We start from the raw sequence: 137,632 nt of genomic DNA on the forward strand, positions 1-137,632 counted from the left end.
GTCTAGACATGATTTACAGTATATTGGAAAATGCATGTTTTAAAGTATATGGGAGGATATGTGTAGATTGTATGCAAATACTATACCATTTTATATAAGCATCCTTGGATTTTGGTATCCATGGAGGTCCTGGAACCAATTTCCTGTGAGACTGAGGGATGACTGTATATTTATGTATTCTGCAAATATTTAATGGGTCCCTAACAACGGCAAGGCACCATGGGGTAGAGCAATGGCTAAAGGCACCAAGGAAGAAGCATCTCTCTCTCACCCTGATCCTCAGGCCCCTCCCCCCCAATCCCCTCACCCACAGGCAGCTGCTGTCACTAGTCTCTCTCTTGCATGTCTATCCAGAATGGTTCTATTCCATACACAGAGATCCACTTTGATTTTGTGCATACCTAGAGGCACAGTACACATGCTCTGATTTTTTATTTTCATTTTATTTTATTGTTTTATTTTTATTGATTTCAGAGAGGAAGGGAGAGGGAGAGAGATAGAAACATCAATGATGAGAGAGAATCATTGATTGGCTGCCTCCTGCACTCCCCCTACCGTGGATGGAGCCCGAACTCAGGGCATGTGTCCTTGCCCAGAATCAAACCTTCAGTCTGCAGGCCGACGTTCTATCCACTGAGCCAAATTGGCTAGGGCTGCTGATATTTTATTTTATTTATTTATTTATTTATTTATTATTTTTTAAAAATATATATTTTATTGATTTTTTACAGAGGAGAGGGATAGAGAGCTAGAAACATCGACCAGCTGCCTCCTGCACACCCCCTACCGGGGATGTGCCCGCAACCAAGGTACATGCCCTTGACCGGAATCGAACCTGGGACCCTTCAGTCCACAGGCTGACGCTCTATCCACTGAGCCAAACTGGTTTCGGCTGCTCTGATATTTTAAATGGAAAGCAAGTGTTCTGATAGGGGAATCCTTACTACAGAAGGGGGCAACACCCTCAATCAGTGACTCAGGACTGTCCTTTGGGATTTGGTTCCAGTCTCTAGACTACTCCTGAGAACTGAGCATCTGCAGCCCCACGTTGTGGTCCACCCTTCCTTGGGGCCTAAAAAGGAGAAAGGTCCTAGGATCCTTGGGTCAGGGGTATTTCCACATGTCAAGGGTTATGAAAGGCCATCACCTTTTGCCCCCATCTAGAGACTAACTGGCCCTAACCGGTTTGGCTCAGTGGATAGAGCATGGGCCTACAGACAGAAGGGTCTTGAGTAATCAATGGAAAAATATCCTTGAGTGAGGACTAAAGAAAAAAATTAGAGACTAATTGATCTTATTAGTGCAGGAGTCACTAGGACCTTCTCGTCTGGAAACCTTTCCTTTGCTCCAGGTGAGAGCCAGGAGGTTGCAGCTTAGTTGCACGTTGGGTGCAAAGGCCCAGGTTCCCCATTTGAAACTGTCACCCATGGCTATTCAGAGGCCTGTGTTTACATCCTGGATGCTGTGGTAAACAAGTCAAGGGGGGGCCCGGCTGGTGTGGCTCAGTGGTTGAGCATCGACCTATGAACCAGGCGGTCATGGTTTGATTCTTGGTCAGGGCACATGGGCCCAGGTTGCAGGCTCGATCCCCAGAAGGGGGCATGCTGGAGGCAGCCAATCAATAATGTTTCTCTCTCATGATGTTTCTATCTTTCTCTCTCTATTTTTTAAAAAGTCAAGGTTGGGGGACAGACTGCCAGGAAAGTGAACAAGGTGATTTCAACTGATGATGACAAAAAAGAGTAGCCTCAGGGCGTGACACTATGACCAGGAGACCTCCAGCCAGGGACAGATATTGGAGGTTTGTGAACAGGTAGATTTGAGGAGAGACCTGAATCTTAGCGAGGACTCAGCCTGAGGATGAGCATTCTGGGCAAAGGAGACAGCTGATACTACAGTCCTGAGGTGGTTGTGAGCACAGAGCCAACTGACATAGGGGCCTGGGAGGAGGTGGGATTTTATTCTGAGGGGAAGAAGAGGTAAGCGTGCTGCAAAATTCTGTGAGCTCTGTTTTCCCTGAGTCTTTTTTTTTTTAATATATTTTATTGATTTTTTACAGAGAGGAAGGGAGAGGGATAGAGAAAGCTAGAAACATCGATGAGCGAGAAACATCTACCAGCTGCCTCCTGCACATCCCCCACTGGGGACGTGCCCGCAACCAATGTACATGCCCTTTACCGGAATCGAACCTGGGACCCTTCAGTCCGCAGACCGATGCTCTATCCACTGAGCCAAACTGGTTTCGGCTGTTTTCCCTGAGTCTTGTTTGGACTCAGTAATCTTCCAGCTCTCTGATTTCATTCCTACGTTCCTTTATTCAATGTTTTTCAGCCCCTAGGGGTGGCTAGACTTAGCAAATGAAAGCGCAGGGCACCCAGTGAGATTTGAAATACTCCTTTAGTGTAAGTATATCTCAGCGTGTCAGAGCCTCTTCCATGTGCTGAGCCCCTGCTAAGAGTCAGCCTGGGTTTGAATAATCCACTTCACAGGACCCCAAAGCCTGGTGCCTTTGGAGGAATTGGCCAAATGTGAAAATCAGAGTCTAGCAAGGCTTGGGAGAGAGAGATGAACCAGCTTCAAAAATCCACTTCGGCCCCACATCGTGACCTTGAACTGGTGATTTCTTTGGGTGCCCCAACTCTTGTTAGATGCTCCCAATGCATTGATAAAAAATGCCTTTGGCATCCCCCACATCAAAGCTGTGTGTCATGTTGTGTGGACATAGATCCAGACTTAACTTCTGGTCCTTTTCAAGGGAGTTAAGAGCAGGATGGGAGTCTGTTCAGCACTTGTGCCCCCTTGCCCCCATCTTCTCTGACTGTGAGCACCAGGTAAGGTGTAAAGTTTGGAAGATTCTGGAGAGGATGATGTGGCCATGGGCCACTGGTCCTGTCACGGGGGCTGAGCTGACACAGCCATGGGCTCTGTCTTTGTGAAAAGTTCACCCCAGCCCTGCACTTCATAGACAAGGCACATAGGAGTACCCACAGCCAGGCCAAACCTGGGTGTGGCCTGGGCCATTCCCAGACATAGCCAGGAAGGGACAAATGATCCCTGAAAAATAATCTGCCTACTAGTAAGTCAAGGCTTTCAGCCTGAGGAATACTAGATGCTGAAAGAGAAACAGATCCTGTGAAAGAGGGGTTTGGGTGTGGCCCAGCTGGGACTTCCCTCTGTCCCAGCCCGAGGACAGAGGAACTTTCCGGAGGCAGGAAAAACTTCCTCTGGAGATGAAGTCCCCTTTCCTGGGGATGAGGTGGCTCAGGAAGCAGCCTGGTGGCTGCTGGACAGGGAATTATGGGCCCTCGGCTTGGGCATCTGGCCTTGAGGCATCTGGTTTGTAGTTGGGGCCAAGTTGAGCCACTGCCCTGACCACTGTCAGAAATGCCCTGGTCTCTGGGTACCTGCTATTGAATTCCATGTTATCGGTGGGTCAGCAACCCTGTCTTTATCAATATCACTATCTGACCCATGCCTCTGCCACCATTCAGTCCTACATAGTGCTGGCAGCCCCAAGCTCAGATAGTTGGCCTTGAAGAAGTGGGCACAGCATTCCTCAGAAACCCATCTTGGTGGCCATGTAGCAGATGTTTGAAACATCAGGCTCTGCAGCCTGGCCAGGGGAAGTTTCCTCTCTGTCCTGTCACCACATCTCCCACACGCCCCTTGGTTGCTCACTCCTATGTGAGGCCCATTGTCCGGCTCCTGGTAGACTGTCCACTCCCTGAGGGCAGGGACTTTGATGTGGTTCCTGCTGTGTCCCTAGCACTCCCTAGGTGCCAGATAAATATTTGACGAGTGCCCTAACCGGTTTGGCTCAGTGGATAGAGCGTCGGCCGGCGGACTCAAGGGTCCCGGGTTCGATTTCGGTCAAGGGCATGTACCTTGGTTGCTGGCACATCCGCAGTGGGGGGTGTGCAGGAGGCGGCTGATTGATGTTTCTCTCTCATCGATGTTTCTAACTCTCTCTTCCTCTCCTTCCTCTCTGTAAAAAATCAGTAAAATATATTTAAAAAAAAAAAAAAATATATATATATATATATATATATATATATATATATATATATATTTGACGAGTAAATGAGGAAATGGTGTAGCCCTGACACCTGGAGAACCCTGAGGACCTGCATCTCCTACCCCAAAAGTTACAGGTAAGGAACTGAGGGGCCCTGAAGTGCAGGTCATCCCACATCCCTGCAGATAAGGACAGTCTGGTCACAGTGAGGTCTGACCATGTCCTGCCCTCCCTCCCTGGTGCGGACACTGCATGGACTGCCTGCACCCCCTGGTGGTCAAGGCTGGAGCAGGCCAGGTCGCTGACAGCAACTGGTGAAACAAGCAGATGAAGACAGTGTGGGAGATGCACTTCCGGTTCACCATGACACTTGTGAGCAGTTTTGTACTTAACCCTTTAGGGAGCATTTGTGCTCAGAACTGTGTAGTAGCGGGACCTCTTCCTGGCCACACAGACACTCGCTCTGGACACAGCACACCTAACTGCAGGTGGAGTCTGAACTCCACATTGCACAGGCACTAAGTGTAGGGATAAGGGTTAGAAATGACACATAGAACAAAGCTAACACACAACTGACAGAGTGGCACATCTCCAGAGAGCTGTGTTGCGGAGAGCTTCTCAGCCTGCAGGACAGGGATGGGGCAAAGGGCCACGGTTCTGTTTCCCACAAATTAAAAAGATCATGTGTGTTTTTTTTTAAATGACATTTGTTGTAGTAGCCATAGTATTTTTCATGAAGCATCACTGTAACAGTCCCTTTAACTATTTTCAGGTCCTTGAAAAAGGTGTTAAAAATATCAAAGTACTGAGGAAATCAAATTCATACAGAAACAAACCATTTCCTTTCCTCGCCAAACCAATTGTATTATAATCTCACCATGTGAGCATGAATTTGGGTGAAATAAACATTTAAATTTGTCAGCAATCCTCCTCCTCCTCCTCCTCTCTGCCTCCCTGGGGACCACAGCAGCCCCCTCCTAGCGGGTGGGTGGATGGGGATGCATAGTAGGGCTTCATGGCCATCAGGGTCCGGCTCCCTTGTCCCAGGTGGGGTGGGCATCCCACCCTCTCACTCCAGCAGCACCTCTCCTCCCGTGACCAGTCCAAACTCTGAGCTAACTGGGGTTGTGTTGGGAGAAGAGGCTGGTGAGATTCAAATCAAGGAAGTGATGTCAGATGTTAAACAGACTGGACCACAGAGGCAGGACTACCTGTCTTTCACTGAATAGCTTTCTTTGTGGGGATATATAAACCCAAAGCTCAAAGAGGCCAAGGGATGAAGCCAATACATATCGTGAACATTGTTTTTATTTTTTTCTCTTTCTTATGGACATTTTCAATTTCCAGACCCCCTGAAGCCTATCAGCTCAGGGTGCGAGTGAGGTCCAAGTTCCCTTGCAAAACAGCAGGGTCCTGTTTATATTTCTGGAGGCAGCCGGCTACAGTGGTTGGGTGTGTTGACGCAGATTGGACAGTTGTCCATGCGGCATCTGCTGAACCTGCCTGGAGTTGCAGCATGTGCTCTTTCCTGGGTTTCCCCATGGACCCACCCACCATGTGCCAGGCCTGGGCCAGGGCGTTCCGGGTGATGCTGAGCAGTTACAGGGAGAGTACCCCTGACAGGGGACAGGTGGGAGGGAGCACAGAATATTCTCAGACTATTCAGGAAATAGGCTGGACGACATCCAGGTAGGAGATATGACTGGGGCTAAGGGAGGGGTGTCAGAGATGGCCACGAATGGGCAGGGTAACCAGCAGATTTCTAAGGATTGGGGTTTGTATGTGTGTCAAAGATGAATAATGATCCCCGTCCTAGCCATTTGATGCTCAGCAAGCTGCTCTGGCTACCTGCTGGTCTCTGTGAGGCCTACTCCTGTCCTCTTCCCAGTCCCATGGCCACCTCCTGTCATCCCAAGTGTGTCCTGCAGATACCGAGGACTCCTCTGAACAGTGTCCCTTTGTGCTGACCAGTCCTGCCAGAAGGAACCTGTTTGGAATTACTAGCGGTTCCCAAAACTCTACGACCACAGCAGTTATTCCTTGTTCACCAACATCTGGTGTTTTATGGAAACTTCTCTGCAACTACTGGTTAATTGGAAGAGGTCCTGCCTCCTCAGCAGCATTCCAGGGCACTGTCCTGCTGCCCGCACCTGAGCCCAACTGCTTGGCCACAACAGGCAGGTTTCTTGGCATGTGGGCCTATCCTGTCTGGCTCCCTCTCACCATCCTCTTGTAACTCCTGCCTCAGGACCTTCCCTGAATGTCAGCCTGATGATCCTCACATACGTCCCCCAGATGGGGGCCCAGACTGTCATGCTCCTGTCAGCAGACCTGGCTGGCAACAGGCTCTGCGATGTTGTCTGCGAGGTCTGCTGGGAGACATGAGGTGGCCACTAGGAATCTTTCTACCAAAACATCTTCTCAGGTGCTGGGTTCCTGAAACTGCATGGACAATGGGAGTGAGATGACTGTGGAGGCTCTCTATGGGGAAGTCACTCACTTCCATGTGTTGGTGAGGTTCCCAGGTCCCTGGGTGGCCAGGGCCAAGGTGACTTCTTGTGTCAAGGGTCACTTCTTGTAACAGCAGCCATCTCAGGACCAGCCTGCCGGTTCCACTGTGGGCTTATGGCAATGTTCCAGTTGACTGAGCTCAGGACACACTTCCTGCATAGGGCTTGTGAGGCTCACAGGTAGGAAATGACATCCAGCCGACAGAGCCTACCCCAAATGATGAAGCTGCCGGAGCCAGGTTGGCAGGGTCGGGGCAGAGGCAGCCAGATCTCAATGGTGGGGATAGCAGGGTTACTGTGCTAGGGTGAATCACCCACACATCCACTGGCCAGCAGTTTGGCCCCAGGACCATGGCCCAAAGGAGTCCTCAGATGTGCTCCATGAGGCCACCTGGGCATCATCTCAGACTGCAGGAATGACTGGAGGGCTTCGATGCAGCAGAGGTGGCAGCTCAGCACCATCCCTGCAAGTTAAAACTATGGCACAGCCCTGGCTGGATGGCTCAGTTGCTTGGAGAATCCTTCCATGTACCAAAAGGTTGCAGGTTCAATTCCCAGTCAGGACACATATCTAGGTTGTGGGTTTGATCCCGTCAATCAATGTTTCTCCCCCACATCAATGTTTCTCTCTCTCAAATCGATAAACAAAACATCTTTTGGTGAGGATTGGAAAAAACAAACAAACATTGCACAACCCAAGAGAATCGAAAACCAGTTTAAACAAAAATGTACAGGGACCCACAGCAGCACTACTCACATTTGCCACAAGAGGGAAGCAGCCAAACACCCATTGATGGATGAAAGATGAACAAAATGTCCACCCACACAAGGAATATTACTCAGTCATAAAAAGGAATGAAGTGCTGATTCGCTGCAACATGGATAAACCTAGAAAATATGCTAAATGAGGTAAACCAAATACAAAAGGCCAAATGTTATATGATCCCATTTATATGAAATGCCCAGAACAGACAAATCCTTAAACAGAAAGCAGATTAGTGGTTATCAGAGGTGGGAGGAAATGGGGAGTGACTGCTAATGGGATCAAAGGTCTTTTTTTTTTTTTTTTTCCGGATAATGGAAAAGTTCTAGAACTAGAAAGAGGTACTGGTTGTACAACATTGTGAATATTTAATACCACTGAATTGTGAACATTAAATGGCTAATTTTGTGTCTTTTACATAAAAACACCTGGAAAGAACTCCCCAGGAAAATGGAGGCTGGTCAAAGTGTGTGAGGAAGTCTGTGTTGAGGGCCAAGTAAGAAAAGACAGTGCGCCCTGACCGGTTTGGCTCAGTGGATAGAGCGTCGGCCTGCGGAATAAAGGGTCCCAGGTTCGATTCGGGTCAAGGGAATGTACCTTGGTTGCGGCACATCCCCAGTGGGGGGTGTGCAGGAGGTAGCTGGTCGATGTTTCTCTCTCATCGATGTTTCTAACTCTATCCCTCTCCCTTCCTCTCTGTAAAAAAATCAATAAAATATACATATTTTTAAAAAGACAGTGCTTCAGGAGGCCTTGCCTGGGATGTCTCAGGGTTTCCCTCCCCTCAAGGCAGGGCTGGACCAGTGGAACATCATTAGCAGAGGGGAAGATTCAGGTTTCCACCAGGTCCTCCAGTCCAGTATGGGCTCTGCATCCTTGCACCTGGTCGGTTAACCGAAGTCCCTAGAGCCCTGCTGGCTGGGTAGGGCAAGGCAAAAGCTTGTTGGGTGGCGCAGGAGAAGGGCAGAAGGCAGGACAAGGACACAGTGAATGATAGCTACTGCAAGTGATTTTACTTTGAATACAAAGAAAAAGAAATCCACAAACAAGAAGCTATATTGTATAGTTAAGTCTTTTAAACAATGTTTTGCATTTATAAATTTGTTTTCCTGATTAAAAGCACCAGTGAAGTTACAGGCTGCTAAAACCATATTACAAACCCGTTAAAAAGATATTATGCCAAACATACTTATTAAAAACCCTTTAACAAAACAAACAATGCAACCACAAGCATATCCACTGTGCCAGGCAGCCCTTACCCAATTGTGCTCAGTCAGTGGGATAGGGAGTATTTACCCTAGGGAGAGGACCCTCACCATGCCTGTGGCCACCTGCAGGAGGCAGCTGTTTTCGAGGGAACCTGGGGACACCTCCAGGACCAGCAGGCCCAGGGCACTTCTATTAACAGGAGGAGGTGAGGAGAGCACATGAGGGTCTGACCAATTTTCAGCAACTGACCTGCCAACAAAATCCTTATGCTATTACTGTGTGCCCTGTAAGTTGAAGAGTTTGGAATTTTTGTGTTTTTTTCCCCCCAAACATTTAGCTATATGCAACATCTCTCTGGTGGCTCACTTGCTGTCTTAAATTCTTATGATTGAGAAACTGTGAGACACCCAATGTGGACTCACAGAAAGGTATGTATGACAGCTTGATGTAATTGGTAGATGCTGCATTAGAGGGAGGTTCAAAACCATACACACAGTTTGGTTCCCATAAAGCTAAGTGGAATATTAAATGTTGAGTACTGAATTTTTCATTGTAAACTTAAGAACTTATCCTTAACTTTACACACATAGATAACAGAGTGGTCACTAAAAGCACTTTAACATCAGAACAGACATTAAGTTTTGAGGTTCTTATTTAAATTGTTCTACATACAAAATTCCCTAGAAGCAAAGAAAGGCTTAAATAAATACACAGAGACAAACATGTGCAACAATTGAACTAATGTGGATACGGAGAAGTTAGACAGTGTGGGATCCAGGCTGGTAGGCGCAGCTTATGGCGAGATGGGGGCTCCATCCCTAGAGTGGAGGGGAAGGCCCCTGATAGAGGAGGAAGACAGAATGGGGACAGCTTATGACTGGGCTTACACCCTCCTCCACAGGCCTCACGCGCTCAGGGGTGTCAGCAGAGGGAGCAGCCCTGAACACCCAGGTTCTCCTGGGCAACACAGGGATGGTAGGTCCTCTTGGGACAAGCCCTGGAAAGCCTGCCCCTCTAACTGGTGACTCACTTGCATGCCTGTCATTGGCCCCCAAGTGGGCAGCAGGGCCCTGTCACAGGCCTGGTGAGGGCAGTGGCCCAGTGCAGGGTGATCTGCTGACAGTCCTGCTTGTGGCTAAGGCACACCCAGGCTCAGGGCCCAAGTAGCTACCTGAGTAATCCCATATCCTAACGTTCCTTCCATCACAGACAGAGGCTTCGAGAAGCAGCCTTCACAGTGCAAGGGTAATGAGACACAAACCAACAAGCCACCCTGACCAGCAAGACCACTCACCACCCCTCAGTGGGGAGCTGCTCCCAGGTGCCAGAAGTTGGAGAGGGCGACTGCCTTGACTGCCCCCAATCCCACCATCACCACTGAGGCACCTCCTAGAGTATCCAAGAGGAGCACAGAATCAAGCACACTGTCTGGGCCACGTAGAATTTCCTGGGGGGGTCCAGCTTGGGAAGAGGTTTCAACGCTGTCCCAAGACCCACGGTAGGTAGTCCTCCTCCCTCCCAAGGGCCAGGTTGGCTGGGCTCCAGACATCTGCAAATATCCTCTGCAGAGGAGGCCACAGAGCTGCCTTCGTTCAGCACCCTGAGTTGGACTGAGGAGGGTCCTCTACCCTTTCCACAATACAGACACTGATGGGGGAAGGCAGCTGGTGCAAACACAGGAGTCTCAGCTCCAGCTCTGAGAATCAACACACATGCACGTGCACGCATGTGCGCACGCACACACACAACCTGTATCTACTGCACATGCACACACACACTTGTCTACAGTATGCACACACATGCACACCCATGTTTACAGCATGTGCACCCCCATGGCCAGACAGTGATCCAGTCAAGGTACAGATGTTTGGAAGGCGAGTTCATGGGTGCCCTGACCAGAGGCACTAGTTGTCAGGATGGACACTGGAGCGAAAGGCAAGCTGGGAAAAGTGTTGTAGCAGGACATGCATTTTTGTCCCTGATGTGCATCCTCACTTCTTCCTTCCAATTTTGGCCAGAAATTGGCATCTTGCCTCTAAGCTCTGGAAGCTGCTGTGAGAGCAGAGGAAACACTCCAGCCTGGCACAAAAGTTCAGGCAATGGAAGTCACGTGGCAATGCCCCAGTGGTGCTGCCCATCCTGGCACTCCCCATCCAGAAAGTCCCAGGAAAGCGTGACTTGTAGTAGGACTGGCAGTTCAAGTCCACTTTAAAGGATGGCTCTGGAAAACTGGCTCCAACATTCCACCTGCAAGCCTCAGCACCGGGGTCCTGATTCACAGCGGTAAAGCTGGCCAGCCCTTCCTGGGAGGGTGGGAATTGGCCCTGCACACTCCCCGGGGACTTGGAAGCTCTGGGAAAGAAGCCTGGGGACACCATGCCAGCACGCCTCAGAGGAAAGCGCGAGTGCTATCTGGGTGGAAGTCAGGGACACACTAGGCCCCACGGAGGCCTTGAGAAGCTGGGTGGTCCCCTCCAGGGGTCTCAAAGGAGGCTGGCCAGGCTGGTGTTGGGTCCATTCTGAGCTTGGAACTGCACGGGCGGCGGGCCATCTGTCCACTGCAGGAAGAGAGAACACACAAGTGAAGTCCTTCTGAATCACGTGCTTGGGTGACTAGTGCCATTTCCAGCACCCAAGGGGCTCCTGAGACTAGGCTCAGTTAGGAATTGCTGGAGAGATGCAGGGAGATGGCAGCCAAGCATATACTTCCTCTTCAGGAAGTGTGCCCCACACCCTGAAGGGCTGCAGGCAAGGTAAGCCAGCCCCGAGGAGCCAACCACCACCCCCATTCTGTCTTCCCACACCTCGTGCCTATACCGTGATAAGGTTATGCTCGGGGAGGCTGCAGGCCTCGATGTGGTCCTGGAGCAGCTGCTGAGAGAAGTTCTGGTGCATCTGGGCAGCTTCATGGGCATCTATGGCATTCCCGCAGGCCTTGTTCAGGTCTGAGGGTAAGACACACATGCGTGAGCCTGCCTTCTCCTGCCATCACTCCATGGCACTCCCCTTGGGTATAGGTGGAGCCCTAAGGTCAAACCCAGGCTCCAGCCCTGGCCGGTAGCGCTCAGTGGTTAGAGCACCGGTCCGCACACCAAAGGGTCACAGGTTTGATTCCCGGTCAAGGGAATGTACCTGGGTTGCAGGTTCATTCCCTGGCACTGGTTGGATCATGTGCGGGAGGCAAAAAAACAACAACACCCAGGCTCCACCACTGGGTTCCTGTGCACCTGGCAAATCACCGGCCTTGAGCCGTCTTGGGGTCAGCTAAATCCACCTGCCAGCAGCCCTCGCAATGCCCTCCTGAGTTTCTGAGCCATGTCCTTAACATGGGTGATCAGCGGGGCCCACGGGGGCAGACGCAGAGGCTGGTTGGGCAATGAAGGTCCCTGTGCACACAGGAGCTAGCTAGAGCAGGGCACCCAACACCCACTTCTGAGGCAGGAGAACTGAACAAGTCCACAAAATCCACTGCCTCAGGGCCTAGGGCAAGTCTCTGTAAATAGGGGAGCAGCCACCTGCTGAGCCCCCGCCCTGCGCCCAGAGCATCCCAGCCAGTCCTGCCAATGGGACAAGGACAAGCACAAGTGCTCACAGTCCAAGTCTTCACCCAGATGCCAAGAATCAGCCTCACAGGTCCTGCACTGAGCTGATGACATGACTGAGCCCAGTGACCACTGCCCTCAAATGGCCTCCTGAGAACCTGAGAATGTGCTAGAACTGGGGCTGTGGCATGTAGAGGCCAGTTTGAGCAAAGGCCAAGCAGGGCTTACTCAGCATCTCTGATCTCTGGGAAGGGCCAGCTGCCATACTCACCTCTCAGCAGGGCTGACGACCACAACTGAACGGACATGTCTGGGATCTTGCTGGCCAGCTGCATGGCGGGCACCACCATGTTGTTACTCTCCTGTGGACCAAGAGCAGCCAGGGAGTGGGGGAGGCAGCAGGGACAGCTCAAGCCCACCTGTCATACCTAGCCCAGGCTGTGCCCTCCTCCCGCTGCCTGGCACACTCTTACTTCTACTTCAGAGGCGAGGATCACCCAAAACATGAACCAGAGATGCAGCTAAAGAGCTGCCTTGCCCACCTTTCCCTGCTTCTAGAGATTTATAAATAGATGAGAGCCAGGAAGGTTTGGTTCAAAGCCTGGATCTGCAGTTTGGGGCTGTGACCTTCATCTCCCCATCTGGACAAGAGGTCATCAAATCTACTACACGGCGATACAGGCACATAGTCTGTACTCAGTGGGGCTTCATGCTTCCCCTAGGCACACACACAGGTCACTGTCCCCACTGTGCTCAGAGGCTTAGGGGCAGGGTGACAGAATGTTAAAGAAGCAGAGCTGCACTCAGAAGGGAGAACCCAGAGGTCATCCTTTTTCTTCGGCGGTGGTAACATCCCCAGCCATGGCCATCAGTACCTGAGCAGCAGGGCCAGTTAGCCTTGGAAAACACTTGTCACATGGTTGTAGGGAGGGGAACCAGCCAGGCTCATTTAAAAAGCTTATTTTTGTCCTAGCTGGTTTGGCCCAGCGGATAGAACGTTGGCCTGGGGACTGAAAGGTCCTGGGTTCGATTCCAGTCAAGGGCACATGCCTGGATTGTGGGCTCAATCCCCAGTAGGGGGCATGCAGGAGGCAGCTGATCAGTGATTTTCTCTCATTGATGTTTCTCTCCCTCTCCCTTCTTCTCTGAAATCAATGAATACATACACACAAACACACTGAGTGGCCAGATTATTATGCGTTCAGAGATCATAATAATCTGGCCACTCAGTGTATATATAAAATAAAAATAAAAAGCTAATTTTTAGGGAGCTCCAGGGTTTGGTCAGATGAAACTTACAGGCCAAGACACCTGACCTGTGTCATCTGTCTTGTGAAAACAGTTCAAGTGAGGTTGGCTAAACTATGGAGTAGATGCTGCTTCAAAATTCTTGCTGCTGTTAAAAAAAGCTCTAATACAGTGGTGTAGGGAAAGACAAGATGTAAAACTAGAAAACATCCTGAGAAACAAAACCTATGGGTAGGCAGGGGTGAGCAATGGAAAAAGCCAGAAGACAGAGGTCATGCAATGATTTTCAACTTTGCTTCTCAGAGCTTCTATGATAAACATGTCATATTTTATAATATGGACAAATGTTTTTGTTAAAAAATTAAAGGTCTGTGAGGTCAATGGGTGAGAGCATGCAATGATGCACAACTGATGGGGAGACCTGGAGTGGCCAATCCCACCAGAACCAGCTCCAGGGGCCACTCTAGGTGAGAGTGGAAACAGGAGACCTGAGGACACCATGTTTGCTGGGCAGAAACAGAACCCAAGGGATTCTGACTAAGAGGACACTCTCCATCCCAAATATTAACACACACAAAGGGGAACCTGCCTCAGCCCTCCCAGCTCCAGGAAGCCCCAACCAAGCACAGGATCCGTCTGCCCCATAGGCCCATCCTCCAGGGACCCAAAGTTCCCCAGGCCTGCCCCCCAGGCCGTGTGAGCCAGGACACCTCTGCCCTTGCCAAGCCTCATGAAGCAAAGAGGGCTGGGGGGAAGGGTGTCACTGAGACAAGATAATCGAGGGGCACAGGATGCAAAGCACTGCTTGATGGTGCTCCCAAGTACCATGCTGGCCCTGTCCCTCAGCCCGGCCTGGGCACTCACCCTGTGGTTCCCCAACACGTAGAAAATGTGGCCCAAAAGCACCAGAGAGCAGGCTGTGAGCCGGTTCAAGTCCTCTGCATTGGACATCTTCAGAGTTTCTCGCAGAAATCGCCTACATGAGGGGAACAGACCGAGGCCCCATTGAAATGCCTCTGGGGGAGGAAGAGGCAGCAGCAGCCTCTCAGCCGCGAGCAGAACCTGCCTGGCTGGGGCACAGAGGGGCTGAGCATACGCTGTCAGGGAGGAGACCACCTAGAGGGCCAGCCCAGCCTGCCCGCCCTCAATAGCACTCACTTGGCCTCATTGTAGCGTCCCTGGAAGAAGGAGAAGAGCCCGCGCACGTAGAAAGCCGCTGCTCGAAGGCAGTGAGAGCTGGGGGGAGAGTGAAGCGTCACAATTTGGTGGGGTTTTTGTAAATATAGCAGGCTTACAAAAGGGGAGTGGGTGGTGGTGGTAGAAGTGATGGTGCACGGTGTTGGGAGTAACAGGGCAGTCAGGGGCCCCATAGGTGGTGGCACCAACCCAGAGAGCAGAAAATACATAAGAAAGGCAATGGTAAAGTAGGACCTCAGTGTGGGGCCATGTACCTGACAGGGAAGCTGTGGTCTGGGTTAATCCTCTCCAACAAGCTGTACAGCTGCAAAGGAAATGTCAGTTGGGATCACTCTGCATTTCTAAATGTGAGAGAGTTAGGCCCCAACTATGCTAGTAAATTGACCAGGGCTGCCTGCAACTTCCTGATAGCGTTGAGTCCTCACCGTGAATCCCACGCCTGAGCAACCTGCCGGTAAAGGGGGCAGGATCTAGAGCAGGTAAAGGAACTATAGGACACTGCATAGGTTGCTCACTTCCTCACACCCCCATGGGAATCACAGCCTCCAGTGTGAAGGGTCTGGTGCAGGGTCCTTGCACCCTCAGCCTACCCTGCCCTATGCCAGGTGAGGGGGGTCACAGTGCATGGGCCACAAGGTCTCACTGTGATTCTACAACAAAAAGCTCAGGAAAGAAACTAAATTTGTCCTGGGAGATTTGACAAAGCTTGGCTTGTTTTCAACAGGGAGAAGTGTTACTTAGCCAGGGAATGTTTCTGCCCCAGATGTGGCCCCCTCAGCCACACTACACTCTAAGGATAGATACGCTCGGGCTGCTGAGATGGCTGGTGCCCAGGACACCTCCCACCCTAGTCCCTGAGTAAGAGTTGAAAGAAAGGATACCAAACATGAAGCATGTCACCTACTACCTCTTGGTGTCTATTTCCTTCCCGTATATACACACTCGCCAGGTTGGTTACAATGAAGGCCCATAGCTCCTGGTGGTTGGTGAGCTGAAATGGGGACACAGGGCATTAGGGGTTGGCTGCTCATGGCACGGGAGCTACCCAAACACTTTCTAGTGGCTACTGTGGAACCTCCCATTTTTAATTCAGACACACACCAACACCACCCCCCCCCCCTCCACACACACACCCCCACCTCCTAAATGCAAGAACAGTACAGCTGTTAGTTCTTTCGGCTATAAAACCATCATCTGTGTTATGAGAAATGTAGGAAACCAGCTGCACTGATCCTGTCCTCAGAACACACTACATTTTGGTCCATTTTCTATTTGTTTCTCAGGACTGAGACGCAGGCAGCCACTCCCTCCAAACCATGGTGACCCTCAGACCCTGTGAGCACAGATACAACAGAGGTACATGTTGGTCCTGGAAAGGCCCCGACCAGGAAAGAAATGACCAGTGGTGGATAGACCACTGTCCCCAGTTCTTGGGAACTGAGAATGGCCAAGACACGAATCGATATGAGAGGCCCAAGTATCACCCAGGTCCTGATTCCCAGTGGGGCTGAGCAAGAGCAGTGTGCAAAAGGTTGAGGGTGCAGGGGAAGTGCAAATCCCACCTGCAGGAAGTGCTCTGGTTAGTTTGTTGTAGGACCACAAAAAGAGCTGTTTGGGGTCAAGGGGGTTGGGTCTGAGTTCTGATTGCACCACTTCTCTCTTGGCTAATGGGGGATTCCCTGGGACACACAATCAGAGCAGCAGCAGCCACTTGTGGAAAGTGAGGTGAGGAGGAAGGGGCCAAGCGACCATTACAGGTCGTGATAACTGCAGGCAGGGTAGTGTGTGTGTGTGTGTGTGTGTGGTCCTGGCAGCCTAAGCGACTGGGACACAGAATGGGCATGGAAAGCCATGGGAATGAGCACTGTATTTGCTCTTTATGCTCTGGTGTGCTGCCTGTACCTATGGCCACATGGAGCATCCTGGAGGAGCAGTAACACCACCAGAGCTCAACCCTAGGAGTAAAGAGGTCTGGAGACTGGCAGAGCAGAGCTCCCTGCCTGACAGTCAGGGTGCACGTGACACCCCAGTGACTTCACCTGAGTCACAGAGCAGCCCCCACACCCCAATCTCTGCTTGGGGCCTCCCCAGGACCACCAGGAGGAAGGTGTTGCTGGCCTCCTTTTCCTGGAAGCACATAGGGGCTGAAGTGAGGATGTGCTTGTCTGGTTCTGGAGCAAGGTGGGCAGAGCGGAGATCTGCCACTGGGCTGTTGACTCCATGATGATGTGGCACTAGCCCTAGTGGAGTTTCCAACCTGGCAGCAGCAGGTGGCCTCTGTGGCTGCTGTCCTTATCACAGCCCATACCCGACTCCTTACTAAGAAGCACTGCCTGCCCCATGCAGTGAGGGCCAGCACCTTACCCGCAGGGCTGTGGTGAACTGGGCTTCGGCGTTGTCCATGCAGTTGACGGAGACACAGTACAGGCCCTGGAAGAAGGAGGCACTGAGGACTTGAAGCCTTGCCACTTGCCCAGGGCCGCATGGCTACACATAGACGAGCCTGACCAGTGACTCTATGAGCCAGGTACACCTGAGCTTTTGCCCTGGCGAGGAGGCAGAAAGACAGCATGCTGGGTTATTCCCTTCTCCTGGGACCTAAGTCAACTTGGACTTAAGGTGTCTGTTAGAATGAAGTCCATTGGGGTGACTGTCATGGGGTTACTCACTGGAATGGGGCTGGGGCAGGCAGTCTTGCATACTCACCAGCAGCGTGTGCAGCTGTGCAGCATGGTTGGAGAAGAGCCGGGGTGACTGTTGGCACAACTGGCAGACCTGTGAGATCTGCCGGGAGAGCATGCCCAACATCACGGGACCTGTAACCTGGGATCCAGTGCCCACATCCTGCCTGCCCTAACTTGGGTATAAAGTTCTGGTGGGTGTGTCCATTGTGGGGGCACAGGGCAGCCCTAACCTCCTTGAAGACAGTGATCCTTGTCCGTGACCTGCCTTCTCCCTCATTTCCAACCTGTCTCGGCTGTCAGTGCCTTTGCCCTGCTTAAGGGCCTGTGCTCACTCAAGAAGTTGGTAAGCAGGAGTTACATGCAGTAAGGAGAGCTCCATCTTCCTTGGGCACTTCTAGAAACGTTGACATTGTCCAGCTTTTAGGGAAAGGGCCATTGATTTCTGTACCAGATGTCTGATCAATTGTGCCCATGTAGGGTCACCAACTGCCAAGTTATAGTGAATTGACACGGACAAATGTCCTGCTGATGTGCACTGGGCAAATTTACATTCTCCTATGTGTTAACTTCTGAATTCGGCAAACTCCAACCACCTGTCCCCGGCCCTCCCATCCCCAGCGGCCTCACCTCCTGTAGTGCGGTGGCCTTATGTCCTGTGACAAGCCTGCACATGATGATGTGCTCAAGCAGGATCACTTGGAAGGAGGATAGGATGGGGCTGCAGTCGAGCACTGGAGGGGAGAAGGAGATGAACACTCAGGATGCAGCTAGAAGAGGCTGACCCCTGGTCCAACCTCCCACCACACTGACCCACTGGCTACCAGGTCTGAGCCTACTTGCTCTGCTGGGCACCACGCCAACACCTAGCCTGTCACTTTATTCATGCCCACTGCACCCATGAGTGCCGGTTTCACCTCCCTGTTCAGGTGGAGAGGGAGACAGGCTCATAGCAGTTTCTGGTGACTAGAGTATTCTAAGAGTAAGAAATCCCTGGAGGGACTTGTTTTCCACCGACCCACCACAACCCAGTTGGATGCTCAAGAACACTCCAAACATGGTGGGTTGACATTGCCCAGGAGAATGATACTGTGTGACAACCTCAGGCAGCAGTGGAGAGACCCAATTCCTGGCTGCCCCAAGTGGCTGTCATCTCATTTTGGAACTAGACAGCAGAGACCTTCCCCGACTTGGCCAGAGGGAATGAACTATGATCCCTGAGGGCTTTGCATCTTTAGCTAATGGTTTCTCCTCCAGTAGCGCTGACAAAGGGCACAGGGACTGGGTTGACAGGTTAATGGGGACACTGAATCAAAGCTCTGGGATCCTGCTAGTCAAAGGTCCGTGATCCCACAGGATAGATCAGTCAAGTGTCCAGGAAGAACCCACAACTTCCAGGCCATCTGTCAGCAAGAGCCAAATTCAGATCCCAGCCTCACGCTGAGCACAATCCATGTCACAACACGGATAATAGCAGACCCCGTTTCAATTGAGCACTGTTGTCTCAGCAGGCTCAGGTAGGATCAGCTAACTATCATCACAACTGTCTTGTGTAGTGGGGTGGACAGGATGAGATGGCACAAGACCCTTAGCCAAGGATAAAAGGTCAAGCCTAGGCCTGGCCTGCTCTGTCCTGATCCATCACTCTCATCTGCCAATTAGAGTAATTGGACCCATGGGACAGGGATTCATGGGGACTGCTTGGCACTGCAGTTCTACAGGGTTCTCAGGCCCAGCATGAGGCGGTGGCCAGGCCACAGACCAAGGGGCACAATGGCAATGTGACCCACCCAGCCCAACGTACTCTTGAGCTTCTCCAGCTGCATGAGTGCTTTGTCTGTGTACTTCTGCGCCTTCTCCAGGTAGCCAGCCTGCATGGAGTGCATCACAGTCACCTGGCGACAAGACCAGACGGTGGTGGTCACTAGGGTCCTCTCCTCACCCACCTGGTCCCTGGCCTCGGCCCTGGGGACTCACCAAGTAGACCAGCACACACATGTGCTCCTTGGGCAGCCAGTGGAAGAGGTCAGCGGGGTTGCTGGGCAAAATCTCATCGTCATGCAGAGTAGAGATGGTCTGAATGCACTGCTGCAGCTGCTTCAGGCATGGCTTCACGCTTTTCACCTGCAGTGGGTGGGCAGTACTGCACACCTAAGCACCTGCTCCCAATAGGTGCCAGCTCACCAGTCCCTTCTTCCCAGGAGCTCCCGCCACACCCACCACCTACAGGAAGCAGGCTCTCAGGGTGGGGGTCAGGGTCAGAGGGTCATCTGTGGGACTAAGGCTCAGTTACTGCCCAGTGCTGGGTCCAAACACCAAGGACCGGGAGAGACCCGTCCAAAGACCCTGCATGAGCTATGTTTCCTACTTCCTGCTGAGAGAGCAGGACAGGGCTGGGGCAGCTAGTAGTCATCCTTGGGGGCAAGAAGTAGATTCCTGGGCCAGGAGTCCTACAGGTGCTGTGCCTCATCTGAAGTGGCCTCTGGGCACTGGGAAGCCCTGTCCCCAGGCCCCATAGGACATGTCCAGAGCACCCATGAATGTGCTCTATGTTTCTATGTATTGAGTGCAGCACTCGGCCCAACAGGTAAATGTAGACACAGGTGGGGAATCTGAGGCAGTCCCTTACCAATGAAAGACCTGACGTTTTCTGGGGCTCCACCTGCAGCCTCCTAGAATTCGAGGCCAGGCCTGTGGTGAGTCAGTGGGACAGGGTGGGGTGAATAGGTGGGGCAACACCCCCAAAGGCTGAGCACATTCGCCCATAGGGGGTACAGCCTCTCCTCAACTACACGGGGATTATAAAGTCAACTCTCGGAAACAGTTGATTCTGTCATTCCCTACTTGAACCTCACGAAGTTCTCATCAGCTGCGGGTGGTGGACAGACACTGCTTTAGTACCTGCTGTGTGTCAAGCACCTTGCCAGAATCCCCAGTTTATTATCATGGAATTGTGTGAGGCCAAGACTACTCCCACCACGAGGACAGGCCACTGTCAGAGCACCCTCTTCCCTCAGGGGCACAGTACTCATGCCAGAGCACAACAGGGTATGTGGGGGAGCTAAACCTTGAATGAGATGCACTTTGTGGTGAGGGACATGAGGCAACAACAGAGTGGGTATCTCAGCCCAAGCCCTGCCCCTCCCATCGCCTACCTGCTCCCCAGCAGCCCTACTGTGGGAGGCACTACGCACCTGCCCTGCATCCAGGTAGTGTGTCACCTGGAGCACAAGGAAGAAGACACGTAAAGACTCCTTCTGGATAGGATTTCCCTGCCAGTTCTCGACAATCTGTCCACAGAGCGTCAGCAGTGGGTGGACTTCCTGCAACTTGCGCTCCATCAGCAGCAGCTGGGGAGGGAGAGGCACAGGTGCTGAGGGCCCCTCCCAGTGCACAGGGCCACCGTCTGCTTGCCCACCCACTGGGGGACTGCTGGAACCATGCAGGGAAGGCAAAAAGCTGGGCTGGAACCCACATCTAAGCTGTTCCTTCCTCAGCACAAATTGCACAACCTGGAACCTGAGTTTCACCTCTGAACCCAGCTGGAGCACGGGGCCTCACTCTGGTGGCTGCCTGTAGTGTTTAAGTGTCTGGGTGCCCAAAGGGCTGCGCCACAGTGAGCAGAAGCCCTGCCTCATGTCCGCCACACGTGCACCATTCTGCTCAGCCTCAACTTACCATCCCTTTGCTGAGCAGGAACAGCGCCCTAGAAAACAGAGAGGGGGAGTCAGTCTGTGAGGCCCAGGCGCCTCCTGGGATGCTACCACCCCAACATTCATAGGGACCAACAAGCAAGCTTGGGGATGGTTTAAACATATGACAGTGGCCCCAGCGACCCCCAATGAGGCTGGTTTTATTTATCAGAATGCTCCACTTTGTTCTATTCAATCTTTCTTTATGTGTTTGGCCTATTTAGACACTCATGTGGCTCAAAAGCCCAGGATAGACAGATAGATGCTCAGAAATCACGGAGGGGTAAGGTACAAGAGAACGTGCTTGCCATAATCTCACTCTTGCTGACACAACATTGGTAGACAGCATAGGGTATGGGGAGAGTGGGCAGGATTTGGTGTTTGAACCCAAAGCCATGTCTCACTGTGGCCCCTCCACACTTCCCCTTCCTCACCAGTGACCGGCCAAGCCTTCTGATTCTGAGTGTTAAGGAGGTGAACTTGGGGAGCTCCAGACATGTCAGTAGCCTCACCACCCACTGTCTCTACTCGCAATAGTCAGCAAAGCTAAATTTCTATTGTTTCTCTTAAACCTTTCAGCATTTTCTAAATATATGTGCATGGTTGTCAATAAAATGATCATGCTAACAAGTTTAGGAAACAGCCAAAACAGGGGAGACAGGTGCTGCCTTCAGGAACAGCTGTGGTCATGCAGAGCCCACAGCCCCGTTTATTCAATGTCTCAGTCTCTGTCCCACCAGCCTTGGCAGAGTCCCTAAGTGCTGTGGCCAACACTCCATCAAATGGGTGCCGTTCTCTGTTTTACAATTGAGGGGCCTGTAGTGTTTAAGTGTCTGGGTGCCCAAAGGGCTGCACCACAGTGAGCAGAAGCCCTGCCTCATGTCCGCCACAATTGAGGGGCCTGTAGTGTTTAAGTGTCACACTCACAAGATGTTTGTGCTCCAGGCCACCAAGTTCTTCCCTGTTGTTACCTAAAGGTGTGAACTCTTTAAGTCTACCTGTCAGCTGTTCAACTGTTGAAATAGAAGGCTTGGAACTTCACATCAAGGTTCCGATGTTGTCACATAGGAAGCACTTGATGTAGGCCCTACATCCATGGTCAGGGGTTCTGGGCCAGGTGACCTGCAGGCTCTGTGCCCTGGTGGAGGCCACCTAAGTCATCCACCCACAATGGCACAGAAGCCTGTCTGGGGACACTCATACGTGTACTCATGGGAACATCTGCTGTGTAGCTATCCCTGTACCCTGCAAAGTGTGTCACCATGGACCCAGTGGCAGCCGCAACGTAAGGGGCCAGGAATGTGAGGCCAAATAGTGTAACAGCTGCCATCTCAGGGCAGGCTGGCTGAGGGACGAGGACAGCCTATGGAAAGCTGTGTGGCTCCACATGGGCCACACATGAGCCAGAGCTCAGAGAACAGAGTTGGGGACCATTCTGTCCCAAGAACTCCATAGGATAAGCTCAGTTCTGTAAGAGAGAACTTTCCAGAACTTCAAAGCACACAAAAGAATAAGAGCACTGCTGCCAAGAGTCTGTCAAGTGCACAGAATTCTTCTCTTTGGGGAAAAAAAGAGAGACTAGAGGCCTTCACAGAGGGTACACAGTGAAGTTCCTAAGGCCTCTGACCGTGACACCCAACCCTAGGGTAAAAGTCTCCAGATGGTCTAAGCAGTTTCATGCATAACAGGAATCTTTGTCTCCCTTTTTATTTTAAACTAGGGTCCCTAGGCCTGGCCGGAGATTAGGGCCATTAGGGCCGATCGGGGCGATCTGGGCCTTCTGGTTGCCAGCCCGGCCTTCGCCTTCCTTCATTCCGCACTGCCCCCTGGTAGTCAGCGCATGTCACAGCAAGCAATCAAACTCCTGGTCTCTAGGTCGAACTCCCGAGGGGACACTCGGCATATTAGCCTTTTATATATAGAAGACTGATTTTAAAGAGGAAGGGAGAGAGAAACATTGATTTGTCGTTCCACTTATTTATGCATGCATTCGTTGATTTTTGTATGTGCCCTGACTGATGATCAAACCCACAACTCTGGCATATCGGGACGATGCTCTAACCAACTGAACTTGGGCCAGGGCTATGTCCCTTTTTTATTTATTTTTAATTTTTAAAAAATTGATTTGAGAGAGAGAGAGAAAAACAATGATGTAAGAAACATCAATTGGCTACCTCCCACATGAACCTCAACCAGGGATCAAACCCACAACCTGGGTATTTGCCCTGACTGGGAATCGAACCCACCACCTTTCTGTGATCAGGACAAAGCTCCAACCAACTGAGCCACCCTTCTTTTATACAAACTTCCACTTACTCAGCTTACTGTCTGTTGCTGTGCATCTAAAAGCTCTTGGGCATCCTGAGAGGGACGGTGGAGTTACTTACCATAGGTGCTGATAAGCATGCTAGTTACGCCCTCTGCAGGCATCACTTTCATATCTGCACCAAAAAGGGGATCGGCCCAACAAATTGTACAAGCACTTTTTATTTCAATATACTAGATATATGTAAATGCCAATTGTGCTGAGAATGCCAGCTGCCCTTCACCCTCACAGGCAACTCTCCAACTTCATGAATTAACAGGTGAATTGATGGGATAAAAGGCATTCTGTGGTGCTTTAATTTGTACATCTCTTACTATGTGTGCAGATGACTGCTGTTTCATGCTGAAATGCCAATTCTACTTGTTGTCCAGGATCAAATGGCGGAGCTCTTTCCAAGTAAAAGGGGAGGGGTGTGGGGAGAGGGTGCCTACCGTGTGTACTCGGATCCCACCACCCGTGCATATTCAGCTCCCACACCTAGGAGGTCGCAGGCTGACACCAGGTCCTTCTCAAGGGTGTGCAGTTGCTAAAAAGGAGAGAGAATAATAATCCTTGCTTCCAAATCTCTTGCTTTATAATACTCAGTACCTGACCTTTAAGCTTTGTTGGCAAGTTAAAGTGAACCTCCCCACTTGTCAACAAAATTGCCTCAGTGTCAGTTTTGAGTTAAATTAACCAAATACTCTCATCAATGTTAACTGCTTTAGGTACAGAAGTCTATTCTGCCTGCAGTGTGTACATCATCTAAACTTAATAGTGCATAGAGCCAGCAATTAACACTCACAGGCGTAGACCCCCAGGGCTGCACGAGTGTATCTCTGTGCTTCAAAGGTCACCTTTAGGGGCCAGTCACTAAGGAGGAGCCAGAGGAACCCCAAACAAGAACTACTTCAGGGGCAAGTGTCTGTAGGAGTTTAAACCCAGAAGCCTTAAGCTAAAAGGAAGGGACACCTGTGGGGCCTCAGCTGAGCTTGGGCTCCCAGGTGCATGGAGCACCCTGCAACTCTGTGACCTGAGGCAGGTGTCTCACTGCCTGGCCCACATATTATGTGCCAATGGGCAAAGCACACATGGGAGAATTAAAGGAGACAATGCTGTGCGGAAGGAACAGCAGCAGGTCAGGGAGGAAGAGCTCAGGAGCGCTGGCTGGACAAGCTTTCCCAGCGGGGACCCTGAGCCACACCCTTCTGGGATGAGGGACTCTTGGGGGGGGTGGAGGGAAGAAAAAGCAATTCCAGCCGAGGGCCCACATCCTGCACACACAGGCAGGTGATGGAACTGTGTCATGGAAGATAGGCAAGCAGTGTAGAGGGCAGGCTGGGTCAGGGACAGGAAAGGCTGGAGGCCAACAGTGAGAGGGAAATGTAGGCAGTGCCCAGGAGAGAAAGGCACCCCCCAACGGGGAGCCTTTAGGCCCAGTCACTATAGCCAGGAAGACCTAGTCCAGAGAGCTCCCTCTACCTAAGCATCTCAGAGCACTGGGACCAGGCCACCACTATGTCTGGAGAGCTGAAGGGAGGTTGGCGGGGGGGGGGGGGGGGAGACTGGGAAGGGACGACCACGTAGAGCCCAGGTGAGGTTGTGCCCCAGCAGCCCTGCAAAGGCTTAACTCGAGCAGGCATTCATTGCCCAATAGGCAGCCCCTTGGAATCTCAGCACAGCTCTTAAAAAACACGGTGGGCTTCCGGCAAGAAATGCTTCCAAAATGTAAATGAATACAGGCAAAAGGGAGCACCAGAAGAGAGGGGAATGCAATCACCCTTGATGCTGAATGAAAGACCTGTGCTGGAGATACTGCTAACCTCAGAGGCTGAAAGGGACTTGTGAGCAGGCTAAAGGATCATCCCTGTGTCCCCATTGTCTTGGTGCAGCAGCCCGAGGAAGGCCTGTGTGTCCTGAAGGAGTCAGGTGGGTGTGCCCCAATTTTAGCACCCATGTCTTGGCCAGGCCCCACAGTACTCACAGCAAGCTGGAAGAGCAGGCGGCAGTGCCAGTATGGGGTCTGCTGCGATATCTGGATCGCTTTCCGCAACAGTGGCTTTGCTGCATCAACGGAATTCTGAAAGGAAACAGTCACATTTGGGGAAGAATAGAAATAAGCTGGCAGCAAGCTGGATTCCATATGCTGGGATGCCGGAAGACCACTCCCATTCACACTCACAAATGGATTTGTAGGTTGCTCATTTACTTTATTTAAAAAAGAAAAGAGCCCTGGCCAGTGTGGCTTAGTTGGTTGGGCATTATCCCATGTACCAGGGCGGTTGACAGTTCAATTCCTGGTCCAGGGCATATGCCTGGGTTATGGGCTTGATCTCTGGTGGGAGGTATGCAGGAGGCAGCCAATCAATGTGTGCTCTCACATCTCTTTCTCTCTTTCTCTCCCTCTCCCTTCCTTTCTCTAAAAATCAATAATTAAAAAAAAAAAAGCCTGGCCAGTGTGGCTCAGTTGGTTGAGTGTCATCCCATGCACCAGGACACCAGGAGAATGCAAAAAAAAAGCAAGAAGAGGAAGAAGATATTTTATTTTTTTAAATATGTTTTTATTTATTTCAGAGAGAGGGAAAGTGAGAGATAGAAACATCAATGATAAGAGGGAATCATTGATTGGCTGCCCCCTGCACAACCCCTACTGAGGATCAAGCCAGCAACTGGGGAATGTGCCCTGACTGGGAATTGAGCCATGACCTCTTGGTTCATGGGTTGATGCTCAATCACTGAGCCATACCAGCTGGGCAAGAAAAGACATTTTATTGGACTCACTGGCTGGGAGGTTTTTGCATTGATCATAAAATAACTCATTCAACTAAACTGAAAGTAGCTTTAGTTCAAAATCCTGAACAGTCAATTGGATGACAATTGCCATCTTTCTTGTACTACAAGAGAGATGGGCCAGGGGTGTGAAGCATGCATTCCCTGTTACCCAGGGAGCCTCACAGGCTGCTGCTCAACGTGGGGAGAGGCGATTTTCAGCTACACCTGAGATCAGGAAACATATTATGAAGATAAACTATATGGACTTGTTCAAGAACTAATTATCTTAAGCCTAGGACAAGGCTGTTTTCCAAGTCTCTGGAAGTCTTAGAAAAATATTCTGTTGGTCCTCATGAGCAAGTGATCACCCACAACCACCGAAGGTAGGAAAGTAATGGGAAGCATTAAAAGCCAGGAGGAAGTCAGAAGAAAAAACAAAACAAAACAGAACAAAAAGCCCCGGCGAGGTGACGCAGTTAGCTAGAGCATCTTCCCGTACACCAAAGGTTGTAGGTTTGATTCCTGGTCAGAGAACATATCCAGGTTGCCAGTTCAATCACCTGTTGGGTGCATACAGGAGGCCCCCTTCTCTAAAATCAATAAAAACATATCCTTGGTGATGATTACAATAAATAAGAAAGCCAAATAAAAAAGTCAGTCCACTCCTGAGAGCATCAATTTGCCATTGTGCCATCATTACAGGGAGACCCCGCTTTCAGAAACCTCCATAGGCTCTTACCTCTTGACAGTATAATTCAGACAAAAGACTTGCTGCTTCAAATTTAACATCTTCAAACTGTGGGATCTAGTGACATCTGGTTAAGGAAGTACAGATGCTGCAAAAAGGTCAGTTTAAAAGAGATAATGTGTGCCCTAGCCAGTTTGGCTCAGTGGATAGAGCATCAGCCTGTGGACTGAAGGGTCATGGGTTCGATTCCGATCAAGGGCACATGCCCAGGTTGTGGGCTCAATCCCCAGTAGGGAGAGTGCAGGAGGCAGCTGATCAATGATTCTCTCTCATCATTGATGTTTCTATCTCTCTCTCCCTCTCCCTTCATCTCTGAAATCAGTAAAAAATATGTACATAAAATAAATATTGTTTAAAAAAAAAGTTAATGTGTGGGGTTCTTACACTGGGGAGGTTCGCCAGTCAGGTGTGTTCCCTGAGCTTGCCGCTGGCTAGGTGTGGAACTAGATGCTGGGCTTGAAGAGGAACATGGCACCCATGGTGAGGCCACTGGTCTGAAGGGACAGATACGGCTGCGCAGGGATTCTCCAAGACCTAAACCCATGGGTGTATCATAGTGGGAATTCAAGTTTATAACACATACTTTTTATTAAACAGCATTTCTTAAAGGAAACAGTACAAAGAAAAGGATACTTGCTGTGATATCAACCACTGAAAGAGAAACAAAAAAGTATTAATTCTCAGCCAAATGTGTGGCACATACTAACTCTGGCTTTGGGGTTTATACTGGTTGTCCTGTCACAGAGACTACAGGTGTTCAGGTAAGTGGGAAGGTGGCCTATAGGCTCATTTATCCTCTAATCCAGCAACCACAGCATGCCTGGGGAGAGGGAAACAAGCATTTTCTCCCTTACTGGCAGGGTGCTTCCTGTCCCACCAGGCACGTGAGTCTGAGCCCCTCCCACTAGAGCCACAATGCTTCAAAGGGGAAGGAATGCAGAGGGGTCCTTCTGTGCTATTCACTGCAGTTCCCCAATAGCAAATCATAACATGAGAATTCAATTACAACTGGAGAGTGAGTCTGGGGGTGTCAATCCTTAGTGGCATTTAAAAGATGCTTGGAGATGAGTAGTTAGCCTCAGAGGGGAGGGAGGAGAGCTCCAGGAAGGACTTGTGAGGGCAGCGACCTGGCAAAGGGGTAGCAGAGATGATTCTGAGACCTGAGCTCGTAGTCCCTTTGCTGGCACACATGCAGGACATAGTTCAGACAATAACATGCTCCCACTTGGGGACTGCTGTGCCCTGGAGCGCCACATTCCTACAGGAGGCAATTAGGTGCCAGGACCATCCATCCACTAACCACAGTCTGTCAGACCATCTAGGACTCAAGCATTCATCTGACACTTGTCCCACAAATGTTTTCAGAGTCCTGCAAGGCAAATCTGGGGCTGAACAGAAGACCCTGACTTGCCATGCTCTGTGAAAGAACAGCATGGGATGAGGGGGGGGTGGGGGGCATGTCTGGGGCTGTGTGTGTGTGTGTGTTCCCAGGCAAAGGAAGTGCTCTTGGCAGAGAAGAACCTGTGAAAAGGCTGGAAGGTGTATGTGCCACTCACTGGTAGCAGTGATTGTGGATCTGAATGCCCTGTTGTCATCTATGGAGCCCGACCCAATGGGATCTGAGAGTATCCTAGATGCAGCAGAGAATGCAGAGGGAGGAGGAGGAGGAGCCAGAGACTGAAGGCCCAAGGGTCTGCTGGCTGGGAACATGAGCAGAGGGAGGGGCTAGTAAAGCCTGGCGGACAGCCTTGGGGCTGGAGATGCCTTTGGGGCAAGAGTGAGTAGGAAGGAGAAAGTCACAAAAGAGATTGGGAAAGACTTGGAGCTGCACCCCAGACCAGCTGCCTGAAAGACACAGGTGGGCCAGGAGGGGGAGCTGTGGGAGAGGAACAAAGAGCACTCAGGGCCACTGGGCTCCTGACTCTCACATATGCACTCAAGCACATGTGCAGGTGCACACACACAAGCACATACATATGCTTGCAGAGCCGGAGCAAAGGCATTATGCAGCCAACCCGAAAGTCCTCTCTCAAAGCCCCACTGCAGCAGGGTCAGCAGGGCTCAGGGTCCCCAGAAGGCAGAGCCAGTGCCTGCTGCCAGGAGTACAGCCCCAGAGATGGGGTTCCTTAGCTGGAGGCTGTCTACAGGGACAGTGGGGACGGGCCCAGCTCAAGCCACATGTGTGTGATATCATAAAGGTGGTAAACATGAAAGCTGGGGCTTGCTTTTTACAGAAGCCACTCCTCCCCAGGGAGAAGGACAGTCCAGCAATAGAAGTTCCTGAAGACCACCAATTGGGAGGAAGGATGGAATGCTGTGTAGGAGACTGTGTAACTGAAGAGCTGAGTTAGGGACATGTTGAGATCTGGCCCAACCCTGATATTCTGTGGTCCTGCACCTCAATCTCCATGTGCAAGATCTACCTCAGACAAGGCCTCTGTGCTGAAGAGGAGCCCTCTAGGAAGAGTACAGAGTGGATAAAGAGAACGTGGACACACACAAGAGGCCGGGCTTAAAGGTGTGGACCCACATGGATCCTAGTCGCCCTTAGCATCTGTTCCCAGGGCTACAACCTGCTTCCATGCTCTCATGCATGCGCTGTGGCCGGCACTTGAAACACACACAAATGGGGGATGTTAGATAAAGACTTATGATGTGCTTCCTCATGGTGCTGTGTTCCAAGTTCCTAGAACAGGCCAACACACAGGAGGTACCTGGAAAACATTTGTCACATGAATGACAAGTTCATCTAGCATCACCAGGAAATGAGAGCTTCCTTGTGTGCAAATGGCCACAGGGCTGAGACTTACGAATTTAAAATACTAACTCCCAAATGGCATCAGACAGCTCCCTTCAAACGTTACTGCTTTGTGTCAGGCATCAGCATCACTGACACCTTGAGACATCCCCTACTATGACCAAGTACCAAAGCTAGAAGCTAAAGAACTGGCTCAGTGTCAGGGCAAGCCAGTAACTTCCTCAGATTGTCTGCCAGACACCAATCAAATGGCTTTGCTTTTGTTTCTTTTTAACACTTGTGACCTAAAATCACAAATCAGAAATATACAGACATCAGAAACATATGCAGCTCACAAATAAAGTACCAAGGTTGCTACCTTACCCAAAGTTGCAACCTTAACATTAACATTAAAAAACAGCTTTTATGTTTCCTTTCTCCTGGTGGGAAAGCAACCAAAGCGAATGGCCCTGAGCTGTGGGGAAGCCTGTAGGCACAGGGCAGGATGTGAACAACCCTAGCTGAAGTCCCTGGGGCCACCTTCGGGTTCTCAGAAAAAGCAGGGATCACTGCAAGGCCAATATACATCCTGAGAGGTGGAAGTGCCCATATCAGCACACTTATTGTGCTTGGAGAATTTAATCCAGGGCCGGAGAGCATTTCAAGACTTCTTTGTACCTCAAAACCAAGGTAACTTTTTTTTTTTTTTTTAAAGATCAGGTTTTTAATAACCAAATGTGTAGGAATAGTTATCAACTGCAACTCCTTTGGGATGGAAGCACAACACTTAGGAGCCAGCCTTGTCTCTTTCTGCTGTGTGACCATGTTTACAAGCATCCCCCTGTCAGCAGCAAGTCAGAAGTGGTCTCCACCTTGTAGGTTTGTTGAGGATCCAATAAGACAGTGTTCCAAGAAGCATGAATGCATGGTCTGGCATGTAGAAGGCGTCAAAAATACTATGGTAATTCCCAGGCAGGAACCAGAAGAATCAGGGGTTGGAAGGGAGGCAAGGGGCGAGTTGGTGGAACTGTGAAGTGGTGGTCCCTAAACAGATTTCAAATCCTGAAGTCAGAGGAGACTCAGAGAGTGAGAGTGAAGAAAATGAAAATGAAAACAGGAGGAAGCAAAGATCACTCTTCCATGAAAAGGCTAACACCAAGCTCTGTAAATGCAGCTTCTGCACAAGGTTCTGCTCCTGGTCAATGGGGCATGGAAGTTACTAGGACACAATCATGATCCTGAAGAATGACAGATCTGCTCTAGCTGTGCCTGATGATGCAAGGCTCACCATTGAGCCCTTTCAGGCCTTAAAAAGAGGAAGGGAAGCATTTAATTACTTGCTGGGAAGGTAAACCAGAGACTGTCAGGCTAAACCTGGAAAGAGAATTAACAAGTGTCTGGACGGTAGAGTTTGGAGCTGCTTTCTAAGTCAGATGAACAAAACCACCACTAAAAAGCAGCTCTTTTCCAAAAGCAAAGAGAATGTAAACACAGTCTTGACATGGATACTGCAGTCAGAGAAACCACTGTATATAGAATGACTGCCTGGATTATAGCAAATAAAAAACTCCAGAGGAGTGGCATTTATTTCTCTGTGGCTCTTAAATCAGGAAAGTCTAAGATGATGATGTACTTTCCAGGCCAAGGGATAAAGTGAAATGTGATAAAAAGAAAGTTAAGGGGGAATGTGCAAATTACTGAAATGGACCTGTTTGTTTGTATGAAAATAAGGAAGACCAAAAATTCACACAAGAATGAATGTGTATGCCAAAACCGGTTTGGCTCAGTGGATAGAGCGTCGGCCTGCAGACTCAAGGGTCCCAGGTTCGATTCCGGTCAAGGGCATGTACCTTGGTTGCGGGCACATCCCCAGTGGGGGGTGTGCAAGAGGCAGCTGATCGATGTTTCTCTCTCATCGATGTTTCTAACTCTCTATCCCTCTCTCTTCCTCTCTGTAAAAAAATCAATAAAATATATTTTTTAAAAAAAATCTAAAAAAAAAAGAATGAATGTGTAGCAAGAGGAAAGTTAACACGGTGAAAATGAAATGTAAAGGAACACAATCTGACACAAACTGTACAAATAGCCTCACAAATTCTCTAGTCAAGAGATTTCTGCACTGGCCAGTGTGAATCAGTTGGCTGGGAGGGTTGCCTTTCGATTCTCGGTCAAGCGCACATACCTGGGTTGTGGTCTTGGTCCCTAGTGGGGGGCATATGGGAGGCACCTGATCAATGTTGTGCTCTCACATCAATGTTTCTCTCTGTTTCTACCCCTCCCTTCACTCTGTCTAAAAATAAATGGAAAAATATCATCGCGTGAGAATTAACAAAAATAAAATAAAAGGAGAACATATTGACCCTGGTTGGATATGTTAGTTGGTTAGTGTTGTTAGGTTGTGGGTTCAATTCCAGGTCAGAGCACATACAAGAATCATCCAATAAATGTATAAGTAAATGGAACAACAAATCAGTGTTTCTCTCTCTCTCTTCCTTCCTCTCTCTCTAAAATCAATAAGTAAAAGTTAAAACTAAATAAATAAAAGGAGAACATATTATGATTCTTTATCGAGCAAGTCTGGGAAAGGAAAGAATAAAAGTTGATAGCTGCCCGATTTGGGAAAAACACACAACTGATAAAGAATAATGATTTTAAAAAAGCATGCAACACAAAAGGAGATCACAAACAATTGCAGAAGAAAAACAGCATGGAGAAATGCACTTTAATTGAAATTTGAACAAAATCTCAGCAGGGAATGCAACTGACAGAAAGAAAGGGATTTCCAGGTATAATGTCAGTGTGAGCTACAGAGGGGAACATGTGTCTCTGTGGAAGATCCCACAAGATTCAGGGTTCCGTAAAATCCAGGGAAACCACTTCACAAGGATATGGGCTTAGCCCTGGCTGGATAGCTCAGATGGTTAGAGCGTCGTCCCGATACATCAAGGGTGCAGGTTCGATCCCCAGTCAGGGCACATACAAGAGTCAGGACACATACAAGAATTAACCAATGAATACATAAATAAGTGGAATAACAAACTGATGTCTCTCTCTCTCTAAAAAAAAATCCATTAAAAAAAAAAGCTCCTTGTCAACGCCATCTTTTCTCCCTGGCCCATATTTTTCATGATTCTTTCATCACTGCCTAACCTCTTACTACATATTCAGTATTTGTCTCCCTCACTAAAACATAAACTTATGGGAGCAGGGACTGCTTTAGTTATTGCTGATCCCTAGCACCTAGAAGAGGGCTTGGCACCTGGTGTGAGCTGAATAAATAAGTGCCGAATAACTGGGAATAGAACTTCACAAAAACAATAACAATTTATTGTCTTGGCATGGAACCTGGTGATCTTGAGCCTAGGTTTGAACCCAACTTTGTTAATAACTTGACATGTGGCTTTGGCCAATCACTTTAACCTCTCTGGGCCCTTACCACCTCACTCTTAAAACAAGAAAGTTGCTCAAGCAAGGACTAAAGTCCCCTTCCAACTCTTTTTTTCTTCTTCTTTGTGTTTTTATTAATTTGAGAGAAAGAGAGATCCCCTACTGGGGAATCAAGCCTGAAACCCAGGCATGTGCCCTGACTGAGAATCAAACCATCCACCTTTTGGTGCATGGGATTATGATCAACCAACTGAGTAAAACAAAGATCTGGTATCCTTCCAAAAGCCACTTGTTACTTTTGCCATTGGTGGGATCAGATTTACCTCAGATCAATACATTTTTTAAAATCTAAGTTGATTCCATGCAAGAAGTTTCCTTTTAAAAACAAATACATATATATTTTTTTTTATTGATTTCAGAGAGAAAGGGAGGGAGAGAGAGATAGAAACATCGAAGAGAAAATCATTGATGAGCTGCCTCCTGCCTGCCCCCTACTGGGGTTTGAACCTGCAAACCTGGCATGTGCCCTGACCGGGAATCAAACCATGACCTCCTGGTCGACGCTCAACCATTGAGCCACACTTCAATCAGAATAAAAGAGTAAATGGCAAATGAAGTCACAGTCTGATAGGAGTTGAGTGTCACTGTGAGAAGAAAAACTCCACAGCCAGATTCTTTGAGGCACCAAGATCTCTCGCAAGTCAAGATGGGAGGGTATAGTCCTGGCCAGTGTGGCTCAGTTAGTAGAGCTTCAGCTTGCGTACAGAAGGGTCACGAGTTGGAATCCCGGTCAAGGGCACATACCTGGGTTGCAGGTTCCATCCCAGCCACAGTCCAGCGAGTGCAGGAGGCAACCCATCTATGTGTCTCTCTCTCCCCCTCCCTTCCATTCTCTCTAAAAATCGAGGGGGAAAATATCCTTGGGCAAGAATTAACAACAACAAAAAGGTGGGGTGGGAGGGTGAGGCCTGCCCTCTGAAGGGGATGGTGGGAGGAAGAGAAGTCACCAGGTGAATACAGAAAAAGCAAGAGCTAGGAGCGCCCCTTCCCCAACCCCCACCACTGAGCAAACTGGTTCTAGAATCCAGCCCCCCTACCCAACTCTGTTCCGCCTCCTTACAGGACTTCAAATGACTAACTCTAGGCTCTGTGCCTCTGCCTCCCACCTATGACTCCTCGCATCACTAATGGGGGCACAATACCCTCTCTAGACACTTATCAGACTTCCGGGTCCAGGGCGAGAATGCTTCCCTAGGTTTTCTGAGAGACCCAACATCAGATTCCCAAGGGATGCCTGGACTGTCACCTCGGCCCTCCACTATCCCAAGCCACTTCAGGAGGGCGCGTTCAGGCTAATGCTGCTGGGGCTGAGCCCCGAGAAGCTGGAAGCTGCAGGACTCACTGGCAATCTGGGGACGTCTCCAAAGGCGCCAACATGTCTACTCCTGAAAACCTAAAGAATTTGGGGACCCTGTTGCTCCTCAGAAGAGCAGGGCCCTGGACCCTGTCGCTAGAGACGTTAAATAACGTCCCCCGCGAGAGTGGCGGCTTAGGGGTCCTGCGTCCCAGGCGGGAAGTCCCTGAGGAGCGGTCCGGGAGGCCCTCGCCTGCCGTGGTCGCGGCCCGTCAGTTCAGGCCCCCCAAGGAGCCCGCGCTCCTCCCTCGCGGTTGGGCCCGCGCTCACCGCTTTCTCCAGGTGGCTGCGCGCCTGTTCGCTGTTCTTGGTATGGTGGTAGAGCACGGAGCCGAGCTGCAGGTGCGTGCGGGCCTCGATGCGCTGAGGCGGCTTGAAGGGGAACACAGCCTGCAGGCAGTGCACACACAGGCGGATCTTGGGCGGGCTGGACGTGCGGAAGTGCTCGGCGAAGCCCAGAAGTGCCAGGTACCATGACTCGGCCGCTTCGGCCTGCGCCGCCTGGGCCGCGGCTGCCTGGGCCGCTGCCGCCGCCTGAGCCGCCATTTTGGCCTCCACAACAACAAGCCGTCACCACAGGGAGGCGGAAGCAAGCCTACGGGGCGGGGCCCGGCACTCTTCGCGTCCCTCGCGATAGCTGCCGCACAAAGCATCCTGGAACATGTAGTTTATAATTTGGAGTGGCTGCGACTCCCGGAAAGTGTGAAAAAAGACGACGCCTTCTGGTCTGCGGGACTGAGACCAGACCTTGCAGAGAGGCCGAGGTTTTCGTTCCTGCGAGAAAGGTCCCAGGTGTCCCCGGAGTGGCAGGGCGTGGCTGGCCAATGAGGACTACATCTCCCATTAGGCCACGCGCACTATAAGATGCCTCCTCAGGTGGCGCTGGAGCATTGTGGGATTGGATGAGTCTCAAGATGGACAACCGGGATGTTGCAGGTAACAGCCCCCTCCTCCTTTCATGCTACTATCTGGGTCCTCCGAGTTACGCGTCTCCGCTTCGTCCTCTGACCGAGTCTACCCCAACCCGCTGGTCCTCCCCCTCAGCCTCTGGGCGGCCCGAAGCGACGGATTCTGCACCTCCCCCGCCTACCGAGGTCTCAGACCCAGTTGCTGTCCCCCACCCTGGGCCTGGTTTGCTGAGGGCGCTTGGCTTGCTTGGCTTCCGTAGAGGCAGACACCGGGTCTGTCTTGCGTCGGCCTTCCGGAAAATAAACCACCTTCAGGGCTCTTCCGAACTCCGCTCCCCAAAACAGCGGCAACCTTGGGCTGTCCTGCGCCCTTCTCTTCGCAGCAGCTGCCTCTTGGCCTGTATGCTGCTTTCTGGAAAAGCTGTTTTTCTGAACTGCTCTCAGGCATTTCCTGGATACATAAATTCCTGAGTCTTTAGAGCCTCCCCTTTATCACAAGCCTTGCCCTTCCATGTCTTCCAGCCCTAGCCACCCCAAAATGGATACATTCACCCATTCAGCAAATACTGTGTGCCAGGCATTGTGTTGGTCGCTGGGGATGCAGTGGTAATCAAAACAGGGCCCTGCCTTCCTGAAGGTTACTTTCTAATGGGTGTCAGACAATGCACCAAGAGGAAATATTTATGCAGAGAGAATTATGATGTGAGAGAGTGGGGCTGGAGGCGGGTGATATTGGGTGACCAAAGAAAGCCTTTTTGAGTAGAGGACATTTGAGATGAGAAGGAGGCCTGGGGGGCAGAGCCTTCCACACCAAGGATGGGAGGGGGATGGCAAGTGCAAAGGCCTTGGAGTGGGACTGGCTTGCCATTTTGAAGAATGTCAAGGATGGGGAGGGGGGCCATCTCTGGCAGGGCCTTGAAAATTGACTTTCAGAATTTGGATTTTATTCTGAATCCCATGGGAAAATTTAGAGGTGTCTTCTCCATCTCCACAGCCAATGCCCATGTCTGAAGACACCATCATCTTTTGCTTGGAGCCAGAAAGCCTCCTCGTTGGTCTATTTGCTGCCTACGCACTCTCTCCAATTAGTAGCCAGAATGACTTTAAAAATAAAAACACCTATTGGATATTGTCAGCTTAATACTCCCTGACACTTTCCAAAGACCTTAAAGTAAAATCTAGACTTCCTTTCTTATACTCGCATTCTGGAACAATTGGCTCAAGCCACTTTGGACCCTTGCTGGTCCTTGAATGCACCAAGCTTTATCCAGCCTTTAATTTTTGCATCTGCACCTTACTCTGCCCAGATTGTTCCCTGTGTGGCTTTTTAGGAAGCTCTTTATGGTTTCAGCTTACTACTTCCTCTTCAAATGGTTATTTTCTGGCTGCTCTAGCTATAGATGCCCCTCTATCATGTTTTCTCATCCTTTTTGGTTTCCAGCATTGAGCTCTTATGATTTTGCAGCTGCTATTTGGTTACAAGTTTATTGTCTCCCTAGCCAGAGCTGAGTTCCACATAGGCAGAGGCCTTGTCTCTTGTTTAGCACTTAGCACAGTATCTGGTATATAGCTGGATAAATGTTTGCCGAATGAATGAATGAGATACGTATGAATGCCAATTTGAATGTCCGTTGCCACAAGCAGCAGCAACTGTGGTGCTCCTGTAGCAGTGGCTGGGTATGTGTGTGAAGCAAAGATGATTTCTGATGTGTTTCTTTTCCCTCCCCAGGAAAGGCTAACCGGTGGTTTGGGGTTGCTCCTCCCAAGTCTGGAAAAATGAACATGAACATCCTTCATCAGGAAGAACTCATTGCTCAGAAGAAACGGGAAATTGAAGCCAGAATGGAGCAGAAAGCCAAGCAGAATCAGGTGTCCAGCCCTCAGCCCCCGCATCCTGGCGAGTAAGTGCACTCTGAGGCTGGATTGGGTCTTAGAGGGTCACAGGCAGAGGGTTTTGCTTATAAGAGCAGTCTTGTTATATCGGCACCCAGTCACAGCCTGATGGTGCAAGGAATGACATAACTGCTCTCTTTCAGGAGGCTTAGTATGTCAGGAGAGACACAAGGGGTGTGTGGAAACCCAGTGGATGGCCTGCCAGTTCTTTCACTCAGCAGTTATTTCCTGCTGACGACATGTGGGCCAGGGGTCAGAGGTATAGCTATGCAAATAAAAGCATAAAGCACCAACATTTAAAATTTCTTGATGAAGGAATAAGAAATATTCAGATTGCCTCATGACAACCATTTTGATAATATTCCTTTCCCACATCTTTGCTTTGTTTTACAAAGTTGTGATCAATTTTGTGTGCTGCTTTTCCAGCACCTTTTTTTTTTTGATCCTCACGTGAGGATACCAGAGCTCTAGTGGGTAGCAGGAGGCAGTGTGTTCCCACTGTAGGAGTGCAGAAGAGACTTCACATTCTTTTTATACACGCACACACACACACACTACCGGCCCGTTGCACGAAGATTCATGCAATAGGCCTTCCTTCCCCTAGCTGCCGGCACCGGTTTTCCTCTGGCACCCGGGACCCAGGCCTTCGCTCTGGCCGCAGCAGAGAGGCTTGGCTTCTCCACTCCGGCCGCAACGAGGCTTGGTTTCTCCGCTCTGGCCGCAGCGGAGAAACCAAGCCTCTTCAGTCTTCAGTCGTCTTCAGTCTTCGCTCCGTGTGTATGCAAAGTAACCAGCCAGCTTTGTTGGGTTAATTTGCATACTCACTCCTGATTGGCTGGTGGATGTTGCAGAGGTATGGTCAGTTTGCATATTTCTCTTTTATTAGTGTGGATATACTAGTGGCCTGGTGCACGAAATTCATGCGTATTAAAAGGGAATTAATTAGAGGAAATATTTTAATATTGCTATCTGCCCTTTCTCTATAATAGAAGTATCAGCAATGAAAGAAAATTAGTAAAATGTATATGAAAGTCTTCCTCCTGTCAGAACCTGGGGCGCACTGTGGGACCTAGAGTCCAGTCCTTGCCCACCACCCGCATGCGCTTCGAAAACGCAGGAGACCCAGACCCAGCCAGCCCCACCCCCATTGGGTGAGACCCAAACCCGGCCGGCCCCACCCCCATCAAGCCCCTCCGGATGGGGGGCGCAGCCTTAGGTTCCCCAGCCTGGCACTGGGTGGGGGGTGCAGCCTCAGGTCCCCGGGCCCGGTGCTGGGGAGCGGGGCGCGGCCTGAGGTACCCTGTCAATCCCGGCCGGGCAGGGGCCACGGCCTGAGGTCCCCCGGCCAGCACTGGGGTAGGGGGGCGTGACCTGAGGTCCCCGTCAAGCCCTGCGGGGCGGGGGCGGCCTGAGGTCTCTCGCCCCAGCCAGGCGCCATGCAGCCTCAGGTCCCTGCTGTTCGGTTGTGACGTTACGGCGTCCAGCTAATTTGCATATTCCTCTATTATATAGATAGATTTGTTTTTATTGATTTTTAGAGAGAGAGAGGAAGGGGGAAGGATAGAGAGAAACATTGATGAGAGAGAAACATTGATCAGTTGCCCCTGCATGTCCCCTATTGGGTTTGAGTCCACAGCCTGGTTATGTGCCCTGACTGGGAGTTGAACCAGTGACCTCTTGATTCATGGGTTGGCACTCAACCACTGAACCACATCAGCTGGGCAAGACTTTGTGTTCTAAAGACCCAGGCAGAGCCAGCCCATAGAGGAAGTAGGGAAAGGCCTGCCAGCAGAAGACAAGAAGAGAGAGCCTCCCATGTGTCAGGCAGGAGAGAGCTCAGGCAGGTTGTCTTCCTGCCTGTCCTGAGAAACACTGTGGGCACCTAAGGGTTTTGAGCAGGGGTGTGTGATCAGGGTGACAAGATCCGAAAATTTCAGATAAGAGGTTGACAGAGAGGCAGCCCCCTTCCTACGTGGTCTGACATGTGAATCCTGTTAACCCTCCACAAAGTTTTGTCCCAGCTCCCACCTTTTCTAAGAGTCTGTGGCTTCTCCTTAAGGGCAGGATTTAGACCTTATTCCTGTGGGAACCCCGGGTCTGGCACCTCCAGGGCACCCAGGAACATGGGGACTGATTGTTGAGAGATCTGTCAGTGGGTAGGTTCTCACCCTGGAGTTTATGGAAGGACTTTTACCAAGATGGGAAAGCCCTTGTTGTATCGCATCCAAGAGGGTCTTCTAAAGGCTGCTGGATCACAGCTCCAGGATCAGGCAGCTGAAAGGAAACATCAGGTGCATGGTGTAGGTAGCTATGCAAATAAAAGCATAGAGCACCAACATTTAAAATTCTTGCTGAAGGAATAAGAAATACCAAATTGCCTCAAGACAACCATCCTATCCTATAAAAAGCCTAGGTGGCGTCATGCCCTTGTGCAACATCGTCACAAGATGGCCATGCACACAGCGGAGGCGGGGCCCAGTGGCCGCTCTGTGCGGTGAGGCCTGGGGGTTCTGTGGCTCTGTGCAGTGCAGAGGAGGCTGGTCCCAGTGTCTCTGCCGCCTCGTGCAGAGGAGACAGGTCCCAGCGGAGGAGGCGGGTCCCAGCGGAGGAGGCAGGTTGTGGCAGGGGAGGGCAGTTGGGGGCCATCAGGCCGGCAGGGGAGGGCAGTTGGGGGCCATCAGGCTGGCAGGGGAGTAGTTAGGCGTCAATCAGGCTGGCAGGGGAGCTGTTAGGGGGCAATCTGGCTGGCAGGCAGAAGTGGTTAGGGGCAATCAGGCAGGCAGGCAGGCAGGCAAGTGGTTAGAAGCCAGCGGTCTCGGATTGTGAGAGGGATGTCTGACTGCGGGATCAGGCCTAAACTGGCAGTCGGACATCCCCTGAGGGGTCCCAGATTGGAGAGGATGCAGGCCGGGTTGAGGGACACCTCCCCCTCCCGTGCACCAATTTCGTGCACCGGGCCTCTAGTTTTGATAATATTTCTTTCCTACATCTTTGCTTTGTTTTCTTTGTTTTCTGAAGTTGTGATCAAATTTGTGTGCTGCTTTTCCTGCCTCATTTTTTTTTTTTAATTATTGGTTAACTTGAGAAAGAGAGGAAGGGTGAGAAAGAAACATCAATTTGTTCTACTTATTTATACATTCATTGCTTGATTCTTGTATGTGCCCTGACCAGGCATTGAGCTACCTGGCCAGGCCTCCTGGCACTTTTTTTAAAAATCCTCAACTAAGGATATGTTTTTATTGATTTGAGAAAGAGAGGAAAGAGAGAAACCCATATCGATAGGTTGCCTCCCATACTCACCACTACTGCATCAAACCGGCAACCTAACTATGTGCCCTGACTGGAAATCAAACCTGAAACTTTTTTTTTTTTTTATATAGTTTATTGATTTTTTATAGAGAATAAGGGAGAGGGATAGAGAGTTAGAAACATCGATCAGCTGTCTCCTGCACACCCCCTATTGGGGATGTGCCCGCAACCAAGGTACATACCCTTGACCGGAATCGAACCTGGTACCCTTCAGTCCCCAGGCCGACGCTCTATCCAATGAGCCAAACCAGTCAGGGCTAAACCTGAAACCTTATGGTGTATGGGACAACATTCTAACCAACAGAGCCCCCCAGCCAGGGGACCCCCCCCCCCTACTTTTTAAAAGAAAAACTTGTCCCCAAATTACAACTCTTTAGAACTGTCAGTTTTTAAGTTTTATTCTTACTGAGATAAAATTTACATGCTATAAAATTGGACTTTTAAACTGTATGACTTAGTGATTTTTTTGTATATTCAAAGCATTGTGCAACTATCACCACTATCTAATTACAAAACATTTTATCATTCAAAAAGAAACGGCATACCCAGTAGCCATCACTCCCCATTCTTCCTTCCCAAGCCCCTGGCAACCACTAGTCTAGTTTCTGTCTTCACGGATTTACATATTCTAGATATTTTATATGATAGGTGAACTTTTGTGTCTGGCTTCTTTTACTAGACATAATGCTTTCAGGGTTCATCACATTGTAGTGTGTGTGAGGGCTTCTTTTTACTGTTAATCTTTTTTTTTTTTAATATATTTTATTGATTTTTACAGAGAGGAAGGGAGAGAGATAGAGTCAGAAACATCGATGAGAGAGAGACATCGATCAGCTGCCTCCTGCACACTCCCCACTGGGGATGTGCCCGCAACCAAGGTACATGCCCTTGACCGGAATCGAACCTGGGACCTTTCAGTCCGAAGGCCGATGCTCTATCCACTGAGCCAAACTGGTTTCGGCTTTACTGTTAATCTTCACCCAAGGATATTTTTTCTATTGATCTTTAGAGAAAGTGGAAGGGAGGGAGGGAGGGAGAGAAAGGGTAGAGAGAGAGAAAAACATTGATTGGCTGCCTCCTGCACATGCCCAACTGGGGCCAGGATGGAACCTGCAACCCAGGTCCATGCTCTTGACAGGGAATGAAACCTGTGACTCTTCAGTGCATGGGCCAACACTGTAACCACTGAGACATGCCAGCCAGGGCCCATAATTTATTTAACCAGTGTCCCTTGTTGACTACTTAGGTTATTTCCATTTTTAGTTCATTAAAACAGATTTCTAGTAACACTTAATTTTAAAGGAAAAAGTCTAGATCTGTGAGGTCCCTGAGCTTTTACTAACTATTGGTGTATCTGTATGATGGATTGTTACTCGGCTTTTAGAAACACTATGTATGAGGAATTTTTGAGGTTGGTGCAGGATGTATGTTATAATAGAGAATGGAAGAACTAGGGCATGTTCTATGATCACAGCCTTATTTGCTCCTATTTCTAACTTAGGGGCAAATAAAAAAAATATAACAAAGTGTTAATAGTATCTATTGTGAGGTGGAAGGAATTGAGTTTTCCTCTTTGCTTTCTATATTTCAATTTTTCTACATTCTTGTTTGTTTATAATGAGCTCTAGTACTTTTATGATTGGTAAAAAATTAATTTGAATTAAGCATTCAGGTCCCTGGTTTTGCTTTTGTGCTGATTTTTATATATATATTTAAAATGTTTTTATTGATTTTTCTAGAGAGAGAGGAAGGAGAGGGAGAGAGAGTTAGAAACATGGATGAAAGAGAAACATCAGCATCAATTGGCTGCCTCCTGCATGCCCCCTGCTGGGGATCGAGCCAGCAACCCAGGCATGTGCCCCGATCCGGAATTGAACTAGAGACCTCTTGGAGCATGTCCAATGCTCAACCACTGATCAACACTGGCTGGGCTTGTGCTAATTTTTTAAAAACAGATTTAAGCCCAACCAGTGTGGTTCAGCAGTTGAGCAGTTGACCCAGGAACCAAGAAGTTGCCGGTTTGATTCTGAATCTCTGGTTTGATTCTGAATCTCTGGTTCAAATCCCAGTCAGGGCACATGCCCAGTTTGCTCGATCCCCGGTGGGTGGCCTATAGGAGGCAGCCAATTGATGATGTTTCTCTCACATTGATGTTTCTATTTCTCTATCCCTCTCGCTTTCTCTCTCTCTAAAAATCAATTAAAACAGATTTTTTAAAAATAAAAATAAAAGTAAATTTAAAAAATTTTTAAAGTAAAACATACTATTTGCAAAAAGAGAGAGGAAATAAAAGCATATAATCCCGCTGTAATTCTCGCACCAAGAGATTGCTTTGGGTGTTTTCCTGTATGTGTATAATCCTCACAGAAGTGCTGGCCGACCCAGGCCCAGAAATGCAGTCATACATAGTAAAAGCACATGCACTGTTTTGGATAATTCTAAAGTCTAGCTGAGAAGACAGACATGGTACCCAGAAGCAGCTCAGGTAATTTGTTTACACCAGGTAGGATAGGAGTTGCGCAGAAAAAGAGCCAGTGGTTCTGAGTTGGGGAGGCTATTTGGAGTGGGAGGGTCAATATTCTGATAGAGTTGACATCAATATGTGTAGCATTGCTTTGACTAGAACGAGATTGTTCCACCTTACAACTCTGAAGGTGGCTCTCTGCACTCAGCAGTCCCCAAGACACATCTGGGGGTTGGTTTTGGGTTTCACCAGGTAAGAACTTGGGTGGGTGTGGAGCTGAGACAGGCAAGGCATGCCCCAGCCCCTCCATTAGAAGTTCACCCTCTGTATTCTGTCTTGGGTCTAGAATTGCAAACACACACAACTCTTCCGCTTCCAACAAGTTTGCCAATGACGGCAGCTTCTTGCAGCAGTTTCTGAAGTTGCAGAAGGCGCAGACTAGCACAGGTGAGTGCAGTTTCCCCATCCCATCTCCTCCTATTCAGGCTCAGATTCATGTTCCTGCTGCCTGCTCTCTCCTCCTGGGAACCCTGGCTTCCTAGAAATGGCAGGTCCTGCCTCAGATTTGTTCTCATCCCGAGTTCATTGAGTACCCTCATTTCACTCATTCCCACACTAAGCATGCAGGGGGAGAGCGTGGACCCTGCTCTCAAGATGCTCAACCTGTAGGAGCAGAGACAACCCAGGTTTCAGTCCAGGAGCATGGGGACCAGGACGAAGCAGGCCCAGGGCTGTGAGACCATGGCTGTGGTCAGAGCAGCAGCTCAGGTGTGAGGAATGGGGCCCCCTTTCATAGGTAGGGAACTGCCTGGCCTACAGGAATCCATGAGATATGCCAGGTGTGAGAATGACTGCCCTTAGGGAGCCCACCCGTAACTGTGGTTGTGCAATTTACCAGTCAGAGCTTAAAAAAGTTAATGGGGGGGGGGGGGACAAAAGAAAGTTAGTGGTGAAGCAGATGACCTTTGACCTTTGTCAGGTTTCCTAGGGAACAGCTAAAAATGTTTAGGCCAAATTCACCCACGGAAAGGAAGAACAGGCTTCTCTTTACCGCAGGGTTACAGGTCATGAGCTGTGTTTGAAAATCCCAGAATAGGCTTGTTCCAGCTTACCACTGACAACCAGAGGGAATGGTTGTAAGTTGGATGTGGGATTCAGGTCATATCGAGATAACCAAAAAGTCATGCATCTGTGAACCTTGATGTCCTGTCCTCATCTGTAAAATGGGGTGGTGTCTTCTCTGAGCACCCACCGCCCACCTGGTGCTATGCTGGAAGCTGAGGACCCAGCCCCCACTCAGATTAGGTGGGAAGATAGGGAAAGGTGCACTGCAGAGCTTGAGCACAAGTATACGTCCTTCTCTCCCAAGATGCTCCCCCCAGCGTGCCCAGCGCCCCACCTCGAGTACTCCCCCGTGCTGGGAAGAGGCCTCCCCTCATCAGCAGCCCACTGAACCAGGTGAAGAACTATGTGCACGCTAAGCAGCTGCCCCTGGCCAGCCGCCCTAGTGTCTTCCAATCTCCCGATGAGGATGAAGAGGAGGACTATGAGCAGTGGCTGGAGATCAAAGGTAAGTTGTGGGGGCTTCTGCCCTCCTCCTTACCACCACCTTCCAGCTCCGGGGCAGATCCACAGTCAGCAGGGAAAGTGTGGCCAGGAGTATGGGGTACTTGGGACTTGAGTCAGGTGAGGCCACTGGGGTAAGGGGGTGCAGTTAAAGGAAGGGTGTGAGGAGGGGCTGCAGTGTCGGCTTCATCCTGCGAGCTGTGGGACCTATCATCTACTCTGCGGGCTGGCCTCCAGCCAAGGCAGGGCTATCCTCATTGAGTGTTCACTTGCACTTTCCTCCCAACATAAGGAGGACCTTCCATGGCTCCCCATTCTGGGTGCATGCCCTCCGAGCTCTCTGAGGCCCAGAAGCCCATTTCTTAATGCAGTTCCTGTCCCTGCCAGTCTGAGCCAGAAGTACAAGCCTGCAGGTTGAAGAGTTCACTTTCTTGCCTGGGGAAGGACAGTTATTGGCCTTGGGTGAGTTAGTCTAGGTCCCAAGGTGTAGGAGGGTGGCAGTGGTGGCACTCCTAATGCTTCTAGCCCTATCTACAGTCAGAACAAGGCCTCAGTGCCACATGAGCCATTTGGAGTCTTAGGCTACTTCTGCCCAGGCTGGCTGGCTCAGTCATGTGATCCTGAGTACAGACTGAAGTGACTGTATCGTCTGCCATAACAGCCTCTAAACCCCTCTTGCTCTGGGATGAGGATGCCAGCTTCAGACCATACATCTGAGCAGATCAGCGGCAAACCTTGAAGTCTGGAACATTAGTACCGAGCCTGAGAGGGTGGTGTTTCCTTAGAGAGGTGCCCTGGCAGTTCTGACTGTACCCTGCCAGGAACCTCCGCTTTACAAGAGGCAGTGGGTGTCTCAGGGCCCTTAAGGCCTGTTAAGACCTGCTGTTGAGGAGGCCTCAGAAGAGCACCTGTGCTTGTAAATGGCAGCCAGGTCAGGGTCATTGTCAGGTATGCAGGAGGAGGGTGCGATCACATGTTCCTTCCCCTACCCCCAGTTTCTTGGCAGCCCAAGCAACAAGAGGAATAAGATTGGCCACAGGCTCAGTGTCTAGCCCCATTGCCGAAAGGAGCAAACGTTCCTAGGCACTGACTGACAGCAAGAACTTTCTCTTGGGAGTTCTCATAAAAGGGATATGACTGTATATTGGCTGACAGATGCCCTCCAAAAAAGTCCAGCAAAAAAGACAAAAGCAAGTTCCACATGGCTCAAAGGGGAGGCTAATGCAAACCCAAAAATGTATTTTTATACCTCTGTTCCCTGAAAAAGCCGAGGTAATGATTAAGCTCGTTGCAGTGAGCATCCTTAGCACCCAGATGGTGGTCTGGAAACATTTTCTCACTCACGAAAACCAGGACTTCTTGGAAGAATGGCTGGCTCTAGGTCTGGGCAGGAAGTGTGTCAGATGACCTGGAGCACCCTGTTCCAGCAGATAGCCAGGAGGCCATCAAGACACCTGGGGCCATGTCCAAAGGCCTCAGTATCCAGCTTGAAGAGGCTCCACCAGCCACTGAGGGGACGATTGAGCCTCTATGATGACATTAATTGCAGTGGATTGAAACCCACCCAGTGTGTTTAAATCAGAGTTTGTAATGCTATTTTAAAAGAATTTTTCATCTTCGAAGGATGGAAAGGAACCAATTTATTGTACTTAATGCTGGTAAATGAAGAAAAGACTTAAGCATTAAAAAATGGGGAGGGGGGCGGGGGGAGAGGCTGGCTATGTTTTCAGACGTCTCCCTTCCAGCCTGTGGATCGGCTCGGCCTTTGAGAGGCTCACACACTTCTCTCCCACCCAGTGTGTCTCGTGAAAACTGTTTAGACCAACTCCCCTCTCGTCACAGTGCTTTGTGCATGGACCCGGGACGCCTGACAACCTCCTGCATTTCACCCTCTTCTCCCCCTACCCCTTTGTCCTTGTGGTCCGTAGAGAGAGTGTGCCTGTTGACTGTGGGGTGTGTGAGTTGAACCTCAGTACTGACAGCCTCCTTAAAGTTTCACCCCCAGAGGGAGTCGAGACTCGGAAAGTGATAGAGAAATTGGCCCGCTTTGTGGCAGAAGGAGGCCCCGAGTTAGAAAAAGTAGCTATGGAGAACTACAAGGATAACCCAGCATTTTCGTAAGTATTTTTGGGAGGGGAAGGTCACTGGTACTTAATGTTCTTGCCACACAGTAGTATGTGCAGACATTTTTGTAAAATTCTTGTGGTGACTGAGGCTGGCTGGGGCTGGGTGCTTGCTTGTGCGGGCCAGATGCTGTTCCAAGCACTTTATAACTCACACCAAAGGTTGCAAAAGTCTCCAATATGATGCGGAGACTTAATTTTGGGTTCTGTCAAGGCATCTGTGCTTGTCAGCTTGCTTTTGCATAACATGTCTTCAGATGCTACACAAGTCTACCCGTCCTCATTACTCATCTTCCTTTCTGTTTTGCAAAACTCTTCTTCAGGTTTTTGCATGATAAGAATAGCAGGGAATTCCTCTACTACAGAAAGAAGGTGGCTGAGATAAGGAAAGAATCACAGAAGTTGCAGACAACCTCTCAGAAAGGTAGGTGGATAGAGGGGGGTGGGAGGTTCTGGGGAGGTGCTTGGACAAATTGTTCCCCATGTGAAATCAGGGTTCCTAGAGGGTGCCGTGGCATGGGGTAGCGCTGATGTCCTTGGTTTGTGCCCTCCCTGGCAGCCAGGGTCAAGCTAGGGCTGGTGCCACCCTTTTCACCAGTGCTCTGAGGAGGAGGGAGGTCTGAGGACCAAGGTCAAGGTTGTATTCAGGAGCTCAGCCCTGTACATGCAAAAGAGACAGAGGGAAGGTGTGCTAGCCCAGTAGTTGCCAACTGGTGGTCCGTGGACCACTGGTTGTCCTTGAGGTCTGAAAGGTTGGCGACCTCTGTGCTAGCCTATTGGTTTATGGTCATTTTAACAAGTGTTAATGAATGCCTACCAACCCTAGAAACAAATGTAGTGCCTGACACTTGGGAGTGGGGCCAAGGGTTCAGGGGCCAGAAACAATGAGCTGGTGAGACCTGGTAGGATGAGTGTCAGTGGATGGGGAAGAGGCTGGGTGGTCTCCAGCTGTAATGAATATCCCAGCCAGTGCTGGTGGGTGGGAGGAATTGATGTTTAAGCCTGACATGGGCCACAGAGATTGGTCTGTCAAGTCTCCTGCGGCCTTTGCCCTGATGTCCCCAGGAGGAGGGCCACGCTCATCTCCCCATGTGACCTGGCTTAGCAGCCCCCTATAGAAAGACCAAGGTGGGGGCTCCTGTCTTCCCTCTGGGCCTGACACAAACTTCCCTTATATTATGCTGCCATGTCCCAGGCCCCCCAAGACCTGTGGGTGGGAAGGGGTAGGGAGCAGAGCTCAGAATAAGTTGTAGTATTAACTATGTTTGGTCCCAGTGCAATAATCTGATTCCCATTTGCCTGTTTCTCTTTGCATTGTTTCTAAAATAAACCCCTCTTGTTGCCCAGGGGGTTTTTAGCAGAAATTAGGCTGTTGGGTGTGGTGAGTTGAGCTCAGTACTGACAGCCTGCTTAAAGTTTCACCCCCAGAGGACGAAGAGGTCAAGAACCTTGCAGAAAAGTTGGCCAGGTTCATAGCGGATGGGGGTCCTGAGGTGGAAACCATCGCCCTCCAAAACAATCGTGAGAACCAGGCATTCAGGTAAGGAGGGACCCACCAGAGAGGTGACCCCTCAGCCTGGTCACAGGCTTGGTGGTCCTAAGACAGGCTAGGGTCCTGTGGCGAGAAGCTGGCAGGGCTGGGACTCGGCTCTAGGAATTTCTGGCCCCAGAGCCCAGCCTTGCCACCCTATATCTACTCCCCAAGTGCACATCACTGCCTTGAGTTGTCTCTGAGGCAGGTGTGGCAGGGACTTTGAGGCCTTGTGTTTTTCCAGGTGCCTCATTGAGAAAATCTCTAGCACTTGCCCAGCTCCCTTTGTAACAGACAGTGGCCCCAAGCTGGGGCCAGCCAGGCCCTCCAGCGGAACCTCACAAAACTGTGTTGGTCATTGTGTGTATTCTTAGGGTCTCATCTTTACAACGAGGGGAACAGCAAGAAAGCAGGAGTGTGGTACCTCAGGCTCTGAGGAGTGGGAGTCCCTAGCCTGTGGGCAGGTTCCATGGACAGGATGGGACAAGCAGCCTGACCCCCCCTACTGTCCCCAGCCATGAAGTCATACCCCAGCCCTTCAGGCTAGGTCTGTTAACCCTATTCATTGGTGGGGTTTAGCACCTGATCTTTGCCAGGGGAGTTTGGGCGGGGGGCGGGGGGCGCAGTTGCTGTTGCAGGGTGGTACTGGCAGAGGCTTGTGAGGTGGACACTGAACCCAACATGGGGTGATGCACCTCTGAAGACACTTTTGGCCACAAGTCCCCACCCAGTCAAGTGAGGAGATGTGATGGTGACTATAACAAAAAGTGCAGGAGCAGCACACACCTGGGCTGGTTGATTCAGAGACACCATCAGGCACTCAGGAGGAAGGAAGCAAGAGTGGATGGTAGGCAGGAGGCGGGTGTCCAGAAGGACCACTACACGGGAGTGAAGCAGTTGATATGCCGGGCACTGTGCCAGTGCAGCTGGAGTGCCGGGTGAGTGTTGACATGCTGTGCAGACAAGCTGTGAAGCCCGTCAGGGCCAGGTCCCAGAAGGCTCAGGTGTTCATTGAGAGCCTTTGGAGGGTCTGCATAGGGTGTGATGGGGCTAACTGTGCTTCCAGGATCACTGACCACAGTCATAGAGGGTGATCAATCATTCCAGGTTGAGGGTTGAGGCAGAGGAGGTTTGCGGAAGGCTGCTGAGGGGTCGAGGATAGCTGTGGGGGGTTGCCTAGGATGAGGATGAACCCTGGGGAGAAGTGGCTGAAGGTGAGCTGCTGAGGGACCACAGCTGGCACTCCACACACTGGGGAGGAATGAATGGGAGGTGATTGGATATTCGGGCCTGGTCAGGGTGTACAGGTTCATTCCACACGGACTGTTTAATCTTCGTGTGAGATTAGGTGTGAGACAGTTCTTCTCTCTCCCAAATCAAACAGCCACCTAGTGTACTTGCTTTCTCTGGCCCTTCTGTGCCTTCCTGATTCCCCACATGGGCCGGGCACACCCCAGTGGCTGTGTGTTTTGGAAAACAATGTTATAACTGTTTACCTATTCCTTTGACCAGTCATCCCACTTCTGAAATGCCATCCCCCAAATAATGTTAAATACAGCATCATCCATAGTCATGAAAAATTAGTAACACATTGAATGTCCAGTCCCAGTGGGCTAAACTCCTATAACTGCATCTCTAACACATCACTTGTGTGAGCCACCTTGTTCACAAGTGTGCTGGCCTCTCCAGGTGAGGAAACAGATAAGAAGGCCAATAGGTGGAAGTGCCTTTGCCGCCACATTCCACTGCATTCTAATGAGAAAGCCTTATGTTGTTGGGTTAAAAGGTTTTTTTAAAAAATCAGCATACAGAAATTAGAACCACAGCTCTGTTCAAATAAATCTGCACTGGATAAAAAAAGACTGGAAGGAAAGATACCCAAGTGTTAGCTTTGGTTAAGGAGGCGGGAGAGAGGATCACTCCTATCAGGAGTGAGCTCCTAAAATGATCATGTTCCAATTATTCATCCTTACTTCGTCCCTAACCCCTGACAACCACTAATCTTCTTACTGACTTGGCAATTTTGCTTTTTCCAGAATGTCATACAATTGGAATCATATAGTATGTAGCTTTTTCAGATTGGCTTCTTTCACTTAGTGATGTGCATTTAAGTTTCCTCTGTGTCTTTTCATGGCTTCATAGCTCATTTCTTTGGGTGCACCACAGTTTATCCACTGTAGGATATCTTGGTTGCTTCCAAGTTTGGGCAACTATGAAGAAAGCTACTATAGACATCTGTGGACAGGTTTTTGTGTGGATAGAGATTCTCATCTCTTTAGGATAAATACTAAGGACTGATTGCTGGATAGAATGGTATATTTAGTTATTTTCTTCCAGTCTACGGCTTGTGTTCTCATTCGCTTGACCTTGTCTTTCACAGGGAAGAAGTTTTTAATTTAATGAAGTCCAGCTTATCAGTTTCTTGTTCTTGGATTGTGCCTTTGGTATTGTATCTAAAATGTCATCGCCATACCCAAGGTCATCTAGGTTTTCTCCTATATTATTTTCTAGGAGTTTTATATTTAGAATTTTACATTTAGGTCTGTGATGCATTTATAATTAATTGTTGAATGAAGGGTGTACGGTCTGTGTCTAGATTCTTTCTTTCTTTTTTTTTTTTTCGTGAGGATGTCCAGTTCCAGCACTGTTTATTGAAAAGACTGTCTTTGCTTCATTGTATTGCCTTGGCACCTTTGTGAAAGGTCATTTTACGATGTTTATGTGGGTCTAATTATGGGTCCTTTATTTTGTTCTAGTGATCAGTTTGTCCATTCCTTCATCAATACCACACTGCCTTGATTACTGTAGTTTTACAGTAGGCCTTGAAGTTAGGTAGTGTCATTCTTCCAACTTTGTTCTTCAGTATTATGTTGGCTGTTCTGGGTCTTTTTTCTCTGAATATAAACTTTAGAGTCACTTTGTCATTATCTACAAAATAACTTTGCTGGGATTTTTATTGGAATGTCATTAAATCTAGAAATCAAGTTGGGAAGACTTGACATCTTGACAATATGAAGTCTCCCTATCCATGAACATGGAATACCTTTCCATTTATTTAGTTCTTTGGATTCTTTCATCAGAGTTTTATAATTTTATTCATATAGATGTTTTACATATTTTGTAAGACTTAAACCTAAGTATTTCATGTTTTTAAATGATAATGTAAATGGTATTGCATTTTTAACTTCCAATTTTACTTATTCATTGCTGGCTTATAGGAAAGTGATTGACATCTGCATATTAACATTGTACACTGCAACCTTGCTATATAATAGCTTATTAGTTCCAGGAGAGAGAGTGAGAAAGCATGTGTCTATTCTTTCATGTGTTTTTTTTCTATGTAGACTATCATGTCATTTGCAGACAAAGACAACTTCATTTTTTCCTTCTCGATTAGTATACCTACTTCCTTTTCTCATTTTTTACATTTGCTAGGACTTCCAGTATGATGCTGAAAAGCATTGATGAAATGAGATATTCTTACCTTGTTTCTGCACTTAGTGGGAAAGTTTCCAAGTTTCTCACCATTAAGTATGAGAGCTGTGGGTGTTTTTGTACATACTCTTTCTCAAGTTGAGAAAATTTGCCTCTCTTTCTAGTTTATTGAGAGTTTTTATCATGAATGGGTGTTGTATTTTATCAATTGCTTTTTCTACAGCTATTGATATGGTCTTGTGATTTTTATTTTTTTAGCCTATTGATGTGATGGATGACATTACTTGATTTTCAGATGTTAAACCAGCCTTACATGCCTGGCATAAGTCCCATTTGGTCGTAATGTATATAATTGTTTTTAACATTGATAGATTTGGTTTGCTGATGTTTTGTTGAGGATTTTGGCATCTGTATTCATGAGAGATATTAGTCTGTAGTTTTCTTGTAATGTCTTTGTCTAGCTTTCGTATTAGGGTAATTGAATGAGTTAGAAAGTATTCTTTCTGCTTCTATTTTCTGAAAGGAATTGTAGAGAATTGGTATAATTTCCTCCTTAAATATTTGGTAGAATTCATCAGTGAACTCGTGGGCTTTCTGTTTTAGAAGGTTATTAATTACTGGTTCAACTGTTTGGTTTTGTTAATCTTCACCTGAGGATATTTTTCTATTGATTTCTAGAGAGAGTGGAAGGGAGGGGCAGTGAGAAAGAGAGAGAAACATCAATGTAAGAGACACATCAATTGGTTGCCTCTTGCACAGGTCCAGGGTTCGAACCAGCAAACCAGGTATGTACCCTTGACTGGGAATCAAACCCGTGACCCTTGGTTTGCAGGCCAGTGCTGTAACCACTTAGCAACACTGGCCAGGGCTGGTTCAGCTTTATTTATTTATTTATTTATTTATTTTAATATATATATATTTTTATTGATTTCAGAGAGGAAGGGAGAGAGAGTTAGAAACATTGATGATGAGAGAGAATCATTGATCAGCTGCCTCCTGCACACCCCCCACTGGAGATCAAGCCCACAACCAGGGCATGTGCCCTGACCAGGAATCAAACCATGATCTCCTGGTTCATGGGTTGATGCTCAACCACTGAAGCACACCAGCTGGGATAATTCAACTTTTTTTTTTTTTAATGAGAGGGTCAAGATTTTTAAAATATATATTTTTTATTGATTTTTTTTACAGAGAGGAAGAGCGAGGGATAGTGAATTAGAAACATCGATGAGAGAGAAACATCCATCAGCTGCCTCCTGCACTCCCCCTACTGGGGATGTGCCCGCAACCAAGGTACATGCCCTTGACCGGAATCGAACCTGGGACCCTTGAGTCCGCAGGCTGACGCTCTGTCCACTGAGCCAAACCGGTTAGGGCTGATTCAACTTTTTAAAATAAAAATAGGCCTGTTTAAGTTGTCTGTTTCTTCATGTATGAGTTTTGGCAGATTGTGTCTTTCAAAGAATTAGTTCATTTCATGTGTGTTATCAAATTTGTGGGCATAGAGTTGTTCATAGTAATTCTTTATTATGCTTTTAATGTTTGTAGGATTTGTAGTGATGTCCTCTATTTCATTTTTGTGATTAGTAATTTGTTTTCTCTTTTTTCTTAGCATGGCTAGAGGCTTAACAATTTTATTGATCTTTGTTTCCTCTGTAATTTTTACAAAGGTCACTTACTCGGTTTTTTAAGGGTGTGTGCATGCTTGTATCATGACCCAGGAGTACAAAGAAGATGCTGCCACTTCCTTGTCCTTCCATCCCACCCTAGGTACCAATATTAGTGTGTCTGGTGGGTCCTTCCACCCCTCTCCTGGCTCTATGTAGACACACAGAAACAGTCTAGGGGATTTCTTTCTGTTGTCTTTTATACAAAAGAAATTTTACAGCATCCTTGAGCTTGCATGTTGCTTTTGTAATCCCTTCAGGTTTGTGAGTACAGGTCTAGCCCCTCTTGTTGAGGGCCGTGTGACCTGTGATATACACAGATTTTGTTACATGGAGATGGGCTGTGATTCTTCCCTCTGGTGTGGACCCCAGAGGTGGGACTGGGGCTCAGGACATGCATAGTCGAAGACCAGGGTCGGCAAACTGCGGCTCTTTGGCCCCTTGAGTGTGGCTCTTCCACAAAATACCACGGCCTGGGCGAGTCTATTTTGAAGAAGTGGCGTTAGAAGAAGTTTAAGTTTAAAAAATTTGGCTCTCAAAAGAAATTTCAATCGTCGTACTATTGATATTTGGCTCTGTTGACTAATGAGTTTGCCGACCACTGGTCTAAAAGATAACAGGCAGTTGTAGAGGGAGCTGCAGGCTTTACCAGCTCTGAACTCAGTGCCACCTGTTCCTACCTTGGGGTGGGGGAACCACCCCTTAGGGGACTGAGAGACTTGTGGCTTCCAGCAAGGCAGGGGCTTTTGCCCTTGGGTTGGAGTCCATGTCCCCATTTGTTCCTATGTTAATTGTCTTTGTTTTGGCTCTGTTTGCTGTTGACACCTCTCACAAGTGCATCAGAAAAAACAAGTGTTTGAGCTGTGCAGTTTAGGGCAAATCTTGCCCTTTCTGACACCAGGTGTCTCTCGCACCTCGGGATTTCTAGTGCTCCTCTAGGACAGCGGGGGAAGAGCTTCGCAGAGCCTCGGGCAGGTCTGAGGGAGCCTGCCCATTTTCCTTGGAAGCAGTGTATCAGTAACTGTGTGACAGGCGTCCAATAAAGTTGGGGTGGGGGTGGGGGTGGGGGTTGGTGTGGCCCTCAGCATTGTGACAGGCTGTGGCATGCTACGTTATTTTTCAGTTTTGGGTCACTGGAGCCTGGCAGTACAGGAGGTCATAGTGGAGACTTTGAAGTGACCCTGGCTGACCTGGGGGGCTTGCACAAGGCCCATGCTACTCCTGTCCCAAATGACAGTGTGCCCCTCCACTCTTCTTTGCAGCTTTCTGTACGAACCCAGCAGCCAGGGGTACAAATACTACCGCCAGAAACTGGAGGAGTTCCGGAAAGCAAGGGCAGGCCCAACAGGCACCCAAATGGTGCCCGAGCTCTGCCCTCAGCGCAGACCGCCTCCTGAGATCCTGTCCGGATCTGTACCCCTCACTGCTGCTTGCCCCGCTTCATCTGCCCCCTCACCTGCTATCAGCCCAGCTCCAGCTGCCCATGGAAAGCCAGCCACTACAGCCACTGTGAAGAGGAAGCGAAAGAGCCGATGGGGGCCCGAGGAGGAAAAGGTGGAACTCCCACCCACCGAACTGGTGCAGAGAGACGTGGATGCCACCCCCTCACCCCTTTCAGGTGGGCTTTTTCAAGAAGTCTGGCATCACGTTGTCAGGGTTTATCTGTGTTGTATGTAGCAGGTGTCAGGACTTCCTTCCCTTGTGTTACTGAATAGCATTTCATTGTGTGGATGGACTACACTTTTGTTCATCCTTTATCTGCCAGTAGACACTTGGGTGGTTTCCACCTTTTGGCAGTTGTGACTAGTACTGCTGTGAACACACATATACAAGTACTGTTTGGATCCCTTGTTTCAGTTCTCCTGTGTGTATACTTAGGAGTGGAATTGCTGGGTCATATGGTGATTTTACATTTAACTCTTTAAGGAACCACCAAACTGTTCTCTACGGCAGGTGCATCATTTTACATCCCTCCAGCAATGCACAAGAGTTTCAATTTCTCCATATCCTCGCCTTATTATAGTCATTCCAGTATAAACTGGGATCACATTGTAGTTTTAATTTGCCTTTTTCTAGTGACTAATAGTGTTGAGCACCTTTCCATGTGCTTGTTGGCCATTTGTATAGCTTATTTGGAAAAATGTCTATTTTAGTTCTTTTCCCATTTTTTTTAAAATAAATCTTTATTGTTCAGATTATTACAATTGTTCCCCTTTTTCCCCCCCCCCCCCATAGCTCCCCTCCACCCGGTTCCCCCTCCCCACTGTCCTCATCCATAGATGTACGATTTTTGTCCAGTCTCTTCCCGCACCCCCCACACCCCTTTCCCCCCTGATAATTGTCAGTCCACTCCCTTTCTATGCCCCTGATTCTATTATATTCACCAGTTTATTCTGTTCATCAGATTTTTTATTCACTTGATTTTTAGATTCACTTGATAGATATGTGTTTGTTTTTCATAATTTTTATCTTTATCTTTTTCTTCCTCTTCTTAAAGAATACCTTTCAGCATTTCATATAATACTGGTTTGGTGGTGATGAACTCCTTTAGCTTTTTCTTATCTGTGAAGCTCTTTAGCTGACCTTCAATTCTGAATGATAGCTTTGCTGGGTAGAGTAATCTTGGTTATAGGTTCTTGCTATTCATCACTTTGAATATTTCTTGCCACTCCCGTCTGGCCTGCATAGTTTCTGTTGAGAAATCAGCTGACAGTCGTATGGGTGCTCCCTTGTAGGTAACTAACTGTTTTTCTCTTGCTGCTTTTAATATTCTCTCTTTGTCTTTTGCTCTTGGCATTTTAATTATGATGTGTCTTGGTGTGGTCCTCTTTGGATTCCTTTTGTTTGGGGTTCTGTGCACTTCCTAGACTTGTAAGTCTATTTCTTTCACCAGGTGGGAGAAGTTTTCTGTCATTATTTCTTCAAATAGGTTTTCAATATCTTGCTCTCTCTCTTCTTCTGGCACCCCCATAATTTCGGATGTTGGTATGCTTGAAGTTGTCCCAGAGGCTCCTTACACTATCTTCATAAATTCTTTTTTCATATTGCTTTTCCAGTTGGGTGTTTTTTGCTTCTTTGTATTTCAAATCTTTGACTTGATTCTTACAATCCAGTAGTCTGCTGTTGGGTATAATATTTTTTATTTCGGTCAGTGTATGCTTAATTTCTAGTTGGTCCTTTTTCATATCCTCGAGGGTCTCACTAAATTTATTGGCAGTTTCTAGAAAATTCTTGAAAAACCTTATAACCGTGGTTTTGAACTCTATATCCAGTCGTTTGCTTTCCTCCGTTTCTTTCATTTGTAACCTGTTTCTTTGTCTCCGCATTTTGGCTGCTTCCCTGAGTTGATAGAGTGGCTATAGGGCCCAGTGGCTCAGCCTCTCCAGTTACCTGAGGTGGACACTCTTGATGCACCCCTTTGTGTGTGTGCACAATCTTGTGGTAGTTAAGCCTTCATTGTTGTTGGTATCACTGGGAGGAATTGACCTCCAGGCCAATTGGCTGTGAGGATCAGCTGTGTCTATGATGGGAGAACTTCTGTGCTGGAGATACCCTTATGAGGCAAGACTTTCTTTAGTGGGGCTTTGGTGCTCACTGAGTCTGCCCTCTGAGTGTGTCCCTTATGGATCTGAGGAGTTGTAATCTGGATGGTCCTACTCTGACCCCTGGGTACACTGGCTCTTGGATCTCCAAGGAGGTGCTAATTTAGCCTCTGCCTGAGGCCACCCAGCAGGAGCTACGGAGAGATCTGCAGATTCCTTTTCTTTGTTTGGGTTTTGGAGGTGCCCAGATGAGGCCTAGTTGTGAAGCAATGCAAGCTGCTGTGGGGCCTTGGGCCTTTTTTTTGATGTTCTGGGTCTCTGACTCAGCTGCAGTTTGTTAGGTAAGTTTAGCTTTCAAAGGACCAGACCATTCATATGCAAAAGCCTCTGCGCACAGCTTAGATGGGGCGGAGTCTCAGGGTGGAGCAAACACCAATGGCCCTGCCCTAAGAGGCCCCCTGTGTCTCAGTGTCCCTTGGTAATCACTGCAAGCACCTCTGAGAGAAAGCCGCCCTTGAGTTCCGCCCGCTGCCAGACAGTCCAGTTTCTCCCCGTATGAGTCTGGGTCCCCAGAGTCTCAACTGAAACTGGAGTTCAGAGCAGTCGGGAGCTTGTGTCTCCCTGCGGATTGAAAAAGCCAGCCGTGTACTCAGTTGCCAGCCCTCTCCGCACGCGCCTCTGTACCTCTGCACTTTACTTCCGCAGCTCCTGTGAGTCTCAATGTGCTTTTCTCTTTCCTTCTAGTTGTAGAATTTCCACTCAGCCAGCCTTCCTGTGGTTCTGGATGATGTCGGTTTTGTCTTTTAGTTGTAGTTTTGAAGTTGTTGTGCGAGGCAGCAAGTTCAGGTGTTTACCTATGCCGCCATCTTGGTTTCTCCTCTTTTCCCATTTTTTAATTGGGTTGTTTGTGGTTTTGTCGTTGAGTTGTAAGAGTTCTTTGTGTATTCTGGATATTAACTCCTGTTTAGATATATTATTTGGAAATATTTTCTCTCATTCTTTGGGTTGTCTTTTTACCCTTTTAATAGTGTCTTTTGATTCACAAACGTTTTAAATGTTAGTGAAGTTCAATTTATTTTTTTTGTTTGTTGCCTATGATTTTGGTGTCATATTTAAGAAACCATAGCCAAATCCAAGGTCATGAAGATTTGACCCTATATCTTCTTCGAAGAGTTTTATAGTTTTAGGTCTTCTTTTTTTTTTTCCATGAGTGAAAACTTCATTGCTCCAACACTTTATATGCATGTCACCAACACCTCATTGGGGCAAATATATTAAAAGCACAATCATCTCAACTTCTCAACTAATGCACTGCCCAGACGCTTCCCAGGCCTCACTCCCAGTACGACTGGTGCATTTAGGTGGCAGCGGCTGCACTTGCTTGAGCCTTCATTGCTCCAACACTTTATATGCATGTCACCAACACCTCATTGGGGCAAATATATTAAAAGCACAATCATCTCAACTTCTCAACTAATGCACTGCCCAGACGCTTCCCAGGCCTCACTCCCAGTACGACTGGTGCATTTAGGTGGCAGCGGCTGCACTTGCTTGAGCCTCCTTTGCAGATGCAGCCTTGGGCACACTTGGCACAGCCCGGGGAGCAGCAGGAGCAGCAGCTTTTTCAACATGTTTTACAGTTGTAAGATGTGCATTTGCAGTTGTCTCCACAGATGCATATTCCTTACTACAAGCAGGAGCATTCCCTGGGGTCCATGGTCCAGGTGCTGTCAGTGCTGGAGAAGGAGGTGTATAGTTTTAGGTCTTAAATTTAGGTATTTGTTATTCCTCACCCGATGATAGTTTTTTCATTGATCTTTAGAGAAAGTAGAAAGGAGGGAGGAAGGGGGAGAGAGAAACATCCATTGGTTGCCTCCTATATGTGCCCCACCTGAGGCTGGGGATTGAACCTGCAACCCAGGTACATGCCCTTGACTGTGAATCGAACCCAAGACCCTTGGGTGCACAAGCTGATGCTCTAACCACTGAACACACCAGCCAGGTGATCCTATTGTCTCCCTTAAGCTTTAAAGTACTTACATTCATTCTTGTCATAGAAAGCCTTTTGCATGGGCCTCTCATATAGTTCATAGCCCCCACAGATCTTCTTCAAGGAGGGACTGAGGTGCAGTCCTGGGGTCACAGAGCAACTGCATTTGGTTCTTGCTGGCAAAGCCCCAGCCATAGGGAGCTGGAGCACCCAGTTCTCTTCCCTTTCCCAGAGGATCCTCTCTACCCATCAAATACCTTAAATGTAGGTATTTTATCTATTGATCCATTTTTAATTAATTTTTTAAAATACATTTTTTATTGATTTCAGAGAGGAAGGGAGAGGGAGACAGAGATAGAAACATCAACGATGAGAGAGAATCATCAATTGGCTGCCTCTTGCACGCCCCTTACTAGGGATCAAGCCCACAACCCAGGCATGTGCTCTGACCAGGAATCAAACTGAGCCACGCCAGGCAGGCTTAAATTAATTTTTATATCTGATATAGGGTAAGGATCCAACTTTATCCTTCTCCATGTGGATATCTAGTTGTTCTAACACCATTTGTTAAAGAGACTGTTCTTCCCCCATTACAGTAAATGGTCTTGACACCCTTGTCAAAAATCAGTTGACCTTGGATGTAAAGGATTTTTTCTGGGCCCTATTCTATTACACTGGTTTGTATGTCTATCTTTATACCAGTACCACACTGTTTTGATCACTGTACCTTTGTGGTAAGTTTTGAAATCAGGAGTGTTAGTTTTCCAATTTTGTTCTTCTTTTTCAAGCTTTGGCTATTCAGAGTCCCTTGAATTTTCATATGGGTTTTCAGATAGGCCTTTCCATTTCTGCAGGAAAGACTGTTGGGATTTTGATAGGGATTGCATTTGAATCTGTTGGTCACTTTGGGTAGCACTGACATGTTAATAATGTTTAAGACTTCTAATCTGTGAATACACAGGATGTCTCTCCATTTACTTAGGTCTTCATTTATTCTAACACTAGAGGCCTGATGCACGAAATTTCATGCACTGTGGGGGAGGGGGGGAAAGGGGGTTGTCCCTCAGCCCAGCCTGCACCCTCTCCAATCTGGGACATTCCTCTCACAATCCAGGACTGCTGGCTCCTAACCACTCACCTGCCTGGCTGCCTGATTGCCCCTAATGACTCTGTCAGCCTGATAGCCCCCTAACCACTCCCTTGCCGGCCTGATTGACACCTAACCGCTCCCCTGCTGGCATGATTGACACCTCACTGCTCCCCTGCCGGCCCAATCACCCCCAACTGCCCTCCCCTGCAGGCCTGGTTCCCCCCCCCCACCCCCAACTGCCCTCTCCTGCAGGCCTGGTCCCCCCAACTGCCCTCCCCTGCAGGCCTGGTTCCCCCCAACTGCCCTCCCCTGCCAGCCATCTTGTGACAATGTGGGGGCAGCCATCTTGTGATGACGTGGGGGTGGCCATCTTGTGACATGAGGGTGTGAGGGTCAATTTGCGTATTACCTCTTTATTATATAGGATAGTATGTAGGTTTTGTTTTATAGTTTTGCATCTCCTTGTTTAAATGTGTTCCTAAGTGGCATATATATATATATATATATATATATATATATATATATATATATATATATATAAAATTGATTTTTTTACAGAGAGGAAGGGAGAGGGATAGAGAGCTAGAAACATTGATGAGAGAGAGATATCAATCAGCTGCCTTCTGCACACCTCCTACTGGGGATATGCCCGCAACCAAGGTACATGCCCTTGACTGGAATCGAACCTGGGACCTTTCAGTTCACAGGCCAACACTCTATCCACTGAGCCAAACCGGTTAGGGCAGTGGTTTATTCTTTTTTATTTTTTTATTTTTTTATTTTATTGATTTTTTTACAGAGAGGAAGGGAGAGGGATAGAGAGCTAGAAACATCGATGAGAGAGAAACATCAATCAGCTGCTTCCTGCACACCCCCCACTGGGGACGTGCCCGCAAACAAGGTACATGCCCTTGACCAGAATCGAACCTGGGACCTTTCAGTCCGCAGGCTGACACTCTATCCACTGAGCCAAACCGGTTTCGGCAGGTTTATTCTTTTTGATGCTAGTGTAAGTGGAAACTTTTTAAATTTAATTTTTGGATTATGTGTTCTTAGTGTATAGAAATACAACTGATTTTTGTGTATCAATTATGTATCTTTCAACTTTGCTGAATTCATTTATCAGCTCTAACAATCTTTTTTGTAGATTCATTAGGGATATATGATTATGTCATCTGCAAATAGTGACCATTTTACTTCTTCCTTTCTAATTTCAGTGCCTCATCTTTCTTTTTCTTGCCTGATTGCTTTGGCTAGGACCTGCAGTGCTATGTTGAATGGAAGTGGCAAAAGTGGGGATACATGCACTGCTCCTTATCTTAGGGGAAAAGCTTTCAGTCTTTCACCATTGAGTCTATTATAATCTTATTTGACTTTAAGTATATTTTGTCTGAGAGTTGTATATCCTTCCCAGCTCTCTCTTGGTACTATTTACATGGAATGTTTGTTTCCCATCCTTTTATTTTCAATCTCTTTGTATCTAAAATGAGTTTCTTGTAGATGTCATATAGATAGATCCTATTGTCTCCCTTAAACTTTAAGGTACTTACATTCATTCTTGTCATAGAAAGCCTTCTGCATGGGGCTCTCATATAGTTCATAGCCCCCACAGACCTTCTTCAAGGAGGGATTGAGGTGCAGTCCTGGGGTCACAGCATCTGCATTCGGTGCTTGCTGGCAAAGCCCCAGCCATAGGGAGCTGGAGCACCCAGGTCTCTTCACTTTCCCAGAGGATCCTCTCCACCCATTTGCCTGGCTTCTCCCCCAGAAACCAACACCCAGATGGGCCATCACAGCATCTTCACGTGAATCAGTGCTGCTGGAGCTCCAGCCAAGCTCCGAAGCTGATGCCAAATTAAATGCTGTGAGGACACCTGGCTGCCTCTCCAGAAGGAGCTAAACAGAGCCACACAGCTGAGTCTTAACACCAGACTCCAAATCTGTGTATGTCTATACTAGGTGTCTGTCCTCCACAGGATATACTTCCATGAGCCAGTGTTTGTGCGTGTGCACACATGCATTGCACTCCCATCTCTGCTCTAGTGTCTCTGGCTCTGCAAAGTCCCCACCATGTCATCCATTAGCCATATGACCTTGTTTGAAACCCCTGACCTCTGAGTTCTGGTGTTGGTGTCTACAATATGGGGATGTAGGGCTACCTAGAGCGGGCACGTGGGAATGAAATTGGGTGCACATGACAGTGCAAGGTGTGACTCCTGTGGTCCTCATGTGACACGAGAGACTAACTGAACTGATAGGAGGGCTCTGCTGTGCCTGCTCCAAGTGCCTCAGGTGTTGTCAACGAGTGGATTCTGCCTCGCACACACAAGAGCAGGGCCAGGCCCATGTGTCCATCACTGACTGACCTGTGTCTTGTTTCCAGTTCAGGACCTCAAGGGGCTAGGCTACGAGAAAGGGAAGCCCGTGGGTCTAGTAGGCGTCACAGAACTGTCAGATGCCCAAAAGAAGCAGCTGAAGGAGCAACAGGAGGTAAGGCCAAGAGGGTGGGGCAGGTTCCACAGCCGCTGGTGGCAGATTGTCCCCCCTCACCTGTGGTGCAGTGATCACACGGTCAGCAGATAGGCTCCTGGGCAGGCTGGTTCCCCACCTATACCATGCCAACCCCAGCGTATAGCTGGGCCCAGAGCCCAGGCCTCCTCATGCTGGCCTGTCATCCCGCACAGCTGGTGCTCAGTAACTATTCCAAATAGTGCCTGTGGGCTCTTCCCACTCACTATTCTTAAATTTTCCATCCAGTTCCCTCCAGCATCCAGTCCAGGACAGGCCTGGCTAGCACTGGGCACCCTGAGTGATGTGAGGGTCACTCAGCTGGTAGTGGGCAGTGTTGTGTTGAGGGTCAACTTGACCTCTTTGCTGCTTCCCTGGGGAACTAGAGGCACTGGCCTATCAGTTCTTGGGGACGCCTCACCCTGGCCACCTCCTCTAGGCCAGGGCTCTGTCACATCACCCTTAACATTCCTAGGGATAAGGAGCCCAAGTTGCCCTCATTAAGTCCATGATGATGGTGCCCGGTTCTGAGCAGGACAGAGAGGGGCCTCTCTCTCATCACAGGGACATGGGGAGACTCGGTTATATGCTGCAGGCCCTGTCATAGTGTGTGCTCCCCACAGATGCAGCAGATGTACGACATGATCATGCAACACAAGCGAGCGATGCAGGACATGCAGCTGTTGTGGGAGAGGGCACTGCAGCAGCACCAGCATGGCTACGACAGTGATGAGGAGGTGGATAGCGAGCTGGGCACCTGGGAGCACCAGCTGCGGCGCATGGAGATGGACAAGACTCGGGGTACGCTGAGGTTTCCAGCGGGGGATGGCTGGAAGCCCCACTCACCTGTTGGCCTATAAGACCCTGGGCACAAGACTTGGCTTTTCGGTGCCTCAGTTTTCTCAGTGGTAAAAGGAGTGGTGCAGGGCTGCCCTGAGGAGCAGGGTCAGGTCAGGGTCTCCCCTAGCTGCCTCCCTCTCTCGCAGCCGCTCACTTCTTCCTTCTTATACCTTTGCTATCTCTCCGGACAGAGTGGGCTGAGCAGCTGACGAAGATGGGCCGGGGGAAGCACTTCATTGGAGATTTTTTGCCACCTGATGAGCTGGAGAAGTTCATGGAGACCTTCAAAGCCTTAAAGGTGAATGGGGAGTCCCCAGGCATCAGCCCTGCTTATGGGCCTGTCCAGCAGGCGGCCTCTTCACACACAGGAGGAACCAGGCCCTCTGCCACAGGAGACATCTGTTCCTGGCAGATGTCCATTTGGGGAATTCACAAATAGCTCAGCTGCCACTTTAGAAACTTCCTGGGGCTTTGGGATATCCTGCTTCCAGTGAAGCCAATTAATGCAACGTGCAGGCACAAGCCCCCATGGACTGGGCTCCTCAGAACGAAAGCTCAACATTCCTCCTTTGCACGTAGAGAGACAGCTGACTGGCACAAAGCCTCTTCACCTATTTGACCATGGCTGCTTTTTCACACTTTTCGCCCTCAGAAGCTGAGCTTTTCTTTGCAGGTGACTCATTAATCTTGCCCATGGTAGAGGAGGCCTGTGTGACTGTCACCTTGCTCTCTTTGACTTGGTTGCCAGAGAGCACTAAGTGGGACCATGGGAACCCTGAGGAGGAGGAACTTGGTTTGAGGTGGGGGGCAGATGGGCTGATGGGCTGATGGTCCCAGCTAGTGGCCAATGAGGCCATAGGGGGCGTGTTTTGGCCCTAGGGGATGACAGCTGCTTGGTCCTACAGGAAGGCCGTGAGCCTGACTACTCCGAGTACAAGGAATTCAAGCTGACGGTGGAGAATATTGGCTACCAGATGCTGATGAAGATGGGCTGGAAGGAGGGTGACGGTCTAGGCTCAGAGGGCCAGGGCATCAAGAACCCAGTTAACAAGTGAGTGTGACCCTTGACGCAGGGTGAGGGTGAGGGGGTATCCCAAACTAGTCCCAGGGTCTGGGTCTGGTCCTGTCCCTGGGCCAGAGTTAGGCCTAGCTGTGAACTCTGGTGGCGAGCCCAGTTCAGGCTCTTCCCTCCTGTGTGTCCCACTTAGCTGGTCTCCAGCCCAGCACAGCTTGCATGGCCCCCACAGCCCCACTTCGAGCTGCTGCTGCTGCTCCTAGGCAGGCTGGTGGGCTAAGCCTTCCTGTCCCAGCTCAGGCTGGACATCTGCTCTTCTGCTGGCACCAGCCTGCTTTCCTGCTCACATTCTGCACCTCCCCCCTCATCCCCCGCAGGGGCACAACTACAGTGGATGGCGCTGGCTTTGGCATTGACCGGCCAGCAGAGCTTTCTAAGGAGGATGACGAGTACGAGGCCTTCCGCAAGAGGATGATGCTGGCTTACCGCTTCCGGCCCAACCCTCTGGTGCGTGCGTTCCCATCCCCCACATTCCTCTGGTTTGGCACTGGTTTCTCACTGTCCACAGTAGTGGGGTGGCAGTGCTGGTAACAGAAGTATCCCTCCTCCCTCAGTCCAGCTAGTCCAGGTCTCACCAGCAACCCCCACCACCACTCCACCTGCATTTGAGCCTCTTCTTCCTCTCCAAAGCCAGCCATCTCAAGGAGTGAGCTCAGCTGCCCCTAAAAGGTTCTGGATGGGAGGAGCTGCCATCTGTTAGCATTAATGCACTCCCCTTTTATCTTATTGCCTCCCACAGAACAACCCCAGGCGGCCTTACTACTGAGTATCCTGGAGAAACACACAAACATACTTTCCAGACAACCAACCGAGCATTCTTGGACTGTAGAATGTTTTGGACTGCATTTCTGCCCGCCCTTTCCGTTGTCTCAAGTGTCATGCTGTGTATTAAAGTCCCAATGCTTGCCCACTGTGGGAGCCTGGTCGTGCCATCACCAGAGACCCCTCGTGTTCCTCAGCAGCTGGGCTGGGCGGGGCAGGTGAGAATGAGATGCTGTGTGAAGGCTCCCCAGCACCTGAGGAATCCAAGAGCACCACCTGGACCTTTGCTTGTTGGGTCTCCATCCCTCATCAGCCTGGGTTGGAGGAGAGAGGAGGGCCACACTTGGGCAGGCCCTCCCAGCCTAGCACTGTGCTATAGAAGGGAACTGGGGAGGAATCTCCAGGCAGGGCCTAGCCTTCCCCAGGGCACACCTATGCTACCCACCTCCCTGTCAAATGATATTCCCTGCCAGTGATGGCTGCAGCCCATGCTGCCACAGCTGCACTGGGTCCCACCTGTGTGGTGTACACGTGTCCCTGGGGCTCATGCCTTTGTGGGACAGCTGTGTGCTAAAATGTCACACCTCCTAGAGCAGGGGTGGGGAACCTTTTTTCTGCCAAGGGCCATTTGTATATAACATCATTCACGGGCCATACAAAATTATCAACAGCCCGGCTGGTGTTGCTCAGTGGTTGAGCATCAACCTGTGAACCAGGAGGTCAGGGTTTGATTCCTGGTCAGGGTACGTGCCTGGGTTGTGGGCCATCCCAGTAGGGGACGTGCAGGAGACAGCTGATCACTGTTTCTCTCTTATCATTGATATTTCTATCTCTCCCTATCCCTCTCCCTCTCTCTGAAATCAATAAAAACATATTTTTTAAAAAATTAACTTAAAAATTAGCCTGCTGTATTTGGTCAGACATTTAATTAGCTCACCCTTAATGCCTTGGCAGGGCCAAACCAAATGATTTTGTGGGCCTTATAAAGACCCTTGGGCCAGACGTTCCCCGCCTCTGTCCTAGAGGATGTGAGGTCTGTGGGTGGCCTGGCCAATGTGTGCTGAGAGCTACCATGTCTCTAGATTCAGTACCTCACATTTGTGCAGAAACACCTGGGGATCTTGTTCAGCTGCAGCCATACTTGAAGTATCAGAGTGTGGGAATTTGAGGGGACCCTAACTCACCCACCTGTGCCACACATGCACCCAGTGGGTCATGCTCAATCCCTGTGGGCTCATGGGCTCGATTCAAGCTAGAATCAGGCTCCTGGGCCAGCCTGCATTCAGCCAACACTGAGCACCAACTGTGAGTCAGAATGGGGGCTGTGACAGTGAACTAACAATCAGACTGATCAATGCTGCCAGGAGAAACGGAGCTGTGGTGCAGGTGACCTGGGCCGGTCTCAGTGGGGGCTTCAGGGACTGGGAGGATCTCAACAACAGAACAGATTGGGTGACATATGCCACCATCCCCCTTCCATGGGTGCTGTGCCCAGGCAGGGCAAAGAGGTGACCCTTGCCAAAGTCCTGAGCTAGATGAGTAGCTGTGGGAAGCCAGCAGTCCCCAGGCACCCCACCAGGCAGGTCAAGGTCACCCCTCCATTAAATTCTCAGTGACTGGGAGGCTGTCCAGACTCAGCCCATGGACTTTACCCCCATGCATGGGGAAAGTTGGAAGATGAGGTCTCCCAATTGCTGTGTGTGTGTGCAGGTACCTCCCAGACCCAGGGTGCAAGGCCAGGCCCCTAGGCAGAGCTGGACTAGACACCCCTGGCCCTGCAGGTGGCAGGGAGGGCTGCCTGGAGGGGGAGACAGTGGGAAGTTCTTTAAGGGGTGAGGAAACACAAGAGGGTCCATCTTGTATACAGGAAAGAGGCTTGTGTGAAGGCTCACATTCTGCACCTCCCTGGGGCTTTGGGATATCCTGCTTCCAGTGAAGCCAATTAATGCAACGTGCAGGCACAAGCCCCCATGGATTGGGCTCCTCAGAACGAAAGCTCAACATTCCTCCTTTGCACGTAGGGCTTTTGGCACTGCCAGAGTTGGGAAGGTCAAGAAACCAGGCTGGAGTTTCAAGTCAGCCCAGAGGAACCTGAACTTCATCCCATGGGCAAGGGGCACCTGGGGAAGGCCAGAAGATCATGTTACCCAGGCTTAGACAGAGATAGGACCCAGCTGGCACAAGGCCAAGGGTCTGCATGGACAAGGGATGAGGGTTTCAATCTTCCCCCCAACCCAGGAAGGAATTAGGTGGGCACTACACACTCGTTTCCAGCAGCCATAGTACTACATGGGTGAGAGCCTGTTTGAAGGTAGTAACAGAGACCTAATTCCCACCTTGCAGCCCCCTCAGAGGTCAATCCCCTTTATTCCTCCCCCTGAACCCAGCACAGCCTCCAGGCTGCTCAGAACCTTCCCAGCCCCAGGCTCCTTACTGCTGCTCAGCCCCAGGCCTGAGCTATTCTCCTTGCCAGGAACTTCTCACCAAACTGGCTCCATCCCCACTTAATCTTGGGCCGCCTTCCTCTGACCCCGCCCACGTGAGCAGCCCCTCCCACCCCGCCCTCAGCTGCCCACAGGGTGTCCTGGCTATAAGGAAGGACCTCAGAACACGGAATCACAGAGGCCTTCAGGGGACCCCAACCCAGGGCTGTAACCGCCTGCCCTGAGATGGTCCCCCCCAGGCTGTCAAAGTTTCACATCTGGACACGTGTTTAAAATGTGTCTGTGGCCCCCGAGTGAAAATTCAAATCCAAGGACACTGAAGGGAACTGCACCGAGTAGTGAGGTTGGTTTCTCCTTGGGGTGCGCACGGAATATGGGATGAAGAAAGCAGAAAAGCAGAACAGAGCAGGAAAACGAATTTCCTCAGAATAAAGTTGCCAGTCCCGGATCTCCAGGGCGCGAGGGTCGTGATCTAGCCTTTAACAGAGAGGGAAACTGCGCTCGGCGACGGGAGGGCCACGGAGGATCGCTCCGAGTCCGGTGAGGGGGAAGGGCCGCTGCAAGGGGGTGGGGCCTCGGAGGCTTCCCTGGGGCACGCGGGGTGGCCCTGGGCTGCGACAGGACCCGGGCGCAGCTGGGGGCGACCTTTGCGCGGGGCGGGGCGGGGCCGAGTCCCTGGCAACCTCCGGTCGAGACGCGCCACCACGGAGGAGCGGAGCGCCCTGGAGGTTAAGCGGGGCCGAGCGGGGTCCGGGCACCGCTGCTATGGACATCCCGCCGCTGGCGGGCAAAATCGCGGCTCTGTCGCTCGGCGCCCTCCCTGTGTCCTACGCGCTCAACCACGTCTCGGCGCTCTCGCAGTGCGTGCGGGGGGCCGCGGGACGGCGGGCCGCGCTGGGGGGTGCGGAAGGGGCCGGGGAGAGGATGCACATCGGTTGGCCTGGCTCTCGGCGTGAGCCTTGAGCCGTAGCCGTTCGGGCCGGGGCGTAGGTTAGAACTTCCAACCGGAAGTCCTCTTTCCGCTGGCCCAGAGGCTGTGTGCTGGGGGTGGGGGCGCCCCTGGGACGTTTGGGGCCCGGGGAGAAGGAACCTTCAGAAACAGAGCCTATCGCCCTCCCACCCCCGCCCCGTCACACACACACAGGGCAGGCAGGGCGTTGGAGCATTTCTCCGGTTTTCCCAGGGATATGCCCAGCATAGGTTCCAAAGTCGCCAAGGGTCAAAGTATTGCCCCAGATAAGGCCCTGGTGACCTGGCTCTTGCCACACAGGTTCGGCTGCACCACCCCTGCCAGGTTGCCCCTCCATCTCCTGTTTAAGGCCTGGGACTTTCTTTTGTTCAGGGCTGGCCCACCCTGCCTCTAGCCTCAGTTTCCCCATACATGCCTCAAGCTTGCCTGTGTCTGTCTCCTAACCTTAGACTCTGTTCCTGTGGATCCAGCCTCTGGGTACCAGGCATCGGCAAAGCCCCTCACACTCCTAAACCCAGCTCAACCCAAGAATGGAGTAGAGGGAGTCTTGACCATGAGGCTAGCTCCTTGGGTACAAATGGCTGGCTCCACCCCCCTGGATCCCAAGTGTTCCAGGTTGCCTCTGAACGCCTCAGTTTCTTCACTGTGTAATGAACACAATCCTAGATCTCATCCCGTAGAGTTAAGGATTATGAATTGTGTACAAAGACTCTGGTGTGGCCCCATCTGATGACTATAATTGTCATTGTTAGTCCGAAGGGGGCAGGAATGGGGATCCTAGCTGTTAGAGGGGTTCCAGAGAAGGTAGAGTCCTGGAGAGAGTGGGGGAGGAGGGGAGGATGTGTGACCTTGGATAGATCTGCCCTCTCCAGGCATTGCCAAGTTTTGGGGGCTGCCCAGAGACCTGGCTGTGCACCTGGTTGACCTGTTTTATCGGGTCAATGGGAACAGATCGGGGTAGAGGTGGGGTGGACTTTAGCCGGGAGGAGTCAGGAGCTTCACACAGGGAGACATACAGAGCTGAGCACTAGAGACCATCTGGCAGGGTGGGTGCTGGGTCTAGCCACAGAGCTCAGTGTTGTTGAATGACCGACTGAGCAACTGAGTCCAACATATCAGCAAGTGATGGGATAAATCGTATAATCAGAAAGGGTTGACAGGTGCCTCCTCTGTACCTGGCCCAAGTTTGACGATAATCTTTTCTGAGGCGTTGGAGAAGGCTTCCTGGAAGAGGAACAATGTAGATGGGCCATGAAGGATGGGTAGAAATTTGCCAAGTAGACAAGAAACTCCTGGAAGGAGTTTCCAGGAGACGGAAGCAGCTGGGGAAAGAGCCTGGTGGTGGGAAAGGGCAGTGTAAGGAAAGGCATTTTTCTGAACGGACAGACACATGCATCAGCCTCAGCACCTGGAGCTTCCTGGAGTCTGCTCTTGCCCTCACCAGGTTGGGGTTGGGTCTCAACACTGGGTCTGGCCTCCCTGACTTGGTTTTCCTCTTCACAGTCCCCTTGGGGTGGCCTTGATGAGTGCCCTGATCCTCGGTCAGCTCTTTGTGGCTATCTATAGCTTGTCCCGCGGGGAGATCTACTACGACCCACACTACGCCGGTGAGTTAGTGGGAAGGTCCTAGGGAAGAGAACTGTGTGAGCCACGGCTTCTCTATCACACGGGGGGCCCTCGAAGGGCCTCCTCCATCAGATTGGGGGCCCTTGAAGGGCTCCCGATGGACCGGAGATCTTCAGGCTGGAAAACTGTTGACAATGGAACCTCAGAGGCCCTCCTGTTCAGACGTGGGGCTCCTGAGAGTGGGAACTGTCTTCCCATCACTCTAGAGTCTCCTGAAGGCAAAGGCAGGGACTGTGCCTCCCCTTGAGGGAGGGTGGTCGTTCATGTGACCTGTGGAGTGGGAACTGGGAGCAGTTGGACACAGAGCCATGGATTGGATCTGGGTCCCTGCTGCAGCATCAGGCCCCGCCCATCCCCAGGCCTGCCCTGAACTCTCCCTGCAGTGTTTGCAGTATTTGCCTTCACCTCGGTGGTGGACCTCCTTATCGCTCTCCAGGAAGATGGCTACATGGTGGGCTTCATGGAGTTCTACACCAAGGAGGTACGTAGGGGTTGGTCTATGGGATGCCCCCTGCCTGGCGGTGTGTCTGATCCCTGCACCTGCTCCCGCAGGGTGAGCCATACCTGCGCACGGCACACGGAGTCTTCATCTGCTACTGGGATGGCATCGTTCACTACCTCCTCTACCTGGCCATGGCTGGTGCCATCCGCAGAAGGTGCGAGGGGTGGGTGGAGTGCACCTGGACCCTGGAAAGCAGGTCAAGTCCTCAGGTGGGGTCTCAGGCTGGGGTGGAGCCAGAAGTCGGGAAAATCAGGAGGCCCCTTTAGGGCTCCAGCCAGGTGTGACTGGGAGAAGGTTCTGGGGAATGTCACAGGTGGCTGGTGGTCGGCTCTCTTCTCTTAACCACTGTGCGCCTGGGCAGCCACTTCTGTCCTTGGACGGAAGGTCTGACTGTTCGTTCTCTCATTCAACTTCCTGTTGTCCCTTTCATCCTGAGCAAACTGGGAAGGACCAAAGCTGGGGAGCCCAGGGTGCACCTTGGGCCCTGGCTAGTGCTCTAAGCCTGGGGATGGATATCTGTCTACTGGTCACCCCTTCATTCCCCACCCAGGAAGAGGTACCGGAACCTTGGACTGTACTGGCTGGGGTCCTTCGTCATGAGCATCCTGGTGTTTCTCCCAGGAAACATCCTTGGTAAGTATTTGGCTTTGAGGAGTCCTACCTTCCTGAGCTGGGTCACTGCCCTGCACCTGGAAGCCACCACGGGGTCCTCCACCCGCTCCCCAAGGTCTGAAGAGGGCCCCACATTCCTGTTCATGCATAGTCTAAGCCAGCAACCTGCCTGTCTCTCCCCATTTCATCGTGGAGGGGTGTTTCCAGGGGGAGCCAAGAACAGCTAGAGTGTACGAGCTGTGTCCAGAAGGTAAACTGAGGTAGGCCAGTCTGAGGAGCATGGACATCATCTTGTGGGCACTGAAGAACCACATGTGTTAAATCTTGAGCAAGTAGAAAAAGAAAAAAGAAAAAGCTGAGCAAGTATGGCATTTGTGAATTATGACTTCCATCCAGGGGCTCTGGTGTGGCCCACTTAAAGGGCCCAGCCAGGCCTAGGAGATCCTTACTGAGTATTACTCATCTCCCCTACCATGACAGGGAAATACAGCTCAGAGATCAGGCCAGCCTTCTTCCTCACCATCCCATATGTGCTGGTCCCATGCTGGGCTGGTGTGAGGGTCTTCAACCAGGCCCGGCCACCAACCTGCTGCACCCCCAACATGGTAAGTACCTTGCCTCCAGGCATGCCTGTGCCCACTTACCACAGTCTCCCCATTTGAGTTGTTTCTGGTAAAAAAAAAAAACATTACCTCCTTGGAAGGATGTCCTTGGTCATTGGGAAAGAAGGGATGAGCTTTTACGGAGTGCCTGTTGGGTTGCTGACTCCTCACAGTCTCTCTCTCACGGGGCAGGTGCAGGAGGAGCAAAGAAAGGGCCTCCTGCAGCGCCCGGCTGACCTGGCTCTCGTCATATACCTCATCCTCGCTGGGTTCTTCACCCTCTTCCGGGGCCTTGTGAGTCTGGCTAGTCTACGCCTCTCCTGCCTTCAGCCTCCCTCCCTGGCCTTCCCTTTCCACCTAAGTTTACTCAGTGCAAAAGGGTCACTGCTCTCCCATCTGACCACCAGGGAAGTTCTTCATCGAGTCTGACCTGAGTGTTCCCCCACTAAGCCCCATTCCCTGTAGCCTTCTCCCCAGCTCCAAGATTCCAAGATCTGTGGCTTCTCAGCCAGAGGATAGAACCAAGGCTGGGGGAGGGTAGAGCGAGGGGTGTGAGCCCTGCCTGGGAGGATGGGGAAAGCTTTTGGTGGGAGGGATATTTGAGGTGGATTGTTGGTTTGTCTGCTGGCCGCAGGTGGTGCTTGACTGCCCCACAGATGCCTGCTTTGTCTACATTTATCAGTATGAACCATACCTACGGGACCCTGTGGCCTACCCAAAGGTGCAGGTGAGCGGGCAGGTGGGAGGAAAGGACCATGATCCTGCCATGTGTAGGGATCCACTGGGTTTCTTTGAAGCAGGTGCCAGAAATACAAGTCCAACTGGCAGAAGCTCAAATGGAATTATTGTCTTATATAAAAAAAAAAAAGTATAGGTGTAGTCTCAGGTATGGCTGGATCCAGGAGCTCAAGGAGAGCTCTGTCTCTGGGCTCTACTTTCTCTGCATGGACTCCACTCCCAGGTGGTCCCTTTGTGGAATGACAGAGAGAGCCTTGGGCAGCGCCAGGCTTCCTTCTGACCTACTTAGCTACCCCAGAGGAAAGTGAGCCTTTATCTCCCCAGAGCTTAAGCACAAGTCTCAGGCCGGCTCTGATTGGCTAAGTTTGAATCACATCCCCATCTTGTTGCTGATCATGTGGACAGAAGTAAGGTGGGGGGGGGCAGTGGGAAGGATGGGGGACCCCCAAAGGAAATAAAGGTGCAGGTTGCACAGGGTAGGATGTACAGAGAGCCTCCATCCTGGGTGGGGTCTGAGGCTGGCCAGAGCCTCCCTGGGGTTCCCACCTGAGGGGTCTCAGGAGAACCATCGGGGCATCTGCTCATCATATCTGCTCATCACAGATGCTGGTGTATATGTTCTATGCATTGCCCTTCTATGTCCTGGCTGCCTATGCCCTTATCTTCCCTGGCTGTTCCTGGCTACCTGATTGGGCCTTGGTGTTTGCTGGAGCCATTGGCCAGGTGAGGTGGGGGTGGGGTGTTGGGGGTCAGGTGCATAAGAAAGAGAGTTTCTGCCTACCCATCAATTTCTTTTGTGCTCTCCCTGGGCTGGGTGATGCTGGGCCTCTGAGCGGCCCCAGCCCCAGCTCAGTACCCCAGGATTCCTTAGTCTGGAGGAGAAAGAGCCAGACACAGACCATCCCCAACTCCATGGGGTCAGAACTGAAGAGAGGGAGAGGGAGAGGCTGAGAGGGATTACAGAGGGGACAGATTTCTTAAAAGAGGGGGCATAGGAACTGGGCTTCGCCATGTGGGTATGAGTGCTCCAGGCAGGGAAGGACATTCCAGGAATGGGAACAGCATAAGGAAAGGCACAGAGCCAGTGATATAGCAAAGCCGTAACAAGGGTAAAAGCAGAGGCTAGAGAAATTGGCAGCTAGATGCTAAGGGCTTTGAACTCTGACCTTGGGGGCTTCTGTGTAGAAAGATGGAGAACAGTGGGAGGTGTTTGAGCAGTGGAGGACCGTCAGAGCTAGGGGTCTATTTCTGGATTCCTGATGGGATATGATGAAGGCTGGGCCCAGGTCAGAGCAGTGGGAACCAGGAGGACATCTATGGTATAATCAACAGAATTTGTGTCAAAGGCAGCTGTCTGGGTTGAGGAAGAGCTGGACAGAGAGATAGGGTGTAGGGCCCAGCAGACACAGTGAACATGGTTCTGGTTAGGCAGCTGGGGAGAAGCTCACAGACAGATGTACAGGACAGACAGGACCGTAGGGACAGGGATATTTAGAGACAAGCAGATGGACTGGAAAGAGGAGACAGGTAGGTCAGCAGAGCCAGCAAGATGGAGACAGGGACCCCTGGGCTCCCCAGGGTGGCATGTTGTTGATGCTGGGACTGGTTCTCTCCAGCCCCTGACATCTTTCCTCCCTGTGTGGCCATCAGGCACAGTTCTCACACATGGGTGCCTCCATGCACCTGCGCACACCCTTCACCTACCGTGTGCCGGAGGATGCCTGGGCCAGCTTCTTCGTGTGCAACATGCTGTATGCCCTGGGCCCTCACCTGCTGGCCTTCCGTTGCCTGCTGTGGCCAGCCTTCTTCCAGCGCCTGCCAGCCGGCTCCCACGTCCTCCACGAGAAGCAGCACTGAGGGGGCCTGTGGGACTCCCCAGGACTCCTGTAACACACCCGGCTGGCCCTGCCCCCAGAAGGATGGGTTGGGTTTTTAGAGGCAGGAGGTACACCCATGGTGTCTTTGTTTCTGGCTGTGATGGTTTCAAGGCCAGCTGGTGGGATGGGGAACCCAAAGGCCAGGTGTTCAGGCAGAGAGGGCCACAGCCACACTCAGCTGTCACTGCTCCCCAACCTCTGTGGATTCTTCTACTCCCTTGCCAAATGTATCCATTACCCCCAGGGATCCTTTTACTAAAAGCCCTTTTGCTGCCTAAAAGGTTGCTGCCTGAGTGTTTCAGGGCGCAGGGGTGAAGGACTGTCATTTCAGACCCCACAAAGGCCCACCATCACTGCCAGTGTGACTGTCAGGAACAGAAGGGGCCAGACAGCAGAAGTCTGTCTCTGGTTGGTGTGCACAGCTCCACTTTCCAGATGGGAAAACAGACTCGGAGAGGATCCGAACCTGCCTGGAGTCACAATCAGGACAAGAGTCCCAAGTCCTATTTCTGCTAATAAATTATAATAATTAAAGTGTGGCATAGTTATTAAGCACCTACTGTTTACCATGCCAAGGGCTAACCTCACATGCTATAATATGCTGGATCTTACCCCATATTCCAGATGGGGAAACTGAGCCTGCCGGAGATGAAGGTCCTGGTCTGGGGTTCTACCTCCTGGATGCAGCTGAGCTAGGAACCAAGCCCTGGCCACTTCAACCACAAAGCCCTGCCTGGAGGGCTCATACTTTGGGGAAACCGCCTGGGGAGGCAGTCAGGGGGTTGGGGGAAGAGCTCATTGTTTCCAGGTTTGATTATTGAACCTGGATGCAAGACCAGGTTCAGGGGTGATAAGCCCAGAGTGGGGTCAGGGGCTTGATCAGACCCTCTTCAACCTATCAACACTCATTAAGCATCTAGTGTATGTCTAGCCATTGGATCGTCACCAAAGAATCGGTACTTCATTTCCCAGAGGTGGAAACCAAGCTCTCTTCTAAGGCCCACAGTGGGTGAGGGGCAGAGTTGGATTTGTTGCTGCATGAGAGGGTCATTGTTGTGGGACCCCACCACGCAGAGTGAGCACCTTTTCAGTGCCAGAGCCCAGGACAACGAGATGGCCACTCAGTGACAACCGGGAAAGAGAGACCTGCAGACCCAGCTCCTTTTCCAGGTTACTCAGCCCCCTGTCCGTGCAGGGTATCTGAGGTGGAAGACTCCACCAGGCCCCTCGCCTCCGTTTTAAAGCTGGTTAACCTGAGCCCCAGAGAGGGTCCTCCGCAGGCCCAGTCAGCCAGCAAGAGCAGGGAACTGGTCCTGCACTCACAATCCAGTGTTCCTTCCCACACCCGCGCCCGGGTTTCCTTTCTGCGGAGCGCGCGCCTCCGCTTTCCCTTTAACAACCCCCCCAAACCCCGCCACCTTGTCCGCCTCCCTCCTCCCCTTGCAGGCAGTCACCGGGATTGCGCTGCCCGCTGAGACCTGCCTAGTCCTTCCTCTATGAGCCCGGAGCGCAGTCCTGGCGCGTAGGGTCCGCTCGGCGGGGGCCTCGCGGGCAGCATGGTGAGTGGGGCCGCGGCGCGGGTCCCAGTAGGTCCCTCTCTAGGATTCTATCTCTGTCTCTACGTCCCTCCGTGTTTCTCTCTCGTCTCTCCCCCGCTCCATTTCTCCCATCCCTTCTGTCTCTTCACCTGCTTCTCAAACTCTCTGCGTCTCCTTCTCTATCCCTCTCCGTCTCTCCCTACTTTTCTCTCCCTCTCTGCGTCTCTCTGTCTCTCGCTATCCTAATGTCTCCCTCTTGTCTCTCTCCCTCTTGCGCGCTCTCCTCTCATCTTTTTCTGTCTCTGTCTCTCCCTCTGCATGTTTCTCTCCGACTTTTCTTCCTCTTCTTTCTCCCTTTTGCTCTCTCTCCTCTATCTTCATCTCTCCCTGCTTTTCTCTCTGTATCTCTTTCCCTTTTTTTTTCTCTCTCTCTCTCTCTTTCCCTCTCCCTCTCTCTCTCTTTCTCTCCTTTTCTCAACAACTCCCCGCATCCCTAACCCCCACCACCCGGCCGGGTTTGCTGCAGTCTCCTGGCGCACGGATAACCTTGCCGCTGCCGCTGCTCAGCTCCTCCCTCCTCTCGCTTCCTCGGCCCAGGCCGGAGAGAAGGGGGCGGGGCTCCGAGCCACCGGAGTTGAGGTTAGGGGATCAGGCGGGTGGGCTTTGTACAAGAGGGAGGGTGTGAAGCCCCGGGAGAGGGAATGGGGAGGGAGGGCTTTGCCAGCCTTCCTGGGGGACTCCTCTGGGACCCTAGACGAGGAGGAGGCCTGGGCACGTGAGAAGCAAGGGGCTAGTCCTCCTAAAGGCAAAAGCCAGGAGGTTGGACTGAGTGCCCCATGCCCCCAGGTGTGGGCTCGGGCGGCCCTCGGTCCCTGCGCGCTCTGGGGAGTCTTGTTGCTCGTGGCCCCCGCAGGGGCGCAGCGCGGCAGGAAGAAGGTCGTGCATGTGCTGGGTAAGTCAGAGAGCAGAGGCCAAGTGTGGTCGCCAGGGTGCATGGAGGAGGGAAAGGGGAGGGCACTGGGCGGTCCTGAAGGCCACAGTCCCCCCCCCGCCCCGCCCCAGCTCCTCCCCCTCCCAGTTCCCTCCCTGAGCCTCTCTACCCATGTGACTTACCCCCACCCAAGTTTAATAACCACATCCCCTTCCAGGACCCCCCTCCCCAGGTCCCCTACCCCACCCCTAGGACTTCATCTGAACTCTCCTTGGTCACCCACAGAGGGCGAGTCGGGCTCGGTGGTGGTGCAGACAGCGCCCGGGCAGGTAGTCAGCCACCGGGGTGGCACCATCGTCTTGCCCTGCCGGTACCACTACGAGGCAACCGTCCACAGCCACGAAGGTGTCCGTCTCAAGTGGACTAAAGTGGTGGAGCCGCTGGCCTTTACCGATGTCTTTGTGGCGCTGGGCCCCCAGCACCGGGCGTTTGGCAGCTACCGAGGGCGGGCCGAGCTGCAGGGTGATGGTCCTGGGGACGCCTCCTTGGTTCTCCGAAATGTCACGCTGCAAGACTATGGGCACTATGAGTGCGAGGTCACCAACGAACTAGAGGATGACACGGGCATGGTCAAGCTGGACTTGGAAGGTGACCAGCCTGTGGGCAGGATGAGAGGCATTTCTAAGGGAGGAGACGGGAGGGAATAGCAAGGAAGAGAAACCAAATCCTTGGCCTGAAGGAATTTAGAGGCTTGGTGGGGTAGTTTGATTCAGGGTGATTATTGCTACCCAGGGACATTGTAACATCTAAAAGGGGGTTGCTGGTGGCATCTGGTGGGTAGAGGCCAGAGATACTGTGATATATACCACAAAGCACAGGACAGTCCCCCAGGGCAAAAAATGACCAAGTCCAAAATACCAATAGTGAGGATGTTGGGAAACCCTGGTGTAGGATTCAGGCACAGTAAGATCCAGGCACTCATTCCATGTCAGGAGTCCCTCCCTCAGCTCTGATTCCCTGGGTGGGCTTTCCTCTTGCAAGTTTCCCCTGATGAAACGAAAAATTCATACCAGGCTTCCACCCTCCCAGCCTAGCAACTGATTTCCTAGAAGTCCCAGACTTGTCCCTGATTGGGCTCAACTTTTGAGTCAAGTGCCAGCTGTGGCCAGAAGATGGGGCTGCTCTGATTGGCTGACAGCGGAGCTTGGAGGTGGGGTTTCTTCCTGAAAAAAATTCCCTTCCACCTGGTTTGCCTTCTTCAGTCGTTTAGAAGATGCTTGGAAAGATTTTAGGGCCTTCACTTGCCAAACTTCCCAACAATAGCAAATAACAACACAGCAATAGCAGCAATTCTCCTTTGTTGGGCATTGTCTTGTGCCAGGCACTTGGTTGAAGAGCTCTCTGGAGTTTCTCATTTAATTTTCCCAAAACCCCTGAGGATGATTCAACTAGCTCAGAGAGGTTAGACCCTTGCCAAGGGCACGTGATAGTGAGCAGCAGAGCCAGGACTTACACCGCAGTCTGCCAGGCTCCAGGTCTTCTCCCTGGTCCCTGTTTGCCTCCTTCCTGCACCTGCTGAGAGTACCCAATAAACCCCCAAGGTCCGCCCTTCAAACACAGCCAGACAGAACACTTGTGAGCTGAGTTGACTGCAAGTCTGACGAGTTATAACGACTGACGGTGGAAGGAAAACCAAGGGGTACTGACTGTCCTGGACAATGCTGCGGATCAAAGGGAGTTTTGCCCAAGGTCAACCTTTCAGGGGCTTCCAGTGTGGGGGAGCCAGCACTGGACATAGACATTCCCAGCTTTGTGGACTCAGGGCTTGATCAGAGGGAAGGTCCTAGTGCTGGGAGAATGTCAGAAGCACCTAAGACTGAATGGAGGAGGGTTGTGGGAGCTGGGTTTTGAAGGATGAATAGGAGTTCAACAGGTGGAAAGAACATGAGCAAATGTCTCCAGCGGTGGAAAGGGGGTAGACACACTTAAGTATGTTAAGGAGGAGGGTCAAGTGAATCAAGCTTAAGGCAAAGGGAGCCAGGAGGAGAATGAGCTGGAAAAAAGCATGGTCAGATGTGAGACCAGAGTGCGGGATGGACTGGAAGATCTAGGTTGAAGAGACAGAGGGCACCCCAGGTGTCAGGTGGGTGGGAGATGGTTGGGGGCTCTTAGATGACTCCCCTGTGTTTTCCCAGGCGTGGTCTTCCCTTACCACCCCCGTGGAGGCCGCTACAAGCTGACTTTCCCGGAGGCGCAGCGCGCTTGCGCTGAACAGGATGGTATCCTGGCGTCAGCCGAGCAGCTGCACGCGGCCTGGCGCGACGGCTTGGACTGGTGCAACGCGGGCTGGCTGCGCGATGGCTCGGTTCAGTACCCGGTGAGCCAGCCCCGGGAGCCCTGCGGCGGCCTGCGCGGGGCCGGGGGCACCGGGGCTGGCGGAGGTGCCTCCGGGGGCGTGCGCAACTACGGCTACCGCCACAACGCGGAGGAACGCTACGACGCCTTCTGCTTCACGTCCAACCTCCCCGGTGCGTAGGCCCCGCCCCTGGGAAGACGCGCTCTCCCCTCGCGCGTCAGGCCATTCCGGGACTCCCTTCCTCTCAGTCTCCCTTTCCCACCCCACCCCACCCCCAGTTTCTTCTCCCCCGCCCTTGCCCTCCGGGAGCCAGACCAGGACATCCTTTCCCCGGGACCGCCACGTCGCGCAAACGCTGCTCAGGCCGAGGCAGGGGTCCCGGGCCGCAGGGGAGGGGATGCTCTTTAATCTTGAGGCTGGGGTCCTGGGCTGCAGGCGGTCGGGGGGCGTCCTGAATCCCAAAGAGGCCAGGTCCCGGAACGGTCCAAACCACTCCCCCACCCTCCGCAGGGCGGGTATTCTTCCTGAAGCCGCTGCGGCCCTTGCCCTTCTCTGGAGCAGCGCGCGCGTGCGCGGCGCGCGGAGCGGCGGTGGCCAAAGTGGGGCAGCTGTTCGCCGCGTGGAAGCTGCAACTGCTGGACCGCTGCACCGCAGGCTGGCTGGCGGATGGGAGCGCACGCTACCCCATCGTGAACCCGCGCGCGCGCTGCGGTGGCCTCCGGCCTGGCGTGCGCAACCTCGGTTTCCCCGATCCCGGGCGCAGCCTCTTCGGCGTCTACTGCTACCGCGCGCCGGGCGCGCCGGACCCGGCACCTGGCGGCTGGGGCTGGGGCTGGGCGGGAGGCGGCGGCTGGGCCGGAGGCGCACGAGACCCCGCTGCCTGGACCCCGCTGCGCGTCTAGGCCCAGAGGGCATGGAGGGCTGGGGGCGGGGGGGCGCTTGGGGGCTGGCAAAGTTCCCTGTTGTCCCCTGGACACGGACCACGCCCCCTGTGGTGCCCTACTGGCTGACCAAGCTATTGTGGTCCTTGAGCACTGACCACACCCCCAGAGACAAGTCTCCTGGAGTCCCCTGGACACTGACCAAGCTCCCCTTTCTTGGACAGTGGATTTCTCCTCCTCCCCTGACTTTCTCCAGCAGACCAGGCACACTCCCTGATGCCCCCTGCAGGCCAACAGACCCCGAGGTCTCCTAAAGACTGCTCCTCCCAAGGCCACCTGAACACAGAGCCATCTCAGTGGTCACCTGGAGCCTGGACCCACGCCCTCTGCATCTCCCTGGAGACTGAAGACTTAACGGGCACCTGGCAACTGAACCATCCTCCTATCACCTGTAGAGAAACTAGAAACGGCAAATTTGACAGGTGACCACGCCCCATAGTCACGTGGGCTCCTGTCTTCTCCCCTTCGGTGATCAGTCGATTGGGTACTCCTATCGTTGACCCCTCCCCCTCAAGTCCCCTGAAATTTCTGTAGTAAGAGACCAAGTCCCCAGGTTCCGTGGACTGTGGACCGGCGGCGCACGTGACCCCGCTGCCTCATCTCTCCAGTTTTAGGAGAGACCACCTTTTGTTACTGCTAAGACAGACGGAAATGCCCCCGCTGGCTCGCATGACTGGCTGCCCCACCCTCAGGTATCTCTCTGGAAGGGCAAGCCCACCCCCACCTGACCTCCTTTCTCCTGGCTGTCACCAAAGAAATCATTCCCAGGACCCTGGGGTCTATGAGATCCATGCTACAGAGGCAAGCCACGCCACTTCCCATTGTCTCTAAGGTGACCAGCCCTTCTTCTTGCCAGTCACACCACCCTTCCCTCATCAGTCACACCCATGGAGATAGTGCCTCCGTCCTCTAGCTGTAACCATGGATACCACACTTTCCCCATCTCACCAGCCCCCATCCCGGAGACCTACAACTCCACGTCAGTTGTCCCCACCCTGACCAACAGCCATGGAGACCACCCTTCCCCCAACTGTCCAGAGAGTTAACCAACACTCAGTTCTCCAGCTTTCACCATGGAAACGTGCTGCCCTTTCCCCAGGCCCACCCCAGCTCCTTGCCACCCTCCAAGTTAAACAACTGTTGCCATGGAGACCAAACTGGAGTCTGAGGTAACAGAACACCTGTCTCCCTAGGCTTTTCCTTGTGGGTAGGGCCCTGCCCACCAAGTTGTTACCATAGAGACTGTTAATGTCATTCCCATGACAACTAACTCCCCAGCTCTCAGGAACTTACCATGGGCAGGAACTGTACCCTATAGGGCTTAATGGCTGCCGAACCTTCACCAGGTGGGCTCAGCCCCAGGCAGCATCCCCAGACAGGGCTGGACTTATCGGGCTGCTGGAAACCCTGCAATTGCACGCTAACTATCTCCCAGACAGCAGCTGTGCACGACATACCCTTGGGATACCAGGTGTTTCATTGCCTCTGGACAGATGAGCAAACCACGGCACTGGCATGCCTTGGCCCTTTGAGCTGTGCAAGCACTGGGCTCCCCTTTTCCTCTCTCAGACCCCATCCCCATTCTCACTGGGCTCTTCTTCCCTAACCCCCCAACCCCTATTTTCCTCCTAGGAGATCCAGGAGAGATAGAAGGTTCTTAAACCTCAAAATCCACTCTGAGCTCCAGGTTTTAAGGGGATATTTTTTTAAAAATTTATTGATTTTAGAGAGAGACAGAGAGGGAGAGAGAAACACATTGATTTATTCCACTTATTTGTGCATTCATTGATTGATTCTTGTTTGTGCCCTGGCCAGGGATCAAACCTGCAACCTTGGTGTCTCGGGATGATGCTGTAACCCACTGAACTACCTGGCCAGGGCTTAAGAGGAGGTTCTTACTTAAAGAAGTCAGAACCCAGCCAAACTCTCCAGTGTAGAGAGCCACCCAGCCATGGGAAATCCCAATGCCATGGTCTTGCCTGGAGTAGCACTGGGGACCTCCTGGAGCCCTCTGTGCTCTCCCATCCATCTTGAGGAAACCCATGTGGGTTGGGAACCAGGTTGGCGTGGGTTCTAATCCTACCTGTGACCAAGTGACAAAACCCCTGAGCCTATTTCCTCCTCTGTATCAGGGCTGTTCTGAGGTCCCAGTGAGTGCAAAGCATACAGAAGGGGATGTATATGATGAGAAAAAGAGGCAGCTAGTGAATAACTACTTCAAAATGCAGTTTGGTGGACAACATGTTTCCCAGTGGGAGGTACTTGGTGGTAATCCAGTCAGAAGGTCCTCATTCCTCAGGACCACATCCCACTCCTCAATCTCCTCTTCTTTCACCCATTCTCTTCCCCCCCCCCCCCCCCCCCCCGCCCACACACACTTCTCTTTGAGCTACCCCCTATAGGTCTGGCACTTCTCAGTCCTGTCCTGATTGGGTCTCTGACAAACCCAGTGGTTCCTCTCAATATCCAGTGTGTGACCCTGGCTTCAGGAAGGCAGAGAGGTTGCAATTTTCCTGGAGTGTAGGTGGGGTTGGGTGGGGGGAGTGTGGGCTGAGGAGCATTGGAAGTTTCTGAGATACAAACAAAAGGAGAAGAGAAAAAATGTGATTTGGTGGTAGAAGTGAGATGGTCGATATGACTGTTCATCCTTTTATACCAGACTTGACCAAGTTTCCATACGCAAACTGTTCCTCTGATGCAGGGTCCAGCTCCTTGGTTAGACTACCTTGGGCCTTAGCATCCTCAAACAGGGGGCTGGGATGAGGGGCATGTACACAGAGATTCCTCCATGGGATTTCTTTCATCCTGCCTGTTCCCTGCTGGCATACTTTCTCCCTTCCACTGTTCCAGCTCCTTGGTTTCCAGTGAGTATGTAACTACCTCCACTCATAAGATATGGAGGAGCTGACTCCACCACCTTGCAGCTGGGCCAGTGAGCGATGTGGCCCATCTCCCTGGGCAGCTCTGATTGGTCCAGGGATGGACTCAGGGCCCATGCAGACCAATGAGAAGTAGTCCCTGGGATTTTGCTGGATGATTGGGCAGAGGGAACCTCCCTTCTGCTGGGATCGCTGCTGTTGGAGTGGATGTCTCCAGGGTCCATTGGGAGGACAGCTAAGGGATGGCAACTTGGATGGAACCCTCCCAGAAGCCAGGTATTCAGAACCCGCCCCTCTCTCCCTCTCTCCCTCCCCCCATCCTCTGCCGCCCAGTTTACTTCCCAAAGTTTCTTACCTGTCCCTCCAGAGATGTTTTATGTTCAGTCCAGCAAACATACATATATGTTTCTTTTCCCCACTTTTACACAATTGGTGGCAGCATATACTTTCTTATATTGTAAAATTTATATAACATAAAATTCACCATTGTAAATGTTTTAAAGCGCTCCATTCAGTGGCATTTTGCATATTTATAATGTTGTACAACCATCTAGTTCTAAGACATTTCCATCGCCCCAAAAGAAACCCCCCTTTAAGCAAGTGCTCCCCATTCTTTCCTCCCCCCACTGCCCTGGCAAATGCTAATCTACTTTCTGCATCCATGAATTTGCCTATTCTTGATATTTCATATAAATGGAATCGTACAATATGTCCTTTTGTGTCTGGCTTCTTTCACTCAGCATAATGTTTTTGAGGTTCATCTATGTGGTAGCTTGTGTCAGTGCTTCATTCGTTTTATGGCTGAATAATATTCCATGGTATGTGTATACCACATTTTTAAAATTCATTTATCAGTTGGTGGACATTTTGATGATTGTGGATAACACTGCTATGAACATTTGTGTACCATAAAGACTTTAAAAGTAACTCTGATTTTACTTAATAATGCATTTTTGAGATAGTTTCCATCAACATGTAAAGATTCCCCCAAAGCATTTTTTGAAGGTCGGCAGCGTTTGCCTTGTTTGGATGCACCATAATTTTTGTAGCCAGTCTCCTAATGGTGGACACCTCGTTTCCCATATTTTGCTGTTAGTAATAAGCACCCACATCATCTCACACAAGTACAACAGGAGGATGCTATCAGTTGATGGATCAAGAGATCAAAACTTGCCATTCTGATCGTGATCTCCACCCTTTCTTAGAGGTAAGGCCAATTTATATTCCATCAGACATACTTGCTGTTTCCACACATCCTCACCAGCATCGTGTTATCACTTTTACCTTAGCCAACATGGTAAGTGAAAATGGACTCTCACTGTGGGTGTCACTTGCAATTCTCTTATGTGTGAAGCTGAACATCCTCCACTTTGACCTTAGGTGCAGATGGTTGAGTAAGTCACAAACCATTGTCAATTTAAGTATATGGTCATCATTGATCTATGCAAAGCTTCCTCTCTTAGTAGATTTTATTCCCTCTTTTAAAAAATATGCTCTTCTTTGTTTATCTTGGTGTTCATGCAAAAAGTGTATTATTTTGTTTAGGACATATTGTAGTTTAAGAGCCATCTGTATTTTCTTTTCTGTGAATGCTTTGTTCATAACCTTTGCACATTCAGCTATTGGATTATTAGGTTTTCTTTTTCCTATTGATTTGTAGGAGCTCTTTATATATTAAGGCAAGAAGTCTTTTACCTCGGTTTGAAAATTGTTTCTAAGTTTGGCATTTGCTTTTTGACCTTGCTTATGGTATTTGTTGCCACTACAGCTTTTAGAATAAAGCCCCAACTCCTCACTACAGTCCATATAGCCCTGAATAGTCCATCTTTTACCTTTCTGTCCTCATCTCCCTTCACTCTCTACCTCTATCACTCTGCTCCAGTCACTGTGGTCTCCTTGCTGTTTCTCAAATGACCATGTTCCCTTTTGCAAGAGGATTTTTGCCTTTGCTCTTCCCTCTGCCTGAAACTCTTTTTCTTTCTCCCCCTCATCATCTAGTTAATGCAACTTCTTTAGATCCCATCTGCCTCCTCTAAGAAGCCTTCCCTGACTACCTCCCAAGTACCATGTCTGTCTTATGCACCACTGTCTCCCCAGCACCAAGCACTGTACACAGCTCATAACAGCTTCTCAGTAAGTACCTGCTGAGTGAATGAATGAAGAAAGTGTCAGGAGGCAACAGGCTTGTTGAACTGTTAAAAATTTTTATTAAAATGTCCAAGAAGTACATTAATGTCCACAGTGTCAGATACCACAGACCCACAGAACACTGCAGCTCACAGCAAAACCAGTGGAACCTGTTCACACGCACACACACATGCCACACATGTGGCCCACACAAACCCCAAAGGGAACGACCAAAAGACAAACCACCCACCTTAGAAAATACCATAGTCCCCTCCCACCATGGAGCTGGGGTGGGGGCAGGGCAAGGGGCTGAGGGGGCCAAGGCAGGGAGCATGAACAAAGACACTCCCCAAAGAGTTGCATCCCCCGGGCCCCCAACAAAGGAAAATTCTTTTGTGACATGGATGACTGAAGATGTGTTAATGATTATTCTATTTTTTAAAACCAAGAATTATCAAAGCAAGAAGGCAAACCTATATCCCTGGGCTTTCTCAGTGACAGCCATACGGTGGAACAGTGGATAATGCCTATAGCAGGGAAGACTGAAGACCATGGTCAAGGATGGGGGTCTAGTGTGCGCTTCTCAGTCTTTTTGTAAATCTGCCCGTGAGTGTGAGAGGGAGCACAATTATGTCTCAATGCCTTCCTCAGTGCAGAGAGCAGTGTTTGGAGTGAGACAGAGGCAGAGCCAACTCCTTTCTTCTGTCTTGACTGAGGCTTGAAGCCAGTGCCTTTCTCTTATCTGAGCCTGACTTGTCATGTGTGAAATGGGACCGTAATGGTTCCTAAGTCAATGGGCTGCTGAGAAGATTCCAGGAAATAGTAAGTTATTAGCATGGCACCTCCTCCAAAGGTGTCAACTATAATTATTACTTCCCAGGAGGGAGATAGGCTCAGTCAACACATTCCTTTCTCTACTCAACCCTTAGATGGACCATATATTTGCTTATTTTTCTTTCCTGGAGAGCGGTTTTTGACACTCACCCACAGATTTTTACCAGACTGAAGGGGCTTAGAGTAGACAAAACATGGAGGAAAAGCTGTGGATCTTTCCTCCTAGAGACCAGGGAGCTGGGTCCCCGCCTTCAGCTTGCAAAGTCCTTTCATGGGTTGCAGATTTGGGGGAGAAAGGCCAGCTGCGTTCTTTCCCACTTAAAAAAGCTTAAAAAAAAAAAAACTAAACTAAAAAACCATAGCCGTAGCCGGTTTGGCTCAGTGGATAGAGTGTCAGCCTGCAGACTGAAGGGTCCCAGGTTCCATTCCAGTCAAGGCCACATGCCCCGTTGCAGCTCAATCCCCAGTAGGGGGCGTGCAGAAGGCAGCCGATCAATGATTCTCTCTCATCATTGATGTTTCTATCTCTCCTCCCTTCCTCTCTAAAATCAATAAAAATATTTTAAAAAACTAAAAATAAAAATAAAAACTATGAGAGAAAAATGTGTGTGTTTCAGTTTTTAACACTGCATCTCTCTACAACATGACTGCAGGTAGATGTCACTACTTCAAATTTTAAGCATTTCTAGTCTTCCAGGCAATGGCTGGAGACAGGGATGGGGTGGAGATAGGAGTGGGACCCAGGGCATTAACAATGTCTGTTTGAGGGATGGGTAGGGGCACTGATCTAGAAAACTTGGCACCTCCTTGGTCCAGGAAGGAGGTTCTTCGTCTCCCTGAGAGATGGAGGGGGAAGAAATCTGGGCTTGTCAAGCCCTAAATCCTCTCTTGCGTGTGTGTGTGTGTGCACACGTGCGTGCGTGTGTGTGTGTGTGTGTGTGTGTGTGTGTGTGTGTGTGTGTGTGTTTCACCACACATGCAGAACCACCAAATCTCAGCTCTGGGACAAGACCTGGGAGGATAAGCAGTACCTTCCCTCCTTCCCTTCATTGCCCACATATTGCCCTGACTATTCTGACCCCTAACTCTGAGGGTATGGAAGGAAGCTGTTCTAAAAACATTCCTAAAATTCAGTACAGAGGCGTTCAAGACTGTTTATCCACCAAGACCAAAGACTGAACTTGGGTTCAAGTCCAAGGGAATGGAAGAGCAGTTGTCAAGTTCCAGCAGTGTGCTTCCATGTAGTTTTTTACTCCCAAAGCCACTGACCGTCACGAAAGGCTTCAGGCTGCATTTAGGACATCCGGCAATTTACAAAGCCTGGATCTGGTGTGAAAAGCAATCCCTTAGTGCAAAGCCAAACATACACTCTTGCACCCTCATCAAAGCCTTATTTCAACAACTGGCAATTAGCCTTGCCAACAAGAGACCAAACCAGTGCAGCAAAGAGTGGTCTTTGCCAATTGTGCTTCCTTCCACTGAGATTCTACCCGAGTCCAGCCTGACTAGAACTGGATCTTCAGACACATGGTTACACCTGCCAAGAGGACTGTATGTGTAAGAAAGAGGAGAGAGGAGCTTTTTTACAAAAGATTGGGGAGGGGGCTTGGGGCTCAGGGGCTTCCGGACCCTCCTGTTGCTCTCTGGGTTCTATCTTCCCAGGCGAAGGCTCCAGAGGAGGTGTGAGAAGGGGGTTGTGCTTTCGTTTGCCTGGCTCTTCAGCAGAAATTCCCTTCCTCCTTCTCCCAGTCCTCCGCCGGATGTTTCTTGTGTTTTCTGCGTTCCTTGTGTGATTTGTGGTGGTGGCGCTGGTGGTGATGTTGGTGGTGGTGATGGTGTCGCCGCATCCGATGGGACCTTCTGGCTGCAGGGAAATGAAGGAAGACGGGGAAGTAGCAAAAGGTGGTGAGAAGCAGAGGCCTGATGCAGCAGGCCTCCTGGGGGGGGGGGGGGGCGGGGAGGGAAAGGGAGGAAACAACAGGCAAGCTGGCCTTTATCTGCAAGGCTGTATTCTCAGGCAGGCATTTACTCAAATCAGTGTGTATAGTCACCAGATGTTCTCACTGGAGACTACAAACAACTGGAAACGTGCTGGGTTGTCGGGGGGCAGCCACTTACGCTTGGTACAGACGATTTGGGGCCAGTCCCACTTGCCATTACTCTGGCACCGGATTACGGACATGTGGTGCTGGGTAAAGCCTTCGTCGCACCGGTAGCGTACAGTGGCGTGGACGTTATACTTGGCCTTGCGGGCACCGATGGGCGAAGCGTTCTCCACTGCTGGAGGGGGGCCACACAGCACTGGGGACGGGGGAACCTCCAGTTAGTGGCCACAACGGGGGATGAATGGTTTCCTCTCTGGTTAGGAATGACACACCTATCCAGGTTCTGCCCTTTGCCCAGCTGTGACCTCCCAGGGCTAGCAGTGACTGTGTCTGTCTCTTCCACCCAGACCCGGAGCCCCTTCCAGGCAGGAACCTCCTGGACACATCCCACCCCCCAATTCGTATGCATGCCAGGGAGGAAGGAGAAGGGAGGTGAGAATAATTTGAGCAAATGAAAGGAAGTAAGGGTATGATAATTGGCAAAGAAATGGAAGCAAGAATGAACAGAACTATAAGAGAAAGGTGGTCACAAGAATGCATGTAAATGTTTCCTTAATATGTAAAGAACTCTTACAAATCAGTAAGACCAACAAGCTAATAGAAAATTAGGCAAAGGAGATGAACTGGCAGGTCACAGGAAAATAAATACAGATAAATAGCCTACCAATATATGAATAGCTAGTCATTCTCATCCTTGAAGATGTGCAAACTACAGTAACATTGAGATACTCTTTTTTCATCACGTAGATGAACAAAAAATAAAAAGTTTGAGAATGCATCAAGTTGTCAAGGATGGGGGAAAAATGGGCACTCTCATACAGTGCTGGAGAGTGAAAATTGGGTGGGGCTGACTTACATTTACACACTTAATGAACCCGGAATGTGAGCCACGGGAGGGCGAGGGGGCAGGGTGGCAGCGTACCTGTGCCCTTCTTACAGACATAGGGGAGGTTGTAGTTGCAGGGAACGTCGTTCCAGCGCCCACTTTCATGTGCCACCATCACCACACAATCCTCCCCGCCCGCGAAGAAATTGTCCGGCTGGTTCTCTCTCCAGTTCTCATATTGCTGCAGAAACGTAGAGCAGGAAGGGGGTGCTCAGGGAACCAGCATCTGGCCTCAGACTCTGGCACTGTCCACTGTGGGGCTCCCCTGGTCAGACCACTCAAACTCTTAGGGACTCAGTGTTTCTATCTCTAGAATGGGCACTGTTCTGCCTGCCCTGCGGGTGACTGCCAGTGCGACTTGAGTCACCCCTCCTCTGGCTGGGAGGCTGCCGTGCCATCTTCCCTCATACCCCTGCCTCCTGTCTTGCTCCCTGACAGCCTGTTTCCAATACGGGTCACTCACTGTTAGATGAACAGTTGAACAAAAGGAGGCCTCAGCCGGGAAGTCCATGGTGGCTTCCCTGAGGAGGCAGCAGGAGAGCTGAAGACTCCAGGAAAAGAATGATGCAGACAGAGAACAAGCAGAGGAAGCAGCTAGTGCAAAGGCCCAGAGGCAGGACTAAACCTGTCCTGTTTGCGGAATGGAAGAGAGGCCAGTGGGGCTGAAGATACTTGATGGAGTTTGGGTGTGGTCAGAGGGTGGGCAGGGCCAGTTCTTGGGGTAGAGGAGAAGAGGTGGATTCTTCTTCAATTATGGTAAAATACATATAACAAAATTTACCATTTTAATACTTTTTTTGATTAATCCTCAATTGATATTTTTTGTATGTTTTTACTGATTTCAGAGAGAGGAAGGGAGAAAGAGAAAGAGAGAGAGAGAGAGAGAGAGAGAGAGAGAGAGAGAGAGAGAGATCAATGATGAGAGAATCATTGATCGGCTGCCTCCTGCACACCCCCTATTGGGGATGGAGCCCACAACCCAGGCATGTGCCCTGACCGGGAATCAAACTGTGACCTTCTGGTTCATGGGCCAACGCTCAACCACTGAACCACACTGGCCAGACTCAGGGATATTTTTCCATTGATTTTTAGAGAGTGGAAGGGAGCAGCGAGAGGAGGAGAGAGAAAGAAAAGAAACTTGGATGTGAGAGAGACACATCAATTGGTTGCCAGGAATTGAACGTGTAACCCAGGTACATGCCCTTGACCCTTAGATGTGCAGACCGACGCTTTAACCACTGAACAACACCAGCCAGGACTCATTTTAATAATTTTTAAGTGTTCAGTTCATTGCTATTAATTAGGATCCACAAAGTTGTACAACCATCACCACTGTCCGTTGCCACAACTTTTTCGTCACACCAAACAGAAACTCATCCCCATTAGCAGTAACTCCCCATCTCCCTCCCCCAGCCCCTGGCAACCACAAATCCACTTCCTGTCTATATGTGTTTGCCTGTTCTGGATATTTCATATAAATGGAATCATACAATATGTGTCCTTTTAGGTCTGGCTTCTTTCTTAGATCACCCTTTTTTTTTTTTTTTCATTCATTTTGAGAGAGAGAGAGAGAGAGAGAGAAACATCGATTTGTTCCTCCACTTATCTATGCATTCATTGGTTGATTCTTATATGTGCCCTGACTGGGGATTGAACCTGAAATTTGGTGTATCGGAACAACACTCTAATCAACTGAGCTACCTTGACACGCCTGGCTTCTTTCACTGAGCATCATGTTTTCAAATTTTATCCACATTATAGTGTGTGTCAGTGTTTCATTCCTTTTTCATTGTATTTATTGTTTGCTTGGACCACATTTTGATTTTGTGTATGTATTCATCTGTTGATGGACATGTGGGTTGCTCCTTCTGGCAATAATGACTAGTGCCGCTGTGATCATGTGTGTACCAGTGTCTGAGTCCCTGCTTTCACTTCTTTTGGGCACATACCTAGGAGTGGAATTGCTGGGTCTTGTGTGAATTCTATGTCTAACTTTTTGAAGAACTGACAGACTGTTTTGCTTAGCATGAGGAGGTGGGTCTCTATCTTGAGAACCATGGGGGAGTCTGACAGGGCTTGAAGCAGGGAAAATCTTGATCTGATGTATGGTTTTTATTTTATTTTATTTTTAAAATATATTTTTATTGATTTCAGAGAGGAAGGGAGAGGGAGAGAGATAGAAATATCAATGATGAGAGAGAATCATTGATCAGCTGCCTCCTGCACGCTCCCCACTAGGGATCGAGCCCACAACCCGGGCATGTGCCCTTGACTGGAATCGAACCCGGGACCCTTCAGTCCGCAGGCCGATGCTCTACCCATGAGCCAAACCAGCCAGGGCTGATGTATGGTTTTTAAAAGGTCCCATGATCAAGGTTTCCCTCAGGGTGTTGAAAATATTCTGGAACCAGATAGAGATGGTGGTTGCACAATGTTGTGAATATACTAAATGCCACAGAATTATACACTTGAAAATGATTAATTTTATTATGTGAATTTCACCTCAATTTTTTTTAAAATCCCCCTGGTCACCAGGTAGAGAGGCAGGAGTGTAGGTAGCAAGTGTGTTTGTGTGTGTGTGTGTGTGTGTGTGTGTGTGTTGGGGGGAGGGGGTTGCTGCAGGGGTCCCAGTGGAGACCGAGCAGGCGGGGGCATGTAGGGAAATGGGAGTATCTCAGAGCCTATGGCTGGAGGACCCGGCGATATGAGCAAAGGCGTTGTCCCCAGTCCTGGGTTTCCAGCTTCAGTCACTGGGTAGATGGGCCCTCTACCTGGCTAGGAAGTCGGGTGCTTTGGGGCCTCACTAAAGCTCACCTGCCACTCCAGACCTCTGATGGCTCATTTGCGTAAGAGGGTAAAGTGAAGCCAGAGCAAAGGGCATGGGGCTCACCCATATCCCGCTGTTGTAGGTGGGACCCAGTCAGCAGCCTGGTAGCAGAGACCCAGGCTCCCGCCACTCACCAGCCCTGTGTTGTCCGTCCACTGGAAATCCCTCTCCACGATCCTGTCATTCAGGCCAATCCACGTGTTTTCACGCCCAAAGCCTGCGGGGTTGGGGGGTTTTCAGGACTGGGTGCCCGCCTCTCCCCAATGCCTAGGGTGCCAGCTGGAGGTGGGGTGGGGGTGGAGGGGAGGACCCAGCCCTTCCTTTGCCTGGAAGTGGCCTGGAGGGGAGAGGGGATGGCGGTGGAAGGATGGAGGTGGGGTAGGAGCCAAAGGCAGGAGGGGTGGGGGAGGACCCAGACCCTCCCTCAGCCTGGGCACAGGCCGGAAGCCGGGTTCCCCCCATTTCCCAGTAGGCTGGGGCTCTGGCTGCTCTCTAGCCTGGGGGGTGGGGGTGGGGCACGAAAAGGCTGTTATTTGGCACTCGTTTTGCCACAAATATGTGGCTTAAACAAATGGCCCGAGTAAGACATAAACAAAGACAGTCGTATCTTTGCAGAAATGAGAGTAAGGGACAGGAAAGCCCACAGGCGTCTCTAGACAGGGCAGCGGGGAGACTCAGTGAACCGGGTAGTCACTGAGGCTGGAGGAGGGAGAGGAGGAGATTTGATTGCAGTGAGGAAAAGGAAATGAGCGACCCAGGGAATGAACAAAAGAATTAGGAGATGGGGGTGGGGAGGGTGGGGGAGTAGTGGCCACCCCAGGGCTGGGCCCCTCCAGGAGTCACAGATGAGGCCCCCACTGAGACTGGTCAGATGCTTCTGAGCAGGGGCCTCTGGAAACTGCAACTGCCCAGCGAGATGGAGGACCGTGTCCTGAGATATTTCCGAGGACAGTTCCCACCCATGTATGTTTCCCCAATGAATTATTTTAAAAGCAAAGAAAGAAAGAGAGGAAGGAAGGAAGGAAGGAAGGAAGGAAGGAAGGAAGGAAGGAAGGAAGGAAGGAAGGAAGGAAGGAAGGAAGGAGAAAGAAAGAAAGAAAGAAAGAAAGAAAGAAAGAAAGAAAGGAAGGAAGGAAGGAAGGAAGGAAGGAAGGAAGGAAGGAAGGAAGGAAGGAAGGAAGGAAGGAAGGAAGGAAGAAAGAAAGAAAGAAAGAAAGAAAGAAAGAAAGAAAGAAAGAAAGAAAGAAAGAAAGAAAGAAAGAAAGAATTGGGGGATGGGATAGGGGAAATGTGAGTAAATGGATGGATGAACAGACGGTAGAAAGGATAATGAATGAATCCATAAATGCCGGATTTAATTAATGTGATACTCTTCCTAGGTCTCTGCACAGCTCCTTGCTCATTTTATCCCACACATCACAGATGCTTCCCCATCGCCCCCTATCCCCTGGCCATTTTATTTGTCATCAGCATACTTAGGACCAGCTAAATTATAGTATAGACGTATTTAATTAGATATTTACTCCCCCACAAGAATGTTATTCCCTGAGGATGGGACAATGTGCATCTTGCTCACTGCTGTGTCCCAGAGCAAGTGCTTGGTAAATATATGATGAATGAATGAATGAATAAAGTGAATGTATGAATTAACAAATGAATACACAGACATGGAAATTATTAAGTGGCCATGGCTTGCACTAATGAACAGAGTTTCAGAAAGGTGGTGTCTTCAGGATCCTGGGGACTTCCCTGGCAAAAAGGACTGCAGGGCCACCCTGACCCCCCCACAGTCCCTACTGTTAATGAAGTTGTGTTCCTCAGGTGAGTGGATGCTGGTCAGGTGGCCAGCTCGGCGGCGACAGTCCCTCTCGGCATCCTCCCACGCCCGCCGATGGGCAAAGTACCGGTAGCAGTGGCCCTGGAACTTGTGCCAGCCGCGGTCACAGCCCTCCGTGTCTGGGAAGCAGGAAGGGAGTGTGAGGGGGGCTGGCCTTGGCCTGAGAAGTCTGCCCTGCTGGCCATGAACACAGCCAGTCTGCCAGAGAGAGGGCCTGTCCAAGGTCATTGTGGGGCTAGGTCACCCCTTTCCCTGGGCCAAACCCCCACCCCCTGAGGCTCTGTCTCCCCCTTTCAGCTCCCCCTCCCATATTCACTTCTTTCCTTTGTTTCTGGAAGAGATTCAACTGGGAGATCTTTACACCCATCCCCTCTCCTCCCACCTCTGATGTCTCCTCTGATCTGCAGGACCACACCCTCAGTGTGGACCTGGGAACTCAGGAAATGACCTCAGAACGGCCTGAAATTTCCCTCCTGGCAAAGGGCTCAAATAGACATTTCTCCCAAAAAGATAGACAAATCACCACGAAGCACATGAAAAGATCATTAGTCATTAGGAAATGCAAACCAAAACCACAATGAGATGCCACTTCACACCCACTAGGACGGCTACTAGTATAATTTTCAAAAAGGAAAGTAACAAGTGCTGGTGAGGCTGCGGAGAAGTTGGAATCCTTGTACCCTGCTGGTGGGAATGTAAAATGGGCAGCCACTGTTGAAAACAGTCTCATGGTTCCTCAAACAGTTAAACATAGAATTACCATGTGACCCAGTCATTCCAGTTCTAGGTATAAACCAAAAAGAATGGGGGGTAGGGGGTAGGGGGGAAGAATAGAAAACAGGTGTTCTGCCCTGGCTGGGTGGCTCAGTAGGTTGGGTGTTGCCCCATGCACCAAAAGGTTGCCGATTCGATTCTGGTCAGGGCACATGCATATGGGTTGCAGGCTTGATCTTTTAGTAGAGGGCATGCAGGAGGCGGCCAATTGATTTTTTAAAAAATATATTTTATTGATTTTTTACAGAGAGGAAGAGAGAGGGATAGAGAGTTAGAAACATCGATGAGAGAGAAACATCGATCAGCTGCCTCTTACACACCCCCTACTGGGGATGTGCCCACAACCAAGGTACATGCCCTTGACCAGAATCAAACCTGGGACCCTCGAGTCCGCAGGCCGACGCTCTATCCACTGAGCCAAACCGGTTTCGGCCAATTGATGTTTTGATCTCACATTGATGTTTCTCTCTCTCTCCCCCTTATCCCCCCCCCTCAAATCAATAAAAATATTTTTAAAAAGAAAACATATTCAAACAAAAACCTGTACATGAATGTTCATAGCAGTACTATTTATATTAGCCTCAAGGGGAAAGCAACCCAAATTACCATCAATTGATGAATTGATAAGCAAAACGGTCTATCCATACCATGAATATTATTCAGCCACAAAAAAGAATTTAGCACTGACATATGCTACATGTGGGTTAACCTCAAAAACATGACACTGAGGAAAAGAAGCCAGACACAACAGGACACATCATGTGTGATTCCATTTATATGAAATGTCCAGAACAGGCAAATCCACAAAGACAGAAAACAGATTAGTGGTTGCCAGGGTTGGGTAGACGGGGAATGAAGAGTGACTAGTAATGGGGCAGGGTCTCCTTTTAAAGTGAGGGAAATATCTTGGGACTTGCTAGAGGTGGTGGCTGTAAAACATTGCAAATGTACTGCATTCCTTTTGAAGTGTGCAGTCTAAAAAGGTTAATTCTATGTTGTGCGAATTTTATCTAAAAACAAAACAGTTTGCCTCCAACAGTCTGCCTATTGGACTCACAGTCATGGAACCAGAGAGGGAGACCTGTGGCCCGGCACCCACATCCCCTCCTGTTTCTGGGGTCTCAGCAGAGACTCACCTTTCTCACAGAGGCTGCCCCCATAGCTTGGGAGGCAAAGGCAGATGAAGGCGTTGACCTCATCGATGCAGGTACCTCCATTCTCACAGGGACTGGAGACACAGTCGTCGATGTCTGGAGGGGAGAAGGAGGGGCTGAGTCAGAGGTCAGCCTCCCCACAGGCAACCCTTGGCTCCCAGGCCCCACAGGAAACCAGGCAGAAGATGGGGTCATGACCCTGCCATCCATCCTGGACCTAAGTGCAGCAGCAGTGGTCTGCACCAATGGCTCCGTGCCTCTGGGGGTCAAGAGGGTGGAGCCTCGCATGAGGAACATAACGGCATTAATGAGAGCAGATGTCACTGAGTTGGCTGGGGGCCAGGTGTGCAGAGCATTCCACCTGACGCCAGAACAATGAAGGTTATACTCTTGCCAACAGACCCAGAGAATGTCGAAGCTTGAGGGTCTTTTTGGAATGTGGAACCTAGGGAAACTGGGTCCAGAGCATTTGCCAGGAACAGGGAGTCAGAAAACTGTTTGTAGAGACAGCTATCCGGTTGAACTTCCTCTTCTACCACCCCTGTGTAGACAGTGCTTGAGGCATGTACGATACCACTTCCACTCTCTGAGACCCAGTTTTGGTTTGTTTTGCAGCGTTAATAATAATGGCACCTCCTCATTTGGAGAGTCAATGGAAGAGCTCAAGAGTTTATATCATTGCCCAGCTGGCGTGGCTCAGTGGCTGAGCATTGATCTATGAACCAGGAGGTCACGGTTCTATTCCCGGTCAGGGTACATGTGCGGGTTGTGGGCCGATCCCCAGTGGGGGTGCGTGCAGGAGGCAGCAGATCAATGACTCTTTCTCATCATTGATGTTTCTATCTCTTACTCCCTCCCCCTTCCTCTCTGAAATCAATAAAAACGTATTTAAAATAAGAGAATTAATATCATTTATATTTATTGTTTTACTATAGGCCTGGTGCATGAAATTCGTGCACTGATAGGGTCTCTAGGCCTGGCTGGCGATTAGGGCCGATCAGGGCCTTCCTTCCCCCGGCTGCTGGCTGCCGGCCAGGACCTTCCTTTGTTTCGCGCTGCCCCCTGGTGGTCAGCGCACTACATAGCGAGCAATCAAACTCCCAGTCGGTTGAACTCCGGAGGGGACAATTTGCATATTAGCCTTTTATTATATAGGATTTCTATTATTAATATAGTTGTGAAGGTTGTGAAATTGATGAGATGATGAACAGAGCTCAAGAAATTGTATATTTACTGTTCTAATTTCATAATTTGTCATATTTCTTATGTTGGGGTTTGGGGCTAATATCCAACCGTTCTGCTGGTGGCACCTGCACCCCTGCCCACCCAGGAAAGGGTAAGATTCCTGGAGCCCGTGGAAAGAAGGAGCCTGAACCTTATCATCTCTCTACCTTCCTTTACCCCTGCCTGGTAGTAATGGGAGGCAGCACGACAGAGCCTCAGCCCCCAGGATGAGAGCTCAGTTGGCTGGTGCTGGGCCAGATTTACTGGAGCGAAGGAGCAGGGAGGAAAGGAAGCATGTGAAGCCAGCATTTTGTGAACCCTGAGTTCTCATGGGGTTGGCTGCTGTGGTAAACAAACCCAGGGCCCTGGAGTCAGACAAGTCCAGGTTCTGATCCCGAGTGCGGGTCACTCACCAATCTCACAGTTCTCTCCAGCGAAGCCCTGGTCACAGCTACAGCCATATAGGGTGCCATTGGCTTTACAGGTGCCCCCGTGCAGGCAAGGGTTGTTCTCGCAGGGATCCGAGGGGGCTGCAGGATAGATAGGCAGTTCAGGGAACAGTCAGAACACCAGACCTGCCTTCCTGGAATCCAGAACTCAGGCACCCGAGGCCCTCTGGCTCAGTCCCTCTCTGTGGAGTCCCCTCTAAAACTTCCCAGCAGGTAATCACCACCTTCCTCTCATGTGCCCCTGTGACAAGTTTACTTCTTCCAGAAATTGCTCCCAAAGCATCTGTGGGCTGCCTTGCCAGTGAAGAGTTCTTTCTCTGACTGAACTGGAATGGGCTTCCCAAAGCTTCTCTTAAAAAGTCATCTTCTAGCCCTAGACAGTTTGGCTCAGTGGATAGAGCGTTGGCCTGCGTACTGAAGGGTCCCAGGTTTGATTCCGGTCAAGGGCACATGCCCAGGTTGTGGGCTCAATCCCCAGTAGAGGGCGTGCAGGTGGCAACCAATCGATGACTCTCTCTCATCATTGATGTTTCTATCTCTCTCTCCCTCCCCCTTCCTCTCTGAAATCAATATATATATTTTAAGTCATCTTCTAGAACATGGATTTAAGTGCCCTGCCTGACTTGTCCTTTTCTTCTGGACATACCCTGCTGGCCATTGTATTTCTCACAATTTGGAGCACAGAGGTGAACATAAGGTTCTAGATGGTGAGGTATGAACAACGCTAGGAAGAATGGGAACCAACATCTCCTTCATTTGGGCTCAGCCTCTTTTAACGTAATTTCAGGAGTTACAGTGTAGAGAGATTATGGATTATCATGGTTATAACCATGGACTTTGGAGTCAGAGAGTTTCGTTCAATCCCTGGCTCTGCCCCTCAGGAGGGGACCCCAGGAAATTGCTTCTCTGAATTTCAGTTGCCTCATCTACAAAATGGAAATAAAAATAGTTCACCTCTCCCTCACAGTCCTCACCATAATGCCATATCTGGCTCTGTGTATATTAGTCAGGGGCCTCCTGAGGGGTCTCAGCATGCTCAGCATTCACCGGGCACCCAGGGTGCATTTAGGAATGTGGGTCCCTGTCCCCCTCTCCCATTTCCCCCATCAGCTGGGTTTCCCTGCAGGAAGGAGGATCTCCCGTCCCCATCTCAGGGACCCAGATGCCTTGGTGGGTGTTCTCCACTCTAAAGACTGGGAGGGGCAGCTCAAGAACCCCCAGCCAACCCCCTTCCCTTGTCAGGGCACCCACCACGTCCACCACAGACACTGGAACTGAGGTCCAGAGAGGGGAAGGGCTTGGTTCGGTGCTACATAGTGGGACAATACAAGAGCAAAACTGACTTCCTGGGCTCCGGTAGCCCAGTTTAAGGCCCTCTTTCCAGCCCCTATAACCTAGAATGTGTTTCTATTTTGGGCTTGTCTAGAGCCTCACAGGAAACTGAGGTGGCAACAAGCTGTCACCAATTCCTAGGTCTCCTGGCCTCCACTCTCACCCTCAACAGGCTATTCCCCCATAGCTGCCAAGGGAGCCTGTGTAAACCGGAGCCAGGCCATGCCCCTCCTCTGCCCAGTTCCTTCCCTGGCTCCCCATTGCCCTCAGGGGACAGGCGAAGTCCTCCCTGCTACCCACAGGGCCCTGTGAGATCTGCCTAACGTCCCCCTGCCCTCCCTCTTGCTCTCTCCCTTGCTCACTCTGCTCCAGCCACACTGACCTTGCTGTTCTTACATGCCAGGCAGGGCTCTGTCTCAGGGCCTTCACATCGACTGTTCCCTTTGGCTGGCACACTCTTTCCCCAGATTTCTGCATGGCTCCTCCCTCACCTCCTTCAGGATTGCTCAAATGTCATCTGATAGGAGAGGCCTCTCTGATTCCCCTTCCAGAACCAGAAACCGCTCACTGGCATCTCCCATCCCTTGTTTCACTTGTCTCTTTGCCCAATCACTTTATATATATATATATATATATATATATATATATATATATATATATATATATATATATATAATTGATTTCAGAGAGGAAGGGAGAGGGAGAAAGAGATAGAAACATGAATGATGAGAGAGAATCATTAATCGGCTGCCTCCTACACGCCCCCCCACTGGGGATCAAGCCCACAACCCAGGCATGTGCCCCTGACCAGAATCGAACCCAGGACCCTTCAGTCCACAGGCTGACACTCTCTCCACTGAGCCAAACCAGCGGGCTGCCCAATCACTTTCTAACCTCCAATGTCATTTAGTTATTTATTAGGATCACTGTTATGTGTTTGTGCCTCCCCCAGAGCGATGATGTTCCACATAGCAGCCAAATATAGCTTTTAAAGTCTAAATTAATTAAAAGCAAATGAAAGTACAAATGTAGTTCCTCAGTCTCACTAGCCACTTTCAAGGGCTTAGTAGTCATGTGTGGCTGGTTGCTAGTGTATTAGACAGCATAGCTCCATCATTGGGAAAGTTCTAGAGTGCTGCTCTAGAATGTCAGCTTCCAGAGGGCAAGTGACTTGGTCTCAGCCTGGGGCCTGGAGCATAGCCGGCACTAAATAATTGCTTGCTAACGGAATGAAGGTAGCTGCTGGCCTTCCTGTAGGGACAGAGGCCGATCCCTGGGGTGGTGGCATGTGCCCCCAGGGATTGCCAGGGGGGCCTGTGGCCGTGTCTGTCCTGTGTGTGCACATGCGCAGGACTGCTAGGCATGGGAATATGTGAGCCCTGCCAGGTGACCCAAGCTGCCGACAGCTGCCCACGGACTGGCGGTGACTCAGTCGCTCACTGGTGCTGCATTTATTTTTGGCTTCATTAGCATTTCTGCAGCAAGCATAGGGTGGATAGGCACCCAGATCCCCTACCCCCCTACCCGCCACCTCCCCAGCGCTGCCTGCCTTTCTCCAACCCTACTGCCACTGGCTCCAAGGCAGACCCAACCAGGCTTACCTTTGCACCACTCTCATGGTCTACCGCCCACCTTTCGGACTCCCCTTTTCTAGCTCCTTTGACATTGAACCTCCTTCCTGATGCCCATCCCCTACAGCTAGTCTCTGCTCTGCTCCCTCCAGAGCAAGCTCACCCCTCCCAAAACCTCAGGGGTTTTTTTAGTGTGTGTGATTTTTAAACGCCAATGAAATACATGTTGTGCAGCCTAGTGGTTGAGACAGAGACCATGTTGTTAGTTGGCCTGATTCAAAACGTAGCCTTAACAGTCCCAGCTGCATGATTCTGCACAAGTCACTAGACCTCCCTGTGCCTCAGTCTCCCCATGCTAAAGTGAAGATCATACTAGAACTTGTTCCACAAGGACATTAAAAGGATCAATCAAGATGATTCCAGTAAAGTGCTCAAACAAGCCAAGTACATGGGCAGTCACCAGTAAGCATCAGCCTTTATCAATTCATGTATCCATGTCTGCCTGCCTCCTGAGCATCTAAGAAAAGAAAATCTAGCCTGGAACACAGCTCAGAGGTGACAGGGTTGGTGATGAAACCCTGTACCTGCTATTCCCATCATGCACACTTTGCCTTCAAAAAAGAAAGGAAGTGTAAAACCAATTGTGTTAATAAGTGTTTTTGCAACTAAAAAAAAAAAAGTGCCTTTTAATTAGATGCTGGTGTTTTTAAAAGCTCATTTGACACAAAAAAAACACACCAACAAAAACCGCTCAATATGCAGGACCTAAAAAAAGGCCTAGCCCGGCCAGCATGACTCAATGGCTGAGCGTGGATCTAACCCAGGAGGGCATGGTTCAATTCCCGGTCAGGTCATATGCCCAAGTTGTGAGCTCTATCCCAAGTGGGGGGCATGCAGGAGGCAGCTGATCAATGATTCTTTGTCACCATTGATGTTTCTATCTCTCTCTCCCTCTCATTTCCTCAATAAAAAAAATATATATATTTCTTAAAAAAAGGGGCCAGAATTTGCAGGAGAGCTTCGGGCAGACCTGGTTCCAGGAGAACAGGGTGGTAGCTTTTTCTGGATTCTGCTGAGCACAGAGCAGCTGAGGCGTATGCAGCCTTGGGCTCCCTCTGAAGTCTGGCCACTGACTAGCTGGTAGCGACATTCCTCCCTGAGTTTCAGTTTGCTGTCTATACCACTAGGCTGTCCAATACTCCAACCCCTTCCCAGTGCCCACTTTTCCTGTGGCTCAAGGTCCCCCAGAAAATGCACCTCTGAATCCCACTATGCCTCCTCCATCCGGCCCCACCTGGGGGCGGGGTGTCTGTGTCGAGCTCTGTCTTTCCCAGACTGAAGGCCCGCATCACTGAAGGCCGGCTCCCAGCATTGTATAGCACTGCCTAGCTCTGTGTGGCCATGAGCATGAGTTGTTAATTGAACCAAAATCTAACTCCGCTCAACACCTCATCCTTCCCCCATCACTCACTGTGCCTTAAAACACATCAGCTTGTTCTCCGACCTTTGCCCAGGCTGGTGCCTCTGCCAGGAACATCCTTTCTGCAATCCAACTCACCTGATAAGTTCCCACCTGCAACGTTATTCCTGCTAGAAACCTTCCCAGGCCCCCGGGAACAACCCTTTCTCCCGACCCCGAGCTCCCCTGGCCCCTGGTCCCCAAGCCCTGACCACAGTGGGCTGATGAGGCTACAAAATTTGAACTCACTCTGCTCTGCGCTCCCGTCTGCAGGGGTCCCTGGCAGGGCCGGCTCCTCTCCACTCGATGCCTCCTCCACACTGGCACTTCCTGCAAGGACCTCCAGCTCAAACTTGTCCAGGACCCGAGGGGCAGGCAGCAGAGTGCTGGGGGAGTCCCATAGCACTGTTGGCTCCCCTGAGGACACTGACACAGGCTTGTCCATGCTGGCCACCGTAGGTGTCCAAGGAGGAAGCGTGGGATCCCCCAGGGGGATGCCCTCAGGTGGAGGGACCAAGGCTTCCAGTGTTCCCTGGGTCACCATCTGGCCCTCTGGCTCTGGGTGGGGTTGGGAGCTGGAGGAGTCCATTGTGGACGTGGCCAGGACCCCGCCCTTGTCCCCCTGGTCCAGGGACACGAGGGACATCACTACCTTTGTATCCACAGCCACTTGAGGGCTCATGGTGGGGCGTTCAGCTCCTTCAACCATGAGGGATCCAGATTCCCAAATCCTACCAGCATCGCTGGGGTCCACTGTGGCTGTATCTGTGGGACCCTCTGTACCTCCTTCATCAGTAGCAGCCCAAGTCTCCAAACTCAGGGAAACTCTGGGGTCCCCCGACGGTGCAGAGGAGGTGTGGGGGTCCAGCTCTTTGATGTGCAGTGAGGGCCACGTGCCCTGTGCCTCTTCCACAGGGGCCTGTGAGCTGGAAGTGGGGCTCTCTGCTGTGCTGAAGACCCCATGCTCAGACCCTGAGATTCCTCTCCCTCCTGTGGGCTCAGTTGCCATCTCTGTGAGGGTGAAATCTGCTGCCATATTCCAGTCCACAGAAGCCTGTGGGCTGGATCTGGGGTGCTCAGCTTTGTTGAGTCCAGTGGGGCTGGTCCCCCCAGTTTCTCCAAAGTCTTCCCTGGGGGCATTAGGACTGGTTCTGGTTTGTGTGTCCGTGGCTACCTGTGAGAGGGTTGTGGGACTTCCTGCTCTGTGGTCACTGAATGTCAGGAACACGGCCTCTTGACCTTGTCCTGTCAGGCCCAAGGAGGGGGGCAAGGAATACATCTCTGGATGGGTGGGGTCCTGGGGACCAGCCTGGGTCTCTGAGGGCAGGGAAGGTAGGGCAGAGGGCATGGCCTCACTATGACCCTTTACCCCATTGGTCTGGGTAGGGAGGGGTGTAGGATGTGGTAGGAGCCACACTTTGGGAGCACGAAGCATGGCCATGACAGGGAGGTCTTGGGAAGTGACCATGGGGGACACCTCCCAGGGGACACTACTGGGATCTTCTGAGGGGCTGGGAGCCAGAGCAGTGGCCTCTGAGGGGGACCAGGGAAGTTTGAGGGTATCAAGCCTCACACTGGGGCCCTTGGCTTCCTCCAGCTCGAGGCCAAGGGCCCTGCTGGGGCCTGGGATGCTGGGTGTCACCACTGTTGGGGGCCACAGCCAGGGCTCTGGGGGGCTCCTGCCACCAGGGGAACCTGCAACAATATCAATAATAATAATTATCTCTCAGCGGCTCCTTCCGTTGAGTGTTTCCTTGGTTTAGACTGGGGAGGAGAGGGCTTCTAAGGCCAGGGGACCCAGCAGGGATTCAGAGCCTCCTCCCCCTGCCCCCCTGTCACCCCCTCATGTCCCACCTCCTCCTTGGACCCCACTCACCAGCTCCAGGCACATCCACTTCATTGGACAGCACAGCCCAGGGCCTTTGGCTCCTGTCACTCCCTGAGGAGTCTGTGGCTCCGGTGGCCAGGGGAGGCTCCACATGATTCCCAGCAGCCTCTGGGGTGGGAGGCTGGGCACTGACCTCAAGCCTTCCCTCCAGCCCTTGCTGGGATTCCTGTTGTTGAAAGTGGCGCCCGTTCAACCCTTTAAAGCGACCCCGCCTCTTGGGCTTGAGGTTGGCTGGAGTGGCCTTGCTGTGCGTGCCAGCTGAAGTGCCTTCCTCCAGGCTGCTGGGGGATGGGGCCACGGTGCTCAGCCACACCTCCTTAGTCTCCGGGGAAGGCCTTGAGGCTAGTGTGGGAACCCCAAGGGCAGGGCTGGGGGTCTCTTGAGACTCCTGCTTCTCTGCCAAGATTAGAGGCTCTTCCTCCCCACTGGACAGCAGAGGCTCCTGGAAGTCAGGGGTGACCACTTCCCCTTCCCCCAAGCTGGGCTCCAGTTCCCTGGCTGGAGGCCCTTCTGCCGATAGAATCTCCCCCTCATCCCCAGATGAGGGCGTCTCTGGGTCTCCATGTTGTGGAGTAGGGTAATGAGCTGTGGTAGAAAGTAGAAGAGGTTGTATTAGGCTCAGGGGCTGGGAAGTTCTTCCTGAAGTCTACCCACATTCTAACACACTGCCATATAGACCTGTGTATCTCTGTCTCTCTGTGACCCCCTATCTCTCTGGGTGGTTTCTGGAATCCCCCAGAAGGAGAGAGGGTGGTGCAAAGTTATTATCCCCACTGTTCAGGCTTGCACCCACTGTCAAGGTCAGAGCCAACTGGTCCCAGTAAAGGGTCAAGAGATAGCTTGGCTCATGGGTGAAGCTCAGGCCAGTGGTCGGTCACCTCTCCCCTTGACTCCTCCCCCAGGGAGGGAGCAGAAAGCGCCTAATGGGCGTGGCCTTTTAACCAAGGGACGCCACCCCCTTACGTGGAAGACTTAACTCTTTTTTTTTTTTTAAGACTTAACTCTTCTGAGTTGAAGTTTGCAGCTTGAGGCTGTGGCTCCACCCCAAGTGCAAGGGTCGTCCCTGGTTCGGTCCCTGGGAATGTGGCCTGGCCCACGGGGCGTGGCTAGTCGAGCTCTCTCTTTCTCAAAGGGTGCTTCTGAGCGTGGTTCCAGGTAGGAAACGCTCCATACAGGGACGCGTCTTTCAGGGACTCAGGGCTTATAGCCCACCACCTCCTAACAAGACTTCCAGCCAGAGCTTGGGGCCCGTTCTACCCCGCAGCGTGGGGCTCCAGGGGAAAGCCCGTCTCAGGTGCATGGCCTTCAGCCGGGGTGTGGCTGATCGCGGTGCAGTTCCTTCGCGTCCCTCCCAGCCCAGATTCCCCCTCCACCGGAAAGCAAAGCTCCCGGGGGCGTGGCCTTTACTGGGGTGAGAGCCCTTGGGCAAGGTCATCAGTGACGCACCCTCGGGGGCTTGACCTCCAGGGACACACTCCCCCGGGCGTGGCCCCGCACGCACCACGGAAGCAGTAGGCGTCGAAGCGCGCTCCAGGTGCCGGGAAGCCGGTGCGGTTGGCGAAGCGGTAGACGGTGCGCACGCCCGGGGAGGGGCCCCCGCAGCGCCGGCGCGGCGTCTGGATCGGGTAGCGCACGCTGCCATCGGCCAGCCAGCCCGGGTCGCACTGGTCCAGGCCCTCGTGCCAGGCCAGGTGCAGTTGGCCCACGGAGGCCAGCGCGGCACCCTGGCGGCGGCACTGGGCACGAGCGCCAGCCAGGGTCAGCCGGCGGGCTGGGCCCACGTAGAAGACTTCACCTGCGGGAAGGCGCCGGAAGGAGTGAGCAGAGGTCAGGAGGGCCTAGGGGACCCTACCTGGAGCCCACCCGGGAAGTGGGGCTCACTCCAAATAAGAGGTCGCTTTAACTCCTTTTTACAAATGTGGCATTTCGGGCTTCAGAGAGAGGGAGGGGCTCGGTAAGGGGTGGTGGAAAGGAGGAGGGGGCAGAGGGGCGTAGTGAGGGGGAGAGGCTCGGGGCCTCAGAGAGGGAAGAGGTGCAGATAGAGGAAGGGACACCGAGAAGGAGAGGGGCTCAGGGAGGGGAGGAAAGCTCAGGGAAGGGGGGGGGGGGCCCACGTCTTGGCTGCAGGTTTAAAGAAGGATGAGAATTAGGAGGGATGGGGGTTGGGGAAGGTATGGGGCTCAGGGAAGGGAAGGGTCCTGTCAGCCCCAGACTTACCCCCCAGCTCACGGGCAAAGCAATACACATCATAGAGTTCCTGTGGGTCGCGCCTCCCATAGCTCCTCACCCCTGGAAGGCTGCTACGGTCACCATAGCAACCAGGACGGGACTGGGTGATAGGATACCTGACAAGACAAGGATGTGTGCTCCTGGGGCCCCCAAAAACCATCTTTCCCCAGGGGCTAGCTCTCCATTTCCCCACCCTGTGCACCCCCTCACCGAACAGTGCGGTCAGAGAGCCACCCAGCATCACAGTTGTCAAAGCCATCCTCAAAGGCAGCCTGCAGGTGCCGTGGGGCTGCAATGGTGGCTGAGCTGAGACGACAGGCCTCTTGGGCCTGGACAAAGGTCAGTGCATAGCGATCCTGGGCTGCCCGGTAGTGGAACACAACACCTGTGAAGGGACATCCAGAATAGGAGGCCAATTTATTCTGAAATCTTTAAGAACAGACCTCCTTCTGCAGAATGCCTCCCCCCCACCCCCGCTTAGTCTGATAATAATAGAACTGCTGCCCTACCCTGCCCTTCACTCAGCACCAGACATGACACTAGGGGCAGTGGTGGGGAATGAGACTGATATGCCCCCACTTCACAGATGAGGAAACTGTTAGCAATGCCCATAAAGGACTAGAATTTGTCAAATATTTACTATGTAAAAAGCATTTATAAGTATTATCTCATTGAAATTAAGGCTCAGAGAGGTTCAGTGACATGGCCATGGTCACACAGCCAGTTTGAGGCAGAGCCAGAATTCATATCCTGGAAGATCTGACTCCAAAGATAGCATTCTTCATGCCCATGGTTAGGCCCAGGAGGTGACAGGAGGTATGAAGAAGAGTGAGAGAGATCCTGCCATTTAGGAATTAAGTACATGCATTGATAGGGGAAATCACTGGCAACAGTGGAAGATCTAATGTGGTTATTGCCCAGCCTAGAAATGGAGGCATGGGGGGCTTCCTGGAGGAGGTGACATGTAAGTCAGGACAGGAAGCCTATTATTGAACGGACTTTCTGTGACTCAAATTCTGATTTAGGGATGAAAGAAATGGTTGAGCAAGATATAGGAATGAAACATTTTGCTCCATCTTATTAAACTGGGAGCCCCTAGAAGGTGGCAGCTGCATCTCAGTCATGACAGTGTCCCTGGCACCAGGCTGGCATGTGGTAGGTGCCCAATTAATATTTCTTAGGTGATATTCACCGGATGACCTTCAGGTTCAGCTCCTCCCCTTCCCGCCTTGACCCTTCCCCTGCCCTCAACTGACCGGTCACCTCCAGGGATACCAGGTCCTGTTCATCCTCGATGCCTCTCACCACCTGGCAGCGGTAGAGCCCGGAGTCGCTGGCCCTCAGGGGCCCCAGTAGCAGCGTGCCGTTGGCCCGGTGCTGGGGGTAGGCGGGCAGAGACACACGTCCCTGCCAACCCTTGGCCACTCTAACCACGTTGTTCTTGGCCACCAGGATGGGCAAGTCCTGCCACTGGCCCGATGCAGTGCGCACCTTGGTCCACTTGATCCGAGGGGCTTCTCCCGCTGCACCTGGCCGTGGCCACAGGGTGAAGAAACAGGGCAGGGCCACCAACTCCGCCAGTGCAGCTCGCACAGAACCAGACCCCACCTTCTGCATGTGGAGCCCCTTCTCAGCAGCAGCAGTGGCCACAGCAGTGGTGTCCTGAGTGCCTGGGGTGGGGGAGGTGGAGAGAGACCTAACTCAGAGGCAAGGACCAGCGGAGACTATTTCCCTCACTTATAGGTAGGGAGACAAAGGCCAGAGAGATCTGCACCCCAATCTGTGAGCAGCAGAGGAGGAAGGGGGTCAAATCCCTTTGTAATTCTGCCTCCACTCAGAGTCCAAGTCCCTGAGGCCAGTGACTCTGTGTCACTGACTCACTGTGTGACCTTGGGAAAGTCACTGTGCTTCTCTGAGACACAGTTCCCCCAGAAGTTAAGGGAGAGGTAGCCATTGGGAGAGAAATGGTGTTGCAGAGTACCCTCTATGGAACAGGCACTTTATAGATAGCAAGCAGCCCATCTGATTTTCACAACTATCTGCAGAGGTAGCCATATGTCATCATCCTCTTTGGGGGGAGGGAAACTGAGGCTCAGAGACATTATTGTACTTTCCTATGGCCACAGAGCAATTCAGGAGGCATTTCTAAAGCCTGGGCTTTTGACCACCACTGGGGAGATGCCAGAGAGATGAACACAGACCTATATTTCTATTGCCCTGTCCATGACAGACATCACTAATCAATGTGCACACTATTCTCATTCCTTTCTCTTTCCTCCCTCCTCCCTCCTCCTTCCCCCATTCCCTCTCCCTTCTCTACTCTCGTTTCCTTTCTCCCTCCCTTCCTCCCCCTCCTTTTTTTTTTTTCCCCCTCTCTAACTCATCATAGCAAAATGGTGAGAGGCAGGAACCTCCAGCTTTTGTTGGCAATGACTAAAAATAACCTCTCAGGTGTCTTGTTGGCTTTTGACTGTTCAAAGACCTTTTTCATCTATTCTCGTTTTATTCTCCACACCAAGCCAGGGAACCAGCAGGAAAAGACTCTTGAGTTAAAAAGCACTGCCCCATCTTGTCCAGACCCCAACCTCCCCCACCACACAGGCCAACTCACCCTGCTCCCCATCCACCAAGAGCAGCATCTGGAGGACCAGGAGGCCCGAGGCCCAGATAGGCATGGCCCCCATCCTGGACCTGGATCAAGAAAGAGAGGGAGGGAGGGGTGAACACAATCCCCCCAGAGAGTTGGCATGGGAAAACGAATCCCCCCCTCTGCAGATCTGGAAACTGGGACTCAGACAGGCCACTGTGTCATTCCAAGTTGCACAGGCAGCAGGCAAGGGCAGAGCCAGAATCCAAACCCAGAACCGGCTGACTCCAGAATCCCAGCAGTGATGTCTCATGGTCAGAAGTATGGATGCTGGAGTGAATCAGAACCTGGAGTTGTCTCTGTGTCTGTTCCTTGCTGTGTGACCTTGGGCAAATAGTTTAGCTTCTCTGTGTCTCAGTTTCTTCGTAGGTCAGATGGGGATAACATCAGGTACTTGAAAGGAATAGATGAGTCAATGCCTTTAAAAGGCTTAGAACTGCCTGGCATGAAAGAGTAAATTTCAGCTATTATTTTTATTATTATTATTAACCTTAACAGAGGCAAGATCAAAATCCCATTTTTCAAGTTGGCCTCCTCATTCAGGCTTGGGGTGAGGGGGAGCTCCTAAAGGGCAGCAGCCAGTCCCAGTCTGCCTGGGGTCCCCAGTCCTGGCAACAGGCTGGCCTCCAAGCCAGCCTTTAATCTGGGTTTTCTGAATGACATGATTCTCAGCTTCAGTTCCAGGATTTGATTGTCGCCAAGATTCTATTCTTGGTTTCTGGGATTTTTGAGGTCCTGCCAAGTCCCAGCTGGAGGATGGGCCTTGCCCTGCCCCTCTCCCCTCCCCCTCATTTCACACTGCCTGGCAAAGATGCCTCCTGGGTCCACAAAGACTCCAGCATGGGTCCAGCCTTCTTCAGGGTGGTGGCCCGTGGGCATAAAGTGGACAATTATTGAGTGTGAACTGCAAGCAAGGCCAATTCCAAGCACTGGGACACAGCAGTGGCCTCCCTGACCTCACATTCTTCCAGACTGGAAACCCCGGGAAGGACGCCCCTCTGGACAGACTTGCCAGGGCTCAGGAGGTGGGGGCAGATGGGGAGTTAGAGCATCACCTATAAACCCAGCCTTGCGCCTCTCTCCAATAAAATAATAACCCTGAAAGGGAAGAGTGGATGGAGTCCAGAATGAGGGGCTGTTGGGGAGAGCTGGCCCCCTCCAGAAGGCCCTTCCCACCTACCAGAGGCCTCTGATGGGAGGCTGGACCGGGACCTGTCCGTGGTGCTGAACTAGCAGTGCCCACTTTGTCTTCTTGCGATAGGGCTCAGAGAGGGCTAGCGGTTTGCTTAGGGCTGCACAGCAAGGGACAGGCCAGGCATTGGGACCGTGTGGCTGGGTATTAGAGGGTGGGGCAGGACTCTGGGATGCACCTATTCAGGAGGGTCTTAGGAGGGGACTAGTTCTGAGAATTCTCTCTCTCTCTCTCTCTCTCTCTCTCTCACACACACACACACATACACAATGGTGAAGAGCTCATACTATATCCAGATGACAGGGCTTCAAGCCCTGCCTTTGTTCTCTACATGTTACATGACCCTACACAGACTGCTTTATCACTCTGTGCCTCAGTTTCCCCACTTGTAAAATGGAGATTATGCAGCATGTACCTCAGGTAGTTACTGTGAGGATAGAATGAGCTAAGACAGGTGAAGTCCCAGAAATGTTGAATTAAAAAACAGTTTTTTTGTGTACAACGTCTCATGTACATACTCAAATATACAGAGGGGGTCCAACATGGTGACAGACACAGTTTCAGGTGCATTCCCCCCAACACACATGCCCTCCCACACACACTCAGTTCCCTCTACTTGCACCCTCACACACCCACACCCTTTCTCTTAAAATATCTCTCTTCCAGGGCCTTCAGAGGTGAGCATTTACAGAACTGTCTGGGGCTTGTCACCTCATCAATAATACATGAACCTCATGCATATGCAAGAAGGGGTGTGCAAGGGGGGTGGCAGGAGGAAGAGGGGTGTGTGTGTCCATCCCTTCTCACAACCACCTTCTGTCTCAGTAGACACTGAGTGAGGGTGAGTTTGCCCGTGGGCATTTGTGTGTGTTTGTGCCTGGGTGTGCATCGGGGTGCTGTGTCCAGGTGAGGATACCCATGAGGTTGTGCCCTGTAGTAAGTGGACTTGTGCACAGGTCCCTAGCCGCTCTGTGCTTTGGGTGGAGCATAGAGGACACCCTGTGGTCTCTGGATATGTGGGTCTGAGTGCCCCTTGGCAGGGAGGCAGGGAGCATATGAGTACATAGGTGTGATCATGGAACGCCTCAGAGGAGAAAAGAAACCAGCTCAATAAATCACCCCAGGATGCCCCTTCCGGGCCGAACTCCCTGCCAGTGTCTCCCCTTTCCAATTCTGCACACAGACCACATCTCGAACCCCCACACCCTGGTCCACACTGTCAACCACATGGAGAGGAACGTTGCTGTACACACGGGACACAAACACAGCCATACACTCCAGACTCAGAGCCCAGGAGACACACACACACACACACACACACACACACACACACACATAAGGATTCACAATGACATTAACAAAGAGAGACAATATGGGCACTGACAAGGCAGGCAGCACGTCTTCTGCACAAAGACACACACCCACATTCTCAGGCTCCCCTCATAAACCCCTTGATGAGGCCACATTGTTAGACACAGCTACACACACACACACACACACACACACACACACACACACACACACGGCAATGCCAGCCGCTGGCACAGCCCAGGTTGGATAACTGTGGCTTTGGTAACTGATGGGCACACATCATTTTGCCACCTGGTGTTGTGGCCCCTGGCACAAGTTTCCTGACAAAGACAATCTGTCACATTAGACTCACAGAGGATCCCAGACCACCCCCCATGGGTACATACCCTCTCCTAGCACGGGGTAGACACACACAAAGCCCCCACCTCCTAGGGGGTCATCTTACATTTGGGAATGCCCAGATGTAAGAGAGGCTGCTGGGTTCTGGGGTCCCATGGTCTGCCCACCCTTCTCCCCTGCCCTTCCCCCAAGTCCCCCGCTGGGGCCCAGCGCCAACCCTCTCCTCAGCCTGGCTGTCTCCCATTAATGCTATTGAAAGGAACAAAGCCCTGTGCACAGGGATGGGGGTCGCTGCTGCCCAGGCTGGGTCTGGGGTCCCAGCCCCCTACTTCCTAGCACTGGTGCCTCCAAACCAAACGAGGACTTCCCCATGCAACCATATGGACAGATGGAACTGAAGGGTGAGGCAAGGGTCTGTGTCTCGCTGTGAGGACACCGTCAGATATGGAGGTGCTTGTGGCAGCCCCCTCATTGAACTGGTGCCCCTCACAGGTCCTGGTGACCCATAACTTGTACTTTCGGGGGGCTCTGATCCAGTATTCACCTGGGAAACCCAATTTGCTCCTTGGGAGAAGGGACAGCACCCCAACTCCAGGTCTGAGGGAACAACAGGGACCACCTTGGGATGGGGCCCCCAGAGCATTCTCCCTGAGGCAGGGTGTGTTGCTAGGACATGGGCCAAAAGGACAGGAAGACTGCAGGACACCCCTTCCCCTTGGTCTCAGCGCAGACCCCTACCATCAGGCTCAGACTGATTGGGGCCCCTTCCCGCTGCAGTCCAGCCTGGCATCCTTCATTCTTCTGCAAATTGGGAATCCCCACTTAAAATCCTGGGGTGTCTCAGCTCAGACACTGGGGTTCCCTGTCTCAGAGTCCCCACACAGCATCTCACTGTCCCCCTCTTCTCTCTAAACTCGGTGTCCCGCCTCTGGCCTTGATTCCCAGTGCCCCCTCCCCAATTCTGAGACCCACCCCTAAACAGGCCCCTTCCCCACCAAGGAATCAGTTCCGTATTCCCTAGACAACCTTACCCCAAATCCGAGTTCCTCTGACATTCCCAAGCCCCCTCCCAGTTTGCATTTCCTCCCCAACCCAGGGCTCCCTTTCTCCCTTCCCCATTGCCCCCTCCCCATTCTGGGGGCGTCTCTCTGATCCCAGGCTCCCTCCCCAATCCCGAGGACCTCTCCCCCAACCTAGCCCATTCCCTGCGACGGACCCCCACCTGGCTCCTAGCTCGGATGCATCCCGGGGCGGTCGCCCGCCCGGCACAAAGGACGCTCAGCTTGGCTCAGGCGCGCCAGGTCCAGCCCCTGCGCCCTGCGCTCCGCTCACCCCAGCACAGCCTCAGCGCTTATAAAGGGGCCGCGGGGCTGTTCTGCGCATGCGCCCAATGCCAGCCGGAGGCCTCTGGCTGCGAGAGGGAGGAGCCCCCTTTGACTAAAACTCCCAACCCATTCCTTCCACTGCTTGTCCCACCCTGGGCAAGACTGGGCTTCACTCTCCCCCAGGAGCCAAGTTAAATGTCTCCAGAAGTCCCATGGTGGGCATGCCCCATCTTACAGATGGGGAAACTGAGCCCCAGGGACACAAAGTTACTCCCAAGGTCACGTGGAGGGGGAGGACAAGCTGGCATTCTAACCCTGGCCCGCCTGACTCGCCAGGGCTCACGCTTGAAGCAGTTTTGATTGGTTATTATTTTATCCCATTTAAAGAGGGGAGGCTGAGACTCAGAGAATAAGCAGATCCCTGGGTTCCACAGCTGATGAGAGACACACAAGGTAGACTCTCAGGTGTGTCACACCCAGAGCTGCTGTTACCAGCTCCAGCCAGAATGTACCATTCATTCATTCCTCTGTCCAATCGGCATTTCTGGAGCACCTGCTGTGGACCAGGCACTGTTGTCACAGGGGGCATGGGCGTGGGCAGGGAGATACTAATCTTAGAAAGCCTGGATCCACACAGAGGAATATTACTCAGCTATAGAAAGGAAGGAAGCACTGACACATGCCACAATGTGGATGAGCCTTGAAAACATGCTGAGTGAGAGAAGTCGGATACAAAAGGTCACATGTTTTATGATCCTGTTTATATGAAATGTCCAGAACAGGCAAATCCACAGGGACAGAAAGTAGATTAGTGGTTACCAGGGGGCTGGGGGAGGAGGGATGGGTAGTGACTGCTAATGGGTACAGGGTCTCCTTCTGGGCTGATAAAATGTTCTAGAACTAGACAGAGGTGGTGGTTGCATAATAATGTGAATATACTTAATGCCATTGAATTGTACACTTTACAATGGTAACTTTTATGTTCTATGTATTTTACCACAATGAAAAAATGGAAATGAAGGGGGACAAAAGCTTAAAGAGGTCAGCCCCTTCCCCTACCTTCCTTCCCATGGTCCTAGTCCAGTGATGGGCAACCTTTTGAGCTTGGTGTGTCAAACTTTCGCCAAAAAACTGAGCATAACTCGGGTAGTGTGTCACTTTGAGGAAAAAACATTATTTCGCAAATGTTTCATCCTCAGGAGCAGCAAATGTTTCATCCTCAGCATGCGGCCGCCTCAGTGGCCACGTGTCATCAGAAATGTCTACGCGTGTCAGTGCTGACACGCGTGTCATAGGTTCGCCATCACTGTTCTAGTCTCTCAGGACTGACAACGGACTGCACTGGACAGAGGATCTGTGTGTCCACCAAGAGTCCTGCATCGGTGTTTAGGTGTGTTCTCATATCTCTGAGGGTGGGGGGACAAACAGTTGTTTTCAGCAAAATTACCAGAGTGGTGGTGGGAATGAGTGAAGGGTGAGGGAAGACCCCTGGGAAGCAAGATCGCCCAGGCTTCCTTTTGTGTCAATTCTCCTGCCTGTGAACCCAGCCTTCCTTTGCTGTCACCTCCTCATCACAGAGGTCAGGGATCATGCTGATGTGCCTGCAGGTGGCAGGCTTGTGTGACCGAGTGCGGCAAGGGCCTGGGGTCTGGGTGTGGGTGTGTGATATGCATGGGAGCAGGCAGCTTGGTCTCCACAAGTCCTGCATTCAAACCCCTCTTCACTCCTCCTAACAGAGTGACTCTGGGTCAGCCATTTCGTTTTTCTCTGCCTCAGCTTAGAAAAACTTCCCTGTCTAAAACAGGGATAATTAAGAGTCCTTACTGTACAGGGTTGCTAGGGGAATGAGATGGGAACTAAATACACAAGATGGCAGCTGCTATCATGCTGCTGCCCACTTTCCAGCTGGGAAAACTGAGGTGCAGGGGGGAGGATTATGGTTGCACTGCACGGGTCAGATGGGAGCCCAGGTCTGTGGCCTCAGAGCCAAACTTATCCCTACTTCTAACTCTCCCACTCCTCCACGCCCTCCCTTTCTGCCCACCTCATGGCCCCCCTGGTGCCAGGGCTGAGCTTAGAGGGGCTGGCCAGGGGCCCAGGGGTGGGCTGTTGCCGGGGGCTTGAATGAGGCAACCTTGCCTGGGAATCTGCTGGGCTGAAAGAGCTATTCTATTTATAGACCTGCACTGGGATTGGGTGAGCCACCCCCAGCCCAGAGTGCCTTCTCTGTCCCCCCCTCATTGGGGCCCCAGGCCAAGGGCTGCTGTGAATGGGTGGAGGGAGCAGAGGAGGAAGCTGGTGGGCCAGAGCAGGCTGGACCCTCCAAAAGATCTGGGTCTCAGGCGTGGACAGTGTCCCCCAAGTGCCTCTCAGCATACCCAAGGTGACATACAGACTCGGCACATGAAACCAGAGTCACACCTATCGTATACAATGTCACAAACAACCGAAGCACACAATTATATCCCAGACACACAGTGACTGCACAGAGGGCTCATATACAACCACACCTGACAAGGCCACATATAAGTCACACAGGCCACACATAACCTCCCATTGCCATACACAAGTCATGCCTGCTGCACAGCCAAACTCACAGCTATGAATCTGGCCCCGTCTAGAGTCCCTTCACACTTAAACACCCACTGCTGTTCACACACCTCTGTACCTCAGCCTTCCTGGCTGCCACAGACAGCTCACATTTGTCCCATGTTGTTCACACCCAGCCATGTCTATAACTGTGGGCACACCTACAGCCAGCCAGCACCCAATCATGATCACCTGGCACCATGTCACCAACATGGAGACATACAGTCCTCCCAGGGCCACACTCAGCTAAGCCACTCAACCTCACCCTCGTCATGGCTCAGGGTGTTCCCACACGAGCTCAGCTCAGTCCCTTCACGCCCAGCCATCCCTCCCACTCCCACAGTTACCCCCTCTTACCCAGACGCCCAGGCTCGCATCCTGTCAGAATTGACAAGTCCAGCTGGCACTGAGGGAGCATCTGTCTATTCTGAGCCAGCCCTGCTGGCCCCGGGCAGACCCCAGTGAATAAATCAGACTCAGGCCTGTCCCGAGGGTGCTGCTGGCCACGGGACCCCAGCACACTCACCTTCAAAGACTCTCCAGGCTGGGGCCTTGGGACAACCATTAAACCTATTCCCCAGGGGAAACCAAGGCTCAAAGCTATTTAAAGGGCCTTTCCCTGCCCTGCTCAAGGATAACAAACTCAAGAGAAGTGCCACCTGTTCTCTGTCAGGGGTGGGGCTGCCTTCCCAGGGAGAGTCCCTGCTGACCCATACTCGCTGTGTGACTTCAACAAATCCCTGCCCCCTCTGAGCCTCCATTTTTCTCCCAGGACTCAGCCCAGTGAAAGGAGCTCCAGAGTCAGATGAGGGTTTGAATCCTGGTTCCCCTGGGTGACCTTAGCCAGATGACTTGGCTTTTCTGTGCCTCCGTTTCCCTCGGTGAACCAGAGTTGCAGCGCCTGGTTCTTCTAGAGTGCCCTTTGCTCCATCCCTTAGGGCAGTGGTTCTCAGCCTTTCTTTTCTTTTTTTTCTTTTTTTAAAATATATTTTATTGATTTTTTACAGAGAGGAAGGGAGAGGGATAGAGAGCTAGAAACATCGACCAGCTGCCTCCCGCACACCCCCCACCGGGGATGTGCCCGCAACCAATGCACATGCCCCTGACCGGAATCGAACCCGGGACCCTCCAGTCCGCAGGCCGACGCTCTATCCACTGAGCCAAACCGGTTTCGGCTGTTCTCAGCCTTTCTAATGCCGCGACCCTTTAATACAGTTCCTCATGTTGTGGTGACCCCCAACCATAAAATTATTTTTGTTGCTACTTCATTAACTGTAATTTTGCTACTGTTATGAATCATAATGTAAACATCTGTGTTTTCCGATGGTCTTAGGCTCTACAGCAGCGGTTCTCAACCTGTGGGTTGAGACAGGTTGAGAACCGCTAGCAGGGTCGCCTAAGACCACTGGAAAACACGGATATTTACATTACGATTCATAACAGTAGCAAAATTATAGTTAATGAAGTAGCACCGAAAATAATTTTATGGTTGGGGGTCACCACAACATGAGGAAGTGTATTAAAGGGTCGCGGCATTAGGAAGGTTGAGAACCACTGCCTTAGAGGGAGGAGGGAGCGAGTGCCCAGTCTCTCCTCACTCAGGCAAATGAATGGGCCACTTTTGGCTGCCCTGCTGGGAGCTTACAGCTGGTAATTCCTTGGAGAAACAGGAAGCTCTTTCATGCCCAGGCGCCAGTGGGGTGAGGAGGTGGGAAGAGGGTATGAGCTGGCTTCAACCCAGTGGGCAAAGTGGCTCCATGCCAAGGCCAGGAGTGGTGTGGAGGGCCCTGGGGTAAGCATATCCTTGGCCCCAATGGCTGTACCCTCAGCTGTAAAATGTAGGTGACATGGACTAGCGCAGCAGGTTTAATGAGCCAGTGGATGGAGATAAAACGTTGCTTCAAGTTAAATACAGGGTGAGCTCTAGCTGCTTTGGCTCAGTGGATAGAGCTTTGGCCTGTGGACTGAAGGGTCTCAGGTTCTATTCTGGTCAAGGGCACATGCCCGGTTTGCGGGTTGCGGGCTCAATCCCCAGTAGGGGGCATGCAGGAGGCAGCCGATCAATGATTCTCTCTCATTATTTTTTTAAAAAAATACATATATATTATTGATTTTTTACAGAGAGGAAGGGAGAGGGATAGAGAGTTAGAAACATCGATGAGAGAGAAACATTAATCAGCTGCCTCCTGCACACCTCCTACTGGGGATGTGCCCGCAACCAAGGTACATGCCCCTGACCGGAATCGAACCTGGGACCCCTCAGTCCGCAGGCTGACGCTCTATTCACTGAGCCAAACCGGTTAGGGCTCTCTCTCATTATTGATGTTTCTATCTCCCTCTCTCCCTCTCCCTTCCTCTCTGAAATCAATACAAATACATTAAAAACAAACAAATAAATAAATAAATAAATAAATACAGGGTGAGTTCTCAACAAAGGTCACTGTTGTCATATGTCATCCTAAAGAGCCTACTAAATTCTCCAGCAGTTCTAGAAATAGAATTTCCTCCAGTTCACAGGCGAGGAGCAGGCTCAGAGGTCTACATGCTTGTCCACAATCACACAGCCAGTTAGTGAGTGGCCTAGCCAGGATTTGAACTGGACCCCACAAGGTCCATGCTCTTCCTAACTTCCTCTGGGGGAGGAGTTGTGTTTTTTTTTTGCCATGTCCAACTCTGATCCTGAGACCAGCAGACCCAAGTCTGGATGGCACCAGATCATGACTGAATGCAGGAGATCCTGGCAGGCAGGGACTGATGGAGCAGCCCTTCCGCTCGTGTCCCAGTTTCCCAGCCAGCACCCCCTCCTGGGGCAGGCTTGGGCAGACACTAGTAGGATGCCAGGAGGACCATTCCCCCAGCCCTTGAAGAAAGGGGCTGGGCCCCAGACTATTCATTTGAAGCCAGGAACCACAGCCTCCTGGCAATGGCTGATCTGTCTCAGAACCCTCCATTCATGCGGATCAGATGGTGTCCTGCCCTTTCTCAAACACCTTCTGTGACTGCTCCTGAGCTCAGCAGGATCTGGCTCCACATATTTTATTCAAATTCATGGTCCTTGGTTATACTGTTCTCCCTGCCTGGACCCTGCACCTCCCCACCGCGAGCCCCCAGATTTTTCTCACCCTGGTGAATTCCTACCCACCCATTAAGGTGTAGATACAATACCCTCTCTCTCAGGAAGCTCTCCTACCCCTGCTATCCCAGCACTCTCTCTCTCCCTGGCTCAGCCCTGGCCCTATGGGTCTGTGTGTGTGTGTGTGTGTGTGTGTGTGTGTGTGTGTGTGTGTGTGTGTGTGTGTGTAGAGCTCTGTATTAGCCAGATTGGGGGCTCATCAAGTGCAGGGATGGAACCGAGGCCTCTTACAGTCCTTGGCATCATCCAAAACAGAGAGAGCTGGGCAGTAGGGAGTGGCAGTTATTTAGTGAATCAGTGAACCAGATCTTTAGCCTGGAATCTATTATTTGTGTAATCCGGTTTGGCAAACTCCTGTTCATCCTTCAAAACCCACCCCACATGCCCCCTCCTACAAAAAGCCTGTCCCAGGCAGCATTTACTGGGAAGACAGAGCTGAAGGCCCGGCCCCCTGTGTTTCAGCCAGGACACATGAGCCTGATGAAGACTTCTTGTACTTGCAATATCATGACCTCTTCCTTTGCTTCTGGGAGGCTGTCAGGTACATGGGTTTCCAGGTTGCATTAGCAGTTAGGAAATGGATTTGGCAGACTTCCCCAGATAGAATCACATCATTATAAGAAGTTTATCGATTTCCAAAACCAGTGCTCTATACCTGCGGGCACCAAAGGACAGCGTCCCACAAACCGTGGACAGTTGTTTTTAGGTGCCCGCCTTAACCTAATCACTGGGCGCGAGCCCTTTAAGAGGCGGGCACTCAGGGGCGGGGCTCAAGTCAAACCCCGCCCTGGGAACGATGACGCCGCGCCGAAGCCTCATTGCTTCTGCGCGGTCTCCGCGCGGTTCCGGGGTCTAGATTTTTGGTTCTTTTTTCCCCAAAGAAACAGCCTCGGGGCCGGAGCGACCGCCCCCAAAACCCACAGGACACCTGGCCTCAGGTCATTGGCAAAATCCCCAATTTTTCCGGCAAGGGGGTGATCAAGGCGACATTTAGGGCTGGAAAGGGTGGGGTGGTGACGGTTCTGGTCCAGTGCTGCAGGCGAGGACGTTCCAACTCAGAGGCGTGGACTAGATCTCGCTATTGTGGCTGTGCTGGCGCCGGGATTCGAACCCGTGCTGAGCCCAACTCTGAACCCTGAGGTCCTGTGGAGCTAAAATGACCCACTCTTTGGTTTGTGCAGACACCGTGAGCAGGTGAGGGCCTCAGGAGGTGGGGGCGGGCAGGAGTGGTACCTTCCTCAGCTTGGGGTGGAACTCTCTTTGGCTAGAGCGTGGGGTTTGTGAAGCCGGTGGCGAGGAGGGGTGGACCGGTGGGGGCTGGGCCCTCAGTGCTGGATTCAGCCCCTCTCCTCGCCCTGATTCTGGTGCCTCCAGGGTGAGTTCGGTTCTGAATCGCAACACCCGGCAGTTTGGAAAGAAGCACCTGTTCGACCAGGACGAGGAGACGTGCTGGAACTCAGACCAGGTGAGCTCCTACACCCCTTATGTGAATTAGATTCAGGGGTCCACGGTGCCTTGAGAAATCCTGCCCCCAACAAGAGAGAGAGAGAGACAGAGACAGAGAGAGACAGAGAGAGAGAATAGCACTGCTTTGAGCCTGAATTAACTGTGGGCCTCAGTTTCCCTGTCTGCTTCCAGGGCCCCTCCCAGTGGGTGATACTAGAGTTTCCCCAGCGAATCCGTGTCTCCCAGCTGCAGATCCAGTTCCAGGGGGGTTTCTCCAGTCGCCGGGGCTGCCTAGAAGGTACTGGAAAGCCCTGGAAGAGTGGGAGAAGGGGTCGGAGGGGACTCCCTGGCCTCACCGTCTGCCTCTTTCCCTGCTGCAGGTTCTCAGAGGAGTGAGGCTCTCAATAAGATTGTGGACTTCTACCCTGAAGACAACAACTCCATTCAGATATCCTACCCTGGCCTCTGGGTGGGGGTGGTCTGTGCCTCTCAAAGCTGCCCGCTGTGTGTGGCCTCCAGCAAGTGGCCTCTTGGCCTGCATTAGTTCATCTGTGAAACGGGCTGATGGTAATTGTTCTGTGTCTCAGGGACCTACAGCCTGTCTGACCCGGACTGGGTAGGGGTTGCAGACAGTTAAACGATAAGCTGTTTCCCTTGACTGCTATGCTCACACCTTTCCTGTACCGGCTGCTGAAGTGGACCAGCTAAAGGTAACATTTGAGGACCCCACTGACTTTTTTGGCCGTGTGGTCATCTACCACCTGAGAGTGCTGGGGGAGAAGGTGTGAGGCCGCTGGGCAGCCGCCTCCTCCAGGAGACCTTCATGAAGCACAGCTCAGTCCTGCAAGTTCTGCACAGGTTTATTGATTTCTGCTGGGAAGATCTCTCCCACCATCTGTCCGGGAGCTGCCTTTGAAGCCAGTTCTGGATTCCCCCAACTCTGGGTCGACCGTTTTGTTCCCTGAGTGTCTGAGTCCCTGTGGGGTAGGTTGTCCTTCACTCAGGATCATCGGGCACCAGGTTATTCTGGAAGAGTTTGAGGATGTGGTTCTCGATCACCTGTTGCACTGGAAAACAGGACAAGGAAAAGGTGGGCCATGAATGGAACTGGGGCTGCAGATAAACACGCCCACCTGCACCCTCCCTTCCCCAGGGGTTACTACCTTGAGAACTACACCCTTCCCTCAGGACGAACAGGGGCCTTCCCACACTGGGACGTGGATTTCATACATAGGTACATCCACACCCCTCCCAGGGCACAGTTGGGAAGACTGAGGCCCCTATCCCAGGAACCTCAGATTCCCCTAAGTTTATAAAAATGTTTTTTGGAGGCATTTCAGAGTTATAAAAATATTCCTTACAAAACAAAATCGGTGAATTGTTATATGTATGAAAGGACAAGAAGGGCTATGAAGATTGATTTGTCCCAAATGGAAGACTCCTTGGAGAAAGGAGGGGATATTTCCCAAACCATCAATCCCGCCCCCATGACCCCAGGGGTTGGTTCTGTTAGGATCACCCCATTTCATGGGTGGGGAAGCAAATGGAGAAGTGAGGAGTCAAACTGGGGTCTCTACTTATACCCACTTCCTGCCTCAGAGAGTGGCCTCCAAGGCCCTGTGCACTGTGGCCGGCTCCCTCCCTCTGGGTGTCCTCACCCTGCCAGGCCTCTGCATGAGATGTTCCTCCAGCCTGGACCATCCTCCCTCCCCCTGGGTCCCCAGGAAGCCCATTGTGACCCCCATCCATCCTGAGGTGGGGCCAGGGCCTCCTTTGGGCCTCTCAGTGCCTGAGTGTCCGCCATCATGACCTCAGTCACTGACACACATTGACCTCCACCTCTAAATCATAGGGAGCCCCCTGAGAACTAGGCCTAGCACATGCCCAAGCCAGGTACACAGTGGCCCTCAATGTTTATAATGTGAACACTCTTGTTGCCAGTATCCAAGAGGTATGCCCCATGTACCCTCTCTGGTCACCCCACCTACAGCACCCTGTCACTTCCCCATGTGTCTCAGGCTGACCTTTCCGGTATCCCAGAGCCACAGCGAGATCCATTGGGGTGTAGCCAGAGTCAGCTTCAGTGGTGAGATCAGCTCCTCGGGCTACAAAGCAGAGCAGGTGCTGCAGGGGAGGACTGGGAGTCCAGAATGGGGCCTGGGACTCTGGAGATCCAGTGACCCCCAAAGACGAAGCCCCAGGTCTGTTGGTTGCCCATGTGGCCTTGGACAAGAGACTGAGCTCTCTTGAGAATGTGGCCAACAGAACTCCCACCTCCAGGGTCCCTGAGACCAGACCCCTGTGGTGTCCCACCACCTCCTGCCCCCTGATCAGTCCTTTGAGAAAAGCAGGCAAGATCTGTTCAAGCAGCGCTGACCCCTCCCTGGCCCTCAGGATTCCTGCAGTGCCAGCTAGGGCTCTTGGGCCCCCACGGTCAGCCTCTACTCCCACTCACCCAGCAAGGCCTCCACGCACTTCACATGGTTCCCACGCACGGCATAGAGCAGTGGCGTCCCTCCATTCTGTCAGGGGCAGGGGCAACCAGCACTACCTTTACTGGATTCTCATACCACCCAGCACCCTCCAATTTAATGTGGGTCCTTCTCTCTCTCTCTTTTTTTGTTTTGTTCCTTCTCTTGTCACCTGGTAGGTCTAGCTTCTCCTTAGGGGGTTAACTTAGATGTCCCTCTTCCAGGTAGCCCTCCCTGACCTCCCTTGGCTATGCAGATCGCCAGCTGCCTATGTGACTGCCATCACAGCATTATTCACTACATCTCAGCTGAGTGTTTCTATATTGGCTCCTCCCTCCCTCCCGTCCCACCAAACCTAGGAGATCTGTGAGGCTTGGGGAGGAGGCTGTCTTGTGTTCTTAGCATCCAGAGCAGGCCTGGTACCCTGCAAGGAGCCCAGGGCCGGCATGTGGTGCCTCACCCAGTCGTAAATGTTGATGTCCACATCACGCTCGAGCAGCAGCCCCACGATGTCTGTGTAGCCACCTGTGCTGGCCAGTGATAGGGCGCTCTCCCGCTCCTTGGCCAGGATGTGGGGGTCGGCACCCTGGGGGGAGCAGAGAAAATGGTGATGGGAGGAGTGGGAGATCCCCTGGAATCCTGTGTCCCCATGGCAGCCACATCTAAAGACATGGCACTGGCAGAATCAGCTGAGACTTGGCCGCCCTCAAGTCCCTGGAAGTCCCCAGCTGGGCAGGGACGCACCCACTCAAGCAAGAATCGGACGGTCTCTATCTCTCCGAAGGCTGAGGCCCAGATGAGGGGGGTGAAGCCACGCTCGTCCGGCTTGTTGATGAGGTTGTCGCCTGGCAGGAGGGGGTGGTACCACTGGGCTGCACCCCTGCCCACTCTCCCCAAAGCTGTGGGAGCGGGGAGCGGGTGGGCAGCTGGGGTCAGATGGGGGGACACATGTGGATACACACAAGTGGCCACGCTTGTACACAAGCATGGACACAGGCACGCATGGACACTCACAGGTCACAACAGCACCCATGCACACACCAGCACACAAGGTCAGACAAGCACATGGGTGTAGACACACACCTTTCCTCAGATGCTCCTTCAGCTGGCTCAGCTCTCCCTGGGCTGCAAGCTGGTGGATGGACAGGGCTGGGGCCAGAGAGAGGCAGTGTCCTCACCTGTCCCATCCTTGCTCTGTGCCTCAGTTTAGCTTCTGTCCCAAGTTGCTCCTCTCAGCCCTGCCATCCCCCCTCCCCGCTCCCCGTTAAGGACAGGGGCCACTCACAGTCCAGGGTGGCCGGCAGGGCCGAGACCTCATTCCCCCGCTGCCGGTTGGTGAGGGTCGTGGAGTGCTTTAGGGAGTTGCCTGGTGGAAGAGAGAGAAAGGGTTCTGGGGCTTCAAGCTAGACCCTGGGGGTTTAGAGCTACCAAAGACACTGCATGACTCTCTCTTCCACTCCACGGATGCTACTGGAGCTGAGCCCCGAGAAGCTGGAAGCTATAGGATCCACTGGCCAATCTGGGGATGGCCCATAGACATCAATGGGTCATCTCCTGAAAACCTGAAGAATTTGGAGATTGTTGCTCATCAGAAAAGGCAGCTCTCAGAGTACCCTGAGTGGGGTCCTGGGCCCTGCCTGTCATCAGAGATTTAAATAAGGTATGGGGCAAGGCCATCAGGTCTCCTGACAGACTGGCAGCTCTAGGGTCCTGCTGCTGTGTGGAAGTCATGACCTAGGTCCTTTTGAGTGATGGAAATGTTCTAGAATTACAGACAGAGGTTGGGGTTACCCACCACTGTGAATGTACTTACTGCCACTAAATTATATGCAATTCTGGTTAAAATGGTAACTTCTATGTTATGTGGATTTTACCATAATAAAAACAAACAAGCAATCCCTTGCTGGGTGGAGCAGGAAGACATGTATGCCCTAGGTGGTGAGACGTAAAACAGAGGCTCCATCTAGGGCCTGACATGCCACAGTCCTTGCATCCCAGAGGCTGGAGCCCAGGGCAGTACCTACCCTGAGGTGAAGAGGCGCCAGCATCTGGTTCAGGGTTCCCAGGCTCTGGGGTGCAGGGGAAGAGACTGAGCACCACTGTGTCTGAGCCATCCGGGGCCTCATCCCTGGAGTCTTCAGGTTCCCCAAATTCTGGGGTGGGAGGCTGCTGGGTCAGGCTGAGGTCCTCTGAAGGCTGGGTGGGCTCCATGTGGGGAGCTAATGGAGGCACCTAAAGGGGAGAGATGACAATACTTATGAACAATTCTTATGAAGTTAGGTACCAGCTGCATAACTGGCCTTGCACAGTGAGGGTGGATAAACTCAGGCTCAGCAGGGAAATTAAATCCAGTCCAATTCCTTTTCAGGCCCACTCTCCACCACCACCAGGACACATCCAACAGTCATTGCTTAAAAGTCCTGGCTCTGGGGTCAACTATCTGGGTTGGAATTCTTCCACTTATAGGCTGTGAGAACTTGGGCACACGCCTTACCTACTCTGAACTTGTATCCAAATTAATAAGACGTGGAAATGAGGTCTAAAATAAGTCATATCTGTACATAGCTAAGCAGGGGGCCTGAAACCGGCAGAGCTTAATAAATGTTCGCTGTGGTTATTTTTTTGGAGGGTGGTCCCCGGAATGACGGAGGGATCAACAAAGATGTAATTGGTTCCATTCCACCCGTCCCTCCAAGCCGATCCAGGAGGTTCACTCACCTTCCACGAACCTTCTCGGTCACCCCTCGCCGCAAGCCCGGATCCCCCAAAACTTGGAGGCCAAATTCACAAACTTTTCCTCTCCAAATGATGTAGCGGGAAGCAAGCTGGAGCCTGGATGGTCAGCGCTCTGGCTTCTTCTGCCGGGACAGAAAGCAACTTGATACTCGACCACTACCCCAACCCCAGAGGCCCCCCACTGCGCCTGCGCACCCTGCCCCCCCAAAAGTGCGGAAGGGCAGGAGCAGTAGGAGCTGCTTCTGGCCCTTTAAGGATTGGAGGGGCGTGGTTTCCGCTGGAGCCGAGCAGTGCAATTGCTCCTGCGCCTTCTAGTCCCGCGGGGTCAGAGAAGTGGGCGGAGCCTCAGAAGGCTCGGTGGATCTCACTGCGCCTGTTCGAAGCCAATCGGCCCCAGTTTGGGGCGGGCAGGCGGGGCTTTCTCCCTCGAGGGCCAGGGGGAGGAAGCAGGCGGGGCGTCCAGGATTTAAAGGGGCGACTCCATTATCGTCCCGGTCCACAACAATGCTCCCTCTGGGTCTTGGGGGCGCATAAACATGTGCAGGGATTTGATGGCAGTGAGGTGCAAAGAGGCCGTTACTACGGTCCGAAGTGAGCGGTGTGTAGAGCGTTCCCCAATTCATCCGCCCCTGGAAAAGGGGGTTCTTCCCTTCCATAGTGTCCCTCCTGGAGCTTCATGGGGTCCTAGCCCCCTCCTCACCTGCCTCCCGGTGTGCCCCCTTCCCCAGTCTCTCACTCACGGCCCCTCTCCGGGTTAGGTAGAGACGGAGGAACGGAGAGGGCAGGCCAATGGGTACTGGAATAGTGGCAGGGCCAAGTGCGGTTTCGCAGGGGAAGGTTTAGGGAGCTGTCACCACCTCCAGACTTCCGGTTCCGGTTTTCAGGTTTAACGGGCCTCTGTCGCTATGGAGGAACCGGAGATGCAGCTCAAGGGGAAGAAAGGTAATGCGAGGCGCCGGGCTGTAGGAAGAGCCCAGGAACTCGCGGAGGGGCATCTTGACAGGGGTTGCGGGTGGGGGCAAAGACGGCGAGGGAGCGGGAGGGGCAGAGATTGAACTGCCATTGAATCCTGGTTCGGCCTCTGACTAGTTTTGAAACCTTTAGAAAGTCCCCGTGCCTCGGTTTTGTCATCTGTAAAATGGGGAGTATAGTCCTCCTCCCTCCCTTCATAGGCTTGTGAGAACTCGATGAACTGATATTTGTAATGCACTGGAAGAAAGCTTGGGGCGTGGCAGTCGTGCGTATTGTTGCCTTATAGTTACGGATTTGTGTGTGTTTGCATTGACTTACCATATATTTATAATCACATAGTTACAAATCACAAAATGCCATAAACTTTCTAAATTATGAAGTCTCTTGTTATTTTATCACACACATTGTCTTTTTTTTTAATTTTTTTTTATTGATTTCGGAGAGGAAGGGAGAGGTGAGAGAGATAGAAACATCACTGATGCCCAGCCGGCCTGGCTCAGTGGTTGAGCGTCGATCAGGAAGTCAGGATTCGATTCCGGTCAGGGCACATGCCAGGATTGCGGGCCCATCTTCAGCGTGGGGCATGCATGAGGTAACTGATCAATGGTTCTCTCTCATCATTGATGTTTCTATCTCTCTTTCCCTCTCCCTTCCTCTCTGAAATCAATAAAAAAAAATTTTTTTAAAAAAATAAAGAAACATCACTGATAAGAGAATCATTGATCCGCTGTCTCCAGCATACCTCCTACCCTGGGGATCAAGACCAAAACCTGGGCATGTGCCCTCACCAGGAATTGAATCATGATCTCCTGATTCATAGGTCAAGGCTCAACACAGAGCCACACCGACTGGGCACATGTTATTTCTAATTAGTTAGAAGGCACAAGTACATTTAATTCCACCGCTTTTGTAAGAACACAGCTGTAAGCTAGTACATGCTCATTTTCTAAAGGAGGAGGCCTAAGAGGGTAGAAGTTTCTATAACTATACAGTTTGGAGGTGGCAGGCTGGGCTGGTCAGCTGGACTAATTCACACTGGACAGACTTAATGCACGACCTCCTTTTTTAAAAAATATATTTTATTGATTTTTTACAGAGAGGAAGAGAGAGGGATAGAGAGTTAGAAACATTGATGAGAGAGAAACATCGATCAGCTGCCTCTTGCACACCCCCTACTGGGGATGTGCCCGCAACCAAGGTACATGCCCTTGACCGGAATCGAACCTGGGACCCTTGAGTCCGAAGGCCGACGCTCTATCCACTGAGCCAAACCGGTTTTGGCATGACCTCCTTTGATTCCCAGACATGCCAGGGTTCTCTCTCTTGCCAATCACACTGCCCTGGGCAGTAGCATAGGATCATCTCTGTAGCAAACCTTGAGAGTGGGTACTGTTATCATTGCATTTTTACAAATGAGGAACTGAGGCTCAGAGAAGCCCCAGTCCTCACAAATCCAAGCTTTAATTAACTTTTCCTATAAATAGGTAACTTAGTAAAAAACAAGAATTTAAGTATGAGAGAAATGAACAAGGTGCTGAGGTTGAGAATGAGGGACATGTGTTTATTCTTGGTGATTAGGGAAGGCTTTGCCCAGGAGGTGACATTTCAGCTGAGACATGAGGGATGAAGCTGGGGGTGGGGGTGGTGGTGGGGGGAGGGGTAGTGTCAGTGGCAGGAACAGCACAGGCAAAGGCCCTGAGGTGGCAAAGTGTTCAGAGCTTTGCTGTAATACAGTAGCTACTGGTCACAGTATTTATGGGTATTTAAATGAATTAAAATTAAAAAATCAGTTTCTGATCACAGTCACATTTCAGGTGCCCAGTAGTGGCTACCTCATTGGACAGTATAGATTATAAACCCTTTCAGTCATCTCAGAAAGTTCTTTTGGACAGTGCTGGGAGTGTCCAAGTAACAGCCAGGAGGCATTGTGCCCAGGCAGAAGGCACAGAGGGCAGGGAAGTCAGCAGCAGGCAGAACACACAGGACCTTAGGGGCCATGGTGAGGAAAGCGGATTTTATTCTCTGGCTGATGGGAGCCATGGGAGGCTTCCAAGCAAGGGAGGGTCATATCTGATGTGTTCGTTAGGAGTTCACTCCATCTGTTGTGTGCATATGGGACTGTTGGCAGGAGGGGTTGAGTCTGGCATGCAGGTGGGAAGTGGCCATACCTGGACCAGTGGGGTCAGTGCAGTGATAAGCATGGGTGAGGTTGGGCTTTGTTTTGTGTCAGAACCAGAAGATCTCCTCATGGATGACCAGCTGACTGGGAATGCAGACCCTGGGATGAGGATTTGTGTGTAATTAACTTACCAGGAGAGCCCCACAGACTAGGGGGGAACAGAACAGGGCTGGGGAGGCGGCTGAGCAAAGAGCAACCTCAGGTAAAACCCCTCAGAGGTTGGTCTCAGCCTGATTTGGCAAGGAGGTTTTAGGGGAGTGAGTCACACCTCCCAATTGTCCCAGCACACAGCAAGGGGCACAGACTTTTCATACCCCTCAATGGTCTGTCATGGCTGAGGGCCACCCAGGGATATAAATAAACTTTCAGGCACTTACAGATCCAGTAACCAGTGAATCCTTCTAGGAGGAATCTCAGATTTATTCACTGGGGTAAAAGGAATTCGAGGAGATCCAAGTGGGCAGCAGCAGTGTCCACTACAAGTAGAATTGGGAGGGGAAAGATCAGGAGTTCACTGGATGCATTGATAATTTGAATGAGGCCATCTGTGACCATGTCCTTCAACCTCTCACCTGGGCCACCGGTGACCCAACCCAGCTGCTGGAGGGGACACCAGAGACGCCTCACTGCTCTGGCTGGACTCAGGTTGAGCAATCAGGAGTCTTATGCTTTGTTTCTTTGTGTCTGTGCACCCTTTTCCCTTATTTTGCCACCTTCCACTGTCAATTCTGGAACCAGTCACAGACAAGTTCACTGAGAGCGTCTACGTCCTGGCCAATGAGCCATCTGTGGCCCTCTACCGGCTCCAGGAGCATGTGCGCCGCTCTCTGCCAGAGCTGGCCCAGCATAAGGTGAGCCCCATGACCCCTGCCACCAGCCCCTGCGGGGCCTGCACATGGTGAGCTGGGGCCTGCTGGTGGAGCAGGGGCTCTTGGGATGAGTCAAGGCTGGAACACAAGCAAGGAGGCCTGTGGTCACTGAGCCAGGTTGGGGCTGTGGGTGGACAGATGTGGGGCAGATTTGGAAGAAGAGGCAGCAGGCCTAGATCAGTTGTGACCTGTATGGTGAGAAGGAGGCAGCTGTGTGAAGACTAGAGGGAAGAGCATGCCAGGGAGAGGGAACAGTTGATGCAAAGACATTGTAGCTAGGTGTCCACAGAAAGCCTGGACTCGTGAGGGAAGAGTTGGAGGAAGAAAGGTTGGGGGCGGGAGTAGGCCAGTCTCTGCAGCCATGGTGATCGGGTGCTCCATCCCAGAGAGCTGGGATGATAGAGGTGGCAGCCTCCCCCTGCCTAACAGCCCCCCACCCACAACCCCCACAGGCCGACATGCAACGGTGGGAGGAGCAGAGCCAGGGAGCCATCTACACAGTGGAGTACGCCTGTAGGTGAGCACCTCAGCCTCCCCATTGCCAGCATCACCTCGCTGTGCATTGGGGGTCACCGCCTGGGCATTCAGGAGCATCTCAGCCAGCTCCCTGGTGAGCCCTGTCTTGCCAAGCCCACCTGAGGGGGGAGGCATGTGGGTCAATTTCCCTGGCCACACAGCAGGTTCTAGCCTAGGCCTGTGCTTCCCGCTATTTGCTCAACCTTTGTGTGCCTCGGGCAGGCTTCTTCCCAGCTCTGACCCCGCCCCATCTATCATAGGAGGGTGTAACAAGGTTGGGGAAACATAAAATTTGTCATCTTAACCACTTCTACGTACTAGTTCAGTGGCGTTAAGTACATTCACATTGTTATACAACCATCACCATCCATCTCCAGAACTTTTCATCTTGCACAGCTGAAACTCTGTTTCCATTAAACACTAACTCCCATCCCTGCTCCCCCAGCCCCTGGCACCCACCGTTCTGTTTTCTGTTTCTCTAATTTGACTACTCTAGGGACCTCACATGAATGGAATCATAGAGTATTGGTCTTTTTGTGTCTGTCTTCCTTCATTTAGAGCAAACATGTCAAACTCATGGCCGGCGGCGAGTTTGACATGCTTGATTTAGAGTAATGTCCTCAAGGCTCATCCGTGTTATAGTATATGTTGGAATTTTCTTCCTCTTTAAGGCGGAGTAAAATTCCAAGTTTTGTTTATCCATTCATTTGTCAGTGGGCATTTGGGTTGCTTCCATGGTTTGTTGTTTGTTTGTTTTTCTGTTGCCTTTTTTTTTTCTTTATTGATTAAGGTATTACATACATATGTCCTTATCCCCCCATTGCCCGCCCCCCCCCCCCACTCATGCCCTCACCCTCCTGGTGTCTATGTCCATTGGTTAGGTTTATATGCATGCATACAAGTTCTTTGGTTAAGCTCTCCCCCATACCACCACCCTCCCCTAGTTCCTAGTTTTTTTTGTTTTGTTTTTACTCCTCACCAGAGGATATTTTTTCCATTGATTTTTAGAGAGAGAGTGGAAGGGAGAGAGGAGAGAGAGACAGAGAAAGAAAGAGAGCTAAAGAAACATCGATGTGAGACACAACGACTGGTTACCTCCCACACTCACCCCAACGGAGACTGGAGATGGAATCTGTAACCGAGGTACATGCCCTTGACCAGGAATTGAGCCTGTGACATTTGGGTCCACAGGCTGACGCTCTAACCACTGAGCAAAATGGCCAGGGTTGTTGTTTTTCTTTTTTAAAATCTTTACCTGAGGATATATTAATTGATTTTAGAGAGAGGAAGGGAGAGAGAGAAACACCAATTTGAAAAGCACATTGATTGGTTGCCTCTCAACTGGGAACTGAACCCTGAAACCTGGGCATGTGCCCCCATCAAGAATCAAACCCATGACCCTTCAGGTAACGGGTGGGATGATGCTCCAACCAATTGAGTATACTGGCCAGGGCTGGGTTGCTTCCGTGTTTTAGCTATTGTGAATAATACTGGACAAGGACACGTATCTGGGTTGTGGGTTCAATCCCCAGCCCTGGTCTCCATGTGTATAGGAGGCAACTAACTGATCGATGGGTCTCTCTCACATCCATCTTTCTCCCTCTCTCTTTCTCTCTCTCTCTCTTTCCCCCCTCCTTCTCACCCTTCCACTCTCTCTAAATATCAATGGAAAATATATTCTCAGGTGAGGATTAACAACAAACAAAATAAAACCACACAATAGGACACTTTTTACTGCAGATGTTGCACAGGTGAATTTCTGGCATTCGCAAGGCCCCTCGTGTCTTGGCAGGGAAATCTAAACTTTGAGCTCCTGATGAGCCCTCAGGAGGCCCACAGAGTCCCCCAGGTACCTGCTGAGCTCCAGTTGGTGGGTGCGGCAGGGTGGTGCCTACTGGGTCTGTCTTCCCATTATAGTGCCGTGAAGAACCTTGTCGACAGCAGCGTCTACTTCCGCAGTGTGGAGGGTCTCCTCAAACAGGCCATCAGCATCCGGGACCACATGAATGCCACCCAGAGCCACAGGTAGCTCCCAGGACCACCCGCCCCTGCTGTTCTCCGCCTCCTTGCCAGAAGGACCTCCGCTACTCAGCCAGGAACTGCCGCCATCGCTCCTTGGACAGCTTCCTTTCCTCATCTCACAATGCCTGCTGGCTTCCTCTTGTCCTTTGGTGTCTGTGGCAGGAGAGTTCAGTCACTCAGTACCCAGATCCTGAGCTCTGCTGTGTGCCTGGTCCTGGGCTGGGTGCTGGGGACAGAGGTGACCAGGACAGGTATGCTATGGTTTCACAGGGAGACACACAGCAACCAGGTACACACGGTACAGACCAGAGCACTTCAGAAACGTGCAAAGGAAATATCGGGCCTCTCTGATGAGGCAGAGGACGTGGGAGCGGAGGCCTGAAAGATTTGCTGACAGAAATGACTGGGGATGATGTTGCGGGCAGGGCAGTGGTAAGGACAAAGGCCCTGGGGCTGGGGAACTAGGTGTGTTGGAGGAACATCTAGAGGACGGGTGTGGCTGGAGCAGGTGAGGGCGGGGGAGATGGGGTCAGGGAGGTAGGCAGCCAGCAGGGAGGCTGCCCAGAGCGGGAGGAGGCTTTAGCTGAGGACAGATGGCATAAAAATGAAAAGCACTTACAGTCCTTGCACACCGGGGAGAGAGTTTTTGGGGAAGGAGTTCTTTTTGTTTTTCATAACTTAATAAATATGCGTTTGAACACACATACACATGCTGTAAGCCATAATTCTACCTTGAGATGTATCTGGCTCCCGTAGTTTGGGGTTCTGGCCTGCCTGTCCCCCATCAGATATTTAGAAAAAAACCTTCAAACCTCTGTGTTGCTGTGTCGGACAACTGAAACATGAGAATCATTCAAACAAAAGCCCTGTGAATGTGTAAAACGGGTGTGCAGCCATCCTTCTGAGGTAGCATGCTAGGGTTTACCTGGGTTTGCTGTTCTGCTGCTATTGGTGACAGCGGTCACTAGAGTTGACTCTGTAAAGTGCCTTGCACAGCGCCCTGCACTCAGTAGGGCCTCAGAAAGCTAGAGCTTTTCCTTTGAACTCGTGGTTTTCCAAGTGCTCTCAAATGCCCTGCTTGTCCCTGCTGCTGTGAAAATGCAAAGTGCTTTTCTGAAAGCCCCAAGCTGCTGCTAACATCTCTCTTAGAAGCCCTGTGGGTTTGAAGTTCCCAGACATGCATGAGTCCCAGCCATGACCTCTGAAGTAGGTGGCTGGTCCCATTTTTACCAAGGATGCCCTGAAGGCTCAGGCCAGGGGTCTTGGGAGGGTGACCCTATGCACAGTGCAGCCTAGCTGAGCAGGCCCACTGGCCTCTGACTTTGGTCTCACGGATACTGCACATGTTTTATTCCAGCCCCGAGGAGTTGCCCGCCCCCTCCTCGGCCTGATCCCAGAAGCGACTTGGAGGTGCTTTGGCCCCTCCAACCAGGTCAGTGCTGAGTGGGGCCAGGAGCCTCCTGTGTTCCGTGCTCTGAACTAACTCACCCTTTTGTTGTCCAAGAAGGGATCTGCCATCTAACCTCTTGCCTCTGACATGCTGTGTGACACGGGCCTTGTAGGATGGTTTGGTCAGGGGGGGTTGGGGGGGGGAGGATGCAGGGTGCCCTCTCCTGCTCAGGGTCATTGCCAGCCCAGCTCCCTCATGCTCCCTCTGCCATCTTCTTGCCCTTATTCAGGTCATAGGCCCTATCCTGATCCCAAGGTCCCCTCCTAAACAGAGTGGATCCCATATTTCCCTGCCTGCCACATGCCAGCTGCTTGCTTTACTTACGTACCTTCTCTCAGACAGAGCCCGGCATGGCGATTACCACCCAACTCTGGACTCCTCGCTCCACCACTGACCTGCTGTGTGACCCTGAGCAAGTCCCTCCCCCTCTCCGGTCTCTGCCTTTATCTTCTTGGAAGTGACTCATCAGGTGCCGTAGGTGGCAGTTTTCCCGCTCCTGCCCATAACCCCCAGGCCAGCCGTAATGTCCCGAGACAAGGCTTTGCTGCCCGGGGATTCCTACCCCGCATCAGCCATGTTTCCTTGGACCAATAACTGCCACCGTGTTAATCCCTATTGATTACACTGTGCTGAGGGCTTTGTAATGGTCATCTTTCATCCTCGGACAGCCCTATAAGGTAGGTGTCACCCTCAAATACAGGTGGGAAAAGAAGCGCAGAGGTGGTGTGACTTGTGCAAGGCCACACAGCTAGAGGAGACCAGACCTCTGCCTGGTTTGGCCCCAGCCTTGCCTCTGACATGCTCTGTGACGGGGCCTAGAACTGACCCTCTCTGGCCTCCCTTTCTCCATCTGGACAAGGAAGGCTGGACTGGACCTTTTCTACAGCTGAGGTGGACATTCGTGTACTTGCTTGCCTGGCCGGCATTCTGCCTCAAGCAGAAACACCCACCCCAGGTGTAGGCCAGATGGAGAAGTCACCCTGGGACCCTGAATCCAGCTGTGCCTGACACTAATCCCTAAATTACTGTATTTGCCAAAATTGCTTTAAGTCTTTCCGCTAACTGCAGAGCCTATACTGATCTCTTCGAATTCTAGGCTTAGGAGGTCATGACCCATAGTCTGTACACCTCCAAGGCCAGCTGTGTCAACAGTGTCCAGCAAAATGTATCAGGAAGATACATCAGGCCCACTGCTCTGGGAGGACCCTCCATATTTCCCTTGGCACTGTGGGTGGCTGGGAGAGAAGGGTGGCAAGGGCCAGGGGCAACCTAGGGGAGAAACAGAGGGTCCTGGTTGGTGTCAGGGCTGTGGAGGAGGGTTTAAGGACACAGGAGGTGTCTAGGAAGTACCACCTCCCACTGCCAGGAAATGGGAGTCGGTCCTCTCTCCCCTCCTAGAGTGTATTAGGAGGCCTCTAGGCTGCTATTCTGCCTCCCCACCACCCCAGCTCAGTTTGAGGGGAAGGAGGACCTCAGGTCCAACCCATTGAGGCCCTGACTAGTGTGTGGCCCCCACAGCATCACTCTTGCCTGCTCTGAAAGTACCTCTAATTGTCTGTCCCTCCTTCTACCTGTCCACCATGCAATCATTTATCCAGCAAATATTGACTGTTCTCTGTGCACCAGGCCCTGCTGGCCCAGGGGATGCCCTGGTGAGCAAGACAGGCCAGCAAGAAAGGACGCTAAATGAGGTAACTGCACATATCCCAAGGGCGCTGTGAGGTAGTAGGAGACAGGTGTGGGGTGCCCCAGACCTTTCCAGGGTTCCCCGCCACCCACAGCCCCAGGACACAACCTTAGCCAGAGACTAATAGGCCTCACAAAGAGGTCTGTGCAGGATTCTGGGCTGTCAGATCCGTCACACGGAGTCCAAAGGCCCACAGGGAAGGAGTGGGGACTGGTAATTTGCATCTTATTTACATGGCCGCTTCGCCTTTTACACCCACGAACGCCCCTTAACAGCTGGCCGCCAGGGGGCGCAAGAGGCAAAGGCTTGGCTGGGCACTCGGCCTCTAAAAGGTCATTTTCCTCATTCCTGGCTGATTGCAGTGCGGGCATTGTGACCCTTACCCCTTGCCGCCCCCCCCGCCCTTACACCTCCTCCCCCCTCCCCCCCCCCTCCCCCCCCGCCTCCGTACATCCTCAATTCCATTTTTCAGAGAGCGAACTAAGGCTCCTTGAGGCTGGACTACTCAGCAGGATCCCGCACCTGCCCCCAAGCGCTCCTGATCTTCCCTCCTTCTGCTGCGGCATTCCTGCTCAGTAGGACTTGCTTCTAGCAGAGCCCCAGAGATAGGTGGACAGCTGGGAGAGAGGCAGTGAGCTCCCCCTGCCTTGGGGCAGGAGTTTAGCACCCATGAGGGTGATCTGGAAGGGATCCCAGCCCTGGTGACGAAGTGTGGCTTCTCCACCCAGCCCACTCCCGCCTCACCCGAGGCTCCTTCAGATCTGCAGGTGGGATAAAAGGCCCAGGAAGGCAGCAATGCCCCAGGTTGGTGTGCAGTGGTCAAGGCAGGAATCAGACTTGAGTTTGGTTTTTAGTCCTTATCGCCTGGTCCAAATCATGGTTTTATTTCAGCCCTGCTCTAAGGGTCCTGCCCCTGGGAAGTCCCTTCCTAGCCTTGCCATATTCCTCATGAGGCCTCTGGGTGCCCCAAACTTGGTCCCCATGCCCCTCCACCACTCATACCCTCTCCCGGGCTCTCCAGTTGTGTTAGAAACCCATGGAGACACCCTTTGGTGCTGTTACATACTGGGCCTGGCCCCGAGGAACCCCGAGGCTGGGGAGACAGAGCTGGACGTATATCCCAAAACCGCTGGGTCAGCGCTGGACGGAAGGAGGAATGGGGGTGGAAGAATCCCAAATTGGGGGGAGAGGGGGATATAGAACGCTTTTGGAGGAGTGGGAAGGTAAGCCTTAAAAGGTTCTCCCCAAGAAGGAGGGGCTGCTATTGTCCCCACTTTTCATATGAACAAACAAGCTCAAAAGGGTGAAGTGACCGGCTTGAAGTCACACAGTGAGAGGACATTGGAGCTGGATGGGGACCAGGGTTCTTTAACCTGAGGGTCTATCTGCCAGACCACACGGTCCTTGCCGTGGAGACTCCTCCACAGCCTTGCCCTGCTGCCACGTGGGAGAGGATCTGGAAAAAGGGACTTGGGGGAAGCAGCTTTTCCACCTCACCACCCCCCCACCCCTGTCCTCCCCATCTTCAGAACCCCTTTTCAGATCCCTCATCTCTGGCCCTTTCCACCCCCTTCTACCCCCAACCCACCCCTCTATCCTCCAACATCTTATTCCAGCAACTAAGGTGTCCCATCATCTGAAAAGACTGAGGTCAAAATTTTTGACTGTCCCACCCTGGCTGGTTTGGCTCAGTGGATAGAGCGTTGGCCTGCAGACTGAAAGGTCCTGAGTTCGATTCTGGTCAAGGGCACATGCCCAATTTACAGGCTTAATCCCTAGTAGGGGCTGAGAAGGAGGCAGCCCGTCAATGATCCTCTCTCATCACTGATGTTACTATCTCTCTCTCTCCTCTCCCTTCCTCTCTGAAACCAATATATATACGTATATACATAACCATATTAAAATGTTTTGACTGTCCCAATGGGGGACGGGGGTCCACAAAGAGTGACACAGCCAGTGGGGGAGAGTATAGGAGAGGAACAGGGGCAAGGGAAAAAGGGAAGGGCCGTTACAGGAAATAGGGTGTGAGTGACAGAAGATGAAATGGGGCCAGGAACACAGGAGGGAGCCTCAATGGTGGGAGAGGGCAGGAGGCAGGTGGGTGTACGGGGCAGCCCCAGCCAACTCAGCTCGAGCCCGCCCCTCCTGCCATGCCCAGCTGCTCCCAGAGCTGCTCCAGCTGCTGCCCTTACGTAACCAGAGCCTGCCTGTTGCATCAGAGATGGCAGGCCGCAGCAGGTAAACAGAGTGGCCCTCGGGGGGCCTGGGGCTCCCCAGCCACCTCCACGCTCCCCAAGCCTTGTTCTGCACCTTGGAGTTGAGGCAGAAGCCCCCAGACTGGCCTGGGCCCTGGTGTGTTCTCGGAACACCTGAGTGTCTGGCATTGGACACGGAGGGGCAGTGGTGGCAGGGGTAGGGCGGCAGGACCCTTGTCTCCTACCTTATGACACGGTGTGAACCCTAGATTTTATGTCCAAAGAGGAATATGTGCCCAGGCTAGGGCTCCAAACTTCTCATGTCACAGATGGGTAAACTGAGGCATGGGAAGACGCACAAGCCTGTTCCCTGCTATAGTGTCCTCCACATAATATCTCCATGTGCTCACCCCTGAGTCCAGGGGTGCAGCCATCTCCTGTTGTCTTCCGAGAAGGTGGACACCAGGCAGCCATGTAACCCACCTGCACCCCACTTCATTTGCCCTAAATTGACCACCTCCTCTCCATCTCTCAGCCTCTCCTTGGGCTCCCAATCCCATCTACTCTTGCTCTGGCTTCACCTTTCTTATCTCACCAGCAAAAAACACTGTACTCCTCCTTTGCACATTTACAAGGGCTGTTCCCTCTTGGAAAGCTCTTCTCCCCGTAAACTACTACTCCAGCTTCAAGGCCCAGCAAAAATGCCCCCTCTTCTGGAAGCGCTTCCTGACATCCTAACCCCCACGGGGCTGGAGGAGGGTGTGGTGGCTGCTCTGCCTCCTCCAGACTGGGGGCGTCTTCAGGATTACCCAGTCCAACCTTATCTTCATCCTGTAATTCTTTTCACATTGATTCACTCACCCCTCTGGGCCTGGCCCTGTGCTGGGCAGTGCTAGGATCCCAGGGAAGATGTGGGTT

At 51.4% G+C, this 137,632-nt stretch overlaps 8 protein-coding genes and 1 pseudogene across 20 annotated transcripts; 5 read left to right on the forward strand and 4 right to left on the reverse strand.

The window, feature by feature from the left end:
• Positions 1-8,282: 8,282 nt before the first annotated feature.
• MAU2 (MAU2 sister chromatid cohesion factor) lies at positions 8,283-34,804 on the reverse strand. 5 transcript variants are annotated; one of them, XM_079772132.1, is made up of 19 exons: positions 34,491-34,804; positions 27,316-27,333; positions 26,674-26,739; positions 25,147-25,242; positions 23,615-23,709; positions 20,844-20,871; positions 20,360-20,515; positions 19,143-19,289; positions 18,970-19,060; positions 17,796-17,899; positions 17,191-17,268; positions 16,849-16,914; positions 15,389-15,475; positions 14,739-14,788; positions 14,446-14,523; positions 14,152-14,263; positions 12,311-12,401; positions 11,315-11,442; positions 8,283-11,048 (listed from the first exon to the last, which is right to left on the reverse strand). In XM_079772132.1, the coding sequence occupies exons 1-19, from the start codon at positions 34,764-34,766 to the stop codon at positions 10,932-10,934; spliced, it is 1,884 nt and encodes a 627-aa protein (XP_079628258.1). In that variant the 5' UTR covers positions 34,767-34,804; the 3' UTR covers positions 8,283-10,931. The 5 variants fall into 5 exon arrangements, with proteins under 5 accessions (XP_079628258.1, XP_079628255.1, XP_079628254.1 ...); XM_079772129.1 differs by having other exon boundaries at positions 8,283-11,055; positions 15,392-15,475; positions 34,491-34,803; XM_079772128.1 differs by having other exon boundaries at positions 8,283-11,055; positions 34,491-34,803.
• Positions 34,805-35,101: 297 nt separating this feature from the next.
• SUGP1 (SURP and G-patch domain containing 1) lies at positions 35,102-65,806 on the forward strand. The gene is made up of 14 exons (XM_079770971.1): positions 35,102-35,156; positions 36,858-37,029; positions 43,141-43,241; positions 44,164-44,364; positions 46,354-46,477; positions 46,807-46,907; positions 47,900-48,023; positions 54,379-54,734; positions 62,122-62,228; positions 62,870-63,047; positions 63,278-63,384; positions 63,992-64,137; positions 64,479-64,608; positions 64,901-65,806. Exons 1-14 carry the CDS (start codon positions 35,123-35,125, stop codon positions 64,925-64,927), a joined length of 1,908 nt encoding a protein of 635 aa, XP_079627097.1. The 5' UTR covers positions 35,102-35,122; the 3' UTR covers positions 64,928-65,806.
• LOC307100751 (metallothionein-4-like) lies at positions 56,932-58,375 on the reverse strand (annotated as a pseudogene). Its single transcript has one exon. The product of its transcript is annotated as a metallothionein-4-like (transcript).
• A 1,718-nt stretch (positions 65,807-67,524) lies between the features above and the next one.
• Positions 67,525-74,727, forward strand: TM6SF2 (transmembrane 6 superfamily member 2). 3 transcript variants are annotated; one of them, XM_079773035.1, is made up of 10 exons: positions 67,525-67,907; positions 69,841-69,944; positions 70,347-70,444; positions 70,516-70,619; positions 71,016-71,098; positions 71,558-71,682; positions 71,872-71,973; positions 72,314-72,406; positions 73,021-73,140; positions 74,068-74,727. In XM_079773035.1, exons 2-10 carry the CDS (start codon positions 69,860-69,862, stop codon positions 74,272-74,274), a joined length of 1,017 nt encoding a protein of 338 aa, XP_079629161.1. In that variant the 5' UTR covers positions 67,525-67,907; positions 69,841-69,859; the 3' UTR covers positions 74,275-74,727. The 3 variants fall into 3 exon arrangements, with proteins under 3 accessions (XP_079629161.1, XP_079629162.1, XP_079629160.1); XM_079773036.1 differs by having other exon boundaries at positions 67,525-67,710; XM_079773034.1 differs by lacking the exon at positions 67,525-67,907 and adding an exon at positions 68,084-68,227.
• Positions 74,728-74,918: 191 nt separating this feature from the next.
• On the forward strand, positions 74,919-80,021 carry HAPLN4 (hyaluronan and proteoglycan link protein 4; the record flags this gene model as incomplete). The annotated part of the gene is given in 7 exon segments (XM_079772739.1): positions 74,919-74,954; positions 75,781-75,840; positions 75,842-75,853; positions 76,679-76,784; positions 77,049-77,411; positions 78,959-79,291; positions 79,630-80,021. Coding segments are annotated over 7 exon segments (1,302 nt in total).
• Positions 80,022-87,618: 7,597 nt separating this feature from the next.
• NCAN (neurocan) lies at positions 87,619-108,319 on the reverse strand (the record flags this gene model as incomplete). Its single annotated transcript, XM_079770375.1, has 14 exons — positions 87,619-87,764; positions 88,019-88,201; positions 88,928-89,072; positions 91,853-91,935; positions 93,516-93,674; positions 95,466-95,579; positions 97,121-97,237; positions 101,768-103,213; positions 103,395-103,991; positions 104,908-105,201; positions 105,624-105,751; positions 105,846-106,020; positions 106,892-107,305; positions 108,247-108,319. The coding sequence occupies 14 exons, from the start codon at positions 108,317-108,319 to the stop codon at positions 87,619-87,621; spliced, it is 4,074 nt and encodes a 1,357-aa protein (XP_079626501.1).
• A 10,658-nt stretch (positions 108,320-118,977) lies between these two features.
• NR2C2AP (nuclear receptor 2C2 associated protein) lies at positions 118,978-120,987 on the forward strand. Its single transcript, XM_079770759.1, has 5 exons — positions 118,978-119,365; positions 119,546-119,636; positions 119,810-119,915; positions 119,998-120,065; positions 120,289-120,987. The coding sequence occupies exons 1-5, from the start codon at positions 119,328-119,330 to the stop codon at positions 120,403-120,405; spliced, it is 420 nt and encodes a 139-aa protein (XP_079626885.1). The 5' UTR covers positions 118,978-119,327; the 3' UTR covers positions 120,406-120,987.
• On the reverse strand, positions 120,460-125,662 carry RFXANK (regulatory factor X associated ankyrin containing protein). Of its 5 annotated transcripts, none has more exons than XM_079770754.1 (10): positions 125,565-125,662; positions 124,807-124,946; positions 124,113-124,320; positions 123,374-123,454; positions 123,172-123,237; positions 122,833-122,987; positions 122,549-122,674; positions 122,073-122,139; positions 121,642-121,722; positions 120,460-120,684 (listed from the first exon to the last, which is right to left on the reverse strand). In XM_079770754.1, the coding sequence occupies exons 3-10, from the start codon at positions 124,297-124,299 to the stop codon at positions 120,614-120,616; spliced, it is 834 nt and encodes a 277-aa protein (XP_079626880.1). In that variant the 5' UTR covers positions 124,300-124,320; positions 124,807-124,946; positions 125,565-125,662; the 3' UTR covers positions 120,460-120,613. The 5 variants fall into 5 exon arrangements, with proteins under 5 accessions (XP_079626880.1, XP_079626879.1, XP_079626881.1 ...); XM_079770753.1 differs by having other exon boundaries at positions 125,525-125,650; XM_079770755.1 differs by lacking the exon at positions 125,565-125,662 and having other exon boundaries at positions 122,833-122,933; positions 124,807-125,029.
• On the forward strand, positions 125,627-133,445 carry BORCS8 (BLOC-1 related complex subunit 8). 2 transcript variants are annotated; one of them, XM_079770760.1, is made up of 6 exons: positions 125,627-125,766; positions 128,714-128,826; positions 129,297-129,361; positions 131,278-131,385; positions 132,740-132,814; positions 133,171-133,445. In XM_079770760.1, exons 1-5 carry the CDS (start codon positions 125,730-125,732, stop codon positions 132,771-132,773), a joined length of 357 nt encoding a protein of 118 aa, XP_079626886.1. In that variant the 5' UTR covers positions 125,627-125,729; the 3' UTR covers positions 132,774-132,814; positions 133,171-133,445. The 2 variants fall into 2 exon arrangements, with proteins under 2 accessions (XP_079626886.1, XP_079626887.1); XM_079770761.1 differs by having other exon boundaries at positions 133,175-133,445.
• The last annotated feature ends 4,187 nt before the right edge of the window (positions 133,446-137,632 follow it).

This window comes from Cnephaeus nilssonii (assembly GCF_951640355.1).
Source record: "Cnephaeus nilssonii genome assembly, chromosome: 5".
NCBI classification, from domain to species: Eukaryota; Metazoa; Chordata; class Mammalia; order Chiroptera; family Vespertilionidae; genus Cnephaeus; species Cnephaeus nilssonii.

Bases quoted from the DNA above. Each gene is read 5' to 3' on its own strand.
- BORCS8 (XM_079770760.1), top strand. From the start codon at position 125,730: ATGGAGGAACCGGAGATGCAGCTCAAGGGGAAGAAAG. The intron at 125,767-128,713 runs GTAATGCGAGGC...TTCTGGAACCAG, and splicing joins GCAGCTCAAGGGGAAGAAAG to TCACAGACAAGTTCACTGAG. The intron at 128,827-129,296 runs GTGAGCCCCATG...CAACCCCCACAG, and splicing joins CAGAGCTGGCCCAGCATAAG to GCCGACATGCAACGGTGGGA.
- RFXANK (XM_079770754.1), bottom strand. From the start codon at position 124,299: ATGGAGCCCACCCAGCCTTCAGAGGACCTCAGCCTGACCCAGCAGCCT. The intron at 123,455-124,112 runs GTAGGTACTGCC...CTCTTCCACCAG, and splicing joins TGGCGCCTCTTCACCTCAGG to GCAACTCCCTAAAGCACTCC. The intron at 122,675-122,832 runs GTGCGTCCCTGC...TGCTCCCCCCAG, and splicing joins TCCGATTCTTGCTTGAGTGG to GGTGCCGACCCCCACATCCT.
- SUGP1 (XM_079770971.1), top strand. From the start codon at position 35,123: ATGAGTCTCAAGATGGACAACCGGGATGTTGCAG. The intron at 62,229-62,869 runs GTAAGGCCAAGA...TGCTCCCCACAG, and splicing joins AGCTGAAGGAGCAACAGGAG to ATGCAGCAGATGTACGACAT. The intron at 63,385-63,991 runs GTGAATGGGGAG...TTGGTCCTACAG, and splicing joins AGACCTTCAAAGCCTTAAAG to GAAGGCCGTGAGCCTGACTA.
- TM6SF2 (XM_079773034.1), top strand. From the start codon at position 68,133: ATGGACATCCCGCCGCTGGCGGGCAAAATCGCGGCTCTGTCGCTCGGC. The intron at 71,683-71,871 runs GTAAGTACCTTG...CTCACGGGGCAG, and splicing joins CCTGCTGCACCCCCAACATG to GTGCAGGAGGAGCAAAGAAA. The intron at 73,141-74,067 runs GTGAGGTGGGGG...TGTGGCCATCAG, and splicing joins TTGCTGGAGCCATTGGCCAG to GCACAGTTCTCACACATGGG.
- NR2C2AP (XM_079770759.1), top strand. From the start codon at position 119,328: ATGACCCACTCTTTGGTTTGTGCAGACACCGTGAGCAG. The intron at 119,637-119,809 runs GTGAGCTCCTAC...GTCTGCTTCCAG, and splicing joins CGTGCTGGAACTCAGACCAG to GGCCCCTCCCAGTGGGTGAT. The intron at 119,916-119,997 runs GTACTGGAAAGC...TCCCTGCTGCAG, and splicing joins TCGCCGGGGCTGCCTAGAAG to GTTCTCAGAGGAGTGAGGCT.
- MAU2 (XM_079772132.1), bottom strand. From the start codon at position 34,766: ATGGCGGCTCAGGCGGCGGCAGCGGCCCAGGCAGCCGCGGCCCAGGCG. The intron at 14,789-15,388 runs GTAGGTGACATG...TTTCCTTTGCAG, and splicing joins GAAATAGACACCAAGAGGTA to CTGTACAGCTTGTTGGAGAG. The intron at 11,443-12,310 runs GTGAGTATGGCA...TCTTACCCTCAG, and splicing joins GTCGTCAGCCCTGCTGAGAG to ACCTGAACAAGGCCTGCGGG.